This window comes from Saccopteryx leptura, chromosome 7 (genome assembly GCF_036850995.1).
Source record: "Saccopteryx leptura isolate mSacLep1 chromosome 7, mSacLep1_pri_phased_curated, whole genome shotgun sequence".
Classification (NCBI taxonomy): Eukaryota; Metazoa; Chordata; class Mammalia; order Chiroptera; family Emballonuridae; genus Saccopteryx; species Saccopteryx leptura.
In genome coordinates, this window is record NC_089509.1 from 101,253,952 (window position 1) to 101,395,789 (window position 141,838).

A 141,838-nucleotide genomic window follows, 5' to 3' on the forward strand; every position below is an offset into this window, starting at 1 on the left:
ATCCTCAGTGCCCGGGCCAACTTTGCCCCCATGGAGCCTTGGCTGCAGGAGGGGAAGAGAGAGATAGAGAAGACGAAGAGGGGGGAGAAGCAGATGGGCGCCTCTCCTGTGTGCCCTGGCCAGAAATCAAACCTGGGACTTCCATGTTACATCCCAGGAGACAGACCACAGCAAACCCAAAGTGAATTTTATAAGTTTTATTGCAGACCTGCGCAGGGACTGCAGGCAACCCACGCAAGGGAGTGCTGCAGCCCCGAGCTTCTAAAATGGCTCCTTTTTATAGGGTGGCTATCTAGGCTGAGCAAGCATTTACAGAAGCAGATGTGGCTGTTAGCTATTCGCTAGGGAGGTCGCGTGCAGCACAGCAACAGGGGGCGGGGTATAGCTCAGTGGAGAATTTCAAACATAAACTTCTGATAAGGGTCTCTGACTCATAGAATGCAGGATGTTGGGTCTACATTTCTAACGGTTATCTTTTTTTTTCCTCCAGCCATGTACTGGATGTACTCAGTTTTCATGGCTGGTGGCCTGCACTGCTTGTCCTAAGATGTCACATTCCCCCGTTTTCTTCTTACTAGTTCAAATCATTGAACTTTGGTATTGCTCATCCGAACTGGGTATAATCTGGTAGGGCTGAGCTAAGACCGTAAGTCTTACAGTATCTATTCTTTCTCAAACCAATGCTGTGGTACAACCGCAACAAACTGGAACTGGACCCTAAACTGATGCAATCAATTTGGGTTTTATACACTGACCAGTGATTAGCCTACTACGCCTCTCACAATGGTCAGCGATGAGCTCAGGGGGAGAAGGGTATTTATAGGCAAAACCTACAAGGTTACAATGTTTTCAGCACGTTTGTACAATATCTTTGCAAAAGTACACAAGCACACACTGTTCTAAGATAATAAACTACTTTCCTGCAATATCTGCAGGGCTGATACACAAGGAACATGTCCTGCCTTGTATTTTTCTTCTCTGTACTAACTTCTTACAACTTGCACAAACCTTCTGCAACTTACATAAACCTTTAATTTTTATGCATTTTCTTATCTAGAAATAACTGGCCTTCATAACAACTTGCTTTTCCTTTTTCTTTCAAAAGTATTTCTATACCTTATACCTTCTATTATCAAAACTATCCAATTCCTTTCCAATTTATCAGAATTCTTAATTTCGAAAAACCTTAACCTTCAGCGAGGACTAAGTTAGTAATAAGTAATCCTCTTTTAAAGATTGCTTTGTGGAGGTGTCCTTTTCCTAAGTAGCCTATTGAACACATGACCAATATTCATAGGTTATTCTATAGTGGTAGCTATGAGTACATATATAATTTTCATTTACCTTGTAGCTTCTCTCTCAGCCAAGGGACCTACACCCCCTTTCTGTATGACTCATAGCAGTACATGCATCAAACCTTAAGATGACTTACTTGGCTTTCCTTTACCTTAGTTTCCCTCCCTCCCTAAAGTCTAATTAAAAGGAGGTCCTTAGTGAGTTTCTCTAGGCATTAGCCATGCGTGGACCAGTTAACTTCTGGTTTGTGGCTGAAGCAGGGCATGCTGTCCTTCTCAGGGTCAGCTTACAAGGGTTGGCGGGGTCAGTCTTCGCTGTCCACAAAGGTGTCTCTGCTGGGACTGCAAGCTTCAGCCGGCTGCGGTGGACCCAGGCGGGTATGCCTTCTACCTTGGCAATAGTGGGAGTGGTCAGGATCATGGTGTGTGGACTCGTCTACGTGGGAGTCAGTCCTTGGGTAGTGTACTGCTAGAAGTGCCTCTTGGACAGTCTTTGAACAGTTTGCTGAGTAACCTATAAAACCTGCAAGTACTTAGGGAAAGAGTGTTACATTTCTACACTTTGCAGTTAGAGTTTAAGTCCTAGTGACCACTGCTTCTAGCTGGAATTAGCAGCAGGTCCCAGCCTATAATAGGCATGGGGCATTGAGATAAGAGAAATAAAGGAGATACTAAACATTAAATAAAGCAATAAAATCAGACTGTCAATACCTACAGTAGAGATCTTTGAGGGATAAATAAAACTTAAATATTCAAGCAAGGCATAATAGATGGCCCTTGTGTTTACAAGAAATGAGATTAGCTTATCTGCTACTTGGAAGAAATACCTTAGGCTCGTGAACGATGTCCTTGGGCCTTCAGTGGCAATTCCCAGCACGCTGGGCAAGGTCAGGTCACAGGTAGCTGGAGCAGGGCTAGAAGAGACTGAACCCTCCCTCCATGGAGCAAGGGGGCAGCTTACCTTCTCATGTCCCTCTTGCCACAGCACAGGTGTGTCAACCAGTGGGGCTGGGAAGCCTGGCAGGCTTCAGTTCAATGACCTTTCTTTCCACTCTGGAGCAGGGCCTTGATGAAATGCTATGAAGCCCCTTAGGGCGCTGGAGCCAAAAGTTGGTATTTCCTGACTTCTTTTGGGCCTTATTTGCCTTTTCTGTTACTTCCTTGGTCATTATAGACCTTAAAAGCCATGCTCAGAAGATCTCACTGAGGGGCTTGACTAAGAGAACAAAATTGGGAATCCTGTATTTAAAGAAGCCTATTAGACCGAGAAAAGAAAAGATTTGATCTGTGGTGGTAGGTGGTTGGAGACTGTGGAGGGTCTGAGTTTGATCTAGGGTGGTAAATCAGGTGGAGGTTCAGGATTATGTCTCTAGAGTTCTCCTTTCTACCTATTATGTTAAGAATTCTTCTATTAAGCCAATCAATAGTAATAGTTGTTACTCTGGGTTTTGTGACCTAACATTGAACAATTAACAATTACTGAATTATTATATATTCCCTAATATTTAAACTAAAATTTTAACATACGATTTACAATAAGAGATTATAATCTACTATTCCTAATGAACTGATCTTCAGAGAAAAATAAGGAATGGTCAAAATGTACTTACTATTTTGTGGCTTCCCAGCTGGCAAAGAGATGCTAACCCTCTTTTTGACCTATAGAGCTTTACAACATTAAGTCATTATAAGGGTCGGGGTAGTAAAATAAAAAAACACACAATTTTATAAACTTATTTTCTTAACAGTGGGGTATTCTAGTTTACATAAGGTCCTCAATTTTCTCAGGGACATAGTAACCCTATAATTCCCTAAATCTTCTCCTCTGCTCTGGCTTCACATGGAGGCGGAGATTTCCCGGAGCCAAAGCAGAGGAGGGCATGGGGCTGTAGCAAGGTGATGATAACCTCTAGCTTACTGCACTGTTATCTTTTGCCTGACTAAGCAGTGGTGCAGCCCCTTAGCTAAGAAAGAAGTTTCTTTGTTATACAAAAAAAAAAAAAGGGAATCGGGGTGCCTGGGATTCCCAGTGCCCAAGGGGGAGGGGCAAGTGCCTGAAACTGTGAGGGGAGCCTGCCGCTTCTTCTTTTTTTTTTTTTCTTTGCCACTTCTCCTGCAGCCAGCTGCAGCCTGGCTGCCTTTTCTTTCTCTACCTCTGCTGCCATACTGGGCTGCATACTGACCGTGCCACCTGCCTGCAGGTGGGTGCTGGTGATAGTACGCTAAACTCTCTATGTTTTCTATGGGTCTAGCAATCCTTGGTTTGGCCAGTCTGCTCTTAAGTTGGCCATTCTAGTTCACAAAGAGTCCGCAACGTGGCGGAATCAACAGGAGTCCCATAGTCTCGTGCCCTGTGAGAGAAATCAGAAAAGTTATCAAGCAAGCACTGAAGAGGCGTTAGGGCAGCAGATTGCCCCTGACCCATGGCCCTTGACTCTCGAAGGAATCCTGTGAGGACGCAATGGGCGAAGCAGGCAAACAAACCAAATATGCACACAAAACAAACAAAACTTCTAAACCAAAACCAAAGGGAGAAGGCAGCGTCCTGTATTCCCCGACCAACCGGGTGGGGAGAAATCAGGTGGCGTCCCGCCTGCTCCACTATACCCTTTTCTAACTAGAGCTCTGTTTCCAAATATTCAAAGAGGAAGCTTCCTTACCAAACAGTCTCGAGACTCCAAATGTTTCGAATCAGCCAACTTCAGTTTCCAAACGGCAACTGCCGGAGGCTGGCCAGCTACCAACGTCTGCTGCAGCCCACTTCGTGAGGAGGGGTCTTACACAGTCTATCTCACTGGGGGCCTCCATTTGTTACATCCCAGGAGACAGGCCACAGCAGACACAAAGTAAATTTTATAAGTTTTATTGCAGACCTGTGCAGGGACTGCAGGCAACCCACGCAAGGGAGCACTGCAGCCCCGAGCTTCTAAAATGGCTCCTTTTTATAGGGTGGCTATCTAGGCTGAGCAAGCATTTACAGAAGCAGATGTGGCTGTTAGCTATTCGCTAGGGAGGTCGCGCGCAGCACAGCAACAGGGGGCGGGGTATAGCTCAGTGGAGAATTTCAAACATATACTTCTGATAAGGGTCTCTGACTCATAGAATGCAGGATGTTGGGTCTACATTTCTAACGGTTATCTTTTTTTTTTCCTCCAGCCATGTACTGGATGTACTCAATTTTCATGGCTGGTGGCCTGCACTGCTTGTCCTAAGATGTCACATTCCACACGCGGGTCTGACGCTCTATGGCTGAGCCAACCAGCCAGGGCCAGTACAAAATGTTTTAATGGATCAAACTATATACTGTACATCACTGTGCTTTTCTTTTCTTTAACAATATGTCTTTGCCATTTTCCAACATTTTCTCTCTCTCACCTTTTTCCACAGAAAATAAAGCCTAAGAGCTTGGATTTTCATGAGAGAAATAGCATTTTCTTAAGTAGAGATATACCTCTTTAAGATAAGCCATGTTTGAAATCAAAATAGCAACGTTCAAGTGTATACTGACGATAGGAGAATATTACATTTACCACCATTGAGTATAATGGAGATGATTGTGTAAGGTAAAGGATGCTCGTGGACAGAGATGGAGTACACTGACTCTTAGTGTCAGCTTATCAATTTTCACTCAAGAGCAGGGACTTCAGAATCAGAATCTCAGATCGCCTAACAAGGTCTTGAAAAAGTTATAGAATAGCTGTCTCGTTTTCCCGTGTGTAAAACGGGGATAGGAATAATATGTGTTCCATAAGGTTATGGTGAGAATTAAATGACATAATTCGCATTATATGCTCAGCAAAATGCCTCACGGTGACAACAATGATGACGATGATGACAATGACGATGAGCTAATTCTCCTTTGACCCGTGGATGGGCACAGTGAGTGGGGCTTAAATTGCGAGGTTATCAATACTAGGAAGAATGGGGACACTTTTTATTAAGAGCTACCAAATAGTTCTCTCTGGAGACAACCCTGTCAGCCCTCTGGAGACCGTTCCATCAGCAAGACTCCAGTTTTCATAAACCTCAACGTCCCAGGTTTTCATGCTCCGGGGTTTGATTCACCTTTTGAGGAACCGAGGACTACAACTCCCAGGGTGCACCACTCCAGCTCCGCCTCACCCACGACGTTGCGTCTCTCCTAATTCTCGCCAGGCTCCCAGCCCAAACTACAAATCCCAGAAGACCCTGCAGCACCGGTCTTTTTGAAACGTAGTTCCAGCCTGTGCCCGTGTTGCTCGCTGGGAAATGTACCAAGCATCCTTCTCCTTTTAGGCCCAAGCGCTGCAATAAGGCAGGCGAACTGGCAGCGCTCGAATGCCGCCTCCTAACCGCCCGCTTGGAAGCGTAATCTGGATCGGGAGGACTTCGGAGACGAGCCTGGGCTCGGGTCTGCCGTAATTGCGGCTCGTGTTCTTACCCGGTAAGAGGGTTGACTGGGAGGAAGGCGGCGAGGCGGACGAGACCAAGTGCCAGCCTGGGGCAGCCAGGGGGAGGATGAGTCCAAGTGGAGATCGTAGGGGAGGACGAGGGGCGTGGCTCTTCCTCACTAACGTGCCGGAGTGAGGCGCGCCGGCCAAATAGGACTTTTAGAATGACCCACCCTGGAGAGGAAGAGCGGCCATATGGTGTGATGGCTTTACGGTTTGGGGCTAACTAGCGGGTCTTCACTCACATGGCCTTGCCACCCCTGGCTCGTGGAGACAATTGGCGCCCCAGGCCTTGGACGTGGAGAGGGCGGTGGCGCAGGGGCGCCCCAGTTGGAGAGTTAGGCAGGGGTGTCGGCAAGTTACCCAGGAAGCCTGAGGGCTTCGGGTGCGTCCCCGGAACGAAGCTTTCCTAACCCCTTTCCGAACTGTCGGCGGTTGGAGGTGGAACCTCTCTGGGGATAGATGTACTCCGGGGTCTAGGCCAAAGGGAATTCCAGCAGGAAAGAAAACCTTTGCACCCCCAGAGGCCTCGACAGTGCAGCTGGCGTGCCCCCTGTGTTACTGTAAGCATTACAGGCCATTGCATTGGGTGGGGACTGTTGCGTTCGAACCAAACGAGAGAAATTGGTGTCCAGCTCCCTGGTTGTAGAAGATTGTAAAAGTAGCTCAACGCATTGAAAAGAGACTTGAGTAAATTAATCTAAAAAAATAACCCAGGTACAAAATGGAATGTATATAATGATGCTGTTTTGTAATAAATACACATATCTCCCAAATCTGTGGCATGTGTCAATGGGTATGGATAGAAAAAAATTAGAACTATACTCAACAATGAACAGTGGTTATTGATGGATGGTGAGATTACAGGTTTATTTTACTTTTTGCGTCTTTATGTAGCACCTGAATTTGTACAGTGAGCATGCATTCCCCTTTTCCCCCCTTATTTTTCCTAAAGAGTCACTGGGTTGCTCTGAGGTGATGCATTTTGGCAAGCAGGCACCAAGGCCAACTGCCCTGTGGTTTGCATCTGGCCACCTGCAGATTGATTCGCCAAGAATGATAAGAGGCTTGAACTCGAGCGGTGAATGCAGTGTGCAGTCTCTCTGAGGCTGATGCTTTTTTTCCTTCCTCCAGGTTGGAAAGAGTCTGTGAACAAGTGTCACACCATGGTATGTGGTTGTTTTGGTCTATTTCAGTCTCATCCATTATCCTTTCTAATTTGAAAAGTTCTCATTATCTTCTAGATTGAGGTGGTACTGCATAATTTCCTTGGGATCTGATAACTCAGATTGGCTGGGGAATGAGAGGGAAAATACCTCTTTAGCTTTTGATTGATCTTGCTTTTTGCTTTTTTGTCAGGGTCATTGTTCTAGCTTATGCTACCTAGTATTCCTGTGTGTGTGTGTGGTATTTTAATTATAAAAGAAACTTTAATATATCCTTTGTTGTGCTCCTTGTGCATTTCCTGTGACAAAAGCTTGCTAAAATTAAGGTGGGCATGTGATAAATATATTTCATGTTTATTTCAATACTTTTTTTTCCTTTCTCAGCTTTTGCCACCTCTCTGATTAAAGATTGACGTTCCTGCATGAGCATTTTCCTGTTAAAATGTCCTTGCCTCTAACAGAGGAGCAAAGGAAAAAGATTGAAGAGAATCGTCAGAAGGCTCTGGCCCGCAGAGCCGAGAAGTTATTAGCAGAACAGCAGCAGAGTGCAGGCTGGAGCTCGTCCACTGCGGCCCGTTCTTCCCAGTCTAAGCAGCGTCCGCCTCACAGCCTCCCCAGGAACTCTCTTAAGCCAGTGAGCCATGGTGTCATTTTCAAGCAACAGAACGCCAGTAGTTCATCTCATGGTGACCAAAGACCTCATAATCCACACAGTTTTCATCTCGGCCCTCTGGAGCAGGCCGAGGGGACCTGGAAGAAGCCAGAAGAGATGACCACAGCCTGCCCGCACCACAGCCCCCCCAGTCAGGTGCCTCTCACCGGGATCTCCCCTCCCTTGGCGCAAAGCCCTCCAGAGGTTTCCAACAAGCTCTTGGGTTATGAGTTAGGTCAAGGTCATCCTCAGGTTTCACACGGGACCAAATCGACACCCTTGGCTACCACAACTCGTGAGCCTGTGGCCAAAACGCTGGGTTCTCAGGAGACACCAGCTTCTTCCTCGAGACAGCTTCCCAAGGACCCTGCCCTAGAGGCCACGGCAGCCGGACCTTCCACCCCGGGCCAGAGCGTCTCTGACGTCCACTGTGGCTCAGGAAGGGTGATGCCCAGGGCAGAAACACTCCAGCAAAAACTGGGGTCCTCCCCGCACACAGCAGTGAGCTCCCACGAGGGGATCTGTGTCAGGGACGGAGACCGTTTCCAGGTGAAGGTTGGCTACAACGCGGAGCTCATCACCGTGTTCAAGCGTCTGCCCAGCAGGTGTTTCGGTAATGAGTCTTCCTTTCATCCAGTTCTTCAGATTTTTTTTTTTCTACTTCTAGAGTCTCTTTTAATCTAGCAGTTTCTCATAAATATGAAGAGATGCCTTGGCACATCTGTCCATCCAGTTGTTAAAATTTTTCTATTTTAGTCCATGTTTCCTTTTGTCATAGACGTTCCTTCAAACAGCTGCCAAAATTGGGGGCTGCCGCATGGCCGTGTGGAGAACTGCTGAATGTTTACAGAGAGGCCAGCTCCTCTGCTGGATGCTTTGCATGCCCTGTGGCACTTAGCCTAGCGATGTTTTGAGATAACTAGATGCTGCTTTGAAGGCCTTGCTCAGGATGCTTTGTCTGCAGGCAGAGCTGCGCTGTGGCTAGCCCCTCTGCCTGAGTGCACGCCTCTCATACCTGAGCTTTCCCGGACCATGCAGGGGCCCACTTCTGCCCTCAGCCGTCTGCGGTGAGGCCCATAACATTCCAGAGCCTGGCTTGAATTCCTCAATATGGAATAAAAAGCATTATCCTTGCCCTAGCCGGTTGGCTCAGTGGTAGAGCGTCGGCCTGGCATGCAGGGGTCCCGGGTTCGATTCCCGGCCAGGGCACACAGGAGAAGCACCCATCTGCTTCTCCACCCCTGCCCCCTCTCCTTCCTCTCTGTCTCTCTCTTCCCCTCCCACAGCCGAGGCTCCATTGGAGCAAAGATGGCCCGGGCGCTGGGGATGGCTCCTTGGCCTCTGCCCCAGGCGCTAGAGTGGCTCTGGTCGCAGAGGGGCAGAGCATCACCCCCTGGTGGGTAGATTGTCGCCCCCTGGTGGGCGTGCCGGGTGGATCCCGGTTGGGCGCATGCGGGAGTCTGTCTGACTGTCTCTCCCCGTTTCCAGTTTCAGAAAAATACAAAAAAAAAAAAAAAGCATTATCCTTATTTATATTTGCCGTTTGTCCTCTACAAGGATTTTGTAAGTTAGTGGAGGCTCGTACAGTCAACTGTTTTGAACTTAGCATTCACTCATTTATTCATTCATTCATTCATTAAACAGGCTTTTATTGAATGTCCAAGTACAAATTATAACAGTAGTCATCAACCTCACTGTGGACAGACCGGGTATTTGTGTTTCGTTACAGACCCTGACACTAAGATGTGGAACTTCAGCATGACAGACTACAGTGCCCTGAGTAAGTAGGTGTGTCGTCACCGCTCACGTAGGAGATACTGGGATTGGAAAGTTTCTCAAGTAGCAGGTGGGGTCTGGCTTATGGTTCAGATGGCTTTCTGGGCACCGTCCAGCGCTCTTTTCCTTCTTACTATGGCTGACCTGGTGAGGTAGCTCCTTGTGTGACAGTCACTGGTAATGTTAACAAAAGCTAGTATTAAATGGAGCCTGCTATGTTCCAGGCTGTTCTAAACCTCTTACATATGCTAACTGTTTGATGCCTTATAACAACCATTTTAGAGATGGGAAAACTGAGGCTCAGAGAGGGTATGTAACTAACATAGGGTCACACAGCCAATAAACTGTGCAACAGAGATTCAAACCCAGACAATCTGACTTCAGGGTGCTTGTTGCCACTGGATTCTTGGCTCCAGCCGTGGCAGGCAGCTGGGCCAGCCCCTGCTCCCAGGAAGGGTTACAGCTCAGCAAACAGCTCAAGTGCTCGGACCACTCCTTGTGCAGCTAGTTAAGCCGAGAGTGCCGGGAGGGGCATTGCCAGGCAGACTCCAGCCAAGGCCAGGTCTGGGGAGGCCGGTCAGGTTACTGTGGGGGCCCCTGCGTGCATGCATCGCCTCTGAGATTTTGCTGACTGCCCCTACTCCAAGGTTTTGCTCCTTATAGCCTTTTTTCTCTGCATCAAAATAAACAAAATTCTATGTATGTAATGTAATTTTTATCTTGCATTTTTCACTTAGTGTTCCAGCATAGCACTTTTATTTTCTTGGTGAATGTTAACAGTTATTTGAATAATGAAAATATGGGTGCCCATTATTGGACCCGTTTGACATCCAAAACAATAATTTTTAAAAGAATTTGGCCCTTGCCAGTTAGGTCAGTTGGTTAGAGCATCATCCCAAAATGGTAAGTTTGTGGGGTTGATCCCTGGTCAGGGCGTGCACGGGAAGCAACCAGTGAATGCACGACTGTTTAATAAATACGGAAATGTCCAAAGCCTCGATTAAAGCACACTTGTGAAGCTTCCCAGTCCGACAGTACCTTTTCTTGCCTGCCAGCCACATGTAATTCCCTGTGACCTTGTCCCCGCCCTCCTCCTCGGCCTGCCTGAGCGTCCAAGGGCCGTATGGAAGTCATCCATCTCGCCACGTTTGTTGTTCTCTTCCTTGGCAGTGAAAGCAGCCCAGCGCCTCCGCTCGGTCACCCTGCGGCCTCTGGAGAAGGCCAGCGGCCTGGCCCAGACCGGCCTGCCTTCGGCCCCGTCTCTTGCGTTTGTGAAAGGGCAGTGCGTGCTCATCTCCCGGGCCCGCTTTGAGGTGGACATCGGCTACTCGCAAGAGCTGGTGGCAGTGTTCAAACAGATGGATTCCAGAAATTACGGCAAGTAATGACCTCTGCCTGGATCCCAGGATGCATAGTAGATCCAGATAGTAGATCCCGTGATCTCAGAGTAGGGGGTGATTCTTTCCGTATGAACAGCTCCAAAACAGCTTCCTGGGTGGAGCCTTCCTGATCTGCTCCTCTTGTAGAAAGGCGATGCTGAAATTGTTCCAGGAAGTGAACACATAATGGGCCTGTTTTGTCCTCAAAGGTGCCCCCAAAGAGAAGACCCCAAAATTTTCCCTAGTCATCTGGTCAGTGTTTTTTGGTGGGAGCAGATAAATTTTTGCTTCAGCCATTTAAACCTAGCTGTTTATGTTTTGTTGGTAGAAGAGCTTGAAGAAACGATGGTTTCCATGAAAACCCCTGCCTTTCCGTGGACTAAGACAGTAGTTTGTTAGCGTGAGCCTGTGTCAGAAGCACGTGAAGGGGTTGGTGGGACAGGAATGCTGACGCCTGCTTCCCTTCAGGAGACGCTGAGGCCGGCGCTCTGTGGGGGACCTGGTGCTGGTGTTTGAAAGAAATTTCCAGGGCCGTCTGATACTTAGTCAAGATTGACAGCCACTGGCCAAAGCCAAGCAATTCTTTATATTTTGTGACACTCTTCACAAGCTGCCCCGTCAGGATAAGGGGCAGAAGTCATTTTTAGAATTCTACACTCCTGGGTTTTATTCTTAATTTGGGCCTTTTGTACAAAATGATGTGGCTTTTATGGAGTAATATTTCCATTCTTGAAATGTGTTAGCCTTTCCCTAGGTAAGTAGACAGCAAGCTCTTAAAACCTCTTACCCTGGAGACGTCATGGCCAGGCAGTGTCACGAGAGAAGCCGCTGCAGGGTCACTTGCTCAGTGAGCTTTCATCAGGACCCGGCGCTCCTTCCGGGTGTGTGTGTGTGTGTGTGTGTGTGTGTGTGTGTGTGTGTGTGTGTGTGTGTGTGTGTTGTGTGTGGACCCGGTGCTCCTTCTGGGTGTGTGTGTGTGTGTGTGGTGTGTGTGGTGTGTGTGCTGGCTGCTCCAGTTCCAGCCCTTGGATGGGAGAGACTGGCAAGAGCAGGCTGGTGAGCAGAGTTCAGATGAGACGGGAGTTCAGCCCGGGTCGTGGGATGAGCTGCTCACACAAGGGCCAGGGTCCTTGAGCTCTTCTGCCTGCTTAAGATACTTGACTTCAGCTTGGAGTGACCCTTACCAGGCAAGTACAGATGGCCTGTGACTTCTGAAAAGTGTGACCTCTGAAATCGCACTTCTCACCGAATCTGCTGTTTTGGGAATGTGAAGAGCTAAACTATTGCCACGCAGTCCTGCGCACACTCAGACGTGCAGCCAGCACAGTTGGATTTTTGCCACAGCTCCTGTGCACATACTTCCCCTTGCTTCCCAGCGATGGCCAGGATCTAGCTGTCGTCAGGAAGGGTCTCCCGCACTGCCCCACGGTAGGAGTAGTCGCCAGCTCTCAGGCTTGGGCAGAGAACACCTAGGCTGCCTGTCTCTTTCCGATTCTGACTCCCTGCATCCATGATGCTTTCTCCCTGACTTGCCCAAGGTCACACGCTGGGAAGTGGCAGAACTGGGCTTCGGCCCCGCTGACCATGTGCAGCTTGTTTCCCATGCATAGGATAGTATAGTGAGGAGCAGAGGAGATGGTGCATGTGAATCTCTCGGCTTCGTGCCTGGCTCAAAATAAGCACCGAATGCATATAAGCTACAGATATCCCCTGTCTTGGAAATTCAAGGCCTTTCTGACCTGCTGGGCCATCCCCAGTCATGTATCCCCAGGGCAGTTCGTCAGCCCGGCCCAACCCAGAGTCATCACCGTGACTGCTTGTCCTTCCTCCCTGAGCTCTCTGAAAGGCTCACAGGTGGATACTCTCAATTTCTGGGTCCCTGGTACCCTGGCACAGGACCCCCCATCATTCTCACCTTGGTGGAGGTTTGTGCCCCAGGGAACGAGTGTGTGTGAGGACGCAGCGGAAGGGCGCGGTGTCACGTTGGCCGATTTGTTTTTCTCGTTGCAGATGTCAAGACCAGGAAGTGGAACTTTCTCTTGGAAGAGCACAATAAACTAAGTGAGATGCCCACCTTGCTTGTTTTATATCGTGCTGTTGTTAAGCTTTAATTATATGCCTTAGCTTGAATGTATTTTAAGAGGTTCTCCTCCTCCCATTGTGGTGACTTCACTTGCTGTGTACAGGACAAGTGAAGGTGATGATTTTAGGCAGCCCCATCCCCATCTGCTAAGATGGTGGTTTTATAGCAGCCCACGCGAGCAGGGGGCCTCTTCCTCCGTCAGGCAAAGGCTGCACTTGTCCGATTCCTGAGGCCGTGTAGCCTCCTGCCCATCATAGGAGCGGGGGGACCAGAGGTGAGCTAAGGTTGCTTAGCTTAGATGGAAGCTACTTGAAACTCCTGAGAACAGGCTGTCAGATTACTTCTAGAACCAGATGATCAGTGAAGGCTGGAGAGTCTCAGTGGTACCAGGCTTCAGAATGGGCCGAGTTCTGCCAGGGGCAGAAGCCTGGGCCAGGCCCTAAGCATTTGATGAGCGCTTTGGAGACGGAGGAAGGGGAGCGATATGTGTTCAGATATACCCACGAGAAGGAGAAGCCAGTGTGAACTTCCTGCTTTTCTTCTCTGCCCTGCTCGGGGGGGCAGTAAATTCTAATATGCCTAAGAAAGGGGACATGGACTTAGGTCAGCTTGTCCTGAATGTCAGTCTGTCATCTGTCTTCCCAGCTGTCACAGTTCTGCCATGGCTAAGCAGCTGACATGCCTCTTTCTCCTGCTTGACCCCCTCAGACTTGCCGGGCCCCCCAGCCAGCGTGTTTCACCAGTCAGGCCAGGAGAGTCATGACCCAGCCTGGGAGCTCTGAGACTTGGGTCACCTTGTTCACCAGGCTGAGGCTTTCAGGAAGGGGGAATGCTGTGTTTGGTTTTCCTGTCTCCTCCTTATGTGGACATCAGATAGATAATTCAGTATTCTGGATCCTGCTTACCCTTCTCATAAAAAATAAAACTTGTGTTTTCATAAAGAAATAAAATAATCCAGCTGCACTACTACCAGAAATTAAACATGAGGGAAGCGCTTTTGACTCCTTGAAGCAAGGCTTATTGCAGACTCGAGGTTCAGTTTGACTCTGACGAGATGCTCAGTGTCAGGAAAGGCTGGCTGAAGCAGAGAGGTCTGAGGCTGCATGGCTGCTGCTATGTGGAACTTGTGACTCGGAGTGAACTCTTTGGCCAAAGCTGAATTTTTGATGGGCAATGGGAACAAGCATTTCCCTCTCGCCCCTTTGTTGTTTAGCCCCAGAAAGACATGTAAATATGTTAGCTATAAATTGTTGCCTTTCACAGAAGAACCAAGAGCACGATACGTACAGCACTGGCAGATGAATGTTGAAAACCATGACTGTGGCTCCCATAGCATTATATAAATATAATGGGTCCAGAGCTTTAGTGGACTGTGTACTCTTTGGAATATCTGATGGAAGCAACAATTCTTCATCCAGAAAAAGGCACATAACGGCAACATAAAATTTGCGTTTGTTAATAATCCCATGGATCTGATATTAAGAATTTAGATTCAGAGTTCAGATTGCTTTTTTACATGCTGTCTTGTCATTACAGTGTCTGTGGGAGCGAAGACGGAGTCTCCTCATTTCCTAGATTGGAAAAAGCTTAGACCCAGAGAAAAAAAACCATTATTTTCCTTATTGGGAGCATTGCGGGTCGTATATGCTCAGACTCAGACTAAAATTGCGATCTTGAGTTTGTAGCATGACCATTTGGACACGTGGAAGCCAGACCGTGAACTAAGGGCACGGAGACAGGGCACTGCAGGGCATTGCAGGTCCCGGTGGGCTCCGGCTCCACCATCGGCAGACAGTGGGCCGGGAAATCTGCACCTCTCCTCATTCCCGGGGCTGGTTCCTCGCGGGTGAAATTAGATTACTGACCCTGAGATAGTGCACATGTGCTTGTGAAACTAACTAAAAATGACAGAGAGACCTTCTGAGTATATGAATGCCTGTCGATAGCGTGGTGATGGTTTTTTCCTCCAGACTAGGCGAATCTAAGAGCTCTCCTCTCTCTTTTCTAAGTGAGATGGGAAATAAGGCCTTTTGTTTTCCCCTGACTGTCACAGTCCAGAAGGAGTCTGCATCCCCCTCACTGATCTTGTCTTGTCAGCTGCTATTTGAAAACATTTATATCTCTCTGCTGGGTGGCGCAGTAGTGGTCTGCCAAAGCGGTTTCACAGGAATGACTCCGATGAGTCATGAAGCCAGACAGCACATTCCTGTCATCTCCCAGCACTGGCAGAGGACAACAGCCACCGTTGTTGACAGGGAACGGGGGCTTCTCAGAAACACACCCAGCTGGCTGCAGCGGCAGCATCGGGGTTCGGAGACGGCCGCGTGGAGGCTGGTGTATTCCCCTGGAGCGGCGGGGAGTGCCTTGTGCTTACAGAGCCCTGCGTTCCACACCAGCCGGATTATAAGCTGTGCCTGAGTTTTCGTCAGGTATCTGAGTTCTGAAGATCACTAGGATTAAAATGAAAATGACTTCTGAAAGCACACAGGGTGCCCAGTCTCCTGACGTGTGCAGAAATCAGCATGCTCAGATTTAATTTGGAGGCATAAAGCGCATTTCTGCATCGATATGGACAGTCTCTTATACTAACGCTGTCAGCCTCACCTAATTTCTTATCCCGGTGATCTGCGCTTGCCAGCTGTTTCCAGAAATAACTGGTACATATACTTAGTGAAGGACAGAAATGGATTTAGATGTATTGAAAATACAGAACAATTTAAGGTAGCAGTAGGCGGCTCAGTCCTCCAAATTCACATCAGTATCTGCGATGGTAGCCAATCGGTGGTTGTGGCAAAAGACTTTTGTAATACCTTGTGGAGATAGTAAGAAAAAATATGACCATATGGAATAGAGAACTAACAGCTTTAGAATTTCAAAAAATATTGAGTGGAAATGAAATAGACCCCGTTTCTCTTTATGGAATCCTGAGAACAGTTAGCCCCTTGGCAGGTTACTATGACTCTCCCAAGGGGCCCATGAAAAAGCAAAAAATAGTTAACTGAGGATCCATAAACAATTGTCACTCTTCTTTTTTATTAAATAAGAGTCAGGGAGGCAGAGAGACTCCCTGATTGATCGGGATCCACCCGGCAAGTCCCCTATAGGGCAAAGCTTTGCCCATCTGGGGCCGCTGCTCTGTTGCTCAGCAACTGAGCTATTTCAGTGCCTCAGGTGAGGCCATGGAGCCATCCTCAGTGCCTGGGGTCAACTTGCTGGAACCATTGAGCCATGGCTGTGGGAGGAGAGGAGAGGGGGGTAAGGAGTAGGAGGGTGAGAAGCAGATGGTCGCTTCTCCTGTGTGCCCTGACCAGGAATCAAATCTGGGGCTTCTACCTGTCGTGCTGCTGCTCTGCCGCTGAGCCAGCTGGCCAGGGCAGTTGTCACTCTTCTAATTTGGTTTTTCAAAGGACAGTGCTGAAGGGGAAGAACACACAGAAAGCTACAACCCTTGGACAGCAGGTTATGATAAGCAGTGTAATGGTCATTGTACCATCAGCGATCTCTAGGTCTGTCGTCCTCTCTAACTTTGTAATTTTCTAACTTGTGTTCTCCTGCCCCCCCCACTGTATTTTTATTTGTATTTCTGTCTTGTTTTGTTTTGTTTTGTTTTTGGTGACAGAGACAGTGAGAAAGCTAGAGAGAGGGACAGATAGGGATAGACAGATAGGAAGGGAGAGATGAGAAACATCAATTCTTCATTGTGGCACCGTGGTTGTTAAGTGACTGCTTTCTTATATGTGCCTTGACCAGGGGCTATAGCCTAGTGACCCCTTGCTCAAGCCAGTGAACTTGGGCTCAAACCAGCAACCTTGGGCTCAAGCCAGGGACCTTTAGGCTTAAACCAGTGACCATGGGGTCATGTTTATGATCCGTGCTCGAGCCAGCAACCCTGTGCTCAAGCTGGTGAGCCCATGCTCTAGCCAGATGAGGCCGCACTCAAGCCAGGGACCTTGGGTTTTCGAACCTGGGTCCTCTGTGTCCCAGTCCGATGCTCTATCCACTGCGCCACTGCCTGGTCAGGCTGTATCTCTGGTTTATTTTTCGGTTTCTGTTGAAGAAGGGCTTTTTTTCCCCCCTCTTTATTTTAAAATCATGTGAGGTCCAAATTCTTTCGAAGTGCAGGATCAGTGAAATTAATTGGCTTTCATTTCCAGGCAGATCTCAGATAATTTATTTTTCCTAATTGGCTACTGACGAGAAGAAGAGATTTCCCCATCCATTAAATGGAAGTTGGAACCTCACGCTTGGAAGGAAAGTAAAGCCCCTAAAGATACGCTTTGATGGAAAAAGTCAGAGTCATGATCACTTCTAGTAATGACTGAGATGTTAAACAGTTTTTGTAAAGAACTATATAGTAAATATTTTAGACTTTGTGGGCCATGCAGTCTTTGTCCCAAGGACTCCACAAGGGTAGCACGAAAGCAGCCATAACAGTCCACAAACAAATCGGCACAACTGTGTTCCAGGAAAACTTGGTAAAAACAGGCCGATTTGGCCCACGGGCCTTCGCTTGCCAGCACCTGCCTTAGAGACTAGGTAGGAGCTAGCAGGTGACCTCCAGACTAGCGGGTTTTCTAGCTGCCTCACCACTGAGCTCACTGGTGCAAACTCACCTCTGGAGGGGAGAGTGTCCTCTTGGGGGAAGGGTCCGAGTGCGCAGGGCCACATGCATTGCTGTCATCTGGTGGCCACTGCGTGGACTCTGCCCTTGCTCTTGCTTGTCACGAGCACTGCCATCCTACCAGGCTTGCTCAGAAACACCTCACAGCCTCCCTGTGCGGAGCAGAGGCTCTGGGCAGGGCTCCCTCGCCTGTCCACAGCAGTGACTGATGTTCTCTGAGTCCTCAAACATTGAAACCAAAACAAAACTTAAAGAGAATGGAAACAGGATGCGATTTTTTTCATCCTAAGTCATGCTTTTTCTGGGCCGATTTCATTTTATTTTAAGAATATGAGTTCTTATTTTTTTGAATGGGAATACTAAGATAGTCTTTAAATTACTTTAGTTAAGAAAAGATCAGTTACAAAAATGCTTTATAGTTCTTTCCAATGTTTGTATAAGTATATGCCAGTGGTTTTCAACTCCTTTACACTTGAGGGCCAGTGAAAATAAGATTATTTCAGGGACCACTAAGGCAGAAATCACCTTGAGTATAAGTGAATTCAACTAAGATCATTGGGTCTATAATCTTCATATCTCATCAGGATGGTTAACTCTTTCACGGACCGGCACAAAATTTATGGGGGACCAGTCCACAGACGGTGGTTGCAAATCACTGCTATAGACAATCAGTTGTGCAGTGCCGGCTGCCCTCTTACTTCCAGAAATTAAGGACTAGAGAGGGGAAACTTGTTCTCTAGCATGCGTCTGTCAGCCCCGACTTTCTCTCCAGTTACTTTTTTGAGAAGATGGCGTGCAGCAGAGTGTCAGCATGGAACATTGTGTTTCAGAGCTCCTTCTCTTTCCCTGGATCTCTTGGACGTAACACGCCAATGCCTGTGCCTCTGGTCTTTCCAGTTGAAAGGGTGCGCTGCCTTCCGCAAGTTCAGCTGACTCCTCTGCCCAAGACCCTGACCCTGGCTTTCGCGTCTCAGCTGCAGAAGACGTCTCTTCGTCCCACGGCAGAGGTCCCCGAGGCAGATCTCTCTGGAGTGGACCCCAAGCTCGTGTCTAATCTGCTGCCCTTCCAGAGAGCTGGAGTCAAGTAGGTCCTTGATATTCCTCTGTGCGTGCGTGCGCTCTCTCTCTCTCTCTCTCTCTCTCCCCCCCCCTCCCTCTCTCACTCCCCCTCCTCATTCTGTCACTCAGCACCATTCATAGAGGGCTCAGATGCTCCTTTATGAAAGCTTATCTTTCACAGACGTCTAGAAGCATATAGACATTAAGCAGCCAGGTGTGCTGCTACCACAGCCTGATTATAATCATTGAATCCAGATTCCAGGAGTTATCAGGGCTCTGCATTGCAGCTGTGCAGAGACCCAACGCGAGCTAGTGCGTGTGACAGAGAACGCGGGGTCTTGAGAGCTCTCGTCAGGACTGTTCCTCTCTCAGCCTGCGCTCCTCTCAGTTTGCTTTATTCTCAGCTGGGTGCTCCTCAAGTGTGGGGCTGGGGCTGCCAGGGGCTCCTGGCTGGCATCCGTCAGCTCAGCAACCCAGTGGAAGTGCCTGGAAGCGCCTGTGTCCTGGGGCTCGGATGCTGAAATGCAAGGAAGCCGGTGCTGACAGGGAGCGTCAGTCACTGCGGCCAGGGAGCTGGGAGTCCCCGAGAGGCTGGAGAGAGACCCCCCCCCCCCCCGGCCCGGGAGGGCAGGACCCGCCCCACATGAATTACTTGGACTGAAGAGTAGGAGGTGATAGTTTTCCAGAGGAAAGTCCTGGGCACTTATTTTACAGAGAAAAAAGATAAGACCCTGACTTGTCCTTTTTCCCAGAGTTTCTTAGGAGAAGCAAACTGACTGGTTTGAACTTGCCTTGTGGGGGAAATGTGGAAGGTTGGGGGGGGTCTTAGCTAGGCCTGCCCGGGCAGTGTGGTTGGGGAGCCCCGTGCGAAGGAAGGGACTGGGTCGGCGCTGACTGGCAAGGGCAGGCAGCCCGCCCCATGCGGCTGCCCAGGTGTTGCGGCTGCCCAGATGTTCCGTGAAAGCTGGGCTGCTGTCTCAGACAGGGTTTTGCTGTGGTGTGGTTTCGGCACAGCCACACCTCACTGCATGCCCACCCCCTCGTCTTCCTGTCCTTCAGCTTCTGTCCCTCTGAGGTAGCACACTTTGCCATGTCAGTCCTTCATCTGTCGTGACGTCCTTTGGGCCTCGTTTTACCCCGGCTCAGGGTGGTTTTATCTTTTGTGCTTTTCTTCGTTAATGTTGCCCACTCTGCCTGCAGCATGAAGTTCATGGCTCCAGCCCAGGTCCTTGGGCCCCTGTGGTGCGTGGCGACTGCCTCACCCCTGGGGGGCGCTGTGTGCCAGGCTCCCACTGTGCGTCAGAGCGGAGCCAGCCGCAGCTCCCACCCTTTTCTCTAGGCTCTGAAAGTGCTCGTGGTACTCAGACGCTCTTCAGCACTTTCTTTTTTTAATATGAAACTCACTTAAACTCAGCTTTTAACTTTCATCCTCTGAAGAGGAGCGATTTGGTGTTGAGGGAAGAGGGCTATGAAGTTCATGTATTTTTGTTTTGTTTTTGTGTGTAAGAATTCTGTTGAAAACTCCCTTAAACTTATGGAGCAAGATCTCTTAGATACGTATCGGCTTTCTCTAATGACACAGTGGTCTCAAGAGATGAGGGAGTCGAGGCTCAGAAAGATAGCCACCTGCCTAAAGTCACTCAGCTCACATGGGGAGGCGTAGGTCCCCGGTTCCGATGAGGAGTGCAGCGTTCTTTCTATTGTGCCAGACAGCCCCATCGAGGACGGTCAGCGTGTGACTGTTCCTCTGCTCACCCAGCATTTCTTTGCTTGGTTCACAGTTTTGGCCACTTCGACTCCTTAGCTGGGCTACCCCAAGGCAGGGAGAAAGGAAAGACTGTGAGATTCAGGGTCCACTCTGCTTGGAGAATGACCAGGTGGACAAAACCTGGGGACATTGTATGTGTTGCGCTGAGGAGGGTTTGCTGAGCTGGCGGTCCCTGTCTGCCCTGGCCACCAGTTCTGTAAATCAGAAAGTGAAGTAAAAAATAAACCTTTTCACGCTTGCCCTCCCTCTGTCTGTGTTGTGGGTTGATCCCAGAAGCGGTCCAGGTGATTTAACCGACGTAGATGTGCCAGGAGGAGGTGGGGCCCGTGCAGAGAGGGGACGTGGCACCTCCCCGGGCTCCCTGCCTCTCCACTGGAGGAATGTGGTGGCCACAGCCTGGGGGTGCCCAAAGGGGTCCCCCCTCACCCGGTGGGCTGTTGTGTCTGCTGGAGGACAAGGAAGGGCCCTGTCGTGATGCCGTGGTCTCCATGCGCTGCTGAGCCCAGGGGTGCGGGCCTCCTGCCTCCCACAGACCTGCTGCTCCCTCTTCCGCCCTCGTCAGACACTGGTTTTGAAGGGTACAGATACTGTTTCCAGGCAATTCAGAAAGGCCACCTGAAGCCTAGAATTCTTGTGGGCCATACCAGTTGCTAATTAGAAGAGGTTACATTCTGTCTTTAGGGGTGTGAAAGACCGAAAAAAGAGCTAGTCGTTGGGCTTATTATCAGATTTCTGAGCAAATGATTAGTCTTTCAGGAATCAGATGAATGAAGACCGGTGTCAGAGCAGGAGAGCAGACATCTGGGCCAGGGTCCTTTCAGCTCCTCGCTGAGTCATCGGTGACTCGAGCTAGTCATTCAGACTGTTTGTGTCTTCATTATTTTTCTCTTTTTTGTTGAATAATAGCTACTAGGGGACATTCCCCTGGCCGTTATGATGTTATCAAGCACTGTTTTAAGTGCTTTACTTGTTAACTTTATTAATCCTTGAAACAGTCTCTGGGGTAGGTCCTGTTATGCCCATACTTGGCTGAGGCACAAGGAGGTTAGATAACTGGCACTGAGTAGTAGAATGGAGGCTCCACCCCAGGCCGGTGCGGCTCCAAAGAACTGGACTACACCCTTATTTACCAAGTATTAGCAGAGTTGTTGCTCTGGGGGTTGGGGGCCCTGGAGGCTGCTGGTCCCTGAGCACCTCCCTGGCTGGCCCCAGCGCTCTGCAGCTGTTCTGTCTCAGCTGGCTCCTTCCCTTTGTTCTTACACACACAATGTCTCTCTGGTCTTCCTCCCTAAGTCCCTAACTTCTCTCCTCCCTCCCAGGCAGGTCTGTCTCGTGAGCCGGTGGCCCTCCCTGCCCCGCCCTTCGTTAGAGACTGTCCCTGTTCCTTCACAGCCTGCCAGGTCACCCGTGCACTGGGCTGAGGCTGAGGCGCTGTGATTGCTGACTTCCTCCCCGCTCCTGTGACCTGCTTATCTTACAGAACTTCTCCCTTCCTTTTGACCACCATTTCACATTTTCTCGATTTTGACTGTTTTCTAGATTATTATTATTCTGTCCCCTGACTGGCTCCCGCTTTGGGGAGCAGGTCTCCTCTCCTGGGCAGGGCCCGTGCGGGCTGGCGGGTAAGCCCATGCCCCTGGGAAATGTGTCTTGTCGCTGTCCTTGTCCGCTTTCAGTTTCGCCATCGCAAAGGGAGGCCGCCTGCTCCTTGCCGATGACATGGGCCTGGGGAAGACGCTCCAGGCCATCTGCGTGGCGGCCTTCTACCGGAAGGAGTGGCCGCTGCTGGTGGTGGTGCCGTCGTCTGTGCGTTTCACCTGGGAGCAGGTCAGTTCTCTTGGGCTGCGATTTGAACAAAGCAGGTCTTGCTCAGGGTTAGAGGAACCAAATCACAGCTTGGGGCTGGGGCCTGAGACCTCCTACGATCCCCGTCAGCAGAAGAGGAATGGAGGTGAGACGGCCTGAGCCTGGGTGGGCGGGTCTCCAGGTGGAACCCACTGTGCCCGCAGGGAGGGAGGCCCGGGCGTCCCCGAGCCCCGAGGCCTCGTGCTGTCAGCAGACACTGCCTGAGGACCTCCCGCACCGTTAGTGGCTGTTAGTAGCACCTTTCATCTCACACACTTAGTTTTCACAGTGTTTTACATACTGGTTCCCATAATCCCACTGTCGCCATCTGCGGCAGACAGAATAGATGTTAACCCGTTTACTCCGAGGGAAGGTGAGCTCCCCTCCCCCTGCTGTGGAACAGGCCGGTCTCGAGGCCGCATCGCCTGGCCGCCTGGCTCGGGGCCGCATCGCCTGACCGCCTGGCTCGGGGCGTTGCCCTCGTGGAAGGCGGTGCGGGCAGGTGTTCACTGTCTACCAGTACCTTTACGGCTGACGAGTCTGACGTGAAGTCGGCTTTATTACCAGCCAGCCTGGAGCTCTGTCTCCCCTAAACCCAGGGATCAGATGGTTCTGTGAAGTGGATAAAACCAGGTCGGGAAACTTGATGAAGAAGGAAGCCTGCTTCATCGTCTGTAGCCTGTCTTAGTGTTGTGCTCCAGTGGCGGCCATCAGCTCCGCCACCACGGCTGCTCCCTGAGCCCCAAGCAGCTCGTGGGGAAGAGCAGCTCTGCCTGCAGCCGCCCCGCCTGGCCGGGCGGGCCCTTCCAACTGGAGAGAAGACAACTTGAGCGTTGTGCATTGAAACAGCACTGCTTTCTTCTCCTGTCCTTGTGACCACAGTCCTGCCAGAACCTCTAGAAACTAATAACTCAACACATGTTTGTGTGCGTGTGTGTTTGATTCCCACAGAACCTTCAGAAATTCTAGGAGAGGGTCAGTGGGTCCAAGGGGACTGGAGAAAGAGCTGGCATTGCCAGTATCAGAGTAGTGCCAGCCCAGGCCCACCGGGAGAGCACCAGGCGCTGACATGGAGGCCCCTGGTGGCCTTCTGTGACCCTAGGCACTGGCTGTCCTGGAGGGAGCAGATGATCTATAGAAAACATCTGCATTAGCACCTTCAGCGTACCAAGCCCTGCTAAAAATTTCTGTGTAAAAGCCCTCTCAGAAGAGGTGCATTCTTTCTCTGCAGAAACTTGCCATCTCGTTAGAGGTCACAGAAGTGAGATCCACAGAGGAACTGCTAGGACTGCACTTGCTGGTGGAGGAAGTGTTCTGTTAGTGGAAGTGAGGGGAGAGGGTGGGCCAGGAGGAAGGTGGAGACGGCGCTGCTTGTGGGGACACGGTGATGGCGAATGTGGGAGGACGTGGAGGGACAGGCCGAGCTGATTTTTTAGGGAGCGCTGACATTGGCCCGCACTGAGAGCGCAGGCGACGGGCTGGCTGGGGTCACGGGTCGTAGCTGCCGGGTCAGGTCATCGTTTCGGGCTTGTTCTTTCCTCTCATCTCCAGGCCTTCCTTCGGTGGCTGCCGTCCCTGAACCCGGCGCACATCAGCGTTGTGGAGACCAGCAAGGACTGCCTGACTGCCGGCCTGGTCAACATTGTCAGTTTTGACCTTCTGAGCAAGTTGGAAAAACAGATAAAAACGCCTTTTAAAGTTGTGATCATTGTAAGTGGCTTGGCAAAGTCTTTAAGTATTTATCTCGGTGCACACTGTCTCCTCAGGAGTCCCCCAGACTCCGTGTCTGTGCTCACGATGCCCCCAGCGGTCTGTAGGACAGAAATCCCGGTCTGCATCGTGTGGTGACTGGGATCTCCTTCCCTCAATTAGCGGTTCTCGGCCCTGGCTACATATCGGAATATCCAGAGGAGCTTTTCATCTTTATATAACTTTAGAGAGAGGCAGGGAAAGAGAGACAGAGAGGAGAAACATCGAGCGTTCCGGTATGTGCCCTGACTCAGGATTGGACCGGCAGCCTCTGCACTTTGTGACGGTGCTCTAACCCAGTGGTAGTCAACCTGGTCCCTCCCGCCCACTAGTGGGCGTTCCAGCTTTCATGGTGGGCGGTAGCGGAGCAACCAAAGTATAAATAAAAAGATAGATTTAACTATAATAAGTTGTTTATAAAGATTTATTCTGCCAAACTTAGCAAAAATCCGACATAAACTACTTGGTAAGTAATTATTATTATATGCTTTAACTTGCTATAACTCTGCTTTATAAATTTTATAAGGTACAGTTACTTCCCTACTTTATAAATCACCATTACTGTGGAACCAGTGGGTGGCTAGAAAATTTTACTACTAACAGAGATACAAAAGTGGGCGGTAGGCAGAAAAAGGTTGACTACCCCTGCTCTAACCAACCAAGCTATCCGGCCAGGTCTCTGGGGGAACTTTTTGAAAAATGTGATTTACTCGGTCTGCGCTGGGGGTTGCTAGCCCGTCTCCCCGATGTGAGGTCGTGTGTGGAGGCCTGCATGTGGGCTCTGACCCCCAGGGCTCCCGGCACTGCAGCGTGTGCCTGTGCCTGGTGTCTTATCAGAACGGCTCAGACGTGCTGTTCCAACAGTTAGTGTTTTCTTCCGGCCAATGGAAGGACACTCCCTCCTGTCTCAGAAAAAGCCCTTTTTAATCTAATAATTTTTATAAAAGAGGGCTTTACTCAAGTCCTGCTCCCAGATGTGATGGCACATCGCTCAGTCTCTAGAGAGACTTGGTCCCAGCCACCTGTCGGTACCCACTGTGTGATGTGGCTCACAGGTAGGAATCAGGAAAGGCGTACCGTTTCTGCTGGGCCTGCCACATTCGTCCCCTTCTCACCCCAGTTCAGGGGCCACTAACAAGCATTTGGGGGCAAAGCCTGTGGTGCATGATATCCAAGGGAGGTTTACCCGCCTTTATCCTTGTGTCAAAGCAGTGAAACCCAGTGCTGCCAGATGGTCTGAAAGGTTCTTCTTTATTCAAATGTGTGAATGGTAAAAGCCAGTGGTGTTTTCCTTCTCTTAGAAATAGAATTCTCTTGCCCTGGCCGGATATCTCAGTTGGTTGGAACGTTGTTCTGAAGTGCAGAAGTTGCTGGTTCGATCCCTGGTCAGGGCATATATACAGATCTGTGTTCCTCTCTCTCTCTCTCTCTTCTTCTCTCACTAAGACCAATAAACAAATTAAAAATAAAATAAATATGATTCTCCAGTGACTGTGGCTTCTTGAACCTTGATGCCCAGAATTGAAGTACATATCTTATCCTGAAGGAGAGAGAGGAAAGACTTGTTCGGAGGCCGAGGGAGGCAGTGCCTCTGAGTGGCCCAGGTCAGCAAGGTGGCAGTACAGACTGGTGCCCTGGGTTTCCTGGCACGGGGCATGCGCTCATCCATGTGTTCATCTAGCTCAGAGCTGAGTACCAGCTCTGCGCCCCGCACAGCACTGTGCTCTAAGGGGGGACGGAGGAGTCGGCCGCCATCCTCCACGGAACCACAGTCCAGTAAGACGGACACACGCACAGATGAGGAGGACACTTTTCAGAGCTCTCCTAGGCTTGCGAACCCAGTGTTGTGGCAGCTCAGAGAAGGGGTCTGCTGTGAAGATTCGGATGTGAGACTCATACTCTGGTCAGAGCTTAAGCAAACTTAAAGGTTTCTGTTTTTTTTAAACTAAATCAGTAACGAATCTTTGGAGGAGTCCTTTCTGGTTTGGCACCAATTCAAGTGTGACTCTGAAAAAATGTTAGCTTGCATGTGAAATGGAAACCGTAAAGGAAGTACCCAGGACGAGGGTGGTGGTTCTGTAACGTGTAGAAGAACGCCGTCATTTCTCGATGTGTCCCTGTGTCAGGTACTTTATATATCATCGCAGATCTTCCGGTGGCCTCTAGGCAGATACCATCCCCATTCCACAGCTGAGGAAAATTGACAGTGAGAGCGTTATGTAATTTGCCTATGGGCACGAAGCTAGCAAAACGAGTCAGGGATGAGAGCTGGATTGCATCTGGCTTTAGAAGTCATGCATTTCTGTTCTTCCTCAACACTTAATCCACCATGTGATTTTTAGCAAAGCACTTACCACCATCACTGGTTTTTCTCCAGGTAATTAAGATCCCTGCCCTCTTCCCACTTCAGAGAAATGCAGGAAGGAATAAAGGGATGGTTCTGAGATGTCACACTTACTAGCAGTCCCTCTTTTGTATACGAAGGTACAGCCTATTTCTGGTGGTCACTTATAATAGTGATATGTTGTTACCCATTAGTTAAAAGGGTCCATTCCCTTTCATAGCCTCTGGACTTTGTGCTGTTTTCTCTATAAACCCCTTTTTCTTTGCTATCATGCGGGGTCATTATCAAAAAGGAGTACGAATGTTAGACTCCAGGTTTCTGGGAGCAGACAGTGACTTTTGAGGATTTGTCTCACATTCTCCTACATTATGCTTTTGAGGTACCTTTTTTTGGTTCATCTTAGCTGAAGTAGAACCAAGAGGGGGGAGCGGTGTCTATAGGTCATCGTTAGCAATAAAGCCAGGATCTTCCTGGTGTCCCTGTCCTCAGACAACTGCTTATTAAGTGGCAGAACTGTTCTAAGGGCGACAACTCACTACATTAGGTACTGGATTTTATACCTATTTTACAGATGGAGAAACTGACACTGTAGAGAGGTCACGTAGTTGCTCAGAGTCACATAAATGTGTACCAAAATAGATATTTCCCCCCAAAATACTAAAAATGTATTACTCATTGAGCATTAGAAAATAAGACATTTTCTATTATTTTTATGCACAGAATGCAGAGCTATAAATAACCAAATTCTGTGATCTGAGCTTGGCAGCCAGTTTCTTGAGGACAGAAATCCTGTCTTCTTCCCTTCTCCAAGTTCCCACAGTGCTTGTACTGGTCTGATCATTGTCAGTGTGGCGGACGTCCTTCCTGCACTGCGAGCCTGAGGTCGAGGGCAGGGCCCGGTGCAGGGCACACAGTGGGTCTTCGGCACACTCTGCGTGAGTGCCGGGCAGGTGGCAGGTGTTCTCCTAAAGCAGAGACCACGTTGCAGCAGTTTGTTCAGTGCAGCCGGCGAGGTGGGCGGGTCAGGCGGGGGAGTCGCTCACCCCACTCTACAGGGGAAGACTGTCCCCGAGAGAGGAAGCGACTTGCCCAGGACCAAGCGGAGACACAGCAGAGCCGGCTCCTTACCCAGGCCCACCGCTGTCTCTGAAGGAGAAAGTGCTGAGGGGGGATCCTCAACATGCCGCCCGCCAGGGTCGCGCTTACCGTGGGCTCTGTTTCCGTCTTCATGGCATGTGACTGTTCACCCGTGTGACTGTTTCTTTTCAGGATGAATCTCACTTCCTCAAAAACATTAAGACTGCCCGCTGTCGCGCAGCTATGCCCATCCTCAAGGTGAGTCCCGTGGAGGGGGGACCGGGAGCCGGGCCCGCTCGGCTGTGAGATCCCGCTGTAGCTGCTCCGGCTGGCGAGGGGTCCAGGGACTGTGGGCCACGGCTGTGACTTATGTCAACTTCGGGCATGTCTGCTCAGGAGTATGGTGCTTGGTTCCGTTTTCTTCCTCTTCTCCTGTGAAGGAACTTGTGGAGGCTGTCGGCTCTGCCTCTCAAGGCGAAGACCTGTTGACGGTCACAGGCCAGGTCAGGACCGCATGCAGATCCTCCGGGCCCCTCCTGGACAAGGCAGAGGGAGCGCGGCGCCCCCAGCAGCGCGCTCCGAATAGCTCAGCAGAAACGGCCTACCTCGCTGCGGGGCGCAGCTCTCGTGGTGCTTTGGAACGGAGGGATGAATTATACAGACTTAGAAGGAGGCCAGTGGGCATCGGCAAGAAGCCTGGCAAAGCTGAGACATGCCTTGTAAGCGGATGCCTCTGCTTGGGCCGCCCTACGCTGTTAACAGGAGGGTTAGCCGGCCGCATCCCTTTCTGGGTGGTCTGAACTTGCGCCTGCGCGCTGCGGCTGCTTGAGTCCCGGCTGCGGAGCAGTCGGGTGGGCGTCAGTGTAGCGTCAAATCTTTACGTGGACGTGGACGTACTCGGTTCTGACGGGCAGTGTAAGCGCCGTCTCTGCGCGCACTCCCGTGCCCATGTTTTGTGGAGGGAAGTCCCTCCCCCACACATTTCCTTCCGTTTGTAGTGAGCTTTTCCCTAATATTGGGGACAAAGAGAACAATTGGAGAAGCAGCTTCTTCTCTCATAACAAGGCAGAGATTTCAGACGTGAGGCAAGGGAAGTCTGGTTTGTGTAGACGGAGCAAACGAAAGTGCGTCTCTGCTCTGTTGCCGCAGCCATTGTGTTCCACTAACGTTTCAGAACTGCAGCATCTATTGCTTAAAAGAAACCTTAAGTTATACCTAAACTAGGGAAAACCAATATGGTAAGTGTTGGAGCTTATTAGCATTTGAAAATTGACTTAATTTCTTTGCCTCCTCACAAAACATACACAAGTGTCTACTCATTTCAGGTTTGGTTTTGTTCTGTGAATAACAAGTGTGATAATAACAAGTAATATGCTACACCTTCCAAAGCAAGAGTATGTCACATGCTCCAGACTTAAAAACAAAAGTCCTTTACTTAAAAACCTTGCTCCTCTGCTCACATCACCCATGAAGATGAGAGCCATTTACGGACATACTTAAATGAAATGTTTTTGCCAGATGCTGACCCTGTTTTTCAGGAGGTTTTAACATATTCCCTTTTGAAAAATGTTAATGGACCTTGGTACTGTGGTTTCAATATTACAGCCATAGCTGAAATTAAATCTGTACCACTGATTGTTTAGACAAAAGAAACTGCACAATAGGTAGATTGTATCATTAGAGGTGTAATAGAAAAGCTGCTAGCAACCACCTTGTTAACGCAGTCATCGCCTGGTCGGGCATGCACGACCACATACTGGGCTCGGAAATGTGCGCTGCAGAGCCCGACCTTTTAAAACAGAGTTTACATCTGTAATATCTTCGGTGTCTTTCAAAGTGACATATTTAAGACAAATCTTTTAACTATTAACTGGTATATAGTACTCTGCATTTGAGTAAAACTTAGATGAATTAAAATAGGAGCCATGAACACAGTCTGCTGTTCATGATGGTCTTAGAGCCACTCTCTTCCATAACATTGACTTCACGTGGTGCTGGACTGTTGTCAGGATTAAGTGGATTTCTGGCCCTGGCCAGTTGGTTCAGTGGTGGAGGATTGGCCTGGCATATGGAAGTCCCAGGTTCAACCACTGGTCAGGGCACACAGGAAAAGTGACCATCTGCTTCTCCACCCCTCCCCCTTCTCTCTCTCTCTCCCTACTCCTCCTGCAGCCATGGCTTGAATGGTCAAGCAAAGGTTGGCCCTGGACACTGAGGATGGCTCCATGGCCTCGCCTCAGGTGCTAAAGTAGCTTGTTTGCTGAGCAATGCAGCAATGGCCCTAGATGGACAGAGCATCGCCTGGTAGAGGGCTTGCCAGATGGATCCTGGTCAGGGCCCCTGTGGGAGTCTGTCTCTCTGCCTCCCTGCCTCATTCAATAATAAAAAAAGGATTGAGTGGAGGTGGGGCTGCAGCATTTTGTTATTCTTTTAACCAAACCTTTCATCTCTCTGGTGGATTTTCATCAGATTGGACTTTCTCAGCCTCAGCACTCTCACTTTGGGGGCTGGATAGTTCTGTGTTGTACAGGGCTGTCCTGTGCGTTGTAGGATGTTTAGCAGCCTCCCTGCCCTCTGCCACTAAGTGCCAGTTGTGTCCTCACAGTGTGACAACCAGAATTGTCTCCAGATTTTGCCAGACGTCTCCTGGGTGGCCAGTCACTTCTTCCCATCTCTGTTAGGAACCTCTGGTCTGGATACTCTAAGAACATGAATCAGAATATTTTTGGAATGAGAAGAGAGTTGGGAAAAGCAAAGTATGTCTTTGGAAAGCCATAAAGAGAGGGGCAAAGGGACTCAGTTGTACGGTGAATGATAGTAACTTTGGGGATTATCACTTTGTAATGTGTACCGATGTCAACATAAAGTTGTACACCTAAAACTAATTTTAAAAAAGGAAAAAGCTATATGAGGACCCAGTATAATAATACCACTTGATTGTTACTCTAACTCATGTATCTCTTAGAACTATCTTCTGGTCATATATTTTGAGATTTTTAATATTTCAAGACTTTTCAAATGTATGTGAGAGGTAGTCAGTTTATATCATACAGTCTGTGAGGTAGCGGGCCAGAGCATGTCCAGAAAATGTGGTCTCATAAATGACAGCCATGTGCAGAGGACATTTTGCTTAGATTGTAATTGGTGTCATAGATTGTAACTGATGTCCTTGTCCCTGAGGGAAGTGTGACAACTCTTTTACTCCATAGGACTATTTCCTAGACTACTATGCAAAAGTTCTGTTCTTATATATAATATATAAATGTGGTAGGCGGCCCTGGCTGGTTAGCTTAGTTGGTTAGAGCAGTGGTCCCCAACCCCCTGGGCTGCGGACTGGTACCGGTCTGTGGGCCATTTGGTACCGGTCCGCAGAGAAAGAATAAATAACTTACATTATTTCCGTTTTTTATTTATATTTAAGTCTGAATGATGTTTTATTTTAAAAAATGACCAGATTCCCTCTGTTACATCTGTCTAAGACTCACTCTTGACGCTTGTCTTGGTCACGTGATACATTTATCCATCCCACCCTAAAGGCCGGTCCATGAAAATATTTTCTGACATTAAACTGGTCCGTGGCCCAAAAAGGGTTGGGGACCACTGGGTTAGAGCATTGTCCCAATATGCCAAGGTTGTGGGTTCGATCCCAGTTAGGGCACATACAAGAACCAACCAATGAATGCATGAATAAATGGAACAACAAATCAATGTTTCTCTCTCTCTCTCTCCCCCTTCCTGTCTCTCTCAAAATCAATAAATAATAGTTAAAAAAATAAATGTGGTGAGCAAGACAGAAAGCTATAAAGAATGTGGTTTTTTGTTTGTTTGTTTTTTGTATTTTTCTGAAGTTGGAAACGGGGAGGCAGTCTGACAAACTCCTGCATGCGCCCGACTGGGATCCACCAGCATGCCCACCAGGGGGCGATGCTCTGCCCATCTAGGGCATTGCTCTGTTGCAACCAGAGGCATTCTAGTGCCTGAGGCAGAGGCCACAAAGCCATCCTCAGCGCCCGGGCCAACTTTGCTCCAATGGAGCCTTGGCTGTGGGAGGGAAAGAGAGAGAGAGGAAGAAGAGGGGGAGGGGTGGAGAAGCAGATGGGCGCTTCTCCTGTGTGCCCTGGCCGGGAATCGAACACAGGACTCCTGCACGCCAGGTCGACGCTCTACCACTGAGCCATCTGGCCAGGGCTATAAAGAATGTTTTTATAATCATCTTTAATCCCTCCAACAGTGAAAAACACTATTAACAGTTTGGTTATTTTTCTAATATGTCAGTGATGTTCCAAAAATATTGTGATTCATTTCCTTAGAGTATCTAGATCATCATTTTTATTGGCTCTGGAGCATTCTGTTACATGGACACATTTTATAATTTAATCCTTAGTGTTGGATACTGTTTTGCTATATATGATGAACATCACCTGTATGTTTGTAGCTTCCTTACTTTGTCCTTTTAAGACAAATGCCTCTGCTCAGAATTGCTGAGTCATAGTCTTACCTTAGGCACAGCCTCCGAAGTCCAGTCCGGTCAGGCATAGCCGTCTCCGCTCCCACTAGCCCAAATCCCAGGGTCTCTGTCCACTGACTCCAGCCCTGAAGGGTAGCAGAATCTTCTCTTTTGAGCAGAGAGGGTTTGTTTGGGGTTTCTTTAGCTGTGTTTTATTTACAGTGCTTTCTATTGTTACAACAGTGTTATAACATAATAGTGCTTGATTATTTCTTTTTTTTTTCTTTTCTTTTTTTTTTTTTTTTTTTGCATTTTTCCGAAGCTGGAAATGGGGAGGCAGTCAGACAGACTCCCACATGTGCCCGACTGGAATCCACCCAGCATGCCCACCAGGGGGCGATGCTCTGCCCCTCTGGGGCGTCGCTCTGTTGTGTCCAGAGCCATTCTAGCGCCTGAGGCAGAGGCCACAGAGCCATCCTCAGCGCCCGGGCCATCTTTGCTCCAATGGAGCCTTGGCTGCAGGAGGGGAAGAGAGAGACAGAGAGGAAGGAGAGGGGGAAGGGTGGAGAAGCAGATGGGCGCTTCTCCTGTGTGCCCTGGCCAGGAATTGAACCCGGGGCTCCCGCACGCCAGGCCGACGCTCTACCACTGAGCCAACCGGCCAGGGTCGATTATTTCTTTTTTTTTTTTTTTTTTTTTTTTTTTTTCATTTTTCTGAAGCTGGAAACAGGGAGAGACAGTCAGACAGACTCCCGCATGCGCCCGACCGGGATCCACCCGGCACGCCCACCATGGGGCGGCGCTCTGCCCACCAGGGGGCGATGCTCTGCCCATCCTGGGCGTCGCCATATTGCGACCAGAGCCACTCTAGCGCCTGGGGCAGAGGCCGAGGAGCCATCCCCAGCGCCCGGGCCATCTTTGCTCCAATGGAGCCTTGGCTGCGGGAGGGGAAGAGAGAGACAGAGAGGAAAGCGCGGCGGAGGGGTGGAGAAGCAAATGGGCGCTTCTCCTGTGTGCCCTGGCCGGGAATCGAACCCGGGTCCTCCGCATGCTAGGCCGACGCTCTACCGCTGAGCCAACCGGCCAGGGCCTCGATTATTTCTTTAGAGGGAAAAAGGCCCCCCAGAATCGACCATTCTTCTCTTTTTTTGTGGCAGTAGAATCCTTTTTACTATTTTATCTATTGATTGGCTAGATGAGATGAGACTAGTGGTTTAAAATGTATGAGCTTTTTCTTTTTTCATTAAAATAGTTTAGATAGATGACATAAACAAATAGTACAAGAGGATATAGAGTGAAAAATAACGCTTTCTGCCACCCTGTGTCTCCAGTTCCTTGCTCTTTCTCCCCAAAAGCAGCTATAGTTACCATATTCTCAGGTTTACCTCTAAAAATGAACTTATATCCATGTGAGTACATGTGTGTTTCCTTTCTTCCTTCTTTTTTCTTTTTTTTGTGATAGAGGAAGGGAGAGAGATGAGAAGCATCAAGTCTTCATTGCAGCACTTTAGTTCTTTAGTTGTTAATTGATTGCTTCTCATATGTGCCTTGATGGTAGGGTGCTTCCAGCCAAGCTAGAGACCCCTTGCTCAAGCCAGTGACCCAGCGACCTTGGGCATCAAGCCAGAGACTTTTGGGCTCAAGCCAGTGACCCTGGGATGTAAATGATCCCATGCTCAAGCCAGTGACCCTGCACTTAAGCTGATGAACCTGTGCCCAGCCAGATGAGCCCGCACTCAAGCCTGTGACCTTGGGGTTTGGAACCTGGGTCCTCTGCATTCCAGGTCAGTGCTCTTAACTCCTGCGCCACCACCGGTCAGGGCCTTTCTCCCTTCTTAGAGTGTTCTACAACCAGTTTTACACCTGCTTTTTTCCCTTTATTAGTGTGTCTTGGGAATCATTCCACCTCATTCCAGATGACTTGACTTCATTTTTCCAAATAGAATTTTCTTGTATAGTTCTATCATAATTCGTATTATCCATTCCCTTTGATGGATTTGTATCCATGCTTTGGCTATTACATGCAGTATAGCAGTGACCATCTTTACACATGACATACAAGTAGAGAGGGGAAAACCCAGTTTCTCTAGAACAGTGGCCCCCAACCCCCGGGCCGCAGACTGGTACCGGTCCGAGGGCCATTTGGTACCGGTCCGCAGAGAAAGAATAAATAACTTACATTATTTCCGTTTTATTTATATTTAAGTCTGAATGATGTTTTATTTTTTTAAAATGACCAGATTCCCTCTGTTACATCCGTCTAAGTCTCACTCTTGACACTTGTCTCATAAGTTCGATAATTATATATATTTAAAAATACCACAGATGCCTGACCAGGCGGTGGCGCAGTGGATAGAGCGTCAGACTGGGATGCGGAGGACCCAGGTTCAAGACCCCGAGGTCGCCAGCTTGAGCGCGGGCTCATCTGGTTTGAGCAAAAAGCTCACCAGCTTGGACCCAAGGTCGCTGGCTCCAGCAAGGGGTTACTCGGTCTGCTGAAGGCCCGCGGTCAAGGCACATATGAGGAAGCAATCAATGAACAACTAAGGTGTCGCAACAAAAAACTGATGATTGATGGTTCTCATCTCTCTCTGTTCCTGTCTGTCTGTCCCTGTCTATCCCTCTCTCTGACTCTCTTTCTGTCCCTGTAAAAAAAACAACAAAAAAAAACAAAAAACCCCACAGTTTTTACACCGGTTGCATAATTTTATTTTGTGCATTTATCTGTCCCACCCTAAAGGCCGGTTCCGTGAAAATATTTTCTGACATTAAACCAGTCCGTGGCCCAAAAAAGGTTGGGGACCACTGATCTAGAAGACATGGCTCTCTGCTTCTGGGTGACCAGGCTACAGGGGAGTCCTTGTGGTCTGACTAGTCTGAGCAATTTTCTGAATTTCATCACAGAATCAGTCTTAAATGAAACTATAGGTGTCTAATACTTAAATTAAAATAGGCTGTTTGCCAAAGAAAAATACCCAACCTTATGTGTGCTTTATTAATAATACTATATACATGAGTGTTTTACATGCTTTGAAGGTCAAAATGACATAACTTTAATTAGCTGTGACCACAGGGTGGGGCAAAAGTAGGTTTACAGTTGTGAATATGCAAAATAGATTTTTCTTATTTTATTATTTATTAATTACTGTATTATTTTCCAAATGAACAACTGTAAACCTTCGTTTGTCCTACTCTGTGTATCATTTGATGTATCCTCACAACATTTTAGTGTTTTAACATTATAATATTTTTGTACCAGTATACCTGCAGTCACAGTCTTTATTCTGTCTGTCCTTACCCCCAAATTAGTTGCTTTGTGTGTAGCATAAGAATTTCACTAACATCAAAGTGGTGATACTCGCCTAGCTTGAAAACCCTATGATTATCACGCAGATCAGGTTAGTAAGGACAGTGGCCTCTAGACTGACTGGAACTTGTTCTGTTTTTGGGAAAAGGCTAGAATCCAGAAGGAACCATTTTTATATGAAATGTGCTGACCTGTTCAGAGACTCAGAAAGGTGTCCAGAGACTCAGAAAGGCCACCTACGAGGTATCACTGTGTTTAGGTGGCCCTCTGCTGATCCTTGGGGCTGCCTCTGGTCAACAGTGGTCATGATTATACCATTTGTCTTGGTTAGTTTCTGTTTCTCGTGGGAGCCACCATTGTCAGGAACAGTGAAGAACAGAACCTTGGTCTTCTCCCCAAACCCCAGTCCCTGGCTTGCTCCTAAATGTTGAGTTTTTCCTCTCGTGTTCAGACTTTAAATTTAACTACAGATGTTAACTCTTTGTTACTTCTTGAAGAGTGGCCATGATCCTGCACTTGTTCTTGATCTGTGTACTGTAAGCTATGCTTGCCACACCCCTTATTTTCAAAGATTCAATAATGATTTCTGAAATAATTAAAACACAGCTCCAATGTCCCTGCCACATCAGGGCTAATGAGTATTGGAGCACTTGGTTGGTATGGGCTTGACCTCTTTGGTGTCACCTGCTTCCTCATGTCCTATTTCTAAATCATAGGGGACTTTTCCTGTAGCATAAACTTTATTGAGAGTACCATTAGGAGTAACCAGGTATAAGAATGGGACTAAGCTTTGGGGAATGACTTTATTCCTAGTCTGGGGTCTTGATGAAATTATGTTATAGCCAATCAGAATAATTCAATAAAGCAAGTTACAGGCTCAGTTGGGGATGGGGGTGTAGGTAACAACAGAAAGTTATGAAGAATTCCCAGACCACTTCTTGTATGAACTTAAAGCAACTTGAGCTCTCTTCTTTACAATAGAACATTCTCTTAGCTGGTATTTTAAAATCATGTGTGTTACCTACTTTGAATTACTTCATTGGATTATCTCTGGCAAATTACATATTCCAGCCGGTTCTGCTATCAGCGTGTGGGGTACACTAGTGTCGCGAGGTGGGGTGTCAAGAGGGTCTATCATGCCCTGGCGCCTCTCGCAGAGGGGCGCCAAATGGGCTCCAGGACAAACAAGAAAAGCGTAATAGAAGGGGAGGGGGACGCCAAGAAAGTGTCGTGCCCCAGGCGCCAGTTACGTTTGCTAGGCCTCTGGTGGGGTGGCCCCGTTCCACGACCCACAAGGACGCTAACCCTAGCCTTGAAGGTCGTCTGCCCTAGTCAACCACATGGTTTCTCTCAGACCAAACAGAAATGACTTTTTACATTGTAGGTTTCTTGGGTGCTGCCTTCTTAGACGGAGGGGTTAATTGTCAAGTGTTCACCTTAATGTTGATTTATGAGGTTTTTTGCTTTTATGTTTTCCTGTAGTGGAAGTTCTTGAAGATGAACTTCTGACACAAAATGCTGTGCTTCTGGGCACGATTATAGGCATTACGGGCGACAGTGATGACAGTATGAACGTGTTGGGGCTGAGCAGGGAGCAGACTAAGTCATTTCACAACAGATGAGACTCCTTTCTAGTTTCTTTTCAAAGCTGGCCTATCCCCCTCCTGCTGCCTCCGCTCCCTGACACCCGCAAACGTCCCGTTATCAAGGGCTCCATCACCCCCTGGTCTGGGCGGCGTGTGGGAGAACCGAGTCAGTATTAAGTCTGTTCTTTAAATATCTGACAAAGGGACCCTGGAGTGAATTTCCATCACCTGATCAGAGAGCAGCTGCCAGGCTCCAGCCCCAAGCAGCGACAGCAGCAGCGACCTGGGGAATAGCTTTGGGATGATGGGCTGATTTTCTCTTATTGATAAGACTTTTCATTTTCCCTGTTTCATTAAAATGGTCTTGAGTAGAGGCAAGTGGCGCTGCAGACGTCATTCAAGAAGCTCATTGTTATTTTAATGGGCCTGCAATAAACCATGCTGGAAATTAGAGGGCCAGGATAATTGAGCTGTGGAAAAGCATAGCTGGGGAAATTCATAGCTCTCCTGTCCTAATAGAATTCGGTATTGGAGGCTATTGAGAGGGCGAAAGTACGTCCTGAGAATGGTCTATACTCTCTGTTTATAAGGAGTCATTTCTCATTCCTCTGTTGCACCTTTATTTATTTGTTGGGGTTTTCTTTTTTTTTTTGAAGCAAGTGTATCCATTTGAAAAGGCAATTTCCTCCCCTAGGTGATTTACTGCTCGCCATTGCCTTATATACTGCTTGATGCTACTGTTACTAACTCAAGGTTACAATGGGTAACAAGTTGTTTATAAACAGCCGCGCTCCACGGTAGGGTCCCTTCCCAGAGTGGAAATGAATTTTACCTCTGGTAATCTTTGGTGGTTACGTGTTCTGATACAGTGGGAAGTATCTCCTTTTTTTGTTCTCACCCTCTTTTCCATCTTAATAAGAGGTGAGAGATTTGGGTCTGATCCCCTAGGCTCAGGTTGGTGTCAGGGCTAGTGAGAAACGTGAAGTTTGATGTTGGAACCAGCCGTTCATTTGCACTCTGCCCACTGCTGAGCAGCCACTGCGTCCTGGGCTGAGGAGGGTGGATGGATCCGGGCCGCGCCTTTCTCGTCCTTACTAACCGCAGCCTGAACTTGACTTTCTCGTCCTCACCAACCGCGGCCTGAACTTGACTTTCTCGTCCTCACCAACCGCGGCCTGAACTTGACTTTCTCGTCCTCACCAACCGCGGCCTGAACTTGACTTTCTCGTCCTCACCAACCGCGGCCTGAACTTGACTTTCTCGTCCTCACTAACCGCGGCCTGAACTTGACTTTCTCGTCCTCACTAACCGCAGCCTGAACTTGACTTTCTCGTCCTCACTAACCGCGGCCTGAACTTGAGTCAGAGCTCTCTAGGCTCACAGCATCGTGCAGCCGAGTCGAGGATGGCATCTTTTTCCTCTAAAGAAATCAAACTGTGGCTCGTACCCCTGTCCTGGGAGTGAGGTGGGCTGGTCCTGGGTGTCATTATCTGCTCCCCAGTTCAGCGTGAATGTCCGAGTCCAGCTGGGTGTTCAGGCCTGTAGCTGTCTCCCCACTTCCACGTCCTCCTCCCGCGCTGGCTTCTCTGAGTATACTCCATGGCCCCCGGACACTGATTAGCTTCCCTCTGAATATTTTTCACCATACGGGGAGCGTTTATTAATTACTTGCTTCGTGCCAGCCACTGTGCTACAGAGAATGAAGGTGAACACAGTCTGGTCCTTGGTGTCAGGAAGAGGGCAGACTAGTGAGGGAGACAGAAGAGACAGGAGGCGGTGTCATGAGCTAAGCGCCAGTGTAGAGATGGGCAGAGGGGGCCACTGAGGCTGCTGGGAGGTGACGTGAGCCACGCCACGAGGTCCTTAGAACACGCAGGCTTTCTCCAGGATCACTGCACCTTCACTCAGAGAGCCCGGTCGTGGGCCACCAGCGTGCTTGAGTGAGGCTAGTCGTTAGTGTCTCTGGAATCCAGTCCACCTTGGTTCTGAGGTGACGGAACCTGGGAGCTGCAGCCGTCAGTGCCCAGGAAGGAAAGCTGTGTGTACCAGCTTCCGGGGCCGTCGCTGTCCCTGGGGCTCCCGGCTCCCGGGGGCCCTCAGGCTCTTCCCTGTGTGCTGCTCTGTGTTCTCAGCACCTCGGACCCTTTGTCTCCTAGGTCGCCAAGCGGGTGATCTTGCTGTCGGGCACGCCGGCTATGTCGCGGCCCGCGGAGCTCTACACGCAGATCATCGCCGTCAAGCCCACGTTCTTCCCTCAGTTTCGTACCTTCGGACTTCGCTACTGTGATGCCAAGCAGGTATCTATGCTCTATCCTCAGCAGCCCACGCACTGCCACCCTGACTCTGACACTCACCTCGCTGTCCTTCCTCTTTGGCAATGGTGCGAAAAAGAGTCCTGACCAGGGAGCTGGACTGATTTTCACTCTGCTCTGCCCCTAATTCCCACCTGGGAGTGTCCTTGGGATGAGAACAGTCCCTCCTACTTTTAATGCTCACGGCGATTCCAGGTCAGTGTTCTCCGATGAAGGGGCCAGTGCTGACGTGGAGTGTGTGGAGCCCGGAGAGCCAGCAGCTCTCGCGGAGAGAAGAGTGCTGAGGAGAGCTGGGGCCGAGCCCTCGGCAGGGCAGAGTGCGGACGAGGCGGGCCAAGCTCACCTGGCATGGCAGGAATGTGAAAAAATCCTTTGAAAACGTGAGAAAACGCTCTGTGCAACAAAGGCGAAGGCAGCCTTTGAGCAGGTGGAGTGGAGAGCATGACCTCAGGCCGCCCCAGGGGTCAGGGGATGCTCATCATGGAGCCTTGGCTCGCGGCAGCGGCAGGAGTGGGGCCCTGACCCCACGCGAGTTCTGCGACTGCGGTGCCTGCCAGGCCAGCAGGACCTCAGGAGCCACGGCCTGCGTGGCATCCCTTCTCCAGAAGTGACACAGGAGGCCTTATAGACTCAGAGGCCATTACGATGAAACTCTTGATTTCTAAAATATCAATTGATATTCTAAATTATCAGTTTTTTTAAGTGAAAAAATGTGCATTTAATGATACAGGGAAATACAAGGGTGGAAAAAAATAGGATGCAAAACTTTCCCTTCCTCCTTCCTTTCTCCCCTTCCTCCCTCCCTTCTCCCCTTCCTCCCTTCCTTCTTCCCTTTATCCTTCCTCTCTCCTCTCTCTTCCTCTTTTATATGTAACTGAGTGATGATGTACTCCAAAATGATTACAGTCCTTTTAGAAGCAGAGAAAACCAACATTTTAAAAATGCTTAAATCGCATTATCCGTAAGTCCCAAGTCCCTCCGGTTGGGCCATTGAACCCGTTAGTGTTCATTAATCTGATCACATGGCAGAGCATGGGGTGCTAGTCTCCTCACAGGTCCTCTGTGTGTCTCCCAAAGCCACCCACCCACCCACAAAGACGGCCTCGCCAGACAGTGGCGACTGCTGAGAGAGAAATTCAGCACTTTGCTTGCCTCTCGGTCCCCCTGGGTCCCGCTTCTGAGGATAGGTCATAACCGTTCTAGCCACTGCAAACGTGCTAGCAGCCTTGTAAGCGGAGGGAGAGGCGAGGAGACTGAGAGGAGGGAGAGGAGCCTGCTTTTCTCTTGTCGCTGGGTCTCCTCCCCAGCCAGCAGGTCACATGCGTGGTGTGTGCCCTCCACCTGCACAGGTGAGTGTGGCAGAGATTCCCTGTGCTGGAACTCTCCAGATGTGGCATAAGCCTTGGCTGGTGCCATGCTCCCCTCTGCAGTCTGGGAGCAGATGGTGAATAGAGAAGCAGAATGGGCCCGCTGCACGCGCTGGGGTCCTGGTCGTGGTTCCTTTGCAGCTGCAGTTTTCTCGTATGGACTGGTCAGATCTGGCGTCCTGTCACCCTTGGCAGTGATGATGTTGCCATTTGCCTTTTCAGAGTATGCTGGAGCGAGGTTTGACCTGGGGTGGCCGAGGAGCCTCTGCCCCAAGCAGCTGTGAGGTCTTTCTCTGAGACCCGTAACCCACAGATGCCTCCCCTACATCACTCTTTCCGCTCCTCTGGGCTCTGTCTGCCGTCCGCAGGTTGAATTAGGCCTCCATGCAGGAGCCACGGTTCTGCAGGAGCCAGGCCGCCCCAGGGTGTGCTAGGGCACGGCCAGAGCCTCCAGGACGGCCTCTCTGTCCGTGTCTGCGGTCATGTCTGCCTTCCAGGTCAGCAGGCCGTTCTTGGTGCAGCCAGCATGTCTCTTGCCCTGAGCTGGGGGCTCCTCAGTGTCAGGCAACCAGAGCCGGGTTGGCCAGAGCCCGTGACCATTTCCGGTGTTCTTCCCCCGACATAACGGGCAAGGATGGCCCACCGAGTCAGCTCCGCGTGGGTGTGAGTGTTCATTTTTTCCCCTTGATAAGCTGAGCTCGTTTATTTTTTTTCTGTGATTGGGCTGCTTTCTCTTTGGAAAGAGACACATGGAGTCGGGTCTTCTCCTTTTTTTTGGCTCTAGTGCCTTCCCTATCTCAGACCCGCCGGGGGACACAGCTCATCTGTTTGCTGGTGTGCTGGGATCTTGGTTTGCTTTGACAGGTGGAAGCGCAAGTCCCAGTCATGTCGTTGCTGACAGCGGGGTGTGGGTGGGGCTTCCACCTTCTTCCTGAGCCCGGAGTGGCTCTCCAGCCCAGCCTCCGGAACCTCTATCGTCCGAAAACCAGAGTGAACATTCACTCTAGTCTGATTCTCTCTGATTTCTACTTTCATAAGTATGGCCAAGACCATGAATTCACCCTTCATCGGTGTACAGTAAGGTCAGACTTTCCAAATGCCTGCACAGTGTCCCCAGAGCTTCCACGTGGCCCTGCATTCCAACACCGAGCTTGGACACTCTAGTGCAGGGTTGTGTCCCCTTTTTCCTGGTGGTTCTGAAGCCACATCCTGAGCTTCCTGGAGCCTCTTCCTGGTGGGCCGTGCCCCTGCCACAGATCGAATCACAAATATGCCAAGCCACCATTGGCATCGAGGTCAGTGGTTCCGGAGAAGTGGCCGCAGCCTGCCATTCATGAAGGAAGAGCTTCGCTAGGCAAGTTCATGGTGCAAATAAGGCCGTCTGCCTCATTTTAAAATACTCATTGAAGCTCTGACCTGTTGGCTCAGCAGTAGAGCGTTGGCTGGGCGTTGGAAGTCCTGGGTTCGATTCCCGGCCAGGGCACACAGGAGACGCGCCCATCTGCTTCTCCATTCTTCCCCCTCTCCTTTCTCTCTATCTCTCTCTTCTCCTCCTGCAGCCAAGGCTCCAGGGGAGCAAAGTTGGCTCGGGCGCTGAGGATGGCTCCATGGCCTCCACCTCAGGCACTAGAATGGCTCTGTGTTGCAGTGGAGCAATGCCCCCTGATGGGCATGCCAGGTGGATCCAGGTTCAACGCATCCAGGAGTCTGTCTATCTGCTGCTTCCTGCTTCTCACTTGGGGGAAAAAAATACTCACTGAAGAAAATAAAACTTTTCAGGTACTTCAAAAATATCCACTTACAAACAGAGGTATTTATGATGTAAATTGTAGTGTTTTGCAAAGTTAATTGCAATCCGTTTTTAGCTCAATATTGAGAGAGGAAATTTCTCAGTTAATAAATATACTTCTTTGCCTGACCAGGTGGTGGCACAGTGGATAGAGAGTCGGACTGGGATGCCGACGACCCAGGTTCAAGACCCCGAGGTTGCCAACTTGAGCACGGGCTTATCTGGTTTAAACAAAATGTTCACCAGCTTGGACTCAAGGTCTCTGGCTCGAGCAAGGGGTTACTCGGTCTGCTGAAGGCCCACGGTCAAGGCACATATGAGAAAGCAATCAATGAACAACTAAGGTGTCACAACGAAAAACTGATGATTGATGCTTCTCATCTCTCTCTGTTCCTGTCTGTCTGTTCCTATCTATCCCTCTCTCTGACTCTCTCTCTGTCTCTGTAAAATAAATAAATAAATAAAAATAAAAATAAATTAGTATACTTCTTTGATATTTTAATAAATTTGTAATGCAGTTTCCCCATGGATCAATCCAGACTGTATATAGTTTTTTTTGTTTGTTTGGTTTTTTTTGTTGTTGTTGTTGTTGTTTTGTATTTTTCTGAAGCTGGAAACGGGGAGAGACAGTCAGACAGACTCCCGCATGCGCCCGACCGGGATCCACCCGGCACGCCCACCAGGGGCGACGCTCTGCCCACCAGGGGGCGATGCTCTGCCCCTTCGGGGCGTCGCTCTGTTGCGACCAGAGCCACTCTAGCGCCTGGGGCAGAGGCCAAGGAGCCATCCCCAGCGCCCGGGCCATCTTTGCTCCAATGGAGCCTTGGCTGCGGGAGGGGAAGAGAGAGACAGAGAGGAAGGAGAGGGGAAGGGGTGGAGAAGCAGATGGGCGCTTCCCCTGTGTGCCCTGGCCGGGAATCGAACCTGGGACTTCTGCACGCCAGGCTGACGCTCTACCACTGAGCCAACCGGCCAGGGCCCCAAACTGTATATCGTTTTCATGGTCCCTCAAGACCTTTCATGTATAAGTTGTACCTTTGTCCTATTTGCAAATAATCTGCTTTCTGGAAAGGGCCTCCTGGTCCTTGACTGTCCGGGCCCATTGGGAGTGTTCCGCCAGTGATGGAAGGGGCCTCAGGTGGAATTCATTGTCCCTCCCTGTGTTCCTAGTCTCCCTTCACCGCCTCCCAGTTTCTTGTGTGGCCCTTGAATTCGCCCTCTCCCTCCTTGCGACCTCCCCACACCACCCGATAAACATCAGAGACAGCGCCTCCTCATCTTTGTCCTAGCCGTGTGCCTGCTGTATGTAAAAGCTTGTTGGATTGTGATTCTTCCAAAGCCCATTTTAAAATCTTTGGTATTGGGTTTTAGCCTGCAAGATTAAGAGCTGGTAATGTTAGAATTTAGGAGCGTGATATCCAAATTAATTATGATGTCCTCTGTTCCCGGCATGATTTCTGTCTAATGTAGCCGGTAGGCCACGGCTGCTCTTTTGTGCGTCCGGCCAGCTTCTTGCGTTAATAAGAGCCGCTGAAGAGAGTGCCCCGTGCTGAGCTCATTTTCGACCCCATAGCATAAAAGTGTTTGCTGAGAACTTTCGCTCGATTTTAGAGTATTTTTTTAAAGAAGCAGTTTTTGATTATTTTATTTCTCTACTTCTGACTTTCTCTTTGTATTCTCAATTTAGCAAAGGCTTATAGAATACCTGCCATGTCTCCACAGTTGTACTAGGCCCATGGCCCTGGAAAGTGAACAAGGTTCGCCTGTTCCCTCGCTGGTATGCAGTCCAGGGGAGGGGAGTAGCTAAGAATACAAGGACGCAGGCACCGTGGCTCCCTGGTTTTTATAGAAACACTAGGTAGAAATCAGCACTGTTTGTGGGAAGATTGTTAGTGAAAGATAGGGTTTTAATTTTAAATATCATAGTAACATCTTCTCTAGCTGTGTGGCAGGGTGTGGACAGTCTTGCTCACTGTCGCCCATGACCTGCTGAATGAGGTAGCCAGGTTTATGAAGGACTGTCTGGGCATCTTGAAACCCACCCATGGTTTCAGCCAGCCTGGTGGCAAAGCCCTGTGTGCCGGGCTCCGCCCCTCAGTCCCGCCACCACCAACAGTGCGAGTGCATTCACTGCATTGCTCTGGGGTGTGTTCGTGTGACGCACCCTGAGGAGCAGCGGGCTTTAGATCCCTGGACATCTCATCGAATAAAGACATTACTGACTTAGTTATTACATTGTACAATGGACTCTGTAGGGTAAACCCGAGGGAATATTCTTTCTGTTTCTCACGTGGGGTTTTATTCATCCTTTAAAGCCACTTGACGTTCTCTGAACGAAGCGGGGAAGAGACGGTTGTGCGAGGAGAGCCCTTGCTGGAGCTGACAGCCCTGTGCTGGGCCCTGCGGGACCTCAGGGCTGTGTCTCGGTTCTCCCCCCGCAGCACCCCTGGGGATGGGACTACTCGGGCTCCTCCAACCTGGGCGAGCTGAAGCTGCTGCTGGAGGAGGCGGTCATGCTGCGGCGCCTCAAGGCCGACGTCCTGTCCCAGCTCCCGGCCAAGCAGCGCAAGATGGTGGTGGTGGCCCCCAGCCGGATCAGCGCCCGGGCCAGGGCGTCCCTGGATGCCGCGGCCAAGGAGATGACCGCCAAGGACAGATCTGTGAGTCCGAGGCTGGAGACGGGGGTTGGGCAGTTCTGTCCCCAGGTGCTTCTTCCCCGGAGAGTCCTCTGAACTTGCCTTCCTGTCGTCTCGTCCCACCGCCCTGGGCAGCGGCGACGAGCCGTTCCCTTTCTCAGCCTACCTAGTCGACTTTGAAAATCCAGTACTTCGCAGTTTTATGCTTGCGTAGCTCACTGTTGACGGATGGTTGTAAAAATAAACCCCAGGACAACTGCGGGATGATGATCTATGTTCTGACTCCCTCAGAGAAAGCTGGAATTTATGCCTAGTGTATTTTGTGAATGCCTCAGTATAGGAACAGTTGTTAGAAATTAGTTCTGAGTGTATTTTATATACGCATATATCAGCCATCTAATCATTTCAGTGTCATTGCTTTAATCAGAATAAGAAATTAACAGTTATTTAGCAGAGTCAAGGTTTCAGCCCCTCTTAATCCTTTGCCTCCTTCTCACAGTCATTTATGGTTGGCGGGAAGTTGGCAGGATTCCCGTTTTACAGATGGAAACTGAGACTCACAGAGGCGGTGACTTGCCTAAGGTCTCGTGGCTACTCCGTGGCCGAATGCAGGCCCGTCCCCCTATGTGGTAGGGCTCTTTTCACTACAGTGGCTTTGTCTTTTCAAAACACTTTCATTTCGTATCTGTCGTTAGTGTCTCACTGAGCTAAGTACCACGAAGTAATCTCCACCAGCTCCATTTCTGTCCTCTTGGGACAGAACCTTGTAATTTTCATAGCCGAAAAAATAGCAGTCATTGACTTTTTTTTTGACATTGTCTGGGCTTATTATTACCCCATATAAAGAAACTTAGATCTAGAAGAGATCTCAGCCTTCTAGAAGATTACAAAATAAATAAGAACGACAAGAGACAGGATGTGTGATTTTTTTTAATGTTATTTTACCATGTGGTTGAGCAGACTAACCGGTAACCTTTAAGAACCAGAGGGTAGGGTAGAGGACTCACGGGTCAGACGTCAAGTTGTATTTAATTTATGCCGTATGCACCTAATAACCTGGGGCCTGGAGAAAGCAAGCAGGTGTGGGCTTTTTGCTGTGGAGTTTTCCAAGTTCACAGTGTTGATGTGACTGCACAGACCAGTGGTTCTGAAATTATATTTCAGTAGAACCATGAGTGGGCACAGTATTCTGTTACTAAAATCAGTCTTGCTGGGTTTTTTTATGAATTCTAGAGATAAAAATTCAATGAATGGAAAATTTTTTGTCAATTTTAAGTTTTTTCCTATAACTTTCTTAAACCTTTAAAGTCTACTAACTTTTGTCCACTAGCAAACTCTGCCAGATGAGAAAGCCGGTGAATAAGTACAGTAAATATAATATCAACAGGAAAAAATGAAGACATGATATTTTTAGGTACAAAGATCTGAGTATTGGCCCTAGCCGGTTGGCTCAGCGGTAGAGCGTCGGCCTGGCGTGCGGGGGACCCGGGTTCGATTCCCGGCCAGGGCACATAGGAGAAGCGCCCATTTGCTTCTCCACCCCCACCCCTTCCTCTCTGTCTCTCTCTTCCCCTTCTGCAGCCAAGGCTCCATTGGAGCAAGGATGGCCCGAGCGCTGGGGATGGCTCCTTGGCCTCTGCCCCAGGCGCTAGAGTGGCTCTGGTCGCGGCAGAGCGACAACCCGGAGGGGCAGAGCGTCGCCCCCTGGTGGGTGTACCGGGTGGATCCCGGTCGGGCACATGCGGGAGTCTATCTGACTGTCTCTCCTTGTTTCCAGCTTCAGAAAAATACAAAAAAAAAAAAAAAAAAAATCTGAGTATTTATGAAATGCTGTGTTTTAGTTCCCTGTGTGTGTGAAGGAAGTAAGTCCACTGGTATTTCGTGGGACTCCCCGGAGAACACCCTTGCCTATATCTGATCCACCTCCTGGACCAGGCTGAGAACAGCCAACAGTAGGCTGAGCCATGGAAATCGGAAATGCTGGGTGTTTTATAACTCTGGTAGCTATGTAAATCCCTTTAATTGTTTGGGATAGTTTGATGCTTTCTTACTTAGAAGGAAAGCCGTGGCCTGCTTCATGGGCTCGGTGCTGGGAACCGACTGCTCAGAATACCACCTGTGGGGTGATTATCATCTCTGCTGCTGCAGCTTCCCAGAGTCTTAATGGTATTTTGCAGATTATGAAAATGAAGGCTAAATGGCAGTGTAATTTTTCAAGAATCCAGCAGAGAGAGAGCCTAGAGCTCTTCCCAGTCTCATGCTTGGGAGCGGCTCTCTGCTTACCTGGGATCCCAGGAAAATGAAGGGCTTGTGCCTGAAAGAGAAACTGAGTTGATACAGATTACCTTCAGCGTGACACTGAAGCCAGATGCTGAATTCTTTATGAGGATAAGATAAATCCGTGAAAGTGGGGTTCTCCTTCGTGTTCTTTAATGGAAGTTCATTTTTGGAATGGAAAATCCAAGTAGGAAACAAGTGTATGAGCTGGGCGGTTTGGACCATTGGAACCTTTCTTAGTGTATAGTCACCAGTTTGGCACACCGGCGAACTGCATCCGGTCAGGAGCACCAGCCCAGCTTAACTCCGGAGGGGGACCCAGTGTCAGATGGGAGGGGGACTAGCTGGCTGTTGATGCCCCTTCCAAACCTTGACCGACTATGAAATCCTGAGCCAGAGTAAAAATGGGGATTCAGGTGTGATGGTTTTAGTTGAATAAAGAAGGCCCTATGTATCTACAGAAAGTCTTCCTCCACCCCCACTTTTATTGTTACATTTTAGGCCCAGGTTTCCCTGCAGTTTTGCACAACGTGGTGGCCTCAGCAAAGCACTGCTGACCTGTCAAGAAGTGATATTTTTCTTTGTTCCTTCACACCTTCCCATCTGGAGGAAGACATTTTTTAAAATGTTTAAGTCACAGAGCCAAAGTGAAATAGCCAATTTATAAAATATAATGTACAACTAAAGCTTTTTCTCATTTCTGAAATAATAGATACCTCTTCACAGGCCAGGAAAAGCTGGCTCTAATCATCTTTTGTCTAAAGCCATTTTTTGATCAGCAAGACCAGGAGCAGAAAAATGGAATAGGTCCATGCAGACTTCCTGGTGACAATATCAGTTCACCTTTTTGCCGTTTGACAGTCCATTCAAACTTCTGACATAGAAAAAGAAATAGGAAACCCCAGTGGGTCTAATTTAATAAAAGACTAGGAGACAGGAACAAAAAATGCAGGTAATTTAACAATTCCTGGCCCATGGCTGGCAAAGGAAATGAGATCATTAATGGACTAGTATTCTGTCTACCCAGTTTGGGGGAGCCTTTTTTTCCCCGTTAATGATAAAACTGTTGCTTTCTCCCATATTAAAAATTCAGTAGGTGTCTATTGTATAAAGTCTGAAAAATAAAAGAAAGTATTTATAATAAGGAACATTTATTAAACATTTTTCATTACTGTACTATAAAAAGGATTTATCTTTTTTTCCCTTCTTTTCCAAGTGAGAGGAGGGAGGATAGTCTCCCGCATGCGCTCTGACCGGGATCCACCCAGCAGCCCCATCTGGAGTTGATGCTATGCCCATCTGGGGTCATGCTTGCAACCAAGTTATTTTTAGCACCTGAGGTTGGAGGCTCCATGGAGCCGTCTTCAGCGCCCGGGGCCCATATGCTCAAATCAGCTGAGCCGTGGCCATGAAGGAGAAGAAAGAGTTCAGAATAGGGAGGGGTTAATGGGGGGGAGGAGAAGCAAATGGTCCCTTCTCCTGTGAGCCCTGACTAGGAATCGAACCTGGGACATCCATATGGCCAGCCAATGCTCTACCACTGAGCCAACTGGCCAGGGCCAGGATCCATCTTTTATATTACCTAAGTTTAGCATTTATTATTTGGATTTTTAAATAAAATATATGTATATTTTGTTTTATAATAAATTTATATATACACACACACGTATATATAAGTATTATATAACATGTTTAATAAGCAATATACATATTTTAAAGCAGAATTGGAGTCATATAAATATGCATCAAGTGAGGAACAAAACAAGTTACAAAGCTTTATTGTGAACATTTCCATATTATTCAATGTTTTTTTAAAACGGGTCGGGAACCTTTTTGGCTACGAGAGCCATGAATGCCACATATTTTAAAATGTAATTCCATGAGAGCCATACAACGACCTGTATATGTTATGCATTATACAGTAAAAATTTGGTGTTGTCCTGGAGGACAGCTGTGATTGGCTCCAGCCACCCGCAACCATGAACATGAGTGGTAGGAAATGAATGGATTATAATACATGAGAATGTTTTATATTTTTAATGTTATTATTTTTTTATTAAAGATTTGTCTGCGAGCCAGATGCAGCCATCAAAAGTGCCACATCTGGCTCGCGAGCCATAGGTTCCAGACCCCTGTTTTAAAACATATTTCAATACATAGTGTTTTATCACATAACTATTTAAAATTTTGCCAGCCATTTTTTTTTTTTTTTGTATTTTTCTGAAGTTGGAAACCGGGAGGCAGTCAGACAGACTCCTGCATGCGCCCGACCGGGATCCACCCGGCATGCCCACAAGGGGGCGATGCTCTGCCCATCTGGGGCATCGCTCTGTTGCAACCAGAGCCATTCTAGTGCCTGAGGCAGAGACCACAGAGCCATCCTCAGCACCCGGGCCAATTTTGCTCCAATGGAGCCTTGGCTGCGGGAGGGGAAGAGAGAGACAGAGAGGAAGGAGAGGGGGAGGAGTGGAGAAGCAAATGGGCGCTTCTCCTGTATGCCCTGGCCGGGAATTGAACCTAGGACTCCTGCACGCCAGGCCGACGCTGTACCACTGAGCCAACCAGCCAGGGCCACCAGCCATTTTTCGTTGGATATTTAAATTAATTCCACTGTTCACTGTTCTAAGTAGCACCACATTGGAAAAGTAGCTTACAGGTGAATGTGTGCATCTGATGATATTGTGAGGATAAATTTCGAGGAGCAGGTTGCTGGGTCATAGAGTTGGGCATGTTCTGAAGGCTTTGGTGCACAGTGACTGACATTCCCACGCCTGCCAGTGCGCCATCCCTCCACGCATGAACAGTAGGATGTTTTTTCCCCTCACACCCGCCTCAGCTCTCTGTGACGACTCTTAGGGCAAGGTTCCTGACAGTGCCTTTCACCAGTTCTCCCTGTGTTTTGCCGTCTCCCTTTCTCATTGGCAAGTGTAGGGTGAGTACCTGTGGGTGTGAGAGGGATGACTCTGACAGGAGTCATGCTGTACCCTGAGGATGCCTGGGTGCAGTCTGCAGACACACTGTGGGTGAGGTCATTGTAAAGAAGTCTGGCTCTACCCACCCCCTGCCCCCTGCTAGGGACCACATTAGGTTAGAGGGCCTAATCTGCTGCAAGGGACCCTTTGAGGGTATATGAGTAGACTTCATGTAGTGTGTGAGCTCACTGGCCATTGGCAAAAGGTTGCGTGTGTGTCCAGAGCCTCATCAGAGTGTCAACTGGGCCTCCAGCTGAGAAACAGGGTAAGCTACATGGCCATGGGGTCGCAGCTTCCACATGCGTGCTCAGGAAGCTTGAGTTGTTAGGTTGGACTACTGCCATAAAAGAGTAGGGACAGTGGCCTCAGGACACACAGGCAAGTGAGACGGGTCCACTACCTGGTCGGTGCCCCCTGAAATCCTGTGGTTCCTGGGTATCTTTCTCCTTTCTTGTCAAGACCTAGAGGAAAGACACTGTTTAAAGCAAGAGGCTCTTCTGACCAGGCAGCATTTTTGCTGTGGAAGGAGACTGGCTGCCCTAATGAGGGTGACTGATCTGAGCGTCTCCCATGTTAGGATTTGGTTTTTTTTGTTTTTTGGTTTTTTTTTACAGAGACAGAGAAAGAGAGAGGGATAGATAGGGACAGACAGACAGGAACAGAGAGAGATGAGAAGCATCAATCATTAGTTTTTCGTTGCGACACCTTAGTTGTTCATTGATTGCTTTCTCATATGTGCCTTGACCGTGGGGCTGCAGAGACCGAGTAACCCCTTGCTCAAACCAGCGACCTTGGGTTCAAGCTGGTGATCTTTGCTCAAACCAGATGAGCCCGTGCTGAAGCTGGCGACCTCGGGGTCTCGAACCTGGGTCTTCCGCATCCCAATCCGACACTCTATCCTCTGCGCCACCGCCTGGTCAGGCTCCCATGTTATCATTCTGTATTAGGATTTTATTTAGATGCACACTGTAGAGCGAACATGGTTTCTTCTCTTGGAAAGTCATTTACCTTATTTGAGAGTTAGGCCAAAAATGTGTGAATAACGGTTTTGAGATGTTACTAGGATGAACTAGCTGTGGTCAGTAGGCTATGGACACAGCTTGGCAGAAGAAAAGGGGAGGCAGTGACGGGTCCTGTGTGAGTGGTGCCCAGGCTGTAGTAACTAGGTATGCTCAGCAAGGCTGCGTTTCAGCCAATCCCGTGAGCTGGGCATGAATGGCAGGGCTCGACCTGAGATGCCTTTCCGAAGAGCTTCCACATCCCTTGCCTCCTGGGGGTCTCACAGCAGTTCTCAGAGGGTGACAGAGTAGCTATTGTCCCGTGTCTCTGGTGACAAAACCAGAGCTCAGGTAGTTCCTGTGGCCTGGCTAAAGTGAGTGGTGGGCCAGGGTCTCCCGGCTCTGGGAATCGCTGTTGAAGCTTCAGGCTTCATAAAGCTCACAGTGGTGACAGTTCCGTCAGCTCAGCTCGGAGTCTTCCAAGTGGGAGACTTAAACCCTTGCCTTCTCTTTCCGCAGAAAGGACAGCAGAAAGAAGCCCTCATTCTCTTCTTCAACAGAACAGCTGAAGCCAAGATTCCGTGTGTCATGTAAGTAGTCACCGAGTGTCAGCTTCCCTTTCTCACCTTAAAAAAAAAACCCTATTATCTTAATCTACCCGAATGGCTGTACTGCTCTGTAAGGAGTGACCGGGATTCCAGTACAGCCGCCGGGAATATAGGGGTTGAGGCGCCACGGCCTCCATCCCCCAGGCGTGCGCAGGGTGTGCTCGGGTCCTGCGGGGCCTGTCGGGACCAAGTGGGCTGGGGCTGCTGTCCCTGAGGAGAAGGGTGGGAGGACCCGGACACTAGAGGGAAGACCTCCTCTCACGAGGAGAACCGTGCTCACTGGCCTGTAGGGAAATAGTAAGTGTTTCATGAAAGACCGAGAGCTGCCTGACGGCGCGTCTCTGGTCTCCTCCGAAGATGGGACGTTTCAGCCCTTGTTTGCACACGTTCAAAGGAGAATTTCAAAGCTTGTTTGAAAGGTATGGGCAAGTGGGCATCGTCACATTGAGTTCTCCTTCCGCCTTACAAACTAAATCTGAAGTAATAATTTCTATTCTTAAAATTATTCACTGACTTTTAAAAAATCTCAATTGTCTGCCTTTCTTAAAGAAAAACCCACTCATGTTCAAATATCACTGTGGTGGAAACTTGGGGCAATTCTAATGGTGTGCAGTTTGCCTCATTTTTATTGTTTAACATTCATGCGAGACTCTAGCAGGATAATGGCCCAAGCGATTCAATTTCAATGAAAATGAAGCTGGTGTGGGTTAAGCAGTGCCAGATTGGCTGTGGGGACCGAGCTCCGTGGGCAGATGGAGACACACAGTCTACCCCTGCCTAAGCCGCCCGGCCTCCCACCCTCTCAGCCGCCCGCTCTTTGGCCTCCCAGACTCCCCATCCTCCCCGGACTCCCCATCCTCCCCATCCTCCCCGGACTCCCCATCCTCCCCGGACTCCCCATCCTCCCCATCCTCCCCGGACTCCCCATCCTCCCCAGACTCCCCGGACTTCCCGGACTCCCCATCCTCCCCATCCTCCCCAGACTCCCCGGACTCCCCGGACTCCCCATCCTCCCCATCCTCCCCAGACTCCCCGGACTCCCCATCCTCCCCGGACTCCCCAGACTCCCCATCCTCCCCGGACTCCCCATCCTCCCCGGACTCCCCAGACTCCCCATCCTCCCCGGACTCCCCATCCTCCCCGGACTCCCCAGACTCCCCATCCTCCCCGGACTCCCCATCCTCCCCGGACTCCCCATACTCCCCATCCTCCCCGGACTCCCCATCCTCCCCGGACTCCCCAGACTCCCCATCCTCCCCGGACTCCCCATCCTCCCCGGACTCCCCAGACTCCCCATCCTCCCCGGACTCCCCATCCTCCCCGGACTCCCCAGACTCCCCATCCTCCCCGGACTCCCCATCCTCCCCAGACTCCCCATCCTCCCCAGACTCCCCAGACTCCCCATCCTCCCCATCCTCCCCGGACTCCCCATCCTCCCCGGACTCCCCATCCTCCCCATCCTCCCCAGACTCCCCATCCTCCCCAGACTCCCCATCCTCCCCATCCTCCCCGGACTCCCCATCCTCCCCATCCTCCCCATCCTCCCCGGACTCCCCATCCTCCCCGGACTCCCCATCCTCCCCATCCTCCCCGGACTCCCCATCCTCCCCATCCTCCCCATCCTCCCCAGACTCCCCATCCTCCCCATCCTCCCCGGACTCCCCATCCTCCCCATCCTCCCCGGACTCCCCATCCTCCCCATCCTCCCCGGACTCCCCATCCTCCCCGGACTTCCCATCCTCCCCAGACTCCCCAGACTCCCCAGACTCCCCGGACTTCCCATCCTCCCCGGACTCCCCATCCTCCCCATCCTCCCCAGACTCCTCATCCTCCCCATCCTCCCCGGACTCCCCGGACTCCCCATCCTCCCCAGACTCCCCATCCTCCCTGGATTCCCCACACTCCTCAGACTCCCCATCCTCCCCGGACTCCTCACACTCCTCGGACTCCCCATCCTCCCCGGACTCCCCATCCTCCCCGGACTCCCCACACTCCTCAGACTCCCCATCCTCCCCGGACTCCCCATCCTCCCCGGACTCCCCACACTCCCCATCCTCCCCGGACTCCCCATCCTCCCCTGACTCCCCTGACTCCCCATCCTCCCCGGACTCCCCATCCTCCCCGGACTCCCCATCCTCCCCGGACTCCCCATCCTCCCCACACTCCTCAGACTCCCCGGACTCCCCATCCTCCCCGGACTCCCCATCCTCCCTGGACTCCCCATCCTCCCCGGACTCCCCATCCTCCCCATCCTCCCCGGACTCCCCATCCTCCCCGGATTCCCCATCCTCCCCAGACTCCCCAGACTCCCCATCCTCCCCGGACTCCCCATCCTCCCTGGACTCCCCATCCTTCCTGGACTCCCCATCCTCCCCATCCTCCCTGGACTCCCCATCCTCTCCAGACTCCCTGGACTCCCCATCCTCCCTCCTCGCCCTTGGACATAGAGTGAGTTCACTGCATTATTCAAATCTAGGATTCGCAACAAAGGCTACTTAATATGGGCCAGCTCCCTTCACTCTCCAGGCACGGCCCTTTACATTTATGACGTTATGACGAGACTAATGAAGTCCAGGTGTGTTCTTATGGCCTGGAAAGTTCTGTCTGAGAAACAGATCTGAACTGCCCCCACCGACCCATTTCTCACGTGCTGCAGAGTAACAGACAGCGAGAGTCAGTGCTGTTCCTCACTCACTCTCCTGTCACCTACAAGATCCAGGTTTATTGCGTGCTGGGTCTAGAACCAGCCATTTTCCTTGAAATTGTAAATCTGATCATTTTGCCACCTTGTGAATACACTTGGTAATACTGTAGCTTGTCTTCTATTTAAGCTGCCATAACAAAAATACTATAGAGAGATAGACTGTGGTGGTGTAAATGACAAATATTTCTCATAGTGCTAGAAGCTGGGAAGTCCAAGTTCACAGCACTGACAGAGGCCGTGTCTGGTGAGGGTGCTCGTCCCAGCTGGCAGACAGCTGCCTCCTGACTGTGTCCTCAGATGGTGGAAGGGGAAGGCTCTCTCTAGATCGCTTCTATAGGAGCCCTAACCCCATCACCTCCCCTAGGCCCTACCTTCCGATACCATTACATTTATGAGTTTTAGGAGGGGACACAAACATTCTATCCATTATATGCCTTGTACATAGTTTTTCAAAGTTCCGTTATAAATTATATAATGCTTTATCGTTTTCAGTAATTTTGGTATCTGTTAACTCATTTCACAATTACAGCCTCTTTGTGAAACCAGTAGAATAAGTTATATTGGCCCCATTTTTAAAATGCAGAACCCGAGTACGTACATCATGGAAATCTCTAGGCCTGAGAGTTACATAGCTAGGAATTGGAAATTAGATTATAAATCTTAAAACTCTAAATATCTCGGCTAGTTCCCTCCCTCCCTCCCTCCCTCCCTCCCTCCCTCCCTCCCTCCCTTCTGTTGTATGATTTCATTTTAATGGGCATCTTTCAATACAAAAGCCAAGGTCGTTATGGTAGGCAGATATTTCCAGGCTGGTACCTCAGGGACGTGGGAAGGGCGGAGCAGAGAAGCCGTGTCTGAGACACAGAGGGATGAGAGGTATTGGAAATGTCGGGCCTGTGCTGCTTATGAGCTGACCAAGTTGATTTTATGGCCTTGGGACTTTTTTTTTAATTTATTCATTTAAGAGAGAGATAAAGAAACATTGATTTGTTGTTCCACTTTTGTATGCAGTTATTGTTTGCTTCTTGTATGTACCCTTACTGTGGACTGAACCTGCAGCCTCGGTGCATTGAAATAATGCTCTAACCACCTGAGCTACCCAGCCAGGGCTGCCTTGTGCCTTTTTAATACTGTAGCAATAAACATTTTTGTTTATATCGTGGCAAATTTTATGTCTCTTAAACTAATTAAAGTAGATTCTCTGTAGCACCAATGATTCACAAATTGAACTCAAATCCATACCATAGCTGGCCATAGTGTTGTTTGAAAATAATTCTTAGATGCTGAGGACAGTGCACTTACCTTCCCACCACCTGCTTACAACAGGAAACCTTTTGAGATTTATCTGTTCTCTGCCCAAACACACCTGTGTGTGGGGATGGCCTCAGGCAGACCAGATGCTCTTCCTGTCGGAAGTCCTTCGCGCTGCCCTGCAGGAGCAGTGACCTGTACTGGGCTTGGGAGCCCTCTGCAGGGTATGATGACTGGGTGACTGTCCCCTGCAGCTCCTGGGGTAGCTGCCTTCCTTTTTAAGACCACTGCTAAAGATAAGGGCAGGAGGTCAAGGAAAAACACAGTGCTTGGAGGAGAGAAGTAAATTGAAGGGCAGAATAAAGACCAGGCAGATAGGTCCTTCACCCTATATCCCTTTGCCTCAGAAAGAATTCACTGGCCACTGGCTTACCTGCTGGGCCAGCAGTTGGCAGTGTGATGTGGGAGGGAGTTGGAGCGCTTTCCTGGACGGTCCCCTCAGTATTATTGCTTAGGTCTCAATATTACACTTCCAGAAATTTGATTACTGTCAATAATCCCTTAATCCCCGGCCTATGCATTTTTAGATCTATAGACAACACTTGAATTTGTATTGAAAACACATTGTAATGGTGGTAGCAGCCAAAATGCAAACTCTTAATTATCTTCATAATCCCAGATAGTAAGAATGATTCAGTAACATATCAGAGATACATGAAACATAAGGATACTTCAGTTTTATTTGTATATATAAGATGACTAGAAACTATGGGAGAATTCTTTCTGCACGTCGCAGAAGATGGCTTGCTTCTCATCAAGTGACCTGGCGTGCGTGAAAGGTGGAGAGGTCAGCTCTTGGACAAGGGAGAGAATGGGCCAGGGAGGGCAAGTGCCCCAAAGGTGTCTGCCATAGGTGGTCACTTTTCAGTAGTTAACTTCAACTGGCTAAGGACGTTTAATTTGTGTTGTCATTGTCAAATGCAGTGAATATATCCTGGACCTACTGGAAAGTGGAAGAGAGAAGTTTCTAGTGTTTGCACACCATAAGGTGGTTCTGGATGCAATTACCAACGAGCTTGAGAGAAAGGTAAGCCCCCTTCGAAACCCTCCACAGAATGCCTTCATTGTTTGTGTTGGCTTCTAAGTTGTTCTGAGCAGTTTGGAGTCAGATCAGCAAAGAAGTGAGATAATGGTGTCTGGAAACATTGCTAAAGACGTCTGGAGAATTAGTCTTGCTTGTAGAACCACGGGGTTGGTCAAAATGTTTTCCCAGCAGTGTCATTAACTTCCTCCCTGCTCTGTGTGGATATCCCGAGAATCTTGCTTTGGGAACATCTCCCAGTGTGTCTTCCATCATTCTGTGTAAATAATTAGAAAACTGACAAGAGATGAGGGAGAGAAATCCTTCTCCTGTGTGGAGACGAGAAGTTGTATGAATATCCCCTTCTCTTCATTTTGTTCCTCCTTGTTACTGACAGAGTGGCCGTGCACAAACCTCTGTACAGAGTTTTACGGCCCTCATGAAATCGTGTGGAAAATATCTAGAAGCATTTCCTAGGATATTCATAAAAACTTAACACATCATATTTTCATCCCCTTTTTCACTTTTGGTTAAATTTAGGATCATAAATAGCTAAAACTTTTGCCTTCCATCATATTTTACATTTATTTAATATTTTAAACGTATACAAGAGTATAGAGAAATATACAACAGACTCCTGTTTCCCCCATGCAGATTTAATACATGAAAAGTTTTGCTGTATTTATTTCAAAGTTTATATTTTAAGTAATAAAATATGTATGCCTCCTCAGTAGCCCTTTAATATGTTCCCTTTTTCCTCCCCAGATCTAACCTCTATCCTGAATTCTTTCCCTCCATGTTGTCTTACTTTAAAAGTTCATATTCTTGATGATATTAGTCCCCTTTTGTATATGTTTTAATTTACATAAATGGCAACATAGTGTAAGTATTCTGCAGTTTACTTTTTTGCTTAACAGTATTTCTGAGAACTCTATACAGCATTAAAGGCGTAGTTCAGCCCTGGCCGGTTGGCTCAGCGGTAGAGCGTCGGCCTGGCGTGCGGGGGACCCGGGTTCGATTCCCGGCCAGGGCACATAGGAGAAGCGCCCATTTGCTTCTCCACCCCCACCCCCTCCTTCCTCTCTGTCTCTCTCTTCCCCTCCCGCAGCTGAGGCTCCATTGGAGTAAAGATGGCCCGGGCGCTGGGGATGGCTCCTTGGCCTCTGTCCCAGGCGCTAGAGTGGCTCTGGTCGCGGCAGAGCGACGCCCCGGAGGGGCAGAGCATCGCCCCCTGGTGGGCGTGCCGGGTGGATCCCGGTCGGGCGCATGCGGGAGTCTGTCTTCTGACTGTCTCTCCCCGTTTCCAGCTTCGGAAAAATACAAAAAAAAAAAAAAAAAAAAAAAAAAAGTGTAGTTCATCCTCTGTAACTACTCAGTAGTACCTCATTGGATGATTGGACCAGTTTATCTATTCTCCTGATGATGGATGTTGAATTTTATTTATAGTTTCTGCTATTATGTGGATATTTTCCTAGATGTGTACATACATAGGTATTCCTTGGTGAGGGGGCGTGTCCAGATAGGAGCTTGCGTGATCATTGGACCAGCTCATCTTCAACCCCCCAGCTATTGTCAAATTGCTCTCCAAAGTGGTTATTCAGTTTACAATCCTACCAGCAGCATTTGCGGATTCTTGCTGTTCTGTGTGTTCACCAACACTTAGTTTTAACTTGACTTTTACTTTTGCCAATTCAGTGAAATGAAATCTCATTTCATTCTTTTTTTAACTGACCGATTGTTGACTTTTTAGAGAGAGAGATCAACTTGTTGTTCCACTTATTTATCTGTTCATTGGTTGGCTGTTATGTGTGCCCTGACTAGAGATGGGATCTGCAGCCAGGGTGTGTCAGGACAACACTCTCACCACCTGAGCTACCTGGCCAGGTGGAATCTCATTCCATTCTTATTTTAATGTGCATTTCACTACAAGCAAAAGGTCTATTTTTTATGTGTTTATTGGTCGTTTCAGTCTCTGTGAATATTCTGTTTGTGTCCTTTGCTTCTTTTTCTGTTGGATTGTCTTTTTCTTATTGACTTGAAAATCTTCTTTATAAATTCTGAATATTAAACCTGTATCAGCCTGACTAAGCAATGGCACAGTGGATAGAGCGTCGGTCTACGACACTGGGAACCCGGGTTTGAAACCCTGAGGTCACCGGCTTGAGCATGGGATCATAGACATGACCCCAAGGTTGCTGGCTTGAGCCCAAGGTCACTAGCTTGGCTGAAGCCCCCTGGTCAAGGCACATATGAGAAGCAATCAGTGAACAACTAAGGTGCGACAACTACGAGTTGATGCTTCTCATTTCTCCCTTCCTTTCTTTATCTGTTCCCCTCTCTTTCTCTTGGTTTAAAAATATATATATATATTTTTTTTTTAATATATGAAACTTTTATATATATATTGATATATATATAAATTATATATTAGTCCAGTTGTTATTTATAATATTGAATAATTAGAAACCTAAATGTTCATTGGTATGTATACTGAAACAGTTGTCCAGCCATAAAAAATAATAATGTAGATGAGTGGTTTTTAACTTTGTGGAGATCACTTATACCCTTTAAGAATCTGAAATATGACAAAATTTGACTTTATTAGTCTTCAAATGAAGATTAAAATAAAATACTTTTTACACCCTATTAAATCTGCAGAGGTTTTGAGAATATGTGGTTCTGTTATATTTGGGAATATGTGGAGAGCAGTGCAGTGAGCTGGACATGCGCACACAGTACTTATTGGAAAGTAATTTGGTGAATATTAGGAGCCTTGAACTGAGTTTTTCCCTTTGCCATAGTACTTTAATATTTAGTGGTCTAGTCCAGGGATGACCAAATAAGGGCAGAGAACCATGAACAGGTTTATTTTAAACCATCCTTCTAAAATTTTTTATCTTAATAGCTCTATTGAGGCATAATTACCATGCATTCAACTATTTGAAGTGTATAGGTTGGTACGAATCAAGATAGTAAACATGTCCGTTAGCCCCAGAAGTATCCTTGTGCCCTGTGTAATACTTCCTGTTTCCCCCACTCCTCCCATCTCTGGGCCACCACTGATCTGCTCTTTGTCACAAAAGATTAGTTTGGATTTTTAGGGCTTTATATATATGGACACACACAGTGTGTACTTTTTTATAATCTTATTTCTCTCACTCAACCTATTTTGAGGTTCATACATGTTACTGTGTGTATCAACAGTTCATTCTTTTCTATTGTTGAGTAATATTCATAGACCACCATATTTTATCCATTTAATTGTTGGTGGACGTTAGCCAACCCATCCTTTTTAAGTGAAAATTAGAAACCCCCCAAATATGAAGCTATAGATGAGTGGTTAAGTTATACTGTGTTTACATATGAAATATTATACAATGATTAAAAGTCATATTTTGGAAAACTTTTCAATAATTTAGTTCATTTATAATATAATGTTTGTTGAAGAAAAGCAGGATATGAAACTTTTATTTAAAACATATATACACCCCTGGCCAGTGTTACCCTGGAGCGCCAAGGTCGCCAGTTTAGACCCAGGGTCACCAGCTCCATCTGAGGGCTCCAGCTTGACCCCAGGGTCACAGGCTCCAGCCCCAGTCAGGTCACGTGTGAGAAGCGATCAACGGGAGCACAGCTGAGTGGAACAGCGAGTTGATGCCTCTCTCTCCCTCCCTCTCTCCCTCCCTCTCTTTCTAAAACAAAAACAAAAACAGAAAACAAACAAAAATTAAAACATTGAGAAAAGAGTAACAGGAAAAAAATGGACTAAAAAATGTACTAAAATTTTTATTTTCCTTATAATGCTTGTCTTCATTATTAGGAAAACATTTTTTAAATGCCTCTTGAAAGTTAACAAGGTAAACTAAACTAAACATGCAGCTATCCTAAGACCCAGCAGTTCCCCTGGGCATTTAGCTCAGAGGAATGAGAACTCTTGTTCACGCAGAAACTTGTACACAATGTACATAACATCCGTGGCTGGTTGGCTCAGTGGTAGAGTGTCCCCAGTTATGAATGTCCTGGGTTAGATTCTGGGTTTCATTCCTGGTCAGGGCACAGAGGAGAAGCAATCATCTGCTTCTCCACTCCTCCCCCTTCTCTCTCTCTCGCTCTCTCTCTCTCTCTTCCTCTCCTGCAGCCATAGCTCAATTGGAGCAAGTTGGCCTAGGGTGCTGATGATGGCTTCATGGCCTCTGCCTCAGGTGCTAAGAAAATAGCACCGTTGCTGAGCAATGGATCAACGGCCTCAGATAGGTGGAGCATTGCCCCCTAGTGGGCTTGCAAGGTGGATCCCGGTTGGAACGCATGTGAGAGTCTGTGTCTCTCTGCCTCCCTTCCTCTCACACAAACACACAAAAAAGTACATGGCAGCTTTATTTGTAGTGGTCCCTAGACTGAACCAATCCAGACGTCCTTCCAAAGGTAAATGGTTAAACTGGTTCATAAAAACTGCAGAATAGTACTCAGCCAGGAAAAGGAATGAACTGTCTTCGCATGCAGTGACTTGGATGACTCTTCAGGGAGTGGTGTCCAGTGAAAGAGTGGTGTCCAGTGAAAACGCTTAACTCAAAAGGTTACACACCGTATGGCTCCATTCATATAACAGTCTGCAGTGAAACATTTTAAAAATTGCAGGACTGGGGTTGGTAGCAGGAGCGAGGTGGGCGTGGTTATAAGGGGGCTACAAAAAGATCCTTGTGGTATTAGAACTATTCAGCCATGAAGGCTAATATGAAAAAAACCACATGGCTGACAAAGTTGTGCAGAGTGTACACAGTACATGAGTGGAAGTAACACTGGGGAAATCTGAGGAAGATCAGTCGAGTGTATCCAAGTCAGTATCTTGGTCCTGGTAAAATACCATAGTTTTACAATATATTACCATTGGGGGAAACCCTTGGTATTATTGCCTAAACCAGGAGTCGGGAACCTTTTTGGCTGAGAGAGCCATGAACGCCACATATTTTAAAATGTAATTCTGTGAGAGCCATACAGTGACCCAAGTATGTTATACATTATCCAATAAAAATTTGGTGTTGTCTCAGAGGACAGCTGTGATTGGCTCCAGCCACCCGCAACCATGAACATGAGCAGAAGGAAATGAATGGATTGTAATACATGAGAATGTTTCATATTTTTAACGTTATTATTTTTTTTATTAAAGATTTGTCTGTGAGCCAGATGCAGCCATCAAAAGAGCCACATCTGGCTTGTGAGCCATAGGTTCCCGACCCCTGGCCAAAACTATTTGTGAGTGTACTATTTTCTCAACACAAATTTTAATTTGAAATAAAAGGAAAGACAAGACAAGCTGCTCCCACAGTGGTAACCAGTGACAAACGTGATGCTACGGCGGGATCTGAGCCGGGGCCAGGCGAGGCCCTGCCCCGGAGCTGGCCTGGCAGGTGCTGGGCACCGGAGCCCACTGGCTTCCCTCCTGTCCCACAGCAGGTGCAGCACATCCGCATCGACGGCTCCACCCCCTCGGCAGAGCGGGAGAGGCTGTGCCAGCAGTTCCAGCTGTGCGAGAGGCACGCTGTGGCCGTGCTGTCCATCACCGCCGCCAACATGGGCCTCACCTTCTCCGCCGCCGACCTGGTGGTGTTCGCAGAGCTGTTCTGGAACCCAGGGGTAAGGGTCACGGGTGACTTGAGGTCCCCGGGCGCGCTTGTGGCTGCGGGGAGGAAGGAGCTTGTGTCAGTCAGGAACACAAGGTTTCTGTGCGCTGTCCTTAGGGCGGGTCGCATCGCCTTCCATCTGTTTCTTAGCCCTCAGACACATGTTTATTTTCGCCTGACCAGGCGGTGGCGCAGTGGATAGAGCATCAGACTGGGATGCGGAAGACCCAGGTTCGAGACCCCGAGATCGCCAGTTTGAGTGAGGGCTCATCTGGTTTGAGCAAAAACTCACCAGCTTGAGCCCAAGGTCGCTGGCTCAAGCAAGGGGTTACTCGGTCTGCTGAAGGCCCGCACAGTCAAGGCACATATGAGAAAGCAATCAATGAACAATTAAGGTGTTGCAACGTGCAATGAAAAACTAATGATTGATGCTTCTCATCTCTCCGTTCCTGTCTGTCTGTCCCTGTCTATCCCTCTCTCTGACTCTCTCTCTGTAAAAAAACAACATGTTTATTTTCCACTGTCTGTCTCCACATAAAAGAACTGAAAACTCACTCCTCTATTGGCTAGCCGTCAGATCCTCACAACGGCCTCTTAGGTAGTAGTATCAACTGTATCTTACCGATGGGAAAACTGAAGTTTTAGAAGGCTAGAAGGAATCTTAGAAGTCATCTCTCTAAGCAGAAATTGGGGCACAGCTAGGTGCATAGCTGCCACCAAAGAGAAGCCCATGGCAGCAGCAGGCCGCAGCCCAGGCCTCGCGCAGTCCACCCTGTGTCCTTTCTAGTAGCCATCACTGGGGACTGCTTTAGCCACTGGGGCCGCAAAAGGGTGAGCGCCGTGGGTGTTCCTGGAACGTGGTCATGGTAACCACTGACCTTATCTGGTCACCTTAGGGCTGTGGCAGCTGATAGAAGAGGTTTGTTTGGACTCCTAACATTTTCACCTGAGCTCCAGAACGTTGATTTCCCCTCGCGAGTTTTCCACAGCGCGGCTCTCACTGGCCACACACAGGTGACTGCTTTGATGATGGTGGACTTCGAGGTGGAATGCGTTCTCTAAGGGAAACCATGCTTTTGCTTTTCATCATTCCTTGTGGGGCTTCCACCATATAGAGCCACCCACCCCCATCCCATGTGGCCTCTCCCTCTGGTGCAGTGACTGAGTTAGCCGGGATGGTCACTGTTGTCATTTCACGGAGAGAAGATCGAACGTGCCAGGTTTCTGTCGTGTGCCCTTCCTCCCAGCCTGTGGGCAGAGCCGCAGCTCACATCCCTTCACAGTGCCCACCCCGTGCTCAGCACAGAGGGGCCATGCACAGCTGTCCAGCAGCAAACGGAGTTCCCCAACTGGTGTTTTCCTTGGTTCTGTCTTGCCAGATGACAGGTCATTTGTAGGTCAAGGGTCATGGGCCCTCTACCACGAGACATGGCAGTGAAACCCTTTGAGAAGAAGGGTTGTCGTGGGCCTTGGGGGCCAGGGGCTACCTGGTGTGCTGGGTTGAGCCGCTTCAGGCCTTCACCTACATCCACCCATCCCTGGGCCTCACAGGTGCTGATGCAGGCTGAGGACCGGGTGCACCGCATTGGACAGTCACGCTCCGTGGGCATCCACTACCTGGTGGCGAGAGGCACGGCTGACGACTACCTTTGGTACGGCTAGCCGCTGGCCTGGCAGCTGGGGTTGAACAAGGGTGGACACGGATGGTGTATTTCCTTTGCTCCCTAAGGGCTCTGCTTTTGCTAAGGGCTGCCTCCCACTTTCATCATGACTGCATTCAGCTCCTTCCCTGTGTTCACTGGGGCCTGCGGGGTGCAGAGGAAATCACGCAGGGATGAGGGGTGTGGCTCCTTCCCACCAGCCTGAGACGAGGGAGAACTGATGGTGATGACATGTAGATCACGTGGGTAAAACAGTTTCCAGCCGTGGAGGCACCTGCTGAGACAGGTGACAGCCCCCTCTGCCCCTGTATGATGTGCATTGAGACAAGAGGCGCCATCTTTCAGCTGTTGGACCTCCAGGAGAGGGGCTCACGCTGGGCCAGGTGGTGCTTTTACACAGCTGGGGCTTTGTGTCTGCTACCTAGGCAGGACTCCCCAGTGCTTTCCCCCACCCCGCTCCCCCTGCTACGCTCTGCTTCCAGCCTGGGACCGAGGGGTCCTTCCTCTGCAGAGCGTGCAGGCTGTTCCTGCTCCTTCCTTCTCTCGGTTTGGTGGGTTTGTTAATGGGGCAGCTCGTAACAGCAGCACCTTCAGGGGTTTGTTGCAATGAGCAGCATTTATTTCCTACGCGTCTTCCAGTAGAAGAAATTTTGAACCTGATTACATGAGCCCAAAATTGGCTGGTTCCCAGTTAGAGGAGGCAGGTATTTCAGGTGAGTGTTTTGCCTTGAGAGATACAAAGGTGTGAAATGGTAATGGTGTCGCTGCCCCCTAAGAATGAGGAGGGTGGTCTTTAATCAGTCTGCAGTTCTGTACAGGTCGGATTCACTGCAGCTCGTTTCTCCCCAACAGGCCCCTGATCCAAGACAAGATTAAAGTCCTGGGTGAAGCTGGGGTTTCTGAGGCCACTTTTTCAGAAATGACGGAAGCTACTGATTACATCTATAAGGTAACAGCAGCACACGGCTCCTTGCCAGCGGGCAGAAGGAGGCATTAAGCAGCCCGCCCAGGCCTTGGACCCTGAGCAAGAGGGATGCATCACTCCTGGGACCTCCCCCAGCCGGGAGCTGAAAATAATGGCCTGCAGTCCTCAGTGCAGGCCACGTGTGCATCCTTTATGGACAGGTGATGGCGGGACCTCTCCCGTTGTGGGCCTTCCCTCAGAGACTCTGGTAAAACCATGGCTGCCGAGTGCCACCCCTCACCAGGCCACTAGAAACTGATGGAAAACTAACTCCCTGTAGCAGTTGAATTATTGCAAAAAGTACATAGCAGCACCACATAGCAGGGCTGCCACCAGCACATGTCCCCAAGCACAGAATGAGGGTGTTCAAAACCAGGTATCGATTTTATATAACTCATTTCCCCTCAGTCACTGCTATTTATTCTGTGTCTCCCGTTTTATAGAGGGGAGAACTGAGGCACGCAGAACAGTGAGACTTGCCCACGGTCACAGGCCTTATAAAGCCGGCCCAAGGTGGCCGGCTTCCCAGCTCGGCCAGCCATCCTTCTGTGACAACCCCTCGTGTCATCTAGAAGGGAAAGAGGCCTGTGAGCACCCTTCCATGGCCAGGTGGGCCTTGTCGGAGGTGCTGGGAGGAAGCTTGTTGGGCTCTGGAGAGGACAGCTGGGGCCCAGCACACCTGCCCTGGCCTGGCACGCCTGCCCAAAGGCCGCCGCGGCTCCTCCTCGGCCGTGTCAGTGAAACTCAGTGGAGAGGAGCAGGAGGCCCAGAGACTTCCAACGGCGTGTGTCTCACCCACTCGGGTGGCTGACATGAAGGGTGAGGACTCGGGAGGCACTGCCTGCAGGAGGGCTGCTCCTGAGAGAATGGTTTCTAACGTGAGAGCTTGGACGGAGGTCTGGGCCTCACACAGGAAGGCGGCCTTGCAGTTGGTCGTCAGGAAACCGAGGTGCCACCTCCTTCCTGTGGAATTAGCCAGCGTCAGAAGCTCAGTTATGGCAGCAAAATCTCATAGGTGACACTGTGAAGACCTGATCTTCCTTTACGTGTCCTTAGCAACTAAACCCTTTATTCCGATGTAACTATTGGGATGAATAATACTCAAAGGTCCTATTTTTAAAAGGAGAATATAAATTATCCTCTTTTAGATGTAAACAATTAAACCCATTTTAAAACCTCATTTTCAAGCTTTTTAAAGAACTCTCGAATTCAGTTAAATGGTAAATATTGTCACAGAGCCTTGGTTATTATATGCCCTGGGAAAAGAGAGACCTTTATTTTTCAAGGATTCTCAACCGTTGAGAATGAGTTCTTTTATTTAGTTATAAATAAGCCCATTCACTCATATTGGCCTTACCCTCAGTTACTCTTAGTTAAGAATCTGCCTGAAGTACAGGTACGACAAAATTTATTAGTATTTATTTTGATTAATATGTCAATTTTTTTTTTAAATGGAGCTGAAAATTTCATCCACTACTAGAGAAAGAAAATGTTGCCCCCATGTAGGAGACAAAAGCAAAAGAGGCCATGCCTCACTCAAATAGCCTGCCTTTTGAGAAGGGGTGTGGGGACCAGTGTGACCCTGGACTGGCCTGCTCTGAGTTGCATGTCGAATGCACATTGTCGGTTACTTCCACCCACAGTAGGCTGCCTTGCGTGTGGCCTTGCAGTTGCTCAGATGGAGGGTAATGAGATCCCGGTGGGGACCCATGCACATTGAGGGGCTGACTTTAATGGTCTTCAATATCACTTCCCATATGGAAGGACAACCATTTCTCTCTCTTTTTTTTGTTTTTACCCAACGAGCAGAAGGGAAGAGAAGAGGTCAGACACTAAGGCAGTAAGGCTGCTTTAGTGACAGTTTACCGAGCGGGCCTGCGCGGGCCATGGCGCAGCGCCCTGCAGCATAAGGTGTGCGCCCTGCCCCTGTGTGCTTCCTCAGCAGCCGCCAGGCAGGACTCAGTGTTGGCGCCTCCGTTCTTTTATCTTTCCTTTTCTTTCTCCCATGAAGGACCCAAAGCAGCAGAAGATCTATGACCTGTTCCAGCAGTCCTTTGAGAAGGACGGGAGCGATAAGGAGCTCCTGGAGGCAGCGGAGGCCTTTGACCCAGGAAGTGCTTCAGGACCACCCGGAAGTGGTCCCGGGGACCTAGGAGACCCGCTGGAAGGGAGCACGTTGACGGGCAGCCCAGTGAAGAAAAAGAGATTTGAATTTTTTGATAACTGGGATAGCTTCACCTCTCCCCTATAAGAGGGGCAAAACAAGCATTTAAAAATCATGGAATTCATTAAAATAAAGTAGACATTTTGTTTTTAAAGCCTGTGCTCCTCTTGTCATTACAGGGATGCTGGTCTCTTTCTAATCTGAGAGTTTCCAGGCCAAGGGTGTTTTTCTTTCCAACCTCATAATGTGTGGGTTTGTTTGGGTCTTTTTTTTTCTTTAAGGATTTTATTTTATTGATTTTACAGAGGACGGGGAACAAAAGAGTCGGGGGGGGGGGGAAGAAATACCAACTCGTAGTGGCTTCACTTCAGTTATTGATTGCTTCCTCATTGTATGTGCCTTGCCCAGGCAAGCCCAGGGTTTCAAACCAGCGACCTCAGTGTTCCAGGTTGATGCTCTGTCCACTGAGCCACCTCAGGCCAGGCTGTTTCAGTCATAATTAACATTGGCTTTCCTGGTTGAGAGAGAGGCAGTAGTTTGTAGTAGTGGTAATTCATGCTCTTTAAATGGTGAGGTGCCTCCTACACAACCCTCAAAATACGAGTTTTAAAAATTGATTGACTCAACAAGTATTCATAGAGCACCTAATATGTGCCAGGCACTGTTCTAGGTGCGGACAGTAATTCGCCAAAAAAGGGAGAAAGTGTGCACCTTTGCAGAGGTTCTCATATCATGGGAGAGGCAATAGTTATGCATCCTAGGAAGAAAAAGTAAGGAGGTAAGGGTTAGAGCAAAGGTTGAGAAGCTTTTTACTGCACATAGCCAAATAGTAGATATTTTTGGCTTTCTGAACCAGAACATCTCTGTTGGAACTACTCAATTCTGTGGCTATTGTGTAAAAATAACAATAGGTAATCCGGAAACAAATGATTATGGCTTTTCCATAAAATTCTAGTATGGACACTGAAACTTGAATTTCGTAGTTCTCATGTATCACAAATTATTACTATTTTATTTTCCATCACTTAAAAATGTAAAAACCATACATAGCTCGTGGGCCACACAAAGGCAAGCAGTGGACAGGGTTTGGCCTACAGACCCTAGTTCGCTAACTCCTGGTTTAGAGCGGCACTATCCGGTATGGCATAAGTCACATATGTGATTTTAATTTTCTAATAGAGAATTTCAGAAAATAAAGAAGGATCAAATCAATATTTTATTTAACCAGACATATTCAAAATATTGTTATTTCAACATATAATCACTATTAAGAAATTGAGAAAGTTTACATTGTTTTGTTTTTTCATTCTAAGTCTTCATTGTCCAGTGTGTATTTGACACTAATGGCACCCAGTCCCTGTTTAGGGAACCCAGAGATTGCCCCCGCGGATCTCCAAGGCACATTGTATTTATACCATGTAGCCTATATATTTTCAGGTATACCATTTGAAATGCGCCTCTGAAATTTATTGAGGGCCATCCAGCCATTTCTGTGTGATTCGGTAAAAGACACTTGGGTTATTTATATAGAGACTAAACACCTTTGGGTTTAAGGCAGGGTTTCCACACTAACTTCTGTCCTTCACAGCCCAGCCAGGACATGCACACCTGACACCATGCTGTTTTCTGGAAATGAAAAACATGTGGGCCTATCTCACCCCATTCTGTCACTGCCATCAGTTGTCCCCTTCAAAGGTTTTACTAAAAGTTTCCCCAGCTCTCCTGGCACTGTTTCTGCCTCCCTCACCAGGGTCATTAAGTGGAGTCTTGTTCCCTGAGTGACCCTGGTTCACTTCGGCCCCCGGGGCCCGGTGTCGGGGAGATCCCGTCAGCCTCCGGTCAGCCTCCCGTCAGCCTCCCGTCAGCCTCCGGTCAGCCTCCCGGTCAGCCTCCCGTCAGCCTCCGGTCAGCCTCCCGTCGGCCTCCCGTCAGCCTCCCGTCAGCCTCCGGTCAGCCTCCCGTCAGCCTCCGGTCAGCCTCCGGTCAGCCTCCCGTCAGCCTCCCGTCAGCCTCCGGTCAGCCTCCCGTCAGCCTCCCGTCAGCCTCCGGTCAGCCTCCCGTCAGCCTCCCGTCAGCCTCCGGTCAGCCTCCCGTCAGCCTCCCGTCAGCCTCCGGTCAGCCTCCCGTCAGCCTCCCGTCAGCCTCCCGTCAGCCTCCGGTCAGCCTCCCGTCAGCCTCCCGTCAGCCTCCGGTCAGCCTCCCGTCAGCCTCCCGTCAGCCTCCGGTCAGCCTCCCGTCAGCCTCCCGTCAGCCTCCGGTCAGCCTCCCGTCAGCCTCCCGTCAGCCTCCGGTCAGCCTCCCGTCAGCCTCCGGTCAGCCTCCGGTCAGCCTCCCGTCAGCCTCCGGTCAGCCTCCCGTCAGCCTCCGGTCAGCCTCCCGTCAGCCTCGACGCACTCCTGCTGGAATTAGTCGCGCCTCTCCCATCTCGGCCTTGCACGAGGCTCTTTCTAGGGCACAGGGAGAGCTGGGACCGCTGGCAGGCTGTTGCCCACCCCGCTGGCTCTGGGGTTTTGCCTTGTCTGTGCATTCTTGTCTGCTGGAGCCTACGTGCTTTAGGAAGCTCTTTTTAGGTGAAATTTAAACTGAAAAGAGGATAAAAAGAAGTCTAACTATTTTTTTTATGCCATCCCCTCACTTCTTATAAAGTTCAGATTACAAGGTTAAAAATGGCTTGGAAGCTGAAAGAGGTTGCAGCGGCGCAGTCTGTCATACTTAGGTCTTCCTTCGGTCTCTGCATTTTCCTGCAGGGTCTCGGGAAGGAAATGGATTCCTAATCACACTGGAAAGCACGGAGAAGCTGTGAGTCAGTCTTTTGAGTATCATGACAGCCAACATTTAGTTGATTTTGCAACACCTGCTCACATCCACCCCCCCCCCAACACATTAAACAGATTTTATTAAGTACCACGTACTCTTCCTCTGCTTTTAATCTTCCTTTTTTGGGGATAAAATATACAAAAAAGTTTACAAAATGAATTTACAGCTTAACAAAATAAACATCTGTGCAATCATGACCCCAAGGTTATAAATATACTACCTTCTAGAAGCTTTATTGTTTGGCTTTTAATATTTAGATTCTACAATCGATTTATTTTTGTACATGGGGTGACGTAAGGTCAAGGTTAATTTTTTTTCCATATGTGTCTGCAGTTGTCTGAGCACAACTTACTGAAAAGATTTTCCCTTCCTGTACTGTTCTGCAGTGGCTTATTTACTGTTACAAATTTGATGTGAAAATGAATCTAGAAATGTATAAATAAAAAAACCCTGGTTGTGCAGTGGATAAAGCGTCGACCTGGAAATGCTGAGGTCGCCGGTTCGAAACCCTGGGCTTGCCTGGTCAAGGCACATATGGGAGTTGATGCTTCCAGCTCCTCCCCCCTTCTCTCTCTCTGTCTCTCCTCTCTCTCTCTCTCTCTGCCTCTCCTTCTCCTCTCTAAAATGAATTTTAAAAAAATTAAAAAAAAAAAAACACAAAAAAAAACCCTGACAAAGTCCTACATTCTCATTCCTGGTACACTTAGCCCTACTTCCTAGAGGTAATAACTAACAAACAATTTGAGATGGAGCCATTGGTAGTATATTCCCAATGCATCTAATTATATAGAAATATGCAGCTGATCCTTGAATAACATTGCTCCGTTCAGTGTCCTTTCATTATAACATTGATCATATGCCATAGGAACTTAACTTTCGTGCATGTCAATTATTCTGTGGTAAAATTGGTTTTCTTATATGTCATTTCACTTAAAGTTACAGAACCAATCGATGATACTATGAGGACTTATAAGAATTTGTTTTTATACAAACTGTTTCAAACTCTTTATATTGTAAATGTCTTATTTCACATAATATATTTGGCCATAGTTTCACATTGATCTATCTTATCTAAGAGGTGCAGTGTAACTCCCATGTCTAATGGATGTATTGCCTGTATCTATGCTCTGAAACTTCCATTAAAACAACAACAACAACCAGAATGCGTTTAAAGTAAATCTGGGGAGAGAAGGGAGAAAGGAGAGAATCCATGTGCTGAATGCATATCAGACACTGGATTCTTTCTAGGTGTCCGGACTCTGCCTTGGCAAGCCTTGGCCCCTTCTTGCTGAGTCAACCCTTCCCTGTGGAGCTGGAACCACAAGGTTCTCAACAATTCTGTGCAGACCTTCTCTTGTCTGTGGGCAAGCAAGGATTCTTCAGGAAGGAAGTGAAGGAGCAACATGGAGCCTGGGCATCCGGAGTAAAACCTTTCTGTCTCCAGCATGGGATGAGTTTGGGGTGATGCTTGTACCTCAGATTTCTCTGAGGGACCAAATGTTCCATATGCCTCCAAAAGAACTAGTTGACTCAACAGTAAAAGATCACTTTTCTGGAAGCAACTTTTAACTTATTTTCCTAATGGTGAAAGTGAATTTTGAGTGCTTCTGAGAAGCAGGGGTGACTCACCAGAGAGTTTTACTGAGATTTTTATGGGTACACATTACAGTTAATAAGCTGCACACCTGGTGGTCCTCTGATGGGGATGGAGATTTATTAGCCTACAGCTAAGATAGATTGAGATTTTATGAGAGGCACAATTCTCTGAAGCTACTGAGAGCTGATTGCATGAGAGTGCTATTTGTACATCCTCAGGCTTGCTATTTAAAAGAACTGTTCAGTTTTGACAAAATTGCTCTGAAGTCGAACCATTTCCTCCTACTATGGAGCATCTCATTTTCAGCCACTCTGTTGAATTCTTACTGATGCAGGGGGTGGGGGTGGGGTGGTGTAAATGTCTCAATGATGCTCTGGCAGACTCTACAGCCGGCCCAGGAGACTGCTCCTCAGCTCGGGCTGCCCTAGCAGGAGGCTGGCCATGCTCACCCACTCACCAGGGCAAGCGGGCTCCACTGCTTGGCAGGGAGGCACGGACTGGGACATTAGAGGGCTTTTTAGTTATTTATTTATTTTGCTTTTTAAAATTTTAATTTATTATGTTTACATAGATTCTAGTGTCCCCCTGAATGCATCCCACTCCCCCGTGTTCCCCTCAATATTCCCATTGTCCCCCTCCCTGCAACACCCTCCCCCTTTTCCTCCAGGATTTTTCCTGCTCAAGGGCTTGTTATTTTTTTTTTCAGCAGTCATTTTTTATTTATTTATTTTATTTTTTTTTTCCTGAAGTTGGAAACGGGGAGGCAGTCAGACAGACTCCCACATGTGCCCAACTGGGATCCACCCAGCATGCCCACCAGGGGGCGATGCTCTGCCCATCTTGGGGCATCACTCTGCCACAATCAGAGCCATTCTAGTGCCTGAGGCAGAGGCCACAGAGCCATCCTCAGCACCCGGGCAAACTTTGTTCCAATGGAGCCTTGGATGCAGGAGGGGAAGAGAGAGACAGAGAGGAGGAGAGGGGGAGGGGTAGAGAAGCAGATGGGCGCTTCTCCTGTGTGCCCTGGCCGGGAATCGAACCCGGGACACCTGCACGCCAGGCTGATGCTCTACCACTGAGCCAACCGGCCAGGGCTCATTTTTTTTTTAAATTTTATTTATTTATTTATTTTTATTTTTTTTTTTTTACAAAGACAGAGAGTGAGTCAGAGAGAGGGATAGACAGGGACAGACAGACAGGAATGGAGAGAGATAAGAAGCATCAATCATTAGTTTTTCATTGCACGTTGCAACACCTTAGTTGTTCATTGATTGCTTCCTTATAAGTGCCTTGACCGCGGGCCTTCAGCAGACGGAGTAACCCCTTGTTCGAGCCAGCGACCTTGGGTTCAAGCTGGTGGGCTTTTGCTCAAACTAGATGAGCCCTCACTCAAGCTGGTGACCTTGGGGTCTCAAACCTGGGTCTTCTGCATCCCAGTCCGACGCTCTATCCACTGTGCCACCACCTGGTCAGGCTTGTTATTTTATTTTAACACTCTTTCTACTAGTCTGTTTTTGCACCGATCTGACTACATTGTTGTTTTAATAAGTTTTCTGGGTTCAGGGCATAGTTTTGGTGGCAAGGTTTCCAGAAATCATCCTCCAAATGCAGTGTGTTTCTTTACTGGAAAAGGAGGGACTTGCTCCTTGGGCCCCTTGTTATGCTTCACCTTGAAGAGAAAAAGGGCACATAAAGCCTGTGATGGAACTAAGAGACCTTGAGCACATCCCACTCCCTTAAAGGACCTCAAGGTAGCAGTAGCTGTGACTGTAGGAGGTTCATTTTGTTCAGTGTCAAGGAATTAAGGAGAAAAGTGACAGGCATATTTTTAAGGGAAACTAGGAAGTAGATCTGTTGTCCCCTAAGTATGGCAGAAGAGGAAACAGCATTGAAGAGGCACCAAGAGACATTGAAGTCATGTCTTACTACCATCATCTTGACAATAATAACCACCACTTAGAAATACTCCCCAGGCACTTCATAAAACTTATTTTATCCTCCCAAGAACTTTGCAAGAGGTATGGGATACTCATTCTGCAGCTGAGGAAACAGCTTGAATCATGTAACAGTTGAAAGAGCATTGGTCTGGAAGTCATTTATTAGCTGTATGACCTTGGGAAAATCATTTGACCTCTCTGGGCCTCAGTTTCCATTCTGGGGTAATTATCTCTAAAGCCTGTTTTAGTTCTGACATAAGTGGATTGACTCAGACAAAGTAAACCCTTTACATACAAATTCATCTCATCATCACACCACGCAAGATACTACCTCCCATTCAACAAGTATCCATTACCACAGACATGCCAGGCTCTCGGCTGGGTACTGGGATGCAGATGCAGAGGTAGACACATTGGCCCTGCCCTCAAGGAATTGACTTGTGGTGACTTTGGCTATATATATATATATATATATATATATATATATATATACACACACACACACACACACACACACATATATACACACATACACACACACACACACACACACACACATATATATATAGAGAGAGAGAGAGAGAGAGATTTGGCTTTATATAGAGAGATAGATATATATATATCTATCTCTATATATCTATCTCTATATATCTATATCTATATATCTATATTTATATCTATCTATATATTTTTAATTTATTGAGTTTACATAGGTTATATATATATATGTATTGCATATATATATATAGATGTAGATAGATAGACTTGTTTCAGAAGAGTTTTAGATTTATAGAAAAAAATTTGAGATACTTCGGACAGTTCCCGTACTATTAACATTTTACCTTTCCCCTGTTGTTAACATCTTACATTAATAAGGTATATTAGAGTGGAGCCTTGTGTTTTAGTCACCAGTGTGCCAGCCCCCTGCAGAGGACCTGCCTTCTAAAGTTTAGACGATATGATGTAGAAAAAATTGCGATTTGTAATCATATGGTTAAGCACTTCTTCTCTAAGCCAACAGCCAGTGAGCAAGTCCCTTAAATTTGAATCTTTCCTTGTTCATAAATAGAAGAAATGGTACCTGCATTGCACGATTTGTGAGATATAAGACAATATGGATGTGTGAAGGTGCTTCGACTATAAACCTGTTCTTGCAGCACTCCCCAGGAAGCCCCGCGTTCGAGGAAACCTCCGAACCACAGAGCTGAGATCCTAGCTGGGCCTCACACTCACTACTTCCGTTTGTCGGCCTACAGCCGCGCCTGCGCAGTGCCGTGCTTCCTCTTGGGTTCCGACATAGCTTGCGGCGACATGGTGAGTGTTTGGCTTCGGAAGGCCTAGACGTCTATCCATCCGCATCTGTCCTTCCCCCGGTTTCTGCTTCCTCACCCACCTCTGCTCGCTTGCCCTGCCCTGTGTCCTCGGCTTCTGTTCCCTCGCCGCTACTCTCGGATGCCGACTGCAGCGGAGGGGCGGGGCGGCTTGTCGCGGCCTGGTCTGTTCGGGTCGGGTTAAGAGGGAGCCCTCGGAACACGGGGCTCGCCCTGGGCCCAGTTTGCGCCGGGATGGAGTGGGGTGAGATTAGTCACCGGCAGGGGCTAGGTGGGTGGAGGAATGGTTACGGAAGCTCAGGTACTTGGAGTAGGGGCAGGCTCCGCTCCTGGGTCCTAATATTCCCGGTTCCTTTTTTAACTCTTAACAGGCTAAGCGCACCAAGAAGGTGGGCATCGTCGGTAAATACGGCACCCGTTATGGCGCCTCCCTCAGGAAGATGGTGAAGAAGATTGAAATCAGCCAGCACGCCAAGTACACTTGCTCCTTCTGCGGCAAAGTACGTCGGGTTCGGGGGTCCGGGGGGGGTCCTGCCCCTGGCGGCCCTTTTTGAGGTTGATGGACAGTGCTGGTTCTGAGCTGCTGAGCAGTGAGAATTGCACACACTGTACGAGCAGTTACAGTAGACACTGTTACTAACTTCAGATCTCGACAAAAATTTTCACTTGCGAGGACCGCTTGGGAACTAACGGGTAAAAAACTAGGGCAGAGTCGGAGCCTAAGCCAGACCCGCTTGGTGGAGAAAGTGGTTCTGTCGGTTCTGTCCGCTGGAGTTTTAGACATTTGTATGTCCCCCGGGTGCACAAGTCCTCATCGCAGCAGCCCTTGGTTTTGCTGTGTGGGGGTGGGGGTGGGGCCTCACAGCTGGCTGTATCACCGTGAGGAATGCAAATTTTGCATTATAAAACTTATGGTTGTTAGAAACACATAACCTCAGTAAATATGCCAGTTTGCATTTTCTAGCGTAAGATAGACTCCTGGGTGTTTCTGAGATAAAAGTGTTCCTTGGATCCTAGGTACAGTTGATTGTCTTTTGCAGACCAAGATGAAGAGGCGGGCCGTGGGCATCTGGCACTGTGGATCCTGCATGAAAACCGTCGCGGGTGGTGCCTGGACCTACAAGTGAGTTCGTTTCTTCGGGTGTTTGACAGCATGGAGCAGTCATGGGTCCAGGTTTAACACTGTGTGTGGGCTGGTGTCAGTTCGCAGGACCGAGAGAGGAAGGAGAGTCGGCAGGGTCCTCGTAATGAGTGCTGTCGTGATACTGTACGGGTCTGTTAGTGGGACTGAATCTGTACTGAACTTTGACTTTCTTTGCAAGCTGTTTTTATAAAAATTAGGGGGTTACTTAGCTTGTTACTTTGTGTGGAAACTGGAGGCCTGTCTGGACCACCACACCTTTGCCCCTCAGCAGTGCTGGTTGAACCACTGAGACCCCGACGGAGGCCAGGTGATGCTACTGAGAGGAACTCTGCCGGTCTCGATTGCGTGGCCTCTTAACCCGTTGAGTAGTGAGTCTTTTTCATGCTTGCTGACCCGGGGAGTGAGCTTTTTTAATCTCAAAATGAGATTAGTTCCAGTTCCAGTTTTATTAAACTTAAAATCATGTTTGTTTGATAACCAGTTTATGGAAACAAGAAGAACATACATTTGTCTTTTTTTAATGTTGGCTTACACATGTACGATGGTACTCTGGATGGTCAGGAGGCGCGAGGACGTACATGAACGTTCATACTACTCAGAGGGTCAAGGAGACTCACTTCTGGAAGTTGGAATTCTTTGGTGACTCTGCAGAGGTCTGATCAGGGCACTGACTGCTCGCCCGGAGGCTGAGGTTTTCTCCCTCTAGCCAGTGTCTCGACTTGTGCTGTCCAGATACGGTCACCTCCACATAAAATGATTGGGCAGGTGTGGTTGAAAATTGGGTTTTTAGTTTAGGTTTTAAAATGAAGTACTGTAAAATTGAAAAATGTTAAAGTAATTATAATGGATATATTGATAGTAAGCGCCTTGTGGGGCTTTATGAGGGCCGAAGGGAAGGTGGGGAGTAGGGTGTTCTCTTGGTTGTGATAGTAAAATGAAAGAGCGTTCATGTACCCATGATATGGGGTAGGGTGGTTACGCATTTTTTGGGTTCAGTGCCTGAGTCATAGTCATTATAGACATTTTAATAGCTGTCTTTCCGAATTGTTTTTTATTTTCAATTTTTTTTTTTACATTCTGTTTTTAATGAGTTTAGGTCATCTCTTGGCAACCATTCTTCTGTGTTAATTTTTTAATGCTCTTTTGTCTGAGAAATCAAATGCATGAGATTGCCTGTCTCATTCTGCAATAGTCTGATGACATGACTTTAGGGCGGCGGCGTCATCAGGATTGTGATGTAAAAGTGAGGCCGGTGCACGCACTCGCCGTTTCACGTCAGCACAGTTAACTATATTGGGACCAAATTTGTTTGTCTTTCCAGCACCACCTCTGCAGTCACAGTCAAGTCCGCCATCAGAAGACTGAAGGAGTTGAAAGACCAGTAGGAAGGAGCTCCACCATTGGAAACACTGCTAGCCTAAAATAAAATAAATGGGTTAATTTATGTAACAAAGTTACTTTGGTTTGTTAATTTTATTGATTAGGTGTTCAGCTTCACAGTGTATTTTGCTTTCTCAAAAAAAGACTTGGAAATTATATCCTTCCAACTTTTCTGCAGTTAAATGATGGAATGTTTCTAAAGGTAGAATGGACATTCACTTCTCTTAACTTTGGTGTTTTGTCTGACCAGTATTATGACCACCTTAAGAAAACATTGTGAAACCATTAGAATTTCAGACAAATTTTGTACATATCTGTACCATTCTCCATTTTTCAGTTTGCTATAGATGGTCACACTAATTGCAAAGTCCCTGCATTGCCAGATAGCTAAGTTGGTAGAGCATTGTCCCAGTATGCCAGGCTTGCAGGTTTGATTACTGGTCAGGGCACGTACAGAGCAGATCAATACTTTCTCTCTCTCCCCCTTTCTTAAAAGTCAATTAAAGAAATAATAAAATTCCTTGAAGGTGTTTAAGAGTTGTGAATAGTTAAGATTATGATTAGTACTTCTCCATCGGCTTGGTTCTGTCTGTCTGAAATGCTCTGTAAGGCCTGTTCACAGATACGCCCTCCTTTCAGCACTGGTTCTGGCCCACTGTCAAAGTAGCAACCTGGGCCAGGCTTTTATTAGACCAGTAATAGTACCTATAAGTATTTTGTTTGGGTTATTGTTTCCCTGAATGTTTTGTGCACTGTTGTATTCTCAGTGCCTAGTATAATTCCTTGCTCATTGTAGGTTTAAATGATGAGTAGATGTGTGAGTGTGTGTGTGTGTGTATGGATCTCAATGTTGTAACAAAATAATGCTGACTGACTACTGTAATACATCATAGAGTACTGTTGGTAGGTGTGGGACCACAATCAGGATTGTGGAACAGTTTGACAGGTCTTCAGGAATCCCCAAGTGAATGGCTAGGAATTCAGTCCTTACAGGAAGTTGAATAAGCTTTACATAGGTATTTTAGTCTTTGTAGGTTACTTAGTCTTCAGTTTCAGGCTATGGAGAAAATAAGTATGGGTTGGCTGCCTCCTCAAACCATAAAAGGAAGAGAATTTGAATTGAATGTTAAAGGAGCTGAGTTTTACACTAATACGTAGCACTACGCCTGGGGAAAAGCTCACGGACTGCTGCGGAGAGCGTGGGACTGTCCCAGTTCCTACCTGTTGTAGCTACAATCTTGTGGTTGCATGCAGAATAGACTGATTCAAACTAGTTACAGCAGAAGAGGTAAAAGGACTTCCCAGGATAGAAGAGGACTTGATTTTTAAGGGGAAGAACTGGGCATCTGCACAGTATCAATGGGGAAAGCTGAGCCACGGTCCCTTAAGGATTCTGCAGGATGGGTCACGTCTGTTTCGTTTTGACACTTAGGAATGAGAAACATGAAGGGAGCGTCCAGTTGGCCTAATTGGGGATACATTTTCATCCCTTGGCACCTTGGTCTCACCAAGGCTACACACGGCAGGAGAAACCTCCAAAAGGAAATCCAAGATTGGCTATAATTTTAGGAGGGCAAGTGTCCTTAACATCAAAATTGAATTAGTTGGATTGTGTTACTAAATTTTATGTGAACCATTTAATATAAAAGTAACACTTGCATTTTGTCCCTCAAACCACCCTGTAAGCTACACTCATGGAAGAACACTACAACATGGCCAGAAGTATATGTTGAATTGTTTCCCAACTCTTCCCCATGGAGACCTGAGGCCATAGACCATGGTTGGAGCAGGAGCTTCTGCAGGTCAGGTGACAGGTGATGTCTTGGATCCAGTCATCAGTGGATAATGTGGAATGGCAGCTCTCATCTTTTCACCCCATTCCCACAATGTAGAATGAGGTTAGATACACTTACTGCTGAAGTCTCTTCATTTGCCCTTTGGCCAATGGAGCGAGGGCTATTAAGTTTGGAAAGGTCAGTGCAAACCTCTAGAAATTGTACTCGACTCCATCCCAAATTCACACCAAGATAGGAAAACAAAAGGAATCCCTGGAGAATCAATCAGATTAATGGTATCGCCAGACGACTGAAATTGTGAGCAGTGGTCCCACGATAACCAATTTCTGCTATGATTCTGAGTGTAGTTCTGTATTGGAGGACAATATGCCCTGATATGCTATACCCTCAAATGTTGTCTCCCCTCATCCCTACCCACAAACTAAAATGATAAGGTCAGCAGTATGCTGTAATGGCTTTAACCTGAGGTCTGCCAGCTTGTACTCTCTTGTCATAATCCTGAGGGGTCTAGGTCATGTTGATCTTTTATAAAGATCATACTGATTTATTACCCTAGTGACATGATTGAGTATATATAGGCATGTACTCCTGCCTCAGTTTCCTCCTTGAGTCAGTCACACTGGAGAGTTCCCAGTGTCCGCTAATGGGAGAGGAAAAAGTACTTTCTGGGTGGATCCACACACACCCTTGGGTTCTGTTTAAGTTGAAACCTTGAGACAGTTCTGCAATCATTTTGGACTCCATGCTACTGATCCAACAAGCAGAAAGGGGAGTCTCTCCAGAAATACCACCTTTACCACCAAGCTCTGTGCTCCAGGAGATGCCCTGCCCTGTGTGGGCTGTGGCCAAGGGTCGCTTGTTCTCTGGCTTCTGGTCAGGTTCAGTACTGGGAAGGCACCAGCAGAGACTTAGCAGATGAGGAAGTGGAGTCAAGCTGTTCATTGCCCTGCTCTTCCTGGCACCTGTTTCAGGCTGACTGTTCTGAAGACCAGAGCTCTGGTAGGCAGCTTTTCTGTATACCTACAGCTACTCTTCCTGAGATTTCGTATCTCCTCCCCCTTCCTGCTGTAGTCTAGGGTGGTAATGGCATCCTGCTACTCCTAGTCCTGGAGGACTTCAGCCATTGCTGACTTAACCTGACCACACGAGGACTTAGTCCCTTTATTCCATTTCCCTTAACTACCCTATTGGAGTGTCCCGTCTGGGTTTTTTGCCAGGACCCTGAACAAACAAGATGTTTCATAGAAAGCTGTTTTGACATTTCTGGAGCAGAAATTATATTTGAATTTTTTCCTATCCTTTATCCTCTATTACTCCTCCTTCCTTAAGTTCCACAATAAGACATTGTTTTTGTCTCCCCAAATCTCCTCCTTTGAGCTACTTACCTCCATTCCATTTGCTTATAGTGGGGTTACCAATATCAGGATTCTTCCCCTTGGCCACAAGAGGACGGTCATGTGGCACAAACTGCTACAGCAAATTGGTCAAATTATTTCTTCTAGGAATTTTAAAATTGGGCAGTTACAGAGAAGTGGCTGGTTGGGACTGAGTCTTAGTTGAAGTACCCCAAGAGACCATGGCTTTCCGCCTCTAAGATGACCTGAAGTTGCCCTGATGCAACTTAGATGCAGATCAAGAGAGAATCAATGACTAGAAAGATAGATAAATCTAGAAGCACAAAACAATGGAAGGGACAGAGAAGTATAAGAGGGAACCAAAGAGTTCTGTGTAATTGGAGTCCAGAGGGGAGAGAGAGGAGAGGTGATAAGGGCTCAGAATTTTCTTTAACCAATAAAAGTTACCAAGCCACACATTCGAGAGAACCTGTAAGCCAGGGGTAGTCAACCTTTTTATACCTACCGCCCACTTTTGTATCTCTGTTAGTAAAATTTTCTAACCGCTCACTGGTTCCACAGTAAAGGTGATTTATAAAGTAGGGAAGTAACTTTACTTTATAAAATTTATAAAGCAGAGTTACAGCAAGTTAAAGCATATAATAATAGTAGTTACTTACCAAGTACTTGATGTCGGATTTTCGCTAAGTTTGGCAGAATAAATCTTTATAAAACAACTTACTATAGTTAAATCTATCTTTTTATTCATACTTTGGTTGCTCCGCTACCGCCCACCATGAAAGCTGGAACGCCCACTAGTGGGCGGTAGGGACCAGGTTGACTACCACTGCTGTAAGCCTTGGGCACAGAAATAAGAAAATCACACTGAAGAATGTAATAGTATGAATACCAAGGCCAAAAGGAGTATCTTAACAGCAGTGAGTAGAAAAACAGGAGCAGCATTAAGACAACTGACTTAACAGTAGATTCTACAAGAAAATAGAGATCTTCAAAGGCCTTCAAACTGTACTCAGCGACCATAGTCTTAAAATATGGAAGTGAAATAGACAATTTCAAACAAAAAGAAAACTCGCGTTTATCACCACAGACCCACCCACTGGACATAACTAACCTAAGGAGGCGGCATGAAGATGCAGGAAGGATTGAAAGCCAACAGAAGGGAAATCTGTAAATAAATATAAACAAATACAGACTGTAAATAGCAGCAGTATTAATATTTGGTGTAATATTAAAATGTATTATAGTAACAGCATATAAAGGGTGGGCAAAAGTAGGTTTACAGTTGCGAGTATATGAAACAGTTTATTGTATTTACTAATTTTTGTATATGTACATTACAACTGTAAACCTACTTTTGCCCATCCTGTATGTCAGTGAAGAGGATAAATATATTAAAATGTTCTGTGGTTCTTTCATTGTTCAGAAAGAGGTAATTTTACTAATCAAGTATATGTTGTAATTACTGGTAATCATGAAAAGAACAGGAAATAATACTAAAACACTTCTTGATTCAATGTATTAACAAATTAATAGAATGGAAATAGAATAGAAAAGCACTTAATTAGGGATGGGGACAGAACAAGTGCATAGGAACACAGTAGATTAAGCATATATGTGTGTACACATACGTGTCAGTAATAACATTACATATAAATAGATGCTTCAGTTAAAATGTAAAGGTAGTTAAATTAGCTTACATACACAAAATACAGTGTGTCTGTTAAGTCATGGTGCACTTTTGACCGGTCATAGGAAAGCAATAAAAGACGATAGAAATGTGAAATCTGCACCAAATAAAAGGAAAACCCTCCCAGTTTCTATAGGATGATGTGGCAGCATGTGCGCATGCGCAGATGATGACGTAACACCGTGTATACAGCGGAGCAGCCCATGGCCATGCCAGTCAAGATGTGGACGGTACAGAGGAAAGTTCAGTGTGTTCTGTGGCTTGCTAAATTTGAATCCATGACCAAAGTGCAACGTGAATATCAGAGCGTTTATAACGAAGCGCCACCACATAGGAATCACATTACTCGGTGGGATAAGCAGTTGAAGGAAACCGGCAGTTTGGTGGAGAAACCCCGTTCTGGTAGGCCATCAGTCAGTGACGAGTCTGTAGAGGCTATACAGGATAGCTACCTAAGGAGCCCTAAAAAATCTGTGCGTGAGCCCACATCGAACTGCACTGAATAGGTATGAAACTGGGAGAGTTTTCCCTTTATTTGGTGCAGATTTCACATTTCTATGGTCTGTTGCTTTCCTGTGACCGGTCAAAAGTGCACCATGACTTTACGAACACACTGTATAAAGATTAAAGACATACCTGAAGAATAAGGAATTGAATAGAAATAATAAAAGATTAATGAAATACAAACACACTGAAAGAAAAGATACAGAAAAGTTTAAAAGGATGAGAAGAGAGAGAGCCTGCAAACACTAATCCATGAAACGAGCTGTATAATGTTTGACCCAGTGGACTAAGGCAGACAAGCATTGCTAGAGACAGGGACACTTGTGGTGTTAAACATATTAGAAAATAGTGTGTACATGAATTTTCAGCATTTCTGAGCCATTGGTGAAGATATGAAACACTAGATAAGTAAGTAGGTGATGATGGCTCTGAAGATGTTTTTTGTTTTTAAGATTTTATTTCTTGGTTTTACAGAGAAAGGAGTGGTGAGTGGGTGGTGGGTGGCGAGAAGTATCAACTCGTAATTGCTTCACATTGTTGTTCATCGGTTGCTTGTCATATGTGCCTTGACCGAGCAAGCCCAGGGCTTCAGACTGGTGACCTCAGCATTCCAGGTCGACGATATCCACTCACTGCACCACCACAGCCCAGGCTGAGGATGTTCTTGAGGAGCAAATGAAGAACTAATTGAAGAACTTACAGAAACACTGATTAGAGAAAATCAGGGAGAGCTGATTAATTCTACGAAGTCAGTGTGGATATCCAAGAAGACTCAGCAAGCTGGACTGATAAACTGGAAAAATATGAATTTGTTAATCTCTAAATAATAGTTATTTCTATGAAACAAATACTTAAAATATCCAGAAATGTTTTAGCAGCTCAAGATATAATGGAAATGCTAATCATTTCTATCAACCAAACCTTTCTAGCTGAACTGGAGCCGCCTCTTTGTCTGTGGTTTGCCCTGTTCCTGCAACCCGCTGCACTGCTGTTTCCTGGAGGGACCTGGAGGGACCGCAAACATGGATGGATCCCTGTATTCCTGTCTGCAGGGAAAACAGAGTAATTGTGGCTACCCCTATATTCACTACTGATTTTGTGTACTGACTTTGGAAAACAACCTTCATAGGATGTCACACTATACATATTTCTTTTTTTGTTTTTTTACAGAGACAGCGAGAGTTGGAGAGAGGGACAGATAGGGACAGACAGACAGAATGGAGAGAGATGAGAAGCATCAATCGTCAGTTTTTCGTTGCAACACCTTAGTTGTTCATTGATTGCTTTTTCATATGTGCCTTGACCACGAGCCTTCAGCAGACTGAGTAACTCCTTGCACATGCCAGTGACCTTGGGTCCAAGCTGGTGAGCTTTGCTCAAACCAGATGAGCCTGCACTCAAGCTGGTGAGCTCAGGGTCTCAAACCTGGGTCCTCCGCATCCCAGTCCGACGCTCTATCCACTGCGCCACCATCTGGTCAGGCTATTACATATTCCTTTTGAACCCAGTAGATTTACATATATTCTTTGGGAACCTAATTGGTAAATCAGGAAAGAACTTATCCTTTCAACAAAGCAGAGAAATTTTCAGCAAGTCTTGGCTGCAAGCATCATATGTAACATGAGGGGGCGCTGCAGTATAACTAGAAGAACGGAACATGGCCTGCTGATTAAGTGTAAATTTGGCAGATTCATCTTGAGGGTGAGATATTTAAGAGCTTGTATAAAATTACAGTTTAGTAAGTACCAAGTTATTTCTAAGTTTCCATAATGTGACCAAGCAGACATGTGACCGGAGGCCAAAAGGAGTTAATAATGATAGATCTTTTGAGACAAACTGCCAATATTTAATTAGATGTACTTGGGTGTATTTTCTAGGGTCTGCTAGTTTGAAGAGAAAATTTGAATATTGTGTTTTTCATTTTGGTAATAATATCAAGGTTTGTTTTTACTGGTTGTAAAAACAAACTCTTCTGCAGTGGTAATGCATCGTTAAAATATATTTAGTTGGCCTGACCAGGCGCAGTGGATAGTGTAGGACTGGGACGTGGAAGACCCAGGTTCAAAACCCCAAGGTAGCCAGCTTGAGTGTGGGCTCATCTGGTTTCAGCAAAGCTCACCAGCTTGAGCCCAAGGTCACTGGCTTGAGCAAGGGGTCACTCACTCTGCTGTAGCCCTCTGGTTAAGGCACATATGAGAAAGCATCAATGAACAACTAAGATGCCGCAACGGAGAATTGATGCTTCTCGTCTCTCTCCCTTCCTGTCTGTCTGTCTGTCTGTCTCTCTCTCTCTCTGTCTCTCTCTCTCTCTCTCTCTCTCTCTCTCTCTCTCTCTCTCACACACACACACACACACACACACACACACACACACACACAACCCCATTAAAATATATATTTAATTGAATAAGATTTTGTTCATCAAGCACTTCTCTAACTAGGCTTTACAGGCCTCTGACCACATTTTCAGAGTCCTCAAGAATTTTTTTCTCTTTGAAAAAGGTCAGTAAAGGAGGAAAGTATTAAATACACAATTGAAACACTGGCCTTTGTAATTGAGTAACCAGAGCAATGAAGACATGAACCAATGAGGGAAGCTAAGTGAGAGCGCGGCCCCCCAAAAGTGGGTCAAAAGGTTACTCCGATGCAGGGAGATGCCCTAACGGTGCCCCCCTGGGCAGAGCCAGTGGGGTGCTCAGTGAGCATGCCCTGGAGGGGGCCAGCAGGAGCGGCTTCTCTCTTCCCAGGGGGGGCTGTGTGTGTGTGTGTGATGCACGCATGCACGTGACATGATGTCGTTTGTTGAGATTCAAAGGCCAAAATTATAGGGGTGACGTGGCTTTTCACTTCTCTTTCCTGATGTTCCTTTATTTTAGTTTTCATCCCTCCCAAGTAACTATTCTTTGACTCCTCAAAGGCTGTTCTGCTCTTCAGTGTCCCTGCTTTGGTTTCCACGTTGTGATGAGCACGGGGAAAGTTTTAGTAGGAAACCCAACACACGCAGCTCGTGTGAGCCTGGCTGTGCTCTAAGGGCTTGACCTGTATAAACCCAGTCCTCAGGACGGCCCCGCACGGAGTCACTGTGGGAGCAGAGCTGTGCGCTAAGGGCTTGACCTGTATAAACCCAGTCCTCAGGACGGCCCCGCACGGAGTCACTGTGGGAGCAGAGCTGTGCGCTAAGGGCTTGACCTGTATAAACCCAGTCCTCAGGACAGCCCCGCACGGGGTCACTGTGGGAGCAGAGTTGTGCGCTAAGGGCTTGACCTGTATAAACCCAGTCCTCAGGACAGCCCCGCACGGAGTCACTGTGGGAGCAGAGTTGTGCGCTAAGGGCTTGACCTGTATAAACCCAGTCCTCAGGACAGCCCCGCACGGAGTCACTGTGGGAGCAGAGTTGTGCGCTAAGGGCTTGACCTGTATAAACCCAGTCCTCAGGACGGCCCCGCACGGGGTCACTGTGGGAGCAGAGTTGTGCGCTAAGGGCTTGACCTGTATAAACCCAGTCCTCAGGACGGCCCCGCACGGAGTCACTGTGGGAGCAGAGTTTACACGGCTCTGCGTGCCTGCTCCTGCTTCCCTTCCAGTGTCACCTGTCCTCATGCCCTGTCTCCTCTAAAGCCCCACCGTGCGGAGCTGCCTGCTGCTGGAACGCACCGTGCTTTGAGATCTCAGCTGGTATTGGTTGTGCTCGCTCCACTGCCAGTACTCCGTTCCTCCTGCAGTGTACTGCCTCATCCTCACACCCAGCTCATGGCATTAACAGGGTCCCCCCCATTTTAAAGAAGTTAAATGTTTTGTCTGTGGTCACACACTTCAGAGAGGGACCATGATGTGGGGAAAAGATGAGCTTTGGAGGAAGAAGTTATCCAATTTCAGCTCTGTCATTTACTGGCTTGAACTTCAGAAGATGTTTGTTCTCTTTTTACAGATAAAGAGATTCTCTGATAGTGGCATATTGTGAAGGATTTTAATGATGGGAATAATAACCTAGGCAAGGGATAAAGGCAAAAAATTAGAGGGAAACAACAGAATGGAGAGGAAAGCGTGTTTTGGAGGGAAAATGTAAACAAGCACAAACAGGACCCCACTGATTAAATTAGGGCACAGATGAAGGAATTTGGGCGCCTTTATGTAGGAAGGTGAGTTTGGAGAATGGCCAGCAGAGGGAGCCCCTGATAAGTTTTGCTAATCAAGTGTGGACTCGGAAGAATGAGAATGTGGCGTTTTCGCTGGTGCTCCACCACCACGAGCTTATTTCCCTACCCATTTTCGTCTTTTCTCCTCTCACTTATGAGTGTATCATCTCCCTAAAGATGTGTCTGTGACGTGTGAGCTGTGCCTCTTCTGACAAGGCCCTGTGAGGCTGCTGCTTCCCGGGCCTCAGAGGGACTGGACAGCTGCCCCAGTCCAGTCACACGGCTGAGAAGCAGGTGATTCAGGTTCCAGTGCTTAGGGCTCGGGGAGCCCAGAGTGCAGCTGCCTCTGCCCACAGTCACTTTCACTTCTCTGTGCCCCTGAGTCCTCTGGCCTGTATTTCTCTGCAAATGTGGTCCTGGCTACAAATGGGATTAAAAAGACTCAGACTAGCAAAGTTGGTTCCTTTTAGCAGGGACATTAAAAACACAATGCTTTAGGCCCTGGCTGGTTGGCTCAGTGGTAGAGTGTTGGCCTGGCATGCAAAAGTCCCGGGTTCGATTCCCCGGCCAGGGCACACAGGAGAAGTGCCCATCTGCTTCTACACCCATCCCCTCTCCTTCCTCTCTGTCTCTCTCTTCCCCTCCCGCAGCCAGGGCTCCATTGGAGCAAAGTTGGCCCGGGCGCTGAGGATGGCTCCATGGCCTCTGCCTCAGGCTCTAGAGTGGCTCTGGTCACAACAGAGCGATGCCCCGGATGGGCAGAGCATCGCCCCCTGGTGGGCATGCCGGGTGGATCCTGGTCAGGCACATGCGGGAGTCTGTCTGACTGCCTCCCCGTTTCCAGCTTCAGAAAAATACAAAAAAAAAGGGAAAAAAACACCAATGCTTGAACTCAGAGGAGGTGCCCAGTGGGAAAGAAGTGTGAAGGCTGGTGGCAGTGGCTGTACCAAGGGTGCGGATTTGAGCTTTAAAATTTCTTGTATTTTCTATTTGCCTCCTGTTTCTTTTTTAAAAAACATTTTAATTTATTGATTTTTAGATAGAGGAGAAAGGGGGGGGGGAGAAGCAGGAAGCATTAACTTGTAGTAGTTGCTTCCTGTATGTGCCTTCACCTAGCAAGCCCAGGGTTTCAAACCAGCGACCTCAGTATTCCAGATTGACACTTTATCCACTGTGCCACCACACATCAGGTCTCTCTCAGATGTTTTATTTCTTATAAACATCTGACGTCTTAATTATACATCTAAAGCTTTGCAAAAATGACTTCAAAATCCTACCCTGATTGCCCCCTCCCCACCTCCCCTAAACGCTACTGTGCAGCCCTTAGTAACAGTACTCAAACTTCCCTCCTGTGAGTGATGCTGGACTAGCACATTTGGGGACCCCCAAAACCACAGAGCTCGAACTTCACATCTTTAGTTGCTACAAAGGAAAGACTCCCGTCTTCTCTCCTTCTGGGACCCCACTGTGCAGCTCGGCAGGGAACCAAGTCCTTGGGGGGCTCAGCAAAGATTTGGTGACAGGCTGATGGATGGGCTCCCGCCTCTGCCTGCCCTCTCGCTGGGCCACTCCTGCCAGGTCTGGCCCGGGGCCACCGTTTAGCTTTCTTTGTTGAGTCAGCACCAACGAGTCAGGGCCAAGAGCAGCTGGGGTTAGGGGCAGTGCTGCGGGGCTCTGGGAAGGGAGTAGGAGTCCAGTGGCCCAAAAGAAGACACGGCGAGGAGCGTGTGAACGGAGAGCATGCTGTTGTGGTCAGAGGATCCTGAGCTGGGAGCTCACCTGTTGATGGTAACCGCTGGCTCTTGGTGGAGAGCTATGTTGTAGAAAAACACAAGGGGCTGCTCATGTCACATTGCGGGGCCCTACGCTATCCCAGTCTTGTCCCTCTGGTGCTTTAGTTTTACTCCTGTGAGAGATGCCGGAATGGAACCAAATCCCCATGAACTCTACTAATGAAAGATGAGGAGAAGGCGGATGATGACATTTGGTGGCAGGTAGGTAGAGTGACAGACGTTCAGAGAAATCAGCCTTCCGATCACAGGGGGGAGGGAGTAGATGGGCAGGGGTAAACCAGTGGTGCTCTTCTCGCTAACCGTCAGGCAGGACAGCTGTGCCAGCGTGGTCCTCAGCGCCACAGACCTCACGGCACCCTGGAGTCATGTCGCTGGCGGTGTACTTGGAGGTTGTCTCATCCGAGTCCGTCGTTTTAAAGAGGAGGAGGTGCAGCTCGAGAGCAGGGAGGTGACTTGCCTGCAGTCCCATAATGGGATGGCTCCAAGCCAAAGCCGAATTCAGGGCTCTCTCCATGACAACCCAGGATCAACTGCAGCCCGGCCCGGGAGGAGCTCAGGCTTGTTGTGGGCGAGGGATTCCTTCCTGACCGGGGCTGAAGTACTCTGCAGGTTCTCCGCTCGACTTCTCTGTTCCTCTCAGGGAACCAGTGTCTTTTCGGTCAGTTGGACTCGAGCTTTTTATCATTCTCAAGAGCAAGGCCATTAAGAGACAGGGACATACAGAGTGAAGATGGCCTATAAAAAGCCTTAGGTTTCTGCCCAACAGAAGGAAGGTGCAGGCAGGCGGGCCCACGCACTGCAGGATGTAAGTGGGCACACATAGGGAGAGGCTGTGTGTTCCGCCTGGGCAGTCTAGGAGAGGCGCTCGGCTTCCACTCCTGGGAAGAATCCTCTGCCCTGCTCATTCCACAGGGCTCAGGGGTGCCTGTTGAGAGGGTTAGTGGGATAAAACGAACCAAGTTCCCCAGGAGCTGGGGCTGCAAGCCGGAGTCCAGAGCCACATCCGAGCCCCCCACCCCCACCCCCAGCCACCCCAGGAGCCATCTCCCTCCCTGGGCTCCACTTCTGTAAGCGGTTTCATCCACGTGCAAAAATGTCCTGGCAAGAGCAAGAAGGCTTTCTGCTTTGACGGCACATTTCTCGCACAGCAAGACAGCGACTTTGGAGAGGGAGGAAGCTGGAGGCACCTCCTAAGGCCCAGCTTCCCCTGTGGACCAGGGCCCTCCCCTGTGGACCGGGCCCCTCCCCTGTGGACCGGGCCCTCCCCTGCGGACCAGACCCTCCCCTGTGGACCGGGCCCCTCCCCTGTGGACCGGGGGGCCCTCCTCTGTAGACCGGGCCCCTCCCCTGTGGACCGGGCCCTCCCCTGCAGACCAGACCCTCCCCTGTGGACCGGGCCCCTCCCCTGTGGACCGGGCCCTCCCCTGCAGACCAGACCCTCCCCTGTGGACTGGGGCCCTCCCCTGTGGACCGGGCCCCTCCCCTGTGGACCAGACCCTCCCCTGTGGACCAGGCCCCTCCCCTGTGGACCAGGACCCTCCCCTGTGGACCAGGGCCCTCCCCTGTGGACCGGGGGGGGGGGGGCCCTCCCCTGTGGACCAGGCCCCTCCCCTGTGGACCGGGGGGGCCTCCCCTGCGGACCAGACCCTCCCCTGTGGACCAGGACCCTCCCCTGCGGACCAGACCCTCCCCTGTGGACCAGGACCCTCCCCTGTGGACCAGGGCCCTCCCCTGTGGACCGGGGGGGGGGCCTCCCCTGCGGACCAGACCCTCCCCTGTGGACCAGGCCCCTCCCCTGTGGACCGGGGCCCTCCTCTGTGGACCAGACCCCTCCCCTGTGGACTGGGAGCCCTCCCCTGTGGACCAGACCCCTCCTCTGTGGACTGGGGGCCCTCCCCTGTGGACCAGGCCCCTCCTCTGTGGACCAGACCCCTCCCCTGTGGACCGGACCCCTCCCCTGTGGACCAGACCCTCCCCTGTGGACCAGACCCTCCCCTGTGGACCGGGGGGCCCTCCCCTGTGGACCAGACCCTCCCCTCTGGACTGGGGCCCTCCCCTGTGGACCAGACCCTCACCTGTGGACCAGACCCTCCCCTGTGGACCGGGGGGCCCTCCCCTGTGGACCGGGGGGCCCTCCCCTGTGGACCAGACCCTCCCCTGTGGACCAGGACCCTCCCCTGCGGACCAGACCCTCCCCTGTGGACCAGGGCCCTCCCCTGTGGACCGGGGGGGGGGCCTCCCCTGCGGACCAGACCCTCCCCTGTGGACCAGGCCCCTCCCCTGTGGACCGGGGCCCTCCTCTGTGGACCAGACCCCTCCCCTGTGGACTGGGAGCCCTCCCCTGTGGACCAGACCCCTCCTCTGTGGACTGGGGGCCCTCCCCTGTGGACCAGGCCCCTCCCCTGTGGACCGGACCCCTCCCCTGTGGACCAGACCCTCCCCTGTGGACCAGACCCTCCCCTGTGGACCGGGGGGCCCTCCCCTGTGGACCAGACCCTCCCCTCTGGACTGGGGCCCTCCCCTGTGGACCAGACCCTCACCTGTGGACCAGACCCTCCCCTGTGGACCGGGGGGCCCTCCCCTGTGGACCGGGGGGCCCTCCCCTGTGGACCAGACCCTCCCCTGTGGACCGGGGCCCTCCCCTGTGGACCAGACCCTCCCCTGTGGACCGGGGGGCCCTCCCCTGTGGACCAGACCCTCCCCTGTGGACCGGGGAGCCCTCCCCTGTGGACCAGACCCTCCCCTGTGGACCGGGGGGCCCTCCCCTGTGGACCAGACCCTCCCCTGTGGACCGGGGGGCCCTCCCCTGTGGACCAGACCCTCCCCTGTGGACCGGGGAGCCCTCCCCTGTGGACCAGACCCTCCCCTGTGGACTGGGGGGCCCTCCCCTGTGGACCGGACCCCTCCCCTGTGGACCGGGGGGCCCTCCCCTGTGGACCGGGCCCCTCCCCTGCGGACCGGGGAGCCCTCCTCTATGGACCGGGGAGCCCTCCCCTATGGACCGGGAGCCGTCCCCTGTGGACCGGGGGCCCTCCCCTGTGGACCGGGCCCTCCCCTGTGGACCGGGCCCTCCCCTGTGGACCGGGGAGCCCTCCTCTATGGACCGGGGAGCCCTCCCTTATGGACCGGGAGCCGTCCCCTGTGGACCGGGTCCTCCCCTGTGGACCAGGGACCCTCCTCTGGACCGGGGGGCCCTCCTCTGTGGACCGGGGGGCCCTCCCCTGTGGACCGGGGGCCCCTCCCCTGTGGACCCGGGCGGGCATCCGCGTCATTGCTCCAGTGTCTTCCTCCAGACGCTCACCGGCACTAGGGACTGCCTGAACCCCGCAGCAGCGGGCCGGGGCTGAAAATAGGTCTTGGTTTCCGAATGGAAAACCGAGGGGAGCTATGGCCGTATGGCAATGTCGCAGAGTCTCAGAGGGTCCTGAAGGACAGGCTCTTAGAGATGACCCCACAGATGTAGCACAGAGGTCAAGAGACTAGTCTGGTGTCAGACCATCTGCACCCCGTTTTTGCTTATTGTTAGTATCTTTGTTTTCTTAGGCAGCTTTCCTAACCTCTCCAGGTCTCTGCTCCCTTGTCTCTAAAATGAGGGTAACAATGATACCTACTGGACAGACAGGGTTGTTGTAAGGATAAAATGAGATACTTTTTCTAAAGGGCTCTGCCTGCCACATAATAGGATTCAATTAACATTTGATACGTTAGTATGTTATAATGCTTTCCCTCACTTTAAAAGCATGGCAGCGGAAGCCCACAGCGGTACTCGGAAGAGCTCTAGTTTCTCAGCTATAACCCCGCGCTGGCCCCTAGCTCAGTTGGTTAGCACATCGTCTGGAAGCACAGAATTATCGGTTTGATCCACGGTCAGGGCACAAAGAGGAAGAAATCTGTGTTCCTGTCCTCTCTCCTGTCTTCTCCCACTGAGATCAGTTAAAAAAAATACAAGTTTCTTAAAATCACAAAACCAGTCTAGCTGTATGTGAACATTTTCACTGATTAAAAAATAGAACTGTGGCCAGGAAAAGCCAAGTTATGTTACAGTAACAATTCCACCCGACAGGGCTTACAGCAGAGACGTCCACCGCTTGCCCACCTCTGTGCACACTGTGGGTGAGCTTGGGGCTCTGGCCTAGTCCTGGTCATCCTTCCTACAGCATCCCTCTGGCAGTGACTCTGATCACGTGGGCCCGCATTTCTCGACCAAAGCGAGCCACATGGCCATATGGGAGTCTAACCATGTGGATAAGCATGATCCCCTTGCAGCAGGTAACCAGATAGGGGTGAAGAATTAAACATTTTATGACGATCTGTGTTATAACTAAGATAATCTTAGTGTGAGTGATCTTCTGACATGAACCAGCTGAAACACCTGCCCTATGAGGTCAAAATAGGTATGAAAAGCAAAGGGGGCCCTGGCCGGTTGGCTCAGTGGTAGAGCGTCGGCCTGGCATGCAGAAGTCCCGGGTTTGATTCCCGGCCAGGGCACACAGGAGAAGCACCCATCTGCTTCTCCACCCCTCCCCCTCTCCTTCCTCTCTGTCTCTCTCTTCCCCTCCTGCAGCCAAGGCTCCATTGGAGCAAAGATGGCCCGGGCGCTGGGGATGGCTCCTTGGCCTCTGCCCCAGGCGCTAGAGTGGCTCTGGTCGCAACAGAGCGACGCCCTGGAGGGGCAGAGCATCGCCCCCTGGTGGGCGTGCCGGGTGGATCCCGGTCGGGCGCATGCAGGAGTCTGTCTGTCTCTCCCCGTTTCCAGCTTCAGAAAAATACCCCCCCCCCCAAAAAAAAAGCAAAGGGACCCCTCCCTCCACAGCATTAAAAGGAGTATCGATGGGTGCCCACCCCTTGAAATAATTTCTCAAAACTCCCAAACCAGAGACAAGGTCAAAATCTCCATTCCTTGAGAAACAACCACATACAGTACCGTCACGTGGCTCACCCAGTGTTAGAGGGTGCACTGCCCTCTCGGATCCTACAGGGTTCACCGCCCGCCCCTCACTGCGTACCCTTGGGGTTCATGCCATTAACCACTGCTGGCTTCGTGCTGGTCGCGGGTCTAGATGGTGGAAAGTGAAGGGGACACAGCCTTGTCCTCAAGGAGTGGGGCAAGTTCCTACCAGGGGGAGAAGACTAGCAGGAAAGCCAGCACAGAGTCGTAGAAAGGAAGCCCTGGTTTGTACTGGGAGCTGTGGAACCCAAAGGGGGTCCCTTCATCGAGCCTGGCAGAAAAGTGTGTGTGGGAAAGCCGATGTTGCTGGAATTTCCTTCCTAAGGAGGGGTGGGAATTATGCAATTGGTTGAAGTTATGAAATGATACCGAGGACAAAGTGTACGTTCTTCAAGAAGCAAGTGTTCAGACTTCCTGGTATTTCTCACTTATTTGCAAGCGTCTTTTCTGTGGAGTGAGCATTGGCGATATATCAGGCGGTTAAACAACACATTCCATGCCCTTTGGGACTTAACTAACCTGACCCGGAGGTTCTGAAAAAATGGGTGTGGGGTCACCACAGGGCAGACCAAAGTCTCTAGGTGTGGAACCCAGAAACTGGCATTTTAAACCAATGCCCATCATAATTTTCTTACACTCAAAATTTTGTGGCTGTTGCTTAAAAGGCAGCAGTGATGTTGATAAAGGTGGAAGGGGAAAATGGGGCGAGTATATTGAGCGCAGAAGCACATTAGAGTAAAAAATATTTGTGTTACCTGTGAGTCAGCGGCCAGTGGCCTTTGAAGTGGGGTGCAAAGGTTGGAGGACTTGGCATTTCTTTGTCCCGGCTGCTGTGGACTCCAGGGTAGGACCACCTCTCCAAGCTTACTCTCTTATGCTAACAAGTTTGTGTGTGTGTGTTTTCATTGTGTTGCCTTTTTATCTCTTCCAATAAAAACAATTTTTTTTTGTATTTTTTTTCTGAAGCTGGAAACGGGGAGAGACAGTCAGACAGACTCCTGCATGCGCCCAACCGGGATCCACCCGGCACGCCCACCAGGGGCGACGCTCTGCCCACCAGGGGGCGATGCTCTGCCGCAACCAGAGCCACTCTAGCGCCTGGGGCAGAGGCCAAGGAGCCATCCCCAGCGTCCAGGCCATCTTTGCTCCAATGGAGCCTTGGCTGCGGGAGGGGAAGAGAGAGACAGAGAGGAAGGAGGGGAGGGGTGGAGAAGCAAATGGGCGCTTCTCCTATGTGCCCTGGCTGGGAATCGAACCCGGGTCCCCCGCACGCCAGGCCGACGCTCTACCACTGAGCCAACCGGCAGGGCCCAATAAAAACAATTTAATGGTAGAATCTGGTACTCACTTTATGTGCAACAGCCAATTAGGGGTCAAGCTTTTAGTGAATGAGGAATAACAACATTGCTCTGCTGGCTTAGAATTTACAAAGGACTTTCTAGTGTCTCATCTGATCCTCAGTCAATACTGTGGACGTAGGTCTCACTAGCCTCATTCTGCAGTTGAGGAAGCTGCATTTGAAAAGAATAAGCAATCTGCCCAAAGGTTCCAGAAGGTGGTTGGTAAACTAGCTCTTCTGAAAACGTAGGGATTTCTTTGAGAATTTCGTCTTGGGGATTATTCCTTTCAAGTGAGCACTGGTGTGGCCTGGGACTGTGGACCACAAGGAGGCCCCTTCCCCAAGCTTGGCAGTCTGAGGAAAACTCATGTGGGAAGGCTGGTGTTGCTGAAATTTCCTTGCTAAGGAGGGGTGGGAATCGTACAATTGGTTGAAGTTGTGAAATGATCCCGAGGACAAAATGTACGTCCTTTCAGAAGCAAGTGTTCCGACTTCCTGGTATTTCTCACTTATTAGCGAGTGTTTAAGGATCCTGGGTGGATCGTTTGTCTCATCTGTAGCCAGACTGCCTCTGACAGAGAACTCACTCCTTCAAGAAAGCTCCATGAGCCCCACCCCGATCCCTCGGCCCCCCTCTCGGAAGCTGGCATCCTTTAACACCGCTAGGCCAACAAGAACGAAGAAGTCCATCCAGGTGGGTGTGAGCGAGAGAACGTGGAGAGCGAAGAACAGCTCAGAAGACGGATGCCTGGACGCCTCCTCCTGCTCCCTGAGTCAGCAGGCTGTTGACCGCGTGCTGGACCAACTTGGGCAAAATGATCAGATTCTCTGTGGCCTGCAGTCCTTCTCCCCTCCCCTCAGCTGTCTGCCCCCTGTCCCCTAGGCTAACTTTTAGCTCAGTGGTCTCCTTTCTGTCCTGAAGGGACTGTGGACTCTCTCTAGGTGAACGGATTGAGCGAGCTGGTGTGTTACTCTCCCCGGGGGCACAGTTTGTGGTTGGAGCACATGGGAACGTTGAGAACTACAGGATCAGAAAGAACAGAGGACTGAGGGAGAGTGCTGAGTGGGAAGGAGTCACATTGCCGGCCATCGTGGAGCATCCCAGAGAGCTGTTTTCTGACCCCTGGGGAGAGGGGGACAAGCCATAGGACCAAGAGCCCCAGAGAAGTCTCTTTCCCTTCCTCATCACGAGCTTGAGACACAACAGCAGCAACAGGAGATGGCTTTGGCTTTAGAAAACTGGGCTCCAAGTCCAACTTTACCCGTGCTTCTCGTGACCTTTGACAGGACTCTTCACCCTGGTCGTGCTCAGCTCCCCCAGGTGCTGAGCGCGGGCAGAAAGGATGCTCTGCCACCTTGCAGTATGACTTCCACGCTCAGCTAGTGCCAGCTGCACGGTGTGGAAATGCCACAGGGGAGCGAGTGGTGGGGAGCCCCTGTGGACAGGTGCTTCGCAAACGACCGCCAGTGGAGGATTCTCACTTTACCCCGTGATGGGCGTGAGTAGGGCTCACCAGCTCCGCGTTAGCAGCGACCAGGAGTCATTTAATAAGGCAGGAGAGGGGCTGGTTCAGCGGGGGGGGGCTTGAGCCCAACGGCCTAGGTTTTTCTGACTCTGGCTTTCCCCAGCTGTGTGACTCTGGGAAGAGATTTAAGTTCTCCAAACCTCAGTTTCCCCATCTATAAAATGGAGATAATAACGATCCCTGTTTTGGTGAAGAGCTCTGAGATTTAAATGAGTTGAGATCGGAGTGCTTAGCAAAACGCCTGGCACAAGAAAGAGGGCTGAGGGTTAGCAGCTGTTATGACCATCAGTGTAACTGACTCCGGACTAAGCGAAGGCCAGCGCTTTCTGGTTGCTCACGGGGCCTGGACTGAGCTAGCCTGAGGAGCACAGGCTACACACTGAGCAACCATAGAAATTAATTAAGTGGATAACGAATGAGCTTAATGAGTAGTGCGTTGACACTATACACCAAGGACAGGTAAGTGCACGTGCAGTTGGGCGGCTCTGTCTCCTGAGTGCTCGCTGGGGTGGGGGGTAGCAGCCGTCTCACCGCAGTTCTTTGCTTCCCCATCCTGTGTAGCAGACTCCTGGTCTTGCCCAGCAGTCCTCCCTTGGGCCCCTGGAAGGAAAGAAGCTGTGACTCTATGACAGGGAAACTTCTCACCCTGGTCATCTGGCTGCTTCCAGACGTGACTCACCTTCATCTGTCTGTATGTCCGCAGCACCAAGCGGTCTCCCTGTCCCATCCCCACCCCAACCTCGACTGGGAAGGAAAACAGGGCAGCCAGAGAGCAGCTGGGCTCTGTTCTGGAAAACAAAGGCCTGGTTGGCATCCTGGTTGGCATCACTGGCGGCCCCTAGCTCACACTCTCAGTTTCTTTCTATGGCCTGGCTCAGGCTTCAAGAAGCTCCCCCCACCCCGCCCCTGTTTGTTTTACTTAATGATTCCTTCTGGGAAACCTTGGAACGGGGTTGTGTGTAGGGCCTGGGTGATTTATGGAGTTGCCAGAGGGTTGATGAGAGGTGCCAGGAGGGAGGGGCAGTCCTTACCCAGCAGGTTAGCTCAGGAATGATGTGTGTGTGTGTGTGTGTGTGTGTGTGTGTGTGTGTGTGTAGGGGGCGGGGCTAGGCTCCCATCACCTCCACGCTTCAGCAGCGCCTGTGGAAGTGAGAGCGGGCAGGACACCTGCCAGGCTGTGGGTGCCAGTGAGCTCTAACACCTGGTGCTGTTTGTTCCCCACTAACAAGACTTTTTTGTTTGTTTGTTTTAGTGGAGCGTAAAGATGTTATGTAAATGTTGTCTTCACCTCCTAGTTCCATCCTGCTTGGCTTTTGTGGAATTCTCTTTCCAAGAGTAACTGGGGACTCTACTGAGTTTGAGTTTTCAGAGCCTCCTGTGGAGGAAACTAAAGACAGGGGTGTTGAACAGGAAGCTGGGTGGGGGAGGGGTGGCAGAAGGCGGCCTGGAGGATGGGAAGAATTTAGGCAAGTGTGGTCACCAAGGTCCCAGGCAAGTGGCTGGTGCAGAGAGCACTGCCCAGCTGTTTCAACTACCTCCCAGGGCAGCCTCTGTCTGGCTCCTATTAACTGATTGATTATTGATCACTTTAAAAAAATTTTTTTTTAATTTTAGAGAGAATAGAAGGGAGAGAAAGAAACACCGATTTGTTCGACTGATTTATGCATTCATTGGTTGATCCTTGCATGTGCCCTCAGTCCTTGAGTTCAGCTAAGAAAAGGGTTCAGAGCCAAGGAAATCAAATACAAGTGAAAGTTCATTTAGAATGTTACAGAGGTAGGGAAAACAAGAGGCAAAAGAGGGGCCCCTGGAGCTTAGGAGGAAGAGAGCCAAGGTACAGGCTTTGAGGGAAGAAACGGGGAGGAAGGGCCTGCCTGCCGGGTGCTCAGAGAGCGCAGAGCACGCTGGCTTTTCCCTGGAAGGGCTTTCATCTGCAACTGAACGCTCATCAGTGTTCTGGGTGTGTCTCCTCAGGGGACCATTAGTCACGCAGCCATCCTGGTGTCAGCCAGGGCGGCAGTTTGTCTGGTTCTGCTGCTTTTCTGGGCCTGGAGCTGACACACAGCTGAGGCCTAGAGATGTTATCTCTAGTGTGACCCAAACTCTGTTTCTGTGGTCAACAGACCTGGGGCTTTGTTCTTAAGATTATTTGATGAGTGTCAGAACCTCATCGTCTTGAAGGCGTGATGCTTACTGGAGTGGCTGTGCAAGGGCTTCTGGAGAGGCAGTGAGGCCTTTCTCTGGCCCCCTTGTCCTTCCTTCGTGGGGGGTGGGGGTGGGGGTGTCTCCCACCTGACCAGTGTGGTGCCGGGGAGGGGGAGGGAAGCTCAGCGGATGGGCCTAGGGGAGGAAAGGTCACTCTAGGGTGAGGTCCCACCCTGTAAATCATTGTTTTACCAATTTTGCTCATTGCTGGGCACCCGGACAGTCCTCTAGGTGACCGTGTGTACCTGGCCAATCCTTCCTGCTCTGCTTATGTCTGAGTGCCTGCTATCTCACCGCTGTGGTTTGTACCCATAGGGCTCAGCACTCCTGAGTTTTATTGTTCGGAGTTTTATTGCTTCTCTGTCTTTTTATCTCTGATGCAGGCACCTGGTTGAGCATTGCAGTTCAGGTCCAGAGCCAGACAGTGAGCCCTGTGCCCAAGCGTGGCGGACAGAGAGCCGCAGCGAGTGGGTGGCGCTTCCTGCTCACCCTGTTCGGCTTCTTCACTGCAGTGTGGCAGATGGGGAAACTGAGGCCTGGGAAGGATATGGCTTGGTAAAAGGCAGAGCTTGGTATAGAAGATATTTTCAATGACATAGATCTTTAAAATTTTTTTTTAAAAAATATATTGATTTGGAGAGAGATGGAGGAAGAGAGAGAGAGAGAGAGAGAGACAGACAGAAACACCAATCTTTTCCTGTGTGTGCCCTGACAAGGTATCAAACCCCTAACCTCTACACAGTGGTCCACCACTCTAGCCCACTGAGCTATCTGGCCAAGGCTGGAAGAAGTTTTGATTGCTGGCCCAGTGCTCAGTTCAGATTTATCTTCACTAAGAAATTTATCTTTACATCCCCGTCCGGCACCAACTCAGGCACTCAGCTGCACTCGACTGTGAGGGAAGGGTTGTCGTGTTTTGAAGATGCACAGATTTTAGAACCAGTGAGACCTGCAGTGAGCATGGCTTCACCTCTTAACATCTTTTAATCTCCAGCAATCTCTGAGGGTCTCAGTTTCTGCCTCTGGAAGGGGGTCTGAGGATGCCCGGGCCACAGGGCTGTGCCGCGGCTGTAGTACAAGCGCGGATGCGCGCACACCTGCAGCCTGCGGGAGACACAGCGCACTCCCCGCTGGCCGGCCCAGGACTCTGGATTTGCAGGGACCACACTGTAGCGTCCCGCCAGGTACAGCTTGTATCTTGAAACAAACTGAAAGGCCCTCTTTTACCTTTGCTTCCTTTATGTCTCTGCAGAGCTGGACGCACAGCCGGTGCTCAAAAATATTTGTTGAATGAAGGAATGCCGCAAATAGCAAAATGTGCTCTTTGGACCCCCGCCCCCCCCCCCGCCACGCGCCCCCTGCCGGGGCAAAGGCTGGTGTAGAATGCTGGAGTGTGCTTGCGATCTCAAGGGCAAGGCCTGCTCTCTGCAGGACTGGGAGACAGGTGGCGCCTGGAGCAGCCAGGCCAACGTCTGGTTTTCCAGATCAGGAGGCTGAGGCTCCTACGGGGAGGGAGTTGCCCCAGGACCCCCAGAGGAGGCTCTGCTGAGCCAGGCCTCTGCAGGCCAGCTGGGGTGGAGGCTGGATGAAGCCTCGAGGGGCCTGAGGCCCCTGTGCTTTCATGCGTTCCAGCCTGCCTGTCCCTGCGAGGGGCCCAGACATGTTCACAGCCCAACAAGACGTGGCAGGAAACCATGAATCAAGGGGTGAAGGCGTTAAAAGCAGGAGAGCTGACTTCTGGGTGTAAATCCCATCCCCACGCCGCCAGGCTTGCTCTGGCCTGCCCCTGCCTGGAGGAGGCCCAGGCTGCCCTCGGCCCCGCCCTTCACCTCTCTCTGAGAGCCGAGTGACAGCGGGGATTGCCCGGGGCTGGCTCTGCGTGCCAGGGGAACGTCAGAATCTGACACCAGGATTGATTGCTGTGGGGCTGGGTGCCCTTTCTGTCCCATGACTTTTCTGAAAGGGAAGTTTCTCTGTAAGTTTCTCTGTACGTTCTGTATGTGTCCTGACCCCTCCCTCCGTGATCTCCCTCTGCCAGCAGCATGGCACTGAGCAGGGCTCAGCAAACTTTCTGTAACGAGCCAGATAGTAAATGTTTTAGGCTTCTCGGGCTGCGCAGCATCTCCTACAAATATTTCCACTCTTCTGTTAATAGCACAGAAGCAGCCAGACAATACATTAATGAACAGAGGTAGCTATGTTCTAATAAAGCTTTGTTTACAGATGCCAAAATTTGAATTTCATGTATTGTTCTTTTGCATGTCACAAAGTATTACTCTCCTTTTCATTTTTTTTTTTTTCTCCATCAACTATTTAAAAGTGTCAAAACCCTTCTTAGCTTGATAGCCTTACAGAAACCAGGACACAGGGCGGGAGGGAGTTTTCAGACCCACCCACTTCAGGCAGCCTTGGGTTCAAACCCCAGTTCAGCTTTAATTTGGCATCTGGCTGTGGTCAGGTGATGTCATCTCACCGAGCCTCGGTCTCCCTGTCCATAAATAGGGATAATAGTATCTATCTGCCTTACAGAATTTTAGCGGACATTAAATGGGGTCAATGACATGAACAATGTGAAGTCCTCACTTCCCGGAGGTTGTTATTGTTGCTTTTATCATCTGTAATGAGAGCTGGGAGTGGTATCCCACTTTCACTTGACACCCAGAGCCTTTGAAGCCTATTGGGAAAAGGCAGTCACCATAGGCTTTGTATAAAAACCGGAAGCCCACGCTCTCCGCTCCAGCTACCTCGTCCTGCTCGCAGCAGGTTCATCTGAACACTCGCGTGCTACGCACTGACTTGGTGCAGGGCCCGGGGTGCAGGGGGAGTGGGGAGAGAAAAGGTTGGCCTAGCTCCTGACAAGGTAGGTATCTCCTTAGGAGGAGAAATAAGATGCAAACCCAACCACCATAAATCAAAACGGCATGTGGAAGACGACCTCCGGGGAGGCGGTCGTGCCTGCCAGTCACTGAGCGCCAGGCTGGCCGCTGCATGCTAACATGTTCATCTCAGCCAGATACAGAGACCACAGGGGGAGGATTAGTATTATCCCCATTTAATAAGTGGGAAAATGGAGACGGGGAGACTGGTCGCACCCGAACGAACAGAGAACGGAGATTTATACCCAGATCGGCCTCATGTGGGAACCAGAACTGAGGGGTCTCTGGAGCCCAGAAAGTCCATCTTGGCTGTGATGGTTGGGGACGCTTCACCGCAACCCTCACAGCCAGCATGGACTGAGCGGCCCCCGTGAGGCTGGGGAGGGCTTCTCCAGCCGCTGATGAGGGAACAGCGGTGTGACTGGGAGCAGTCACGCAGAGGGAAAGGTGTGAGCAGATGTCCCTGGGCAGGAATGTGCAATGCTCTTGGCGTGTTTGGGGAACATACCCAAGGAGGGTACGTTCTGTATGTGTCCTGACCCCTCCGTGATCTCCCTCTGCCATCAGGCGGGGTAGGGAAGAGGCAAGGCCCGATGACTTCACTGCCCTGAAATAAACAGGAACTTCTTGCCACAACAAAAAAAAGGTCTCATTGTAAAACACTCTGCCATGCAATGTATTCAGTTTTTAAAGCTTGTTCTTTTTTGTCCGTCCATAATTCCTCTCCCGACTTCCAGATGTGACTTTCCTGGTGCGAAGAAGAGGCCGGGGGCATTTACCGAAAACAGTGCAGGGCATGGGAGCCGGGTGTCTCTGCAGGCTCTGGGTGACGCCGGGCTGGCCACCTCCCCTGTCTTGTCTCTCTTCCCTCGCACATGAAATTCGGGGTTAGGTAATCTCTGGGTCCTTCCACTTCTAACCTTCCAAATTATGGCATGCGATTCCTGTTTCCGCGAGGAGGAACTCTGCGCCCCGGCTCAGAGCAGGCGAGGCCACTGCAGAGGAAAGGTGGGTGACTGACAGGGCAGCCCCGGGGGCGGGGTTAGAACTTCCAGCCTCCAAGCTGTCAGCGCGCTACTTAGAGAACCCGCCCCTTCCTGGAACTCCTGGGGGTCCACGTTCTTTGTCCATCCATCCACCAGTGCATCAAGTTTTTAGCCAGTTCATCATTTAGTCACATCTGTGGAGCCAGACTGGCTGAGTTGGAATCCCAGATCTACCGGCTCTGTGACCACGGGCAAATTACAGAAGCTCCTGGTGCTTTGGTGTCTTGCTCTGTACAGTGGAGGTGATGATGGAATTCGCCTTACAGGGGCGCGAAGGAGTAAACTGAGCCTAGACAGACAGTGCTTACAGCCCTTCCTGGCGTGAAGCAAAGGGTGCTCTAGGTTTCCCCTGTTAGCGTTGTCATCCAGTGTTGGAACAGACGCTGGGTTCCCGGGGCTGTGTGGGAGCTCCTGTGTAACACCTCCACCTTCCCGACAGCCCTCCAAGGTAGGCATTACTGAGCCCGCTTGTCACAGGGAGAAACAAAGGTTGGAAGAGGTTGCCTGACTCACCTGAGAAGGGTCACTGCCCCCACAGGCTGCCGAGGACTCGTCAGCAGGCCCGAGAGGGAGACAGCCGAGAAGAGCGGGCAGGTCCCTCCCTGCCCCTTGTCACTTGACATCCATCTCTTGTTACCTCCCTTCTGCACTGTTTGGTTCTTGCTCAAACCTGGATTCCTGCTGGCGTCTCGCCCTGAGCTGTGTAACCTGTCAGCACACGGGGCCCCTGTGCAGGGACGGGGCGGATGTGCCTGAGCAGCGGGGACGGAGCGCAGTGAGGGAGGAGCTCTGCCCTTCGTGGTTGGCCTCGGGGCGAGCTGCCTCTCAGCCAGGCCCAGTGGGCCTGTCCTGCTTCGGAGCCCTCCGGACGTTCCTCCCTGGGTAAGCGAGGACACACATGCCTTGGCTAACACGCCAGTCACATTGGGCCGATTACACCCGTGCCGCAGTGCAATTTCCTCTTGTGTTTTATTTCTTTGGCCCAACATTGTGCAGATGGCGTGCTCTGCATACTAAAAGTAAGTGTGGAAATGATAAAATAGAAAAACAAGCCATTTGGATATCACTTGAACTGCAACCTGACAGCAGAGGTCTGACTGAAAAAATCCCTGCCACCCCGTTACCGCTGAAAGGACCTGCTGAGTCCCCCCCGCCCCCCATCCCCGCTCTGTCCAAGTCACTGTTAGCGCTGGTCTCTGTTACCCGACTTCTCCCGGGAGATGCTTGACCAGCTCACTCTCCCCATTCAAGTCCCAGGACTCACACGCATGCACACACACGGACTCACACCCTCCTGGGTGCTGACTGGGGCGCCCCGTCCAGCTGTAAACTCTTCCTGCCTGCTGTCCTCTGAACCGTCTGGAGTTTCCATGGGAAAAATCACCTTCCTCTGTCCTTGGAGCTCCATTTCCTCCCGCCTTCGGAGCCCAGCGGGCTGAGCGCCTTCTCCATCCGGAACGGGCTCCCTCTCGCAGACCCCTAGCTTCGGCTGCCTTCTCCTTGTCCTAGTGGCCTGCGCCTCTTTCAGAGCCTGCTCTCAACGCAGAAATCCAGGGTGCCCGCCCCCGTCTCCAGGCCCCGTTGCCCTGTACACCTGGAGCGCTTATTCCTTCCATACTTCCGGTGACTTCCATTTTTTTTTTTTTTTTTTTTTTTTGCATTTTTCTGAAGCTGGAAACGGGGAGGCAGTCAGACTCCCGCATGCGCCCGACCGGGATCCACCCGGCATGCCCACCAGGGGGGGGGGGTGCTCTGCCCATGGGGGAGGGTCGCTCTGCTGCGACCAGAGCCACTCTAGCGCCTGGGGCAGAGGCCAAGGAGCCATCCCCAGAGCCCGGGCCATCTTTGCTCCAATGGAGCCTTGGCTGCGGGAGGGGAAGAGAGAGACAGAGAGGAAGGAGGGGGGAGGGGTGGAGAAGCAGATGGGCGCTTCTCCTGTGTGCCCTGGTCGGGAATCGAACCTGGGACTTCCGCACGCCAGGCCGATGCTCTACCACTGAGCCAACCGGCCAGGGCCTCTGGTGACTTCCATATTGATGGCAGTTTCCATGGTGATTTGGGTCTCCACGTCACCTCCACCCCCAGGGGCTGGCTGGAACTTCTGGAACCCTCCTCCTACCCCACTTTGACTAGACCAACTTTAGTTTGACCAAACCTAAGACTATATTTTTGCTCCTTACCTTTACTAATGAGCTGGCTTCCAGGAATCCAAGAGCCCAGATGGAGTGGCTGCTGACCTAGTTACTGACCCGTCCTAACATGGTCTCTGCTGGGGCTCGTCCTCAGGGCTCGGGTCCATTTCATATGGGAATGTGGATTACTTTAGGGCACCAGTTTTGCTTCTTAAGCCCAGTAGAAATACTGGCCTGCCCCTGTGACCCCACCTCTCAGGGAGGTTTGGGCTGTAAAAGCCTATAGAGTATAAGTCTACAGAGAATGATGGCTTTGCTTTGTTTTCGGTTTTGTGTTCTAATCTCTATAAACCCCAGTTTGTCATTCCACTGATTTCAAGCCCCGGTCCTGTCAAGGTTGAAACCATCAAACACGCTGTTGTTGTCATCCACAGAGCACAGCTGGGAATGCTAAGGGTCCCTGCAGCCAAGGACAAAGCAAAGGCGTGTGTGGTCAGTTCCCCTGCGTGAACACCCTGTGCTCCCTGCGGACTCGGTTCTCCTGGTTCCTCTAGGCCAGGGGTCCCCAAACTTTTTACACAGGGGGCCAGTTCACTGTCCCTCAGGCTGTTGGAGGGCCGGACTATAAAAAAAACTACGAACAACTCCCTATGCACACTGTACATATCTTATTTTAAAGTAAAAAAACAAAACGGGAACAAATACAATATTTAAAATAAAGAACAAGTAAATTTAAATCAACAAACTGACCAGTATTTCAATGGGAACTATGCTCCTCTCACTGACCACCAATGAAAGAGGTGCCCCTTCCGGAAGTGCTGTGAGGGTCGGATAAATGGCCTCAGGGGGCCGCATGTGGCCCGCGGGCCGTAGTTTGGGGACCTCTGCTCTAGGCCCTCCTGGGCCACCACTCCCTGTCTGAGCCAGCTTGGGCTGCCGTGATAGACGCCGTAGACGGGGCAGCTCAAAAAACAGAAACTGGGTGTCTTCCAGGTCTGTGTCTGTGAGGCTCAACATAGGCTGGCTCATAGTAGATGCTTAGGGAATGTTAGAGCCATTTCAGTAAGTAAAGATGATGATAATGGTGGTGGTGCTCATGGTAGTGACCAAGTTGTCTTGGTCATCACAGGTTTCCTTTTTTAACAGCACCCAATGATCATTTTCCTCATGTCACTTTCATTTTGCTTATTTCTTTCCAAAAGAGGCTTCCCTGTGGTTGCCTGGCACCCCAAGATTCAAGTCAAAGCTCTCTGCACTCCCCACTGTGAGAAATTTGAGCCTGCCACCCTCTTCCATCTCCTCCTGGTGACCAGGAGGCCCTCGGGCTCCTGTGATCACAGCTCCCTCACTCAGACAACTGCTTCTGACCTCAGTGCCTCCCCCTGTGCTGTGCAGGGACCCGGTGTCAGGAGCCGATCCACTAATGCTGGCTAACTAGGTCACAGCAGAAGAAGATCCACAACTGCTGGCTGACAAAGTCACAGCAAAAGAAGATAGAGTCACCGCAGTAAGACCAACAGCTGCGGGTTGACAAAGTCACCGCAAGGAAAGGCACGATACTTCCCCCTTTAATCTTTTGAATTAATCTGGCCTTATATCCCCCCTTTTTCTGGGTGTGTGCTATTATTTGTAGCACAGGGATAATAGTACCGTACTTTCCCTGTAGATTTGTAGTAATTTCTTTGGAAATGAGACAGAAGGTGTAAGTTCCACAGAAAAGCCTGTAAGCCCCTTGATCTGGGCTCATAAACATAAGAGGCTGGCTATGATATCCCTCATAAAGGGTTAAGTTTGTAGGAGAATTTCTTATTAATCATGTTAGAAAGAATATAGTTAGAACTTAGCTAGTATATGAATATAGTAAATAAATAAAGTTTAACTAGACATTAGAATCTTAGGTCAAGTGTAGTGGAGTAGCCTGTTGCATGGCCTTGGATAGGAGTGCAGCTGGCTAGTAAAGAATGTTTTGTTAAAAGACTTGTTTTATCACTGAAGGCAGTTACTGGGTTTTCTCAGTAAAACATTCTCATGAGATTTTTGTATTTTCCAAGAATAGGAGAGGTATGTAGTGGGATTCATAGCAGCAATAGCAGCTAATGCCTTCTGATATTATGTTGCTACTAGCTATCTTGCAGGTGCACTCTATGTATCTTTAAGTAAAAATGACTCTTTATACTATGTCAGTTTCTTAATAGCAAGCCTTTTGTAGTCTTGTGAGAAAAGAATTAGGACACTACATGAACTCAAGGCTATTTCCCTGAGCAAGCGGTGGTCCTCTGCTAGTCCTTGATGATTTCGTCTGCTATCTCTTTCTGTGCCCTTGACTCACAACAAGAGTAAAATAGAGTTATTAATTAGTACTAATCTTTTAGAAGTTTGTACCAATATTACTATTGTATAACTGTACTTTAAATAACTTACCACCTGACTTGTAGCTTAGATATGAATTAACTGTTATCTAAAAATATGTAACCATAGTGAAACTAAAACAATGATGTATTCAAAATACCATGTGATTGTAACTTAGTGTGTGTGCATAAAAAGTAATGTTAGACCAGCCATAGGGAGAGATGCCTGGCAGTAAATGCTAACTAGAGAATAAAGAGAAAGAAAAGAATTCGGCTCTCTCACTCGATTTTCGCCGACGCCGTCTCCTCCTGTGGGACCCCTGGAACCCCCCCGGGGCTGGACCCCGGCAACCCGGGGGACTGCCAGCTCTCCCCTCTGCCTCTGACTCTCTCCCGGCAAGCAAGGGCCCTAGGAAACCCTGCTCGCCCTCCAGCCTGGGCTCAGTCTCTCTGGGTGGGTGGCAGGAAAGGCGCTGCCATGTCGACACAAAGCCCCGCCACCTCCCCTGAGCACACAGGAGATGTGGTTCTCCTGCTCAAGACCCTCTGTCCTCATGCATCCAGGTGTCCACCGCTGTCAGCATTCTTTAAAGTGTTACCTTGTAGGCTGGCTCTGATTCCATTCTCTGTCCTGCGCATTACATGTGCACAGACATGCCCCACGGAGAGGCCGGGTCTTCACCGTGTATGCGGCGGTGACACACGAGCACTTTTCTCCTCTCCTCTGCCCTGTCTCACGCTCCTGTGCTGTTGTGCCTGCTGTTTCCCCTCTGCCTGGAAGCATGTCTTCTGCCTTGTACCCTGGGGAGGGCCTGTCCTAAGTCAGGCCTGAGTGTAGGCTCTGTGAGATGCGTTGCTGACCTCCCCCGGTTGAGCTGATGACCCCCTCCTTGGTGGCTCCGCTGTACCTTGGATGGCATCTTCTCCATACTTACCATCCTGGACTGTGATTGTTAGTGTAGCTTCCTGGCTCGACTGGGAACCCCTTGAGGTCAGGCACGATGGTGCATTTACCTCTGCGCCCCCAGCGCCCAGCACCGGGCCTGGCTACCAGTGAATGAAGCCCGCGAGGGGGGCTCCGGGCCGTGGCTGTGCTAGGCAGCCACTTTCATGGCATTTTTCCGTTCAGCCTCACCTCTTCTTTTGTCCTGTTTTTAGCCTAATTCCTTTCAAGGCTCCGGCATGAGACTCTGAGCTCGTTTTCATGATTGCTTTAAATATTTGGGGCTGTTGGCATGCCAACACGAGGACCCACGCGGAGACGGGAGAGGCGTCCTCTAGCTCTCTGGGTCCTGCTCACACACGAGAATGTGCCAGAGGCAGGGGAGGTTCTGAGAAAGTCCCACAGGGGGAGAACTAAGCCACTTTGCTCCCTGGCTCAGGGAGCCAGGAGTTTCTGGCAGGAGACAAGAAAGTGAGAGGACACAGAGCCCTGGGGCGATGGGGTGGGGGGATGGCATTGCGGGGTACCCAGGATACCCAGGAGAAGCCCGGATGGAAGCGAAAGGTCAGTGGCAGGGCGGCCCTGGAGATGCATTGACCCTGTTGGGTACGGTCATGAGCTCCCGCCCCCGGACACAGATAGTCCTGGGAGCCAATATTAAAAATCCGTTAGAGAGGAGGACAGGAGGAGAGCCTGGAAGTCTTGTTCTGGGAATACTTGGAGGCCACACAAATACACCTCGTGAACATCTGTATAGGGAGAGGTCTCAGAATGCACGCATGCAGCCCCTGCTCGTTCACACATCTGGAAACAAGCTCCGGCAGGAAGGGGGTGACCAAGATCACAGAGTGCACATTGGTAGCCCCAGGACTGGATCCCAGATCTCCTATTCTCTTCCCAACGCTCCTACCAGCTGAAGGGCTTGACGGAAGCTAGAACTAAGTTCTTCGAATTTTCCCCAAGAGTTGCTGTAAATGCGGTAGGAAGCCTGGCTTCTGCTTGCGGGTTCTTGCTACCTGCTGGGCACAAGGCTCAGTGGGGAAAAGATTCAGAAGCTAAATGATTTGCATAGATCAATCAGCAACTGAGCATGGGGTCCACATTCCATCGCAGAGCCAGCCTGATTTCGGAGCTCACGCTTTGAACAGCGACTCTTGAAACCCTTTTCTGCCTGGCCTTTCCAGACCTCAGGAGACGGGGTCACAGAAAGGGGGCCTAGAGCTTTTCAATGCAAGGGCAACATCTCCGCCCTCCTGACGGTGAACTTTGAGGCGGGTGGGCTGCTACAAAGAGGCAGGGCATTTTTCTTCCCTGAAGGCTCCCCAGTCCCGAAGAGGCCTAGGGTTGCCAGAGTGGAGCTGGACGGACGACTCGTGGTGGGGCTGCTGATGTGAGGGGGGTTTATGAGGTGAGGCCGCCCGGGAGAGCCGCGGGAGGGAGACAGACTCCTCACCCGCACCCTGCTCTGGCTGCTGGCTCGAGGGTCCTGCTGGCTAAGAGTGATTGCTGAAGGAGGACAACAGCCCCCTCGAGTTCACACCCTTTTACAGAGACTCCAAGTTCACAAAATGCCGTTTCGCATACTCTCATTGATTCTTACAAGAAGGCAGGTCACTATTCCTACCTTAAAGATGAGCACTTGAACTCAGAGAGGTTGAGTGACTGGCTCAAACCACCCAGCTCACCTGCAGCAGCGCCAGGACCAAGGCCCGGGTTCTGACCCTGCGTGGAAATCCCTCATCGTGACATCACTTCTCCTGGCCAGTGGAGCCGGAGGGGATGTTGCTGGAAGCTTCCCTGTTCCCAGCGCCCAGCTCCAGGCTTGCCCTGATTGGGCTATGGGAAAGTCTGTTCCCTTTTCCATTCGTTGGTTCAAGAAGGACCAGGTGATGCAATTCTAGCTAATGAGGCAGGCATGGGGGTCTGCTGGGCAGCCCATGGGGAACCAACCGTCTGTTGTCCCTAAAGAGCCACAGGGAGGGTGTGGCTATTCCTCTGATTGTTGTGCCCGGAACATGATGACTGAGACCACTGAAGCCAGCGTGCTGCTTGGAAGAAGCCTCCACGTAGAAGAAAGATGAGCCACATGAAAGACGAGACAAGATGCTGAGTCTCTGGTGACATCACTCAACCAAGTCCCTCAGGCCGCACATCCCAGACCTCCGCCTTCAGACATGGCACAGTCAAGAAAATAAAAGGGTCAGAAGCCTTGTGTCTCCTTTTTTAAAAATCTTTTTATTTTTTATTACAGTTGACAAACAATATAGTATTCGTTTCAGGTGTATACCTCAGTGATTAGACATTATACAACTAAATGATCGTCCTGATAAATCTCGTACCCATCTGGCACCAGACATAGTTATTAGGGTATTATTGACTATAGTCCCTGTGCTGTCCTTTAAATCCCCCGACTATGGTTACTCTTTTTTCACCCAACCCCACCCCCTCCCGTCTGGCAACCATCAACACGTTTTCTATCTCTCTCGATGTGGCTTCTTCCTTACATCCTTCGTTATCGGACTTCCGTTCAGCTAGATTTCAGGCGGTTCTGAGTGATGGCTGTTCTTAGTTGTATTGTTGATGTGGGAGTTGAGTACCGTGTTTACCTGTGCCGCCATCTTGACTGGAAGCCTTGTGTCTCCTTCTTAAGAATTAGAATACTCACCCCAGAAGGTCCCCTGCAGATGGCCCTCACGACATTTTGGCCAGCACTGGGTCCCTTGGCTACCCCCAAACCAGATAGTGGTGAGTGGCCTGGGAATGCTGTTCTTGCCTTATCACCTTAGTTGGGGTGAAAACAGCAAGCGCTCCATTATACAACTTTTATTATACGCCAGGCACTGTGCTAAGTGCTTTACAGGTATTGTAATACTCTAGAAGAAGTACTATTAGTATCCTCATTTGACACAGGAGCAAGTGGAAACAGAGTTTAACTAATTTGCCCAGGGGGCACACAGCTAGAAAGTAGCAAAACTAAGGCTATGGCACCTGTGTCCTTTATCATTATGTATCCAAGTTGAGAATGAGGTCAGGCCCCCTGGCGCGCGTGGCTGTGTGAAGGAAAGGTGGGGACTTGAACACAATTGGAGTTCTGTTGGGAAAGAGGAACAGAGAAATGGATGGTTAGCAACAGGGTTTGCTGTAGTTCACTCCACTGGCTGCTCTTCCTATAGATTTTCTTTGATGGAAGGCAGCAAATATCCTTAGGGCTGAAGCTAGTTTGAGTGTTTCTCAAAGTGTTACCTGTAGCTCAGGTCCTAACTAATAAAACGGGTTGTTATTGTGGGCTAGGGTGATCAGAAAATCTTCAGGGAAGAGAATGATCTGAAGGATGGATAGGATTTAGGGCAAATGGGCATTCTAGGTAAAGGGAATTACAGAAGAAGACGTCCAGAAGACCCCGGCTAGTCTAGAAATACAGAGTGGGGCCAGGTCTTTGAAGTCCTTGAATGCCCAGTGGGGGAGTACGGGCTTTATTCAGGCCAGGAGAACTGCAGCATGGGCGTGGGGACCTGGCTGGGCTTTTCGAGAGAGCGATCCTAATGCTGATCACAGGAAGTTGTGTGCAGGAGGAGAGAGCTGGCTGGTGGGAGGATCTCCTTATGATAAACGTTGGGATAGTGTTAGAAATGGAAAGGGAGAGACTCTCCAGGGGGAAGTGAGAAAAGTAATGCGTCGTTCTGATGGCTGCGCATATGTTGGAGGGTGAGGGATCCAAGGGACCTTGGAGGTTTCCAGCGTCAGTGCCTGAGGGAGGTGGGAGGGAGGGAGCGGGACATGGTGGGTTGGTGTGAAACCTGGAGATCTGAGTGGTGGGACACACACGTGAAGATGTAGGATTGGGACGGCAGTGTTGAGTGAGAAGCAGAGGTGTCCATTAGAAAGCTGAGGGGATGACTGGCGTGGACGAGGTCTTTGAGAAAGAGGATGTGGAGAAAGAAGAGGAGACTGCTGAGGCCTTGACCTGAAGAAGCATCTTGCATTGCATGGTCCCAGGAAAGGACATGCGACACAATAAACAGGAAAGATCAGAGGTATCAAAGGATAACCCCCCAACTGGAGAGAGAACCAGGAGATTGAGGGTTTCAGGAAAGAAGGATCCATAGTGCTAAATCCTACCACAGCAGAGAAATCCAGGTTGGTAGAAGCAAACATCTTGGGTATTTTAAAAGAAACGATCAGGAAGACTGTAGACAACCCATTGTCTTTATAAATTGTTTACGGGAAAGTAAATTGGCATAATTCCTCAGAATGTCTTTGGGCGATATGTTCCAAAGTCCTTAAAAATGTCTTATTAAATTACTAACCTAGAAATCCTTTTTCAAAGACTGTAATAACCCCGAAGACAATAATTAAAGTTTATTGAGTACTTTCTCAACCAATGACGGTGTCAAGGATGGCACTGTTTTTAGCACTGTACATTTAATCATTTATTTAATCCTCAGGACAACCCTATAAGTACAGTGGTATTAAAACCTTGTATAAGTAAGTTTTTATTTTACGAATAAATAAAATAAGGCCCAGAGAGGTAATATCATTTGAGTAAGACCTAACGACTAAAACGTGGTGATGCTGAGATTGAGATTTAGTGAGAACAGCTGCAAGGCCCTGGCTCTTAACCACCGGACCTTCCTGCCTCTTGAAATGATTAGAAACGGACACAAGGCTGCGCCCAGAGGGTGTTCTTGTAGCATTATAGTAACAGGAAGCGATCTAAATGCTTAACAGTTGGAGGTGGCTAAAGTCTGACTTGTAAATGAGAGCATGCTTTATCGATGTGAAAAATCACGTTGTAAAATCATACTCAATGACATGAGAAAATGTTGATGATATGGTTTTAAGTGAAAAAAACTATTCAAAACAGTATGACCTCAAATATGAAAAAGGAAAGATGTTTGCTGTGATTCGCACACGTGTACACTGAGCGGATGGCTCTGGCTTCTGTAAGGGATTACCTATGCCACCACCAGGTGCCCTTCTCGTCCTCACCTGGCCTGACAGAGAACCCGTTCTCACACCCCTGTCAATGTGGGGGGATCATCCCTCTGCCTCTGGGTAGGGGGGAGTGCTGTGTATCTTTTTTTTTTTTTTTGTATTTTTCTGAAGCTGGAAATGGGGAGGCAGTCAGACAGACTCCCGCATGCGCCTGACTGGGATCCACCCGGCACGCCCACCAGGGGGCGATGCTCTGCCCCTCCGGGGCGTCGCTCTGTCGCGACCAGAACCACTCTAGTGCCTGGGGCAGAGGCCAAGGAACCATCCCCAGCGCCCGGGCCATCTTTTGCTCCAATGGAGCCTTGGCTGCGGGAGGAGAAGAGAGAGACAGAGAGGAAGGAGAGGGGGAGGGGTGGAGAAGCAGATGGGAGCCTCTCCTGTGTGCCCTGGCCGGGAATTGAACCCAGGACTTCCGCACACCAGGCCAACACTCTACCACTGAGCCAACCGGCCAGGGCCGAGGCAGGATTCTTAAAGAGCATTATGGAATGGAAATGTTTGGGTGAAGCTCATGGTAAGAATATTTCAGACATATGGTGGCACTTAAGAATAGGTGTGGATGAAAAAAGTAAAAATAAAAAAAAAGGCAATGGCGCAGTGGATAGAGCGTTGAACTTGGACCCGGAGGACCCAGGTTTGAAACCCTTAGGTCGCCAGCTTGAGCGTGAGCTCATCTGGTTTGAGCAAGGATCACCAGCTTAAGCCCAAGGTCTCTGGCTTGAGCAAGGGGTCACTTGCTCTGCTGTGTCCCCTGGTCAAAGCACATATGAGAAATCAATCAATGAACAACTAAGGTGCCACAACAAAGACTAGATGCTTCTCATCTCTCTCCCTTCCTGTCTTTCTGTCCCCATCTGTCCCTTCCTCTGTCGCTCTCTGTCTGTCACACACACAAAAAATAAAATAAAAAGAATAGGTGTGGATGAGTCCCTCCAATGTAGGGGATTCTGGAAAGTGCCTAAAAAGAGGGTGTCCTGCTCTTTGGGCCATGGAAGGCAGGCCAGTCCCCTACCCCCGGGGTCACCAGCTTTATGTTGCAAACAGCTGTACCCAAGGTGAGGCAGAGCCCCACACAGAACCCTTCAGCTTCCGCCCTAGGCTTCCCACTAGCTCCATATCCAGGTTCAGGCAAAGCCAGAACTGACTGCTGAGAAAAATATTTGAGATTCCTCCTACAGTGCTTATTTCTGTCTCAATAAGGCCTTCGCATGCGATGGATGGCTGCATATCCGGGCTGTTTCCTCTCCAGTGCCAACCTAGTTTCTTAAACGTTCCCAAGTTCATCTGCCCAGCTTTCCCCTTCCAGAGCAGCACAGCGTTCGCCCTCCATAACCCAGAAGAGAAACAGCCGTGGGGGACGTTAGCTTACTCTGGTGGAGAAGAGACGGAGGGGAGTGCGCGTGCGCAGATGAAGCTGTCTGGGAGCCCCTTACGCACGGCTCTGTACTCAGTGGTACAGTCACTCATCCCGTGCTCCTAGAAGGAGATCTAGGGGTGAAAGGTCATTCTACTCTGTCAAGGTTGCCAGGGTCTCAGGAGGGCGTTCCTCTCTGCCATATCAATAAGGCAAGGCAGAGAATAGTCTCCCTGTTTTGTAGATGAGGAAACTGAGGCCCAGCGTGGTTGCCCAGTGAGACTCACTTTTGAGAGTGCAGTCTGTACCTCCCATCCCCTCAGACTCCGGAGTTCTTTCTGTTCCCTGACTTTTATTCATTTCATTGATGTAAATCATTGCCTCTGGGTGGCTCCTTTTCCTCCTTGAAAAATCTGAAGATGGATTTCTTGCCATTGCACGAAGGTAATAGAGGTCGTAGGGGCTCTCGAATGCACGGCCGCAGGAGCTGTGGCGGACTTCCATGTCTGTCCACGACACACTGCTTTGGTGATGCCGGCCGGAAGCTGCAGGGCGACACAGGACTCTTAGGCTGAGGGGATTGCAATCCTGGGGAGTCTGTAATTCCCCAGTCTGACTAACACAGGTGCTGAGTGCCAGATGTCCCTCTGGGTCTGCATGCTGAAGCTCTTGGCCTTTCCTAACTGCCTTGCTCCCCTCTCTGGGACCTTTCAGGGCCTTCCGAGCCCCCGCGGCCCGCCCCGGGGCTGGCCTGCAGTCAAACATCTTCACCCTCCATGGCCTCCGTCTGGAACTCCTTCCTCCATGGGGCTGGTGGCCTCTGGGCCCGCGGGCCATGCTGGCGCCCAGAATCCACATCGCCCTGCCAGCTGAAGCCATGGCCAACCTCAGCTGGTAAGAGCGGGCTTCCCAGAGGCAGAATGCACGGGCAAGAGGATCCATCCTGGGTGCCCCTGACCGGTCATCAAAGGATACCGTAAAGCAAGAGAACAGACAGGTTACCCTCGGAGAGGAGATATTTGGCACACACCAAATTGAGGGAGGACATTTTCAGGAAGAGCATCTAAAGAGCATCATGTGACCTTAGCCTTCTAAGATTCCTTGTGGCATTGGCTGTCCCTCAGACATGACACTTGGCCTGATAGGGAGTCATATTCTTTTCAAAACTCCTATTTTTCTTTTGCAAAAAGATGAGGGAGTCTGAGCACAACATTTGGAGGACCATAAGCTGGCTATCTCAGGGGGCCATCTAAGATGTGGGGGGCACAGGTGAGAAGCACACGGCTGGCTTCCTCCGCACAGCCTGCCCAGCCTCCGCCTCCTGGCTGACCTGGGTGGGAGTGCGGGGGAGGCTTCAGGAGACAGGTACTGGAATAGAGTGAGAGGAGGGAGTGGAATCACACGGAAGTAGAGCCAGGCCCCGCCCTCCGGAGGTGTGCACTCCCTGGAGACAGCTACACAGAGGCTCTTGTTCAGCCACTGTCCCTAAACGTGTCCAAAACTGACCAAGTGGCCTGTTCTGCAGGCAGCGCCCCCTTTTAACTCCTCTGTCCCCAAAGTTGACTTCCCTCGCCGTCCTGCCCCCAACCAGGGGTCACCCACCCATCTCTCCTCTCTTCCCGTCCGCGCCAGCGCCCAGCCTCCTTTCTCCCCTCTGGGTCAGTTCTCCGCTCGCTCCCCTGCACGCCCGTCGGTTTTTCATTCCATAGAACTCGGATCCCTTGACATCAGGACCTGCAATTCACCCCACTTCTAGTGAACTCCTCCCCACCTGCCTCTCCCTGTCGCCCATTGTCTCCATGCCCTGCCCCTGCGCCCCGGGCCCTCCGCCCTGCCGGTCTGTGCGGCAGCCTTCCACAGCTTCTCCTCTCCCGTCTCACCTCCTCACCCAAGTCTCCCTCCACAGCGGGGCCGGAACACCAGCCTGAGCTCTGCTCCCGGCGCCCAATCCTCCCAGGCCCCCTCCTCCGCGAAGTGTCCCCAACCAGGCCAGCCCCCCCCCCCCCACCTTACTATTCGTGTATGTCGATTATTCCCAGCCAGGCACTGATTTGGCCGTTTATTGCAGATTACTAAGCAGCGTCTTTTCCACAAGGTTGGAATCTGTCTGATGGTAAGGGTGTCGTAATACCTGTTTGAGTCATCTCTCTACTGCACCTAAGGCAGCGATGTGGCAATAGGAAAGTGAACATTTATAGGAGCTTTAAAACATTATCTGGAGTCCTCTCTATCCTGAGAGTTGGAGATTTTTGTCTCTGATTTGTAGATGAGGGAACTGAAGCTCAGAGAAATATTTTTACATCCACAGCTGGTAAGTGGCTGTGTCAGAATTCAAAACCAGGGTGGCCTGACACCAAAACAGCTTTCACTGCCCCAGGTCTCCGTGCTAAGGTGGGGCGCAGGGCGCTCAGAAAGACACCGGATCAGAAAACCAATGTGACCCATGAAGCTGACGTGCGATTCAGTCACTGCTAGCGTTGGGCTCATAGGGTTTCTTTTAGCCCCATTCTAAGCGCTCGAATCCCAGATTGGTCTATTCAGATGTTCATTTATTTTTTTTCCTTTTCCAAAAGAAGCTAAGAGCAAGTTTTATGATTGATGTCCATTTAAAAAACTGTCTTATTTATTATTCTGGAAGCATGGTTCTTCTAATGTTTTTGCTTGGTAAGAAGTGGCCTGGGATGTTTGGTGTCACCAACATCAGACACCCGCGGGAGAGGCTGTGGTAGCCCCTATCAGGTCTCCCTCCGGGAAGGCTGGGCCCTTGCATACGATTAGATTGTCACCAAGGGCGCAGGCTGATGAGGCCATGAACGCAGGTATGATGGACACGCACACCTCAGCCAGGTTCCCAGGGGCAGAAACCCCCTCCTGAGCCCCCAAAGCAAACTCTTCATTTGCACTGGATTGTTAGGAAGAGGGAGAGGGGGTGGGGAGAGCAGGAGAGCACCCTGCTTAAACACGGATTAGGAAGAAAAAAAGGAAGAAGAGGGATTGAGGAAAACCAAAAGAGAAGTGCGTAGCATGTTTTCTCTGTTGAGTGGATGGAAAATACACGGCGCATCTTTAGAACGGGGAAGGAAGCAACTCCGTCTTCGGCGACAGCCCTCCCCAAATCCTTCTTCATCCTCGACAGCAGAAGCAGGGCCTGGGGGTTGGAGATTTTTAGGCTGAGTTAAAGTAATTGGTTTCGACCTGTGCTTGCTGCTCACTGCCATTCTGAAACGTTCTGACGAGATGGGTGTAGGGCCAGCAGTTGTGGCCACGTCACAGCCGCCAGACACATGCAGGTACTCATTGAATTCGGGCAGATGGTAAAAAAAAAACAACGGAGCCCAAAACTGGAGGGCCATTTCTTTATTCTAGCTCACACTAGTGGGTGAGTAAATACACACAGTGGGAAAACACTTCCCTTTCCATTCAGGGCTCCCAAAGCCACTGACTTTCTCCTAGTTTTTCTAGAATCAAAGGCCCCATTAGCCTTATTCACCTCTGTTCCCCATCTCCTTCTCTCTGCACAAACTCTGCACAAGCTGGCTTCTCCTTCAGCACTCTGCCATCTTGGCTGCTTCTCCTCTGCAACAACATGGTCTCTGCCAAAAAGGCCTCCTAGCTCCTCCTCCTTCCTTCTTCTTAAAACCTTTTTGCAGGAAAACCCTTCCCTAGCACACACTAGCACAGCCAAGCCCCCTCCCATGCAGGAAGGTAATTAGCTGTATCACGTGGCAGCATTATCACTTGAGCAGCGGCCATTTTTAACAAAGTGAGCATAACAATTACATTTTACAAACTTATTTGCCCAACAATGGATCAAGACCTGGGCTCCCTGGCAGCTCCTGTGCTGTTCTGGCCTGTCCCTTGGTCTTTCCACAGGAGGGGGAAGAGAGAGGATATGGCTGACTAATTTCATCTCAGTCACTCAGTGGTTCCTTCCTCCCTCCTATCTCCCTCCCTCCCTCCCTCCCTTCTTCCTTCCTTCCTTCCTTCCTTCCTTCCTTCCTTCCTTCCTTCCTTCCTCCCTCCCTCCCTCCCTCCCTCCCTCCCTTCCTTCCTTCCTTCCTTCCTTCCTTCCTTCCTTCCTTCCTTCCTTCCTTCCTCCCTTCCTCCCTCCCTTCCTTCCTTCCTTCCTTCCCTCCTTCCTTCCTCTACCTTCCTTTTTCTTTTATTAAATTGAATGTATTGAGGTGAGCTGGGTCGTTTCTTGACCTTGAATCTCAAAAAACAAAGGTTACTCTAAAAAAACAAAGGTTTCTGGGACATCACCATAGAATTGCCACAGAGCCCTCTGTACTTCTAGAAATGGCACGTGCTCTCCGCCCCTCTGGCTCTGCCTCTGGTACCTCTTCACCTGCCCTCTCAGTAACCCGGGGGAGGTGAGGCCGTAGATCTGTTAGCAGCCTCCAGTCTCTCTGTTCTGGCCTCTGGGCATCTCCCGGCCTCACAGACCACAGTCCTCCTTGGGGAGAGGGCTAAGGCCAGCAGCAGTCTCTGTTGTTTGCACTTGTCAGGATCGAAGCCCGAAGGGCAAGAATTCGCCATGGTTTTGTCCAGCGCTCAGACGGCAGGTCACTGTGTCCCGTACAGTAACTGCTGAGATAAAGGTGCCTGGGTTCTCTAAGGGGAAAAGCCTGCTTCACAGAAGCCATGTCACAATGGAAACAAAATGGGTTGTGAAATCATATGTTCCTGGGTTCACATCCCAATTTCACTGCAAGTGTTGTGCAACCGGGAGCTTTTCTGAGCCTACGCGTAAACCTAGGGCGGTTTTGAGAACCGAGTAAGGCAGGCCTGACACTAACGCCTGGCGGCCCCTACACGAAGGCCAGGCACATACATCTTTCTCCTCGGGCTCTTCCCCAGGGTGGAGAGAGCGGGAGCCTTGCCTATTGCTGCCGATTCTTTTCCTCCCTCCCTCCTTCTACTCAGGTACCAAGACCCTCCGTTCTGAGGGCGCTGCTGCTTGATGTCTCCTGGCTTGGGCCTTGCCGTCCCCTGGTCTCCTCGTGGCTCCTTTCCTTCATTCAGGTCCCTGTATGGGCCTTGACAGCATGGCCCTCGCCGCCCCTGACATCATAGTGTCTTCCTAGGAGAGCACAGCTTCACAGGGCAGGCATTTTGTCTGCCTGGGTTTCACTTTCTTTCTAGTGCGTGTAGCAGTTCTGGGCACACACTGCGCAGCTGACGCTCGGCATCTGTGGAGCACCGGTTCCAGGACCCCCGCGGATACCAAACCCCTCCAAGGGGACTGTAGGCCAGGCACAAATGCTATGTTCTTGGTTGTTATACCATGTTGTTTGTAGAATAATGACAAGAAAAAATGTCCGTGCGTGGTCGGTCCAGATGCAGCCATCATAGGCCTAGCTTACATGGTACAGGTTAGCAACAATGCAACATTTTTTTCAAGGTTTTTTTTTTGTATTTTTTTGAAGTGAGAAGAGATAGACTCCCGCATGCACCCGACCAGGATCCACCTGGCACGCCCACTAGGGGGCGATGCTCAGCCCCTCTGGGGCGTTGCTTCAATGCAACTGGAGCCATTCTCCTGACTGAGGCAGAGGCCACAGAGCCATCCTCAGTGCCCAGGCCAACTTTACTCCAATGGAGCCTTGGCTGCGGGAGGGGAAGAGAGAGACAGAGACAAAGTAGAGGAAGAAGAGTGGAGAAGCAAATGGGTGCTTCTCCTGTGTGCCCTGGGCAGGAATCGAACCCGAGACTTCCACATGCTGAGTTGACGTTCTACCATCAAGTATTTTCAATCTGAGTTTGACTGAGTCTATGGATGCGGAACCCAGGGATATGGAGGGCTAACTGTAGTCTATATTCAATAAATAGGTGTCAGTTAAACGGTCATAAAGCAGGAGTGTGGGGAAAGGAGATTCTGCTTGCCACTGGGGACGGGTGAGGAGCCCAGGGTCCCTGCTGCATGCAGGGACATGTTTGGGCAAGTCTGTCCCAGGAAGAATGTCAGCCTTCTCTCGCCCCTCCGTCTGGGTGCCCTGAGGCAGGTTGTGACTTGTGCAGCCCAGTGGGGAGCCCGGGGGATGAGCTCTACTGTTGCAGGAGAACTCGAACGCTTTTGGCTCTTGTGCCCAGACACCTGGATTCAGGTGCCAACCCTCCTACCCCTGTGCCGGCCACAATGCTCAAGGGAGCTTGCAACCTCCCCTGCCTGGAGCTGCGCTTCTCACCCTGGCGTGGGGCACGTGGGACGGTATGTGTGTAAGGAGAGGGCACGAGTGGCCACCCTACAAACATGTCACAGCTTCCCATGTCGTCCTTGTCACTGAATGGCGATTCTCTGGGAGCATCGTTGTGGCATGTCAGCCTCAGCTGTGTCATGTCACAGGAAGCACAGCCCTCACCCTCAGACCAGATGGCACTGGTGGCCTCGAAGAAGTTTCACGCTGGGTGGGGGAGAGGGAGTTCTGAGCTCGGGAACGGGGCCAGATGGCCTGGGCTCCCCGGGCTCTCCTCAGCGTCCGGCTCCATTAGAGGGGAAGTTCAGACGCCCTACTGGGGGTTTCTGTGGAGGAGCCGGATTGGAAATATTTCCTCATCAAAAATGAGCTCCTCGCCTGACCTGTGGTGGCGCAGTGGATAAAGCGTCGACCTGGAAATGCTGAGGTCGCCGGTTCGAAACCCTGGGCTTGCCTGGTCAAGGCACATATGGGAGTTGATGCTTCCAGCTCCTCCCTCCCTTCTCTCTCTCTGTCTCTCCTCTCTCTCTCTCTGTCTCTCCCTCTCCTCTCTAAAATGAATTAAAAAAAATTAAAAAAAAAAAAGAAATATATTTAAAAAAAAAAAAATGAGCTCCTCCACATGTTTAAGTGCCTCACTGAGGAGTGGGCTGGCAGAGGGGCACGGGCTTGGGGTCAGGAGAGCCGGGGTCTAGTCTCAGCTTCCTCAGACCAGCCTCTTCCTTGCTCTGCATCTCAGAGTCCTCTGAGTACGGGCGGCCGGACTCCATTCTTGGGATCCCTTCTTAGAGGCTTATGGGAGTTACAGTCTCATGAGAAGACCAATCCGACAGGGCCACCCACTGATTACACAAAGCATGACCAGCTCCCTCTTCCCCTTTGTCATTTCCAGGGAGAGAAAGTGGCCTGAGTCTCCTGCCAGGGACATCTGAGCGGTTTCTGCCACCTTCTGGTTGTGAGAGCTGGCTCTGAGGAGTCACAGCACTTTCCGTTGGCTCACACACCCCCTGGGCACTCTCAGGGCGAGGAGGGTGTCCAGAGTCATTAGGGACAGGAGACTGGATTGTCTGTGCTGTGCTGTGGGACGGGGTGGGGGCGGGGGTGGGCCCGAGAGAGAAACTGGCCGTTCCTTTCCCAGGCCCGTGCAGGATGCTGCTTCCTGGGGAGGGCGTGATGTTCACCTACAGACCTCTCCCCCATCCGACCTCGTGAGTGCTGCGGTGCGTCACCAGCTCGGCTTGGAGGAGCCCCCAAGAACTGATTTTGTCTGTGCCCCTCTGTGGCAGTTTTAAAACATGGCCCACAAACTCTTTGACCCTCCTCCCCTTGAGAGGTGGGATTCGTCTCCCCTCCCCTTGTGACTGCCTTGTGACTAGTTAACGAATGAATACAGTAGACAAGGTTTTGTGCCAACATCTGGCCCAGGCTCTCACAAACTGGCACTTGCACTTCCTGTCTCTTGGGATGCTTGCCTTGGAACGCAGCCACCACCCCGAGAGGAAGCCAGAGCAGCCTGTGGGGAGGAGAAGCCACGTGGGGAGGAATGGCCCTCGGAGCCCCAGGCCCCGGCTGAGTGTCCGGCACCGACGTGCCCGCCCTGTGAGTGAGCCGCCCTGGAACCCTGGACCCAGCCTCCCTAGCCACAGCATGTGAGACAGAGATGAGCTGCCCCACCGAGCTCTGCCCAAATGCAGATACAAAAGTGTGATATAATGGTGCTTGTATTAAGCAATGAACTCCTAGGGCTGTTTGTTATCGGGCAACAGGAAACGGGCATGCCTGTTGCTGGGGCCCAAGGCGCCCAAGTCCTCGCGGACACGCGCATGAATTTTTCTGAAAACAGCATCACCCCACCCATCCTGTAGACCAGGGGTCTCAAACTCAACTCAGCATGTGGGCCGCAGAGCAAGATCACAGCCCTTCGGCAGGCCGCACTAGGTCTACAAAAGGCAACTGTTACGCAACACTTTTCTCACTGCAGTTGAAAACAAAAAAAAATCAGTACAACAAGCACAATCGTACATGCAGTTTACTCAGTGTCACAAAACGACCAGAAGCTGTAGTTCGCATCACAACTGCTGTTAACTAAGCTAATATCTAGCTAGGATGCTAGAGAAATGAAAAATACAAGTAGACCCCTAGGCTTACTTAATTTTATCCAAAATATTTTGAACTTCGTGGATTAGTCTGCGGGCCACACAAAATTGTTTGGCGGGCCGCGAGTTTGAGACCCCTGCTGTAGACGTTTCTTCCTCTGGGAAAGACTCAGCTCTTCTCTGTTAGGGAAGATGACGATGAGTAGGAATTTATTCCGAAAAGCTTGGTTGCTCCTCCTCTCTCCTCCGTCCTCACTCCACACCTCCCTCGGAGCCCCCTTCCACACCCCCTTCTGCACTTCTCCCATTCCAGCACCTGCTTCTCCCCTCGGGCTCCCACACCCCCCAGGGGCTTGGCCACGTGGCTTGGTGAAGTCTGGGGGTGTGCCATGTGTGTGCATGTGGGTATGTATATGTTCATGGTGTATGCAGTATGAGTGCGTGTGTAGCTAGGTGAGAGGATGGTGTTGCCAATGGTGGAGGTGGGTAGCTAGCAGGAAAGAAGCTGATTTCAATGCTGGTACTTTTGGTGGGCTGATCAGAAACCAACTGTTCTTCTTCCAAGAGATTTTAAAATTAAAATCAGCCTTTTCTGGTTATACCATTTTGCATTTTTCAAATTTTCTGCAGTGAACATGGATTACTTTTGTAATGAAGAAAATAAAACTCACTTCCAATTCCAACACTCAGAACTGACCAGAACTCACATTCTGTTGGATATTTGAGATCAAGCCGTAAACACAGTTCTCTTGACTTTTCAGTGCACTTTATATTTTAAGAGTCTCTCTTTCTCAGCATTTTCCTAAACTTAATTTTTTTTATTAGCTGAATAGTGTCCTAGCATAAATAAATAATTTGTTTAGTTATCTGTTTAACTTGTTCATCGTAATTTATTTGACACATCGTACGTATACCACAACCTAAATGTCAAATAAATATGTGTCAGTTATATATGTGTATATCCTTGCACAGAGACCTTTAAACCTTTGAGTGTTTTTGCTTTGATTCCTGGAAGTGGAAGTGCCAGGGTAAACACTGAACATCTGGGCGGCTCCTGGGAGGGGTACAGAGCGGCAGAAGCCATCCCTTCGGAAATGTCTGCTTGGCTTTAGGAGCTGTCTCCTGACTGACTAGGCATCGCTCATGCCTTCATTCTCCGGGGAGGGCCAGAGACGGGAAACCAAGGGAGAAAAAACCAGGTAAAGATAAGGCAGAAAGACTGTAGCGACTTACTCTGCTTATTTGAGTGGCTAGGGGGTCTCAAACTCAACTCAGCATGTGGGCCGCAGAGCAAGATCACAGCCGTTTGGCGGGCCGCACTAGGTCTACAAAAGGCAACTGTTACGCAACACTTTTCTCACTGCAGTTGAAAACAAAAAAAAATCAGTACAACAAGCACAATCGTACATGCAGTTTACACAGTGTCACAAAACGACCAGAAACTGTAGTTCGCATCACAACTGCTGTTAACTAAGCTAATATCTAGCTAGGATGCTAGAGAAATGAAAAATACAAGTAGGCCCCTAGGCTTACTTAATTTTATCCAAAATATTTTGAACTTTGTGGATTAGTCTGCGGCCCGACAAAATTGTTCGGCGGCCCGCGGGCTGTGAGTTTGAGACCCCTGGGCTAGAGAGATAAGTTTTTGCTTTCTTGCCCAAGTTAACCTGACCAAGGAGAGAGGGAACTAACAACAGGCAGAAAATTTCCATCCATTAACTCATTGAGTCCCTACAGGGACCCAGAGTCGTTATTATTCCTCTTTTATAGACTAGGAAACTGGGCTCTGAGTGGTGCGATGACCTGCGGAGCGCGAGACAGCGGGTAAGGCGGAGAGCCCGGCTGTGTACCCGGGACAGGCCAGCACCAGAGCCAGAAGATGAGCAGCCATCTGGCCCCAGCATCTCCACAGCGATACAGGGGAAGGGGGATGGGCTTTGTCCTCCCCCCTCCTTTCTTCTCTGTCCCGATTTGCTCTTTCTCCCTTTGAATAGGAGGGACTGAGATGAAGACTAAGGAGCCCTTTTCTAACTGTCACAAGATATGGGACACCATCCCCCAGAAGTTACTGAACCGTTTCCCTGCAAAATGTCTGGACCCGGGTGGAAGCCTCCTTTCCTCAGCCCTGCCTGGATGACCTTTAGAGGGCCCTGGCAGGCGGAGGGTTTCCTGGGTTTCTGAGGAGCCCTCTGTGACCGTGCTGACCTGCATTCTCCAGCACACGTTGTCTAGGAGCACAAGCCCTGCGCGTGCGCAGTGAGGGGAGGGAGGGCGCGGTTGGCAGGGAAACCGCAGGGAGCGGAGCAGATCAAGCAGTGTCAGTCAAGTGGCCGCTGGCTGCTGGGCCTGCCCTCAGCCCATCCTGGGAGGGGCCCAGAGGGCAGCCAAGGGCAGAAGGATGTGCAGGGCGCCTGAGCCCTGCCTTTAAAGCCCAGGATGCTGCAAGAGGATTGCCCCTTACTCAGAGCCTTGCTCCTAACCCTCGCTTTCCTGGCCACTGAATTGCATCTCTAACCCCATCAGATTACCTTTGGAAGATTTCTCCTGGGTTGGGGTGGGAAGGGGTGCTTCCCAGACGGACTCCAGGTGGCTCTGTTTAGATGCCTCATTCCATTTGGGTAGCTTCATCTGGGGGCAACATTCAAACTATTTAAAAACAGTAAGAATGATTTTAGTCCTAGACCAGTCTCAAGAGGCAGCCAACTCTGATGGCAAGAGCATGCTTCCAAAGGTCCTCTGCAGGGGCATGTGTTAACTCTTTAGTCGCCAGCCTAGGGGAGGTCTGAAGGTGACTAGAGAGAGAGAATGGGGTGACCAGGGGCAGAACTGAGGCTCAGGGTAGTGGGTAGCGGGGAGTGGCTGTTTACCAAGTGGTGCAGATGCTTTTCAACATTTTAAGAACCGAAATGGCTGTACCCGTGTGCCCAGATCTGGCTGGGCTATGCCTAGTGGGAAAAAATTAAACCCTGCCCCCAGGTTCTTAGGGTTTTTGCAAATGAGTCTTTCCTGACTCCTCAAGAGACATGCAGGGGTCCCTCTTTCTCTGCATCTCTACACAGCCCAACAGTGGTTTCCAGAGTCAAGTTTCTGCAGTCGTCATATTCCAGCTCATCAGAGATGAGACTAACATGGCCAAAAGCCCGCTCCCAACTCCACAAATTAGGGGTCCTTCATCTCAGTTGCCCCCAGGGCATGTAACTCCCTGATGCTTCCCTCGTGGCCAATACCCAATAAAAAAAATTAGTTACAATTTTTGTTTTTGTTTTTTTGGGGGTGGGTTAAGTTCTCACTTGGGAATTTAAATGAAGTCCTGTGGTTCTCAAAGGCAGTGTGGTCGACCAGCAGGCTCCTTCCCCAGTGGATCTGAGCACCCCTCTCTTTCTTGGCAGGACACTGCCCCGAAATTCCTGAAGCCAGGCTGGTAGTCCTGGCTGCACCATCACCGGCTACATGAGCTTGAGTGAGAATTCCCCTTTGCAGACTGAGGTCTGGAAAAGCTGAGCTCTCCAGCCCGTTCAATTTCTAGAACATGAGTCCGTGTTTCCCTTTCACTGCTGCAGGGAAGGAGCATTCGCTGCGGTCAAGGAAGTAGGTTGGGGAACCAGATGGTGGGGGTCAAATGCTGGTTCAACCACCCTATGACTATTAGCCTTGGAATAATAATAAAATAGTTGTGTGAGTTGATTAACACCAGAAAAGTGTTTAGAACACTTGGACCTGAGTAAACTCTCAGTTAACATTATTTATAATATTTTTGCTGCCTCTGGTTAAGTGTAGGTGTTGTAAAGGCTGGGTCTTATCTCTCCTCTGTTAACTGATACCCAAAGCCACCATATTCTGAGCCTTAGTTCAGTAACCTGTGAGCAGGTTACTAGCACGGTCTCTCCGGTATCAGCAGGAACAGAACTAACGCTCACTGAGGTTGTACTCTGGGCCAGACCTGGTATCACACGCTTAACATACACTGTTTTGTCTCACCCTCGCGAGACTGGCAGGAGGTCAGTATTATTCCCGCCCCACTTTGCTCCTGTGAAAAGGAGGCTTAGAAAGATGAGGCCACAGTACTAACAGTAAGTGACAGATTCAGATCCAGGTCTGTGGGGCTCCAGGCGCATTCGGGGTGAACAGCGGGAATTCTGCTGGAGAACCAACTCCGTCTCAGTTCAAGCGTTTTCCGGGGACAGAAAGCTGACACCTGCGTGGAGAGAAGCAGCCATCCCGTGGGCGGAGGGCTGATCATTTCCCCAAAGCTGTCTTCCTCTCCTTTGAGCCAGGCTCCCAGATCCAAGCCGCAGGGGTGGGGGTGGAGAAGGCCCTGTGGCTGAAGTCCTCCACCGGGGGCAAAGGAAGATAAAACAGATAGAGGAAAGACCAGGAAGAAAAGGACAGAAAAGGGGGGAGAGAGCAGTCCTTGACAAATATTTCCTGTTAATAAATTCCATTTTGCCTCTAAAATGTTTGCCAACTATCTAAGTAGGGAAAATTTTTCACATACCAGAGCAAACTGTTGCCAAAATGCCTCTCCGGTTGGCTTGCCTGCAGCCCCTGTTTCCATAACGTCCCGGGAGGAAGCCTCTAAACTCTTGTGGCCTTCCTCTAGGAAGACCTGCCTTTTCCATGCAAGTGTTCCGGGGAGTTGATGGATACCTTCTTCCCAGCTTGGGGAGAACAGGCTCTCGAAGCCTTGTAGGTCTTCATGTGTCCCCAACTCAACTCTCCTCTCTCGTCCTCACACCTCCCTCCCTCCCTCCCTTCTCCTCCCTCGCCCCTCCCGCTGTCTGTCTCTGTCCCAGGGTGTAAACAACTTCTGCCTCAGTCCAGACTCACCCACCTCTCTCCAGGCAGGAGCAGCGCTCTCTGACTCCTCTCCCCTTCCTTCTTCTTCCTCCCAAACTTGGTTTCATTGAATTGGGAGGGAAGAAGTTCTCAAATCCTTAGTGTAATCCTCCTACACCTTCAACACTCTGTCTTCATTTAATTATGGATTCAACACATTTTACAGAGGGCCTACTGGCGACTTCCATTTTTAAGAAAATGCATCAGGCCTCAATGTTGGGTTTGAAGAAAAATCTAGCTAATGTCAGGGACTCCTTTAGTTTGTTTGAATTTGCTTAAGGATAAGACCCTGTGGGTAAATTTGTGCCAAAACATACTGTTCAGGGACTCCTGAAGCCATCTGGGAGAATATCTGGATGGAAAGGAGATGCATTTGTCAACATCGTTCTGCCAAGCTGGCGAGCAAATGTGGACCTCGTTAAAACCAAGCGAGGTCAGAGGGTTCATTATGTTTACCCCAGTGGATCATCTTTCTATCTGCAGCTCAACTTTTCCTTTCTGGAATAGTGAGAGGCTGGCTTCCACAGTGTGTTCTCAGGCCAGCTTGGAGAGTAGCATCTAATACAGCTCCTTGTCTCAGAAGGAAGCATGCTCGCTCTCCGACGGCCTGACCTTGGTGTTGAGCTCTCTTAGTTTTTCCTCTGGTGGACTTTGGGGACTTTTTAAAGGGCCTGATGGTTTCTTATTCTATTAGGTCATAGAACCAGAACCAGGGCCTTTGTGTGAGCAGGACCTCTCCAGAGTCATGGCACCCAAGCCACAGCCTCTATTTAAAATAACCCTTCCTGCCTCTCTCTCTTCCTCTAGCATTTTTATTTACTGACACTAGAATGTACTGACACATGTTCTAGGTGTGGTGCTGGGTGTCCAGGTTGCAGTGACGAATGACACAGATCCCTGCCTTGCTGGAACTGATTTTCTAGTGGAAGAGAAAGAGCCAAGACAGCGACACGGGTTAGCCGGTATAGTGTGGCAATAGCCCTCTTTCGTCTTTCTGACCCAGGCTGTGTCCCTTGCAATTACAGGTTTCATTTTAGTGTCTCCTTTTTGACCCTGCGATTCTGCTTCTAGAATGTGTTCTTACTCACATGTGAAACGGTACCTGCCTGCAATCACTTGTTATAGGAATGCTTATCGTAGTCAATGATTAGAAACGCAGTACAGTAGTCCCCCCCTCCCCCACATCTGCGGTTTTGCTTCCCATGGTTTCTGTCACCCACTGTCAACTGCGGTCTAAAAAATAATTAAGTGGAAATTTCCAGAAATAAACAATTCGTAAATTTTAAGTTCCATGCCATTCGGAGTAGTGTGATGAGAGCTCCTGCTGGGACGTGACTCAGCTCCACGTCCGTCCGTCCGGTCTCTGCACACTGTACACACACTTAGCCCGTGAGTCGCTTGGGAACCGCCTCAGTTGTGAGGTGGACAGTTGTGGTATCACAGCGCTCGTGGTCAGGTCACCTGTATTTCACTCAGTCACGCCGCATTCACATAACATTTGTCACAGTATATTGTTATAATCGTCTTATGTTATTATCAGTTATTGTTAATCTCTTCCTGTGCCTAATTTATAAATTCAAGTATAGACATGTAAGCATAGGAAAAAAACGTAGTATATATATAGGGTTTGGTACTATCCAAGGTTTCGGGCATCCACTGGAGGTCTTGGATAAGGGGGGATTATTATATTACTATAATATACTACATTAATTAATATTATTGATTAAATACACTGTGGTATATCCAGATAATGAAATGCTATTCAGCTGTTAAAAACAAAACAAAACAAAAAATCAACAAAGAAGCTCTTTTTGTACAGACACGAACTAATCTCCAAGACACCTTGTTGAGAAAAAGCAGCAGGTAAGGAGCTGGGAGTTTAGTGCGTTATCATTTTTGTAAAAAAAAAAAAAAGAAAAAGAAAGAGAAAGGAGTGCGTGTGTGTGCGTGCGCGTGCGTTTATTTGGTTGTTAATGTACGAAATATCTCTGAAGACGACAAGAGAGGGGAACTATTTGGCTATGGATATAGCACGTCTTCAAATGTTACATTTTACTTTAAAAGAAAACAAAGGGTAGGGGAGAGGTGGTGCGGAGCGTGAGCCCCTTTCTACGGCAGGCAGCGGTCTCCGGTTTTATCCATTATCGGCACGGGGAGATGAAGGTTTAATAGTGTCAGATCTTCCCATTTTCTAAGAGAAGCTGGGAATAATATGTTTGAGGAATATTCCAATATTAAGATGTTGGCTTAAAAGAAACAACCCATGCTAAATGAAGCAGATTGGTGAGCCTTGTCTAGTCTGGGCTCCTCAGCGTGGAGTACTGTGGTAGGGACTCCAGGATCCCTCACTAAGCGACTGATTTTATTTGGGAGAAAAGTGAAGAAGGCCACCTAAGCCGGGGGGCCGCAGGATGGCAGGGCGAGGACGGGTAGAGAGAGACTGTGTGTGAGTAAGGGTGGGGTGGGAACAACAGGATCTGGTGACAGTTGGATGTGGGGGACTAGGGGACAAAGAGAGGTGGAAGAAGACTATTTTCAAGATTGAGTGGTTTGTAAGCTGGAGTGATTTATAGGCAAAATGGAATAAGAATGGCTCTGAAATCAGGGAGACCTGAGTTCTCACGCCTTCTTCACTAGTTGGGGAAAAACTGGGAATTCTTATCATTAAATATAAATATAGAATAAAAACAGATGCAAATAAAATAATGTGCGTGGAATGTCTGTACTTGTCAAAATGTTAGTTGTTACAGACATTTTCTATTTTTGGTTATCAGCATTCATTCCCTCTTCTTCCATTTTTTTTCTAGTCTGTGTGGTCCTGTGTCCTCCCAAGAGGGAGCAGCAGGAAGCTCGGGTGTGGCCATGGGGTCAATCACGTCTTCCTGGTAACAGTCACAGGTTAAAGGGTGCTCAGATGACCCACTCCAGACCACTCTGGCCAATGAGATCAGTCCTGGCACTCCCATTGGAACTGGGATGGAGGTGAGGTGGAGCCTGGACCACTGTGGCCATCCTGTCACCTCAGGGGCAGCAGGTCTGACACGGGCCAGCCAGGGTCAGCAGAGCTGAGCGATGAAGAGACAGATGTCAGGGCCCTGGGGAAATAATGTCCCGGCATCACGCCTCAGCTCCATGACCAGAGCGTTCAGCTTGTACCAGAGCCAGCACCTTCCCTTTTGTCTTAAATAAATCCATTTGAGCACAACGAACACATGCAGGCATCTGTGGACAGAGAACAAGAATAGCTAAGCAGGCCACTTGAGGTTTGGTGTCCCAGTGTCCTGGGACTCACCAGTTTCTTCAGTCCTCTGGGGATTCTGTGGGGTTGGGCAGTAGCATTTTTACCTGTGACACCTCTGAGACAGAACCACGGAGGCTTTAGATGAGCGACAAGTTAGACACACAGGCGAGCATGAGTCAGAGGTGGGACAGGGAGCAGGAGGGACCGCCGAGTCGGAGCCGGGGAGGTGGGGGCAGGGTGCTGCTTCTAGATGTCCGAGCAGGGCGCTGCGGGAGGCCGGGCCTCCACCCCGCTGAAGCGTGCAGGTCACCGCCGCCGAGTCGCTGCTCTTCATCACGTAGGCCCCGTGAGCCCTAAAACAACACCACCCAAGACGTGGCACCTGCATGAAGACATTAAAAGGTTGAAGGTGTTCGGGCAAGAGAAGGTGAGGCCTGAAACTGCCCTGAATGCTGACCTGGCCAGGGGCGTGGAGCGTGTGTGTGAATATCTGTCTTCTCCACAGCCAGGGTGGGGTCCAGGCCTATTCAACTCAGTGACCTGCCCAGGAACCCAGACAGGGTCTGGTGCATAAGAACAATGCGAAAGACGTCAGCAGACTCCTTCTCTTCTCGGGGAGCAACCCTGAGCAAGCCGGCTAGTCCCGGGACTGAGATGCTGGGGCACACGAAGGTGGGAGGGAGGAGGGGGACTGAGAAGTCTTAGGGAGACATCAGCTGGCTGGGAGTGTGTGTGTGTGTGTGTGTGTGTGTGTGTGTGTGTGTGTGTGTGTGTGTGTTTGCAGAGAGAGAGTCAGAGAGAGGGATAGACAGGGACAGACAGACAGGAATGGAGAGATGAGAAGCATCAATCATCAGTTTTTCGTTGTAACAGCTTAGTTGTTCATTGATTGCTTTCTCATATGTGCCTTGACCGTGGGCCTTCAGCAGACCGAGTAACCCCTTGCTCGAGCCAGCGACCTTGGGTCCAAGCTGATGAGCTTTGCTCAAACCAGATGAGCCCGCGCTAAGCTAGTGACCTCGGGGTCTCGAACCCAGGTCCTCCACATCCCAGGCCGATGCTCTATCCACTGTGCCACCACCTGGTCAGGCTGGCTGGGAGTGTTGACCAGGAACTGGAGTCCATTCTCTGACACGGGGCCTCCTTGCCAGGCTTCACGGGAACGGCAGAGACAGGGAACAAGCCTTTAAGTTAAAGGGTCCTGTATGGCGGAGGAAGATGAGTCGGAGCCGACCGGCGTCTCGGCCCAGCTCCCCTGCCTCAAACACCAACAAGTCTGAACCTTCTGTCTGCAGGGTGCCGGGGGCCTTTCAGTCACTGTCCAGCGACGATGTTCCCACATGATTCCCACACCACAGCTTTGAGATGGTCTGCCCCCTTCCTGCCCTCACTCCCTCGAGCCAGGGACCTGGCTAGGAGTCCCTGTGTCGCAGTGGGACTCTTTGGGGTGAGAAGGAACAACTTTCCATCCCACACTCAGACCTCCTTTTGGCAGAAAAGGAAATTCCATCTGCCTCTGACAAGAACGTGAGGGAAATGACTGCTGGAATGGCAGCGTCGGGAGGTTTCAAGGCCTCTCAGGGGAACGAAAACCTGGGCTCTCACCCTCCTAGCATCACTGATTAGCCTGTGGCTTTCTTGAGCAAGTCAATTCAATTTATCCATTCATTCAACAAACATTGGCTGATTACCACATCTAAGGCCCCAGGTAATGCATCGGGGACAGGAAGCTCACCAGAGAATATTTTCTGTCTTCACAGACTGGACGGGGAGGCAGCCAAGCAGTCAAGACAATTACACCACCAGGTTGTATTTGGTGTACCGGGAGGAAACTAGTGCACTGGGCCCCAGCCAAAGGCTGTCTTTGTGCCCTGGGTCCTCATCTGTGCATTGAGTGCGTGGTACCGGAGAACGAAAGAAAGTTAAGGGGGCTCTGATGTACCTGTTATAGTCACATCTCGAGGAGAAACTGGACCCAGATTAGGCTCCAAAGCAGATGCTGAGTGGCAGCTCTCAGAGGCTAATGTGCATTAGAACGAGAACCTGAGAGAGGTTTATGTTGAAAAGGCAGATTCCTGGGCCCGAGCCCAGGAATTCTGATTCAGTGGGTTTGCAGGAGTGCCTCACCACCTGCATTTTAAAGCAGTGTCGGGGTTAATTCTGATGGACCATGCTTTGGAAAAGACTGTCTCACAGTCCTTGGTGACTCTAAAGTACTAATATTTCTCCCAATGTAAGAAGTCCTTTGCTTTGAGCAAGCCAGAGTGCCCAGGATAGAGTCTGGAGCTTCTACTTTACAAGATTTAGCTAGTAAGAGTTACTGGGCTGTCTGTCTGTCTGTCTGACAGAATACACAGGCTATTCATGCAGCTTTTTATGGTGTGGTTGTTTGGGAAGAAACACCATGAAACTGCAGTATGGAGTCTAAAGCAGTGGTTTTTCAACCACCAGTCTGTGGACTGGCCCTCCAGGAATTTTGTGCTGGTCCAAGAAAGAGTTAACCACCCTGATGTTGCATGAAGATTGTGGAGTCAATCATTGGGTCTAAATAGTTTCCCATTACAAAAACACCTCCTAAATACCCTAGATATGAAAGCACTGTAGGGTATTAATTAAGAGCACAGGCTGTGAAGTCAGTTTACCTAAGTTGCTGAATTTTTTCATTTACTAGCCATGAGACCTTGGGCAAGTTATTTTACCTCTCTGTGCCTCAATTTTCTTATTAAAATGAGATAGATGATAATAGCACTACCTCAAGGTGTGTCCCTGGAGTTAACTGAGTTAATTAATACGTATGAGTACTTGGCATGGTGCAGAGTGCTTACAAATGAGACATGGACCTGTTATTAACAAATTTGAGTGTATAAAGCGTCCAGGAACCAGAAACCAAGAGGGAACTGAGAACTAGGAAAGTACGTGTATGGCTGTCCTTTGAGTGTCCGTGGGGGTGGAGGAGTGGAGCCAGTGTCAGAGCTAGTATTATTTACATGGGGGTTTGGGTTTAATACTGTTCAGGGACAGAAACAAGATCTTGAGCCTCTGGGAGGTGGAGCGTTGGCACCGAGACTTCCACAGAAAGCCAAGACCATGGAAGGACAATATCCTTTAAACAATCCTAGACCAGAAAAACGGAGAGAAAGCTTGTTTTTCTTGAACTAAGCTCTGGGTCAAGAGGGAGAAATGTCTCCCTTAAGAATTCAAAACCACCGGCATGAGTCCTTAGTGGGCTTGGGGTTTTAATAAACAGCTCTTGTACAACCTAGAAACCCCTAAGTTAAGAAATAACATAAAATTCGGTCTGGGCCAGTGATACTGTGTTAGAAGCAAACACTTGCTTATACTGGTTTCTCCAGGTGAAAGCCATCCTGAGGATGAGCTCGCGATCTGAAATCACACAATACACAAGGAAAAACCATGAGCAGGAGCCCAGAGACCCATCAAACAATAGGACTTCTTCTCCTAGAATGTTAGATTATAGAGCCATCGGGGAGAACATGAACTAGGTGTGTTACAATGACAACTAGCATAGAAGAAGGCTTCAAAAAACGCACTATCTGGAAAGTGAACAGAATACAGCAGATTTTAAAAATAAAACATAATTAGAAATTTAGAAAATACTCATTCAAATTTAAAACTCAATGAACAGATGTAATAGTAGATTAGACACAACTGAAGAAAGAATTATTGAACTTGGAGATAAATCTAGGAAATTAATCAGATGGAGCCCAGAGATAGAAACTATGACAGAGATCTTAGGAGATGTGGAGGGTTAAATGAAAGCCTAATGTATATCTAATAGGAATTCCAGAAGAGAAACTAGAGAGAATGGGGGGGGGGGGGCGGGTAGAGGTGATGTTTGAAGGGAAGATGCCTAAGAATTTGATGAACAATGAGAAGTTTAGATTCAGGAATCACAACAAGTTCTAAACTAAAGAAATGAAACCAAATACCTGACAAAGAGAAACTTTATGAAAGAAACCAGAGAGAAAAGATCATTTCGGGTATGTGTGTGTGTGTGTGTGTCCTGCAAGAAGTCATGAAGACCACATGGTCTCTCTCTCTCTTTTTTTTTTTTTGGAACTGTCTTTTTTTTTTCCTTACAGAGACAGAGAGAGAGAGTCAGAGAGAGGGATAGACAGGGACAGACAGGAACGGAGAGAGATGAGAAGCAATCATCAGTTTTTTTGTTGCAACACCTTAGTTGTTCATTGATTGCTTTCTCATATGTGCCTTGACCGCGGGCCTTCAGCAGACCGAATAACCCCTTGCTTGAGCCAGCGACCTTGGGTTCAAGCTAGCGAGCCTTGCTCAAACCAGATGAGTCCACACTCAAGCTGGCGACCTCAGGGTCTCGAACCTGGGTCCTCCTCATCCCAATCCAAAGCTCTACCCACTGCGCCACTGCCTGGTCAGGCCACATGGTCTCTTAAGAGTGGAGCCTGCATACTTTGGGACCCACCGAGGTGAGGCAGGTGGGGGTGGAAGCAGGCCCAGAGATCAGTGTCTGGGCTGGGTGTGGAAGGCTGCAGACACCTCTGCATTGTTGCCAGGACCCGGCGAGACACTTAAACGGGCCGTTCCCGAAGGACTGTCTTGCAGTGACTGTGGTGTGGATATGACACTGTTCTGGAATTCTTTGTTCCCTACTCTAAACTGTTTTTATGCTTTTCTTTTTCTTTTCTTTTCAAATAACACAGAGAGGTTTTGCAACATTCTGAGGTGCTTTGAGAAAAGTGTTAAATCATTTTGGAGCAAACGGTCACTCTTTCCTTCTGGATTGACTATTCTGTGTGTAGTGTTAATATTTTTTGATGGAAATAACAAAGATCACACCACTTCCTCTCCCTTCTCGACTGCTTGGCCCGATTTGACAGACCATGCTTGGAAAAACTCCGGATTGGGCCAAACAAGGGCATGCTCTGGGCAGAGGGGAATGTTCCTGAAAAATCTTGATTTCACGTACAGGTTGGTAATTCTCTGTGGCCTCCAGCTTCCTAGGTTGTTGCTGACAAATGGAAAGTTGCTAAACATTTGCTCGGGAAATTAAGGATAACAGATCAGGCTCAGCCTGCCCAAGAATGTGTATAAATTAGCAAAGGCTGGCCCCACAGAAGTGAGGAGATGAGTTGGGTACCACTCAAACCCCCACATCACTCTCTTGAGAGCTTTTATATCACTGGCCTCTGACAAGAGGCTGCTGTTGGCCAGCGAGAGCTTATCCTTCTGACACATTTTTTATGGAGTGATAACTATGTGACAGTCACTGCACTCAGTGTGCTTGCTGGGAACACTGTAGTGATCCTCTCAGAGTTTAGAATCTAGTGAGAGATACAGATAAGTACTGATGACGTAGCTTTGGAGAAGGTACGGACACGTCAGTAGGAAAACTTGCAACTGAGGCTTGAAAAAATCGGAGTAGCTGAAGGCAGGAAGGAGCAAGTTATACTAAAAGAAGTGTACGTTGTTCAATTTCTCTAGAGCACCAGAAACGAGAGTGAGAAATACTGCTGGAAGGAGAGTAAGTCTTGATCTTGAGGAGTTGGGGGCCACTGAAGAGTTTTGTGGAGGAAAGTAACCTGATCGGGTTGTATTCTTAGAAAGCTCACCCTGGTTGCTGTCTGGGCATTCCGTGAGAAAAAAAGTGGGAGCAGGGAAATCCATTAGGCAGCGATGGCAGGGGTTGAGGGCAGAACCAGGTGGCAGCAGGGGAGACTGGAAGTGTGAGGATTCAAGAGATGCTTGGGCAGGAGAGTGCAGAGGGGTTGGTGATGGAATGAGCTTGAGGGAGAGAGGGGGTGCAGAGTGATGTTCAGGGCCCCGGCTCGGATATCAGGCAGATGACAGGAGGAAGAACTCTGTTCACAGGAGGGAAGGGGGTGATAAGGCAGAATCTGGCGGAGCTCTAGCCTGAACGGGGCAGAGCAGGTAAGGCTCCAGGGGACCCAGGGTCAGCGTCATGGCGTCTTCAACCTATGCGTCTGTCTCACTGGGCCCCACACTCAGAAGGGCTCCGTGTTTGGCCTGATACTCTCTGCAAACCATCTTAAAATCTGGAACGATGTTGTAAGGAAAAACAATGGAGCCTGTCTATGAGCACGGCGGATTTGTGTGAACTGTGTGTCCTCTGTTCTCTGCTACCCCGTTGACAAAGAGGATTTGAGATGCCCCAGGAGCACCGAATTCTGGTGGACACACCATGTGGAGGGAGACAAGTTAGGTCATTTTCCAAGAAAGCTACCACAGAACCTCAGTGTATAAAAAGATATAAATGGGGCTCCTCTGATTGAAGACAGGAAAAGCTAAGTGAGGAGGGATCACGGAGAGCCCCAAACTGCCACGCCCCTGTCCTCTTAACCCTCTGGTCCCCTTGAAGCTCCTGCATGTCTAGAAGCCTAGAGCACCACGGAACACCATTCAAACATCCCTGTCTGGTTCACCTCTCTCGGTTTATAAATATATTTATAAATAGAAGGGACTTGTTCAAGGTCATACAAGGAGTCAGTGGTCATGATGGAATTTGGACCCAGGTCCCCTGACCTCTAGTTCAATGTTCTTTCCTCTCTCTGTTTTGCCCAAATCCTGCTGTGGCCACTTTTTGTTTATTGAGTGGAAAACACTCTATCAGCCCAAACCTAAGCTCTGCCCTCTGGGAATGAACACAGCAGCCCACGCACAAGTCCTTGCCACCTCCTGGGCGGTGGCCTCCACGCAGAGTGCCAGCCGAGTGATCCTGACTGTCACTGGTGATTTGTGCTTGTAACTAGGGACGAGATTCCTGAGGTCCCCAGGGCCTCTGATGAAGGGCTGCTGGGGATCTGAATGAGCCAGGAGTTGAGTCTGAAGCTGTGTTAGCATTCGTCCTCTATAGCAGTTCAGTGCTGAGTTATGCTGTCTTGTGGGCTGACAGCCTACTCCTTTCATGAGTACTGGTCATATCTCTTCAACTAGGCACTCTACTCCATAACTAGACAGTTTCCCCAAGCCTAAGTCCGGTGTTCTATACAGATTTAGGGCTAAGGTAATCATTCTTCTTCTTAGGGCCATTGTACCGTTTTCTGCTCACAAAATAAAAAGAGAAGCAACGTCAGGAGACAGTTCCTGACGCAGCAGATTTTTGAACCTACCAGAAAGGACACGGCTCCATGTCACTCAGCATGGCACAGGTGAGAAGGAGTTGAGCCGGCAGCCAATCAGAGCATACTACAGAACAACAGCCACCTGTCTGGCATATTACCTGTGTGACAGGCTGTGTGTGCTGAAACCGGGAGACGCATGACCTCCAGGCACACTCAAAACAACCTTGGATGACACTTGTCCTTACCTCATTGTACAGATGAGGGATCTGAGGCTGAGAGAGGGGAAATAACTTGGACATGACTCAGAACCAGCACTAGAACCCAGGTCTGGCTGACTCTGAAGCTCAAGTTTATAATCTCCATATCAAGATGACCAAGAGCAATATGACTGGGTTTTGAAAGATACTATAGGTTAAAAAAAAAAAAAAGCTTATGTGTCACGTATAGCTGGTCTTTGCCCTTCAGCCCACCTGCGCTCTCCCCTGCCTGCAGCCTTTGAAAGAATTTAGACAGGACACCAATGGAAACAGCTAGAGAGTGTGGAGCCAGCGAGTTTGTAGGCCAGACATATTCACATTGCCCAGAGAACAAGGGAAGGAGGGGTCCTGGCTGACACATTAACACAACCAGAGATGGGGTAATGAATACATAAAATCTGCAAAGTTTATCCCAAAGGTCTTTAAATTGGGAACATTGTGATCCTACCGAACAGTCCCTCCGCGGCAGACACGATGAACTAAAGCTTTTCCGAAGTCTCCTGGAGCGCTGAGATCTTAGCGGATGGTTACTCAGGAATCTCTTGGAGTCAGACAGACGTGGGTAGGATTCAATTCGAGACCCATATCCTTCACTTAATAGCTGAGGGATTTAGGGCAAGTTGCTTAAGCCTTGAAACTTCAGTTTGCCATCTGTATCTTGGGAATAATAATAATGCTTACCTCAGAGTGTTGTAAAGATTAAACAAGATTTTTTGCTGAGTGCTTCACACAGTATCTGGCACATCATAAGCATTCAAGAAAGAGTTGCAGTTATTGTGATTATACACTTAATATTCCCTAGGTTCAGTTTCTGTTCAAGTTTAATATAATTCTTCAGATAGCTGAAGTGATTAAACTGGTCTCTTTAGGGACCAAGCCAGTCCTTAGGCTGTGACTTCAATGCACAACTTTGCTCTTGCTCTCTGGTTCGCACTTGCTTTGTATTGTGTGTGAGTGTGTGTGTGTGCGTGTGTGTACCTGGAGGCCTTCCTGAAACCCCCAGGTGGAAAGATAATTGTGTTGGTTCTTCCCAAGGATAGTCTGGTGGTACCTCAGAAGGAAACTGGACCCTAAAATCTATAACTTTTTTAAAAAAACATTTGAAGCGGCTAGAATGTCCAAAACCATCAAATTGGCTCTAGGGTTGAATAACTTCAGTGTTTAGACAGAGGGAAGGACTTCTTAGAAAGAGTTTACAGTGATGAACTCTCCTCTACCTGTCCTGTATGCTGACTATCTCCATGTGCCTCCACGCCCCGCCAGAGTCACCACATGCCCCTCTCTTCTGCTCCATGCCTTGGGGTGCTGACTTCCAGGGAGCATGCCGCCCAGACTGCCTGGCCTTGGGCTTCTGCTGGAAGGCACTGGTTAGAGGTTAGAAAGAAAGAAGAGGGAGAGAGATTGGAGCACTTATTCTCCTGTTCCTCTCTGCCTGGCCGTCCTCTGTGGCCGCAGCTCCTGTCAGATAGACCCTGTTCTCCACTCTAGTTCTGCCCGGGCTCTGGGACAGCATCACCCCCTGTCCCAAATGGCCTGCTCTTGCCTCCTCACTGCTGGGGCTTTGCCCTCCCTTCACAATTCCCTGAACTTTGCCCATATCTCTGTAAATAATCCTTTCATTCAATTCTCTTCAGTTAAACCCTTTTGAATGACATGCTCTTCTCCTCTCTGTGCCTTCATTCATTCAAGTGTCTGAAACACGCAACAGAGTCTCTCTCCTCCCTGTCTTCCAATCCAGAGCTTCCCAAACTTCCACACCATGCCCTCCCTGCCCACCGCCCCAGTCCTCCAAGAAGTCCTCTCTGACTATTCCCACGCACAACGATCCTATTGTTCCCATTGCTAGGCTGAATTCAGGGCACAAAACTCACGCTCTGTTGCCCTTGTGGTTCTATGACCAATTGACTCGTCAAACTGGTCATCTCAGCAGGAGAGTAAGCTCTCTATCAATCAGAATTATAAAATCACAAAGGCAAGTTTTGCTGGCAGGAACCTTAGAGATCATCTCATTCCACTTCTTTCTTCTACAGATGAGGAGATGAGGTCTCGGGCTGGGAAGGTGTCACGTTCATGGTTACCCGTCACATAAAGCCAGCTCCACAACCTCGTCTTCTGACTACTTCCCTGTGCTGTCTTGTTGCACTTAGTAGGACCTCAACATGCTGATGACTCATCACTCAATTTTTATCTTTAACCCAGTTCTCTTCCCAGAAGTACTAACTTGTAGATCTTACTTCCTACTCAACATCTCCACTTAGGATAAATAACAGACATTTCAACATGTCCAAAACTGAGCTTGGAGATGGTTGGGTGTGCAGGAGCGAGTGTGCCTGGTATCAGGGGACGGCGGGCAAATGCTCATCACACATCAGCCTTCTGTTAACTAGAAACACTGTTTTAGCTAATACTGGTGCTAAATAGATTGTATTGGGCAAAAGAAGGGTCGTGTGCCTCTACAGTGCTCTTTTTATGATTAAAAACACAAACAAACAAACAACTTTATCAGTTTGGAATTGCCTATGAAAAAATGAAAAATGCAACCCTAAGTGAAGGCATTGTCTATGGTTGGCCAGAGAGTAAGTGTGCACCTATCAAATACAAATGACCTTCATTAATGTTAGGGTTCTCCCTCCAGCAAAGGTAACTAACAAATTCAGCCGCTTTTTTTTTTTAAGTGAGAGGAGGGGAGATAGACAGACTTTTGCATGTGCCCAACTGGGGATCCACCCGGCAACTCTCGTCTGGGTCCAATGCCTGAATCAACCTAGCTATCCTTAGCATCTTAGGCCAATGCTCAGACCAACTGAGCTATCCTCTGTGCCTGGGGCCAACCCTTGAACCAATCGAGCCACTGGCTGTGGGAAAGAAAGAGGGAGACAAAGAGAGAGGAAGGGGAGAGAAGCAGATGGTCTGTTCGCGTGTGTGCCCTGACCGGAAAGTGAACCCAGGGTGCCCATAGGCCAGGCCAACGCTCTATCCACTGAGCCAAGCAGCCGAGGCCCCAGCTGCTTTTTAAGATTGTGCCTAATCAGAAAAAAATAAAACCAGGTCAATGGCAATGGGACTGTGTGAGCCCTTCCGTTTGTTATGGCAGGAAATTACACATCTGGTGTCCATAATAGTCATTCTAATATTCGGCTCAACAGGGAGGTCCCCATGCTAGGCAGTCCTTTCCCATATCTTTGGAATTGGAGGTTGTGCTTCTCATAAGATAATTCTTCCTTCTCTGATTTCTGCAGTTGAGGCCTCTTCTGCACTAGGAAGAAAAGGTAATACAACCGGGACCTATGCCAAGGTTGTACATGCCAGCCCTCTGACCTTCTGTCTGTCGGACAGAAGATGGGCCATCAGTTGATGAACAACTTAGAAAGCCTTTGTGGCCTTTATCTGTCCTCCTTCATTGATCCTCAGGAAGTAGGGTGTGTCAGAGCAATTATATTCTAAATTTCTCTGCATGGAGATGAGAGATGGAGCCGAGAAGGAAAATAGGGAAGCAGAATAAACCGAGGTACAGTCCATTTCTCAGTGACAAGCTGATTGCACGTGTTGCTATTCTGCATTGCACACTGTCAGTCATGCTAACCAGGCAAGGCATCCTCCTTCCTGAAGACATTTTCCACAGCAGCCTGAACAAGTTTTACTTTCTTTCTGAGAAGAAAGCTCTGATTTTGACATGAGACTAGCTTCTCCCAGGCTAGAGGCTAAACGGGACTTTGTCTCATATGTATATAGTATCCCCACAGAACATAGGCCAGAAGACATTGTTCCTTGAACAGAGATCAAGGAAAAGGCCTGAAAGTCTATTCTAGCTCGCGAGAGAAGCTCAGACAAGAGGAGCAGGGTCTTGCCGTGATAGGAGGTACAGGAAGGGGATTGTTTACAAGAAGCTTCTCAAAAACCATCTTTTAGTAAGGCGCTCAGCTTTGTATTGCTGTGTGACTGAGCATTCTAAGACATAGT

At 49.4% G+C, this 141,838-nt stretch overlaps 3 protein-coding genes across 8 annotated transcripts; 2 read left to right on the top strand and 1 right to left on the bottom strand.

Moving 5' to 3' along the window:
• Positions 1 to 5,515: 5,515 nt before the first annotated feature.
• Positions 5,516 to 67,140, top strand: SMARCAL1 (SWI/SNF related, matrix associated, actin dependent regulator of chromatin, subfamily a like 1). 6 transcript variants are annotated; one of them, XM_066345651.1, is made up of 18 exons: positions 5,516 to 5,718; positions 6,860 to 6,894; positions 7,276 to 8,156; positions 9,273 to 9,323; positions 10,490 to 10,696; positions 12,709 to 12,759; positions 18,300 to 18,486; positions 21,906 to 22,056; positions 23,626 to 23,784; positions 27,437 to 27,502; positions 38,741 to 38,881; positions 44,467 to 44,712; positions 51,455 to 51,525; positions 56,483 to 56,585; positions 62,028 to 62,210; positions 63,749 to 63,849; positions 64,711 to 64,807; positions 66,834 to 67,140. In XM_066345651.1, the coding sequence occupies exons 3-18, from the start codon at positions 7,334 to 7,336 to the stop codon at positions 67,071 to 67,073; spliced, it is 2,877 nt and encodes a 958-aa protein (XP_066201748.1). In that variant the 5' UTR covers positions 5,516 to 5,718; positions 6,860 to 6,894; positions 7,276 to 7,333; the 3' UTR covers positions 67,074 to 67,140. The 6 variants fall into 6 exon arrangements, with proteins under 6 accessions (XP_066201748.1, XP_066201746.1, XP_066201749.1 ...); XM_066345649.1 differs by lacking the exon at positions 6,860 to 6,894; XM_066345652.1 differs by lacking the exon at positions 6,860 to 6,894 and having other exon boundaries at positions 44,494 to 44,712.
• Positions 39,955 to 41,388, bottom strand: TTC23L (tetratricopeptide repeat domain 23 like). Its single transcript, XM_066346091.1, is given in 7 exon segments — positions 39,955 to 40,512; positions 40,515 to 40,613; positions 40,616 to 40,681; positions 40,684 to 40,812; positions 40,815 to 40,944; positions 40,947 to 41,061; positions 41,063 to 41,388. Coding segments are annotated over 7 exon segments (1,236 nt in total). The 5' UTR covers positions 41,332 to 41,388; the 3' UTR covers positions 39,955 to 40,084.
• A 7,450-nt stretch (positions 67,141 to 74,590) lies between the features above and the next one.
• On the top strand, positions 74,591 to 77,269 carry RPL37A (ribosomal protein L37a). The gene is made up of 4 exons (XM_066345674.1): positions 74,591 to 74,651; positions 75,040 to 75,168; positions 75,709 to 75,791; positions 77,134 to 77,269. The coding sequence occupies exons 1-4, from the start codon at positions 74,649 to 74,651 to the stop codon at positions 77,195 to 77,197; spliced, it is 279 nt and encodes a 92-aa protein (XP_066201771.1). The 5' UTR covers positions 74,591 to 74,648; the 3' UTR covers positions 77,198 to 77,269.
• Positions 77,270 to 141,838: the final 64,569 nt, after the last annotated feature.

Coding starts and splice junctions, on each gene's coding strand:
- SMARCAL1 (XM_066345651.1), top strand. CDS start 7,334: ATGTCCTTGCCTCTAACAGAGGAGCAAAGGAAAAAGATTGAAGAGAAT. Junction 10,697..12,708: donor GATGGATTCCAGAAATTACG/GCAAGTAATGAC, acceptor TTCTCGTTGCAG/ATGTCAAGACCAGGAAGTGG. Junction 56,586..62,027: donor CCAACGAGCTTGAGAGAAAG/GTAAGCCCCCTT, acceptor CCTGTCCCACAG/CAGGTGCAGCACATCCGCAT.
- RPL37A (XM_066345674.1), top strand. Junction 75,169..75,708: donor CTTGCTCCTTCTGCGGCAAA/GTACGTCGGGTT, acceptor TGTCTTTTGCAG/ACCAAGATGAAGAGGCGGGC. Junction 75,792..77,133: donor GGTGGTGCCTGGACCTACAA/GTGAGTTCGTTT, acceptor TTGTCTTTCCAG/CACCACCTCTGCAGTCACAG.